The following is a 123863-nucleotide window of genomic DNA, read 5'->3' as shown; positions in this document are numbered from 1 at the left end:
TGAATGCTATTCCTGTGGGCAGCCTTGAGCGTGTCTGTCCTTACTGGTGGGCACAGCTCCCGTGGGGAGATCCTGGGCTGCCGTGGCGCGCTGGCCGGCGTCCTCTGGAGCAGGCTCTGGCCACCATCTGAGGTGGTATGTGCCTTTTTCTCCACGCTGTAGCATGTACTTCATTTGAGCCATTTGAGGAAAGTTCTTGTTCTCAGTTTAGCAGTCACCTTTCATGGAGGGGGGTGGAGGTGGGGGCGAGGGGCCTCCGTAGAGGACTAAATTTTGACTTACTGCTTGTGCCTGTCCTGTTTTAATACTTGAAAATGTTTTCTCTACCTTATAACACCTATTTTCCCATGGTTTTTTTGTTTCTTTTGTTTTTTGCCAGTGCTGGTGCTGTCTCTTAAGCTTTTTGCTCCAGGCCAGCATTCTACCACTTGAGTCACAGCACCATTTCCAGCTTTTTCTGTAATTAATTGGAGATGAGTCTCAGTGGCGGGCTGGGAAGGTGGCTCAGTGGTAGAGCACTTGCCTTGTGTGCCTGAGGTCCTGAGTTCGACTCCTCAGCACCACATAAGCAAAAAGAAAAAAGCCGGAAGTGGTGCTGTGGCTCTAGCCTTGAGCTGAAGAGCTGAGGGACAGTGCCCAGGCCCAGAGTTCAGGCCCCACGACCGGACCCCCCCCCCAAAAAAAAAAAAAAGTCTCAGTGGCTTTCCTGTGCAGCTCACTTTGAACCGTGATCCTCAGACCTCAGCCTCCTGAGTAGCTAGGATGACAGGCGTGACCACTGGCGCCCTACAGAACCCATATTCTTTATGCAGTTTATCTCTGAAAAAAATGAAGCTTAAGGATGCGACCTCGTTTTCCCCAGTTCACTTCCAGCCACCTTGATACTTTGTGAGCCCTCCATGTTCCCCGGATCTGCCTCTCAAATAGCTGGGATTACAGATGTGTGCCATTGTACCTGGCTTGGTGTTAAGCTGCTTTTGGCTTTGTGATCTTGGGTAGGTAGGGTACCTTGTACCTAGAGAAGCCTCTGAGTGCTGGATCATAATTGACCAAGACTGGTTTCTATGGAGAGTTGGCTTGAACTCTTACCCTCCTTAGAGTGGCCTGGTAGGACCCTCTTCCTAGAGACACCACGGATGTGTGTGTGGCTGGCAGTGATACAGTCACCCAGGTGCTATGGGCACCCAGGAACATGGGACTCGCTCTGTTCAGCCTTCAGCTCAGGGCGCCCTGGGTGTTGAGGGGAAGCCGGCTCCACAGGACGTGAGATGTGTTTAAAGTCACGCAGGTCCCTGGCAGGGCCAGGGCTCCAGCTGAGCCTTGTGACTGCAGAGTGCATTCGACGCGCCCACACCGCCACCTCCAGATGTCACTCTACACGCTGGGAGTAGGTTCTGACCAGGATGCCCTCTCCAGGAATTGCGGGCAGGCGGGGCTCACAGGCCCGTCACTGGGATCCCAAGGGCCAATATGATGTGTCCCAGGACTGAGTGTACCCCGTGCTCCCTGTGTGTGGGGGGGGGGCAGGGGGAGCCTGGCCAGAGCAGAAGTGCAAAGGGAAAGTTACCCCTGACCAGCTACACAGATCAGTTACATACCTGTGGGTGTCTCCAGGGAAGAGCACCCCAACAGGAAGCCTTGGCCCCCCACCAACCCCTTGCCTGTCTGCGCCTGCTCCCCCCAGCACACGAGTTGCTCTGCCAGGCACTGTGGTCCACTCGAGTGGCACAGGGCGGCCGTAGAGACGGGCCTCTGCCTCAGGCTTGCGGCTCCGGCCCTGCTGCTGTGCCTTGCTGCCGGGCGGCCCTGAGCATGAGCAGGAACGGGAAGGTAGCACACAGGCGGCCGCAGGCCGTGCTCTGAGCACGGACGTCAGGGCAGATGTCACCTGGGCGCCGCCTGCCAGCCACCACCGCTGGTGTGGTTAGTGGGCACCATTGCCAGGGTTAGTCCCAAGGGAGGGGGCTGGTCTGTGGGTCAGGGTCCTTGGCATCTGTGGAAACTGCTGCAGTTGGCCGGCTCTACAGAGGTAACCCCTGGCCAGCTAGGTGCTGGCCACAGCCATGTACCATCATGTGACTTACCCAGGCACACCCACACCCTTGAAGACAGGAAAACTGCTTCTCTGGCCATCCCAGGGCCTCCATCTGACTCCCAGTATGCTGGCTTGGCCAGAAGATGGGGCCAAGGGCAGCATCAGATCCACGAGTGCGCGTTGGCGCAGGGCCGAGGAGCTCCGTCCAGACCACCAAGCCTGTGGAGGAGGAAGGCGGGCAGCCGGGCACCTCACCTAAGGCCCACTTGGAGTCTCAGGGGCAGGAGAGCCTCTCCCACAGATCTTGGCACAGATGTACGGGTGAGAAGAGGGCACGGGGCAGGCTCGGCGCGGAGCTAGTTTGGTTTTGCAAGCCCAGGGTGGGTGGCAGGTCCTGAAGGACGAGGGACCCATTTCTCTTCCAGGAAACACAGGAGGCTCTGTCTCCGCCCCAGGCTCCCGCACACCCCAGTGGCTGGCCCTGTTGCCTGCTGGGCAGCACCCCACGGAAGGCCATCAGCAGGGCACAGTGCCACACACAGAAAGGCAGCTTGGAGGGAGGCGCCGGGTGACAGGAACAGGATCTCCCCTCCTTCCAGGGGAGCGGGGAAGCAGCTCGGGGGTGGGCCACACTGCCAGCGTGGGCTCATCTCCAGTCCTAGGGAGGTGGTCTCCCACAGATCAGTGCCGGGCGTGAATGGATGCGTGGTGGGGCTGTTGCCCCCTCTGAAGCCAGTGGCAGGAGCCATTTCATGGCCTCCACTTGGGTATTGGGCTGGGGCTGGGGAGCTGGCAGGACTAGTTCGTGTGGGGCCTTGTATGCCTCCGGCTGCCAGTGTGGAGGGCCTGAGACGGGCACTGTGTATGCCATGGGTGAGCAAGTGCTCTCCAACACTGGGTAAAGACGGCTAGATATGGTGCCAGTTGCTCACGCCTGCCATCCTAGCTACCCAGGAGGCTGAGATCTGAGGATCACAGTTCAAAGCCAGCTGGGCCAGGAAAGTCCGGGAGACTCTTTATCTCCAATGAACCACCAGAAAACCAGAAGTGCTGTGGCTCAAGTGGTAGAGTGCTGGCCTTGAGCTGAAGCACTCAGGGACAGCGCCCAGGCCCAGAGTTCAAGCCCCATGACCGACTAGAATTAAAAATAAGAATGTGCTAGAACTTGTGCAGTATTTCAAAGAAGGCTGTCACAGAGATCTAGATGGAGCGTGAACAAGTGATAAGACAGGTCACTCATGATCACTGTGCCCAGGAGCCTTTCTCAGGCCAGTCTCCTGTAGACTGGTGACCCACCCCACCTCCCAGACAGTGGTGATTTGGGCTTTCTCAGCAGTGAAGCCCTTGGTCAACCATGTGAGAGGAATTGAAGCATGCTGCCATCACATTGAAAACTGGTTAATTGAAAATCAATACAGTGCTCCACTCGGCAACCCCAATGTAAACCAGCCTCAGCGGGTGGCCCGTGGAACCACAGCTGAACAAAATAAATCCAAGAGCCGCTGAGAGCCTTTAACTGAGAGTGCAGTCATACATACCTGTAGTCCCAGCACTCAAGAGGCAGAAGCATGAGGAGCACCTTAGCCCTGACTCAAAAATAAAAGCTGGCTGGATATAGTGACTCAAGCCTACAATCCTCACTAGATAGGAGGTAGAGATCGGGTTGTAGTCGGAGGTCAGAAGTTCACGAGACTCCATCCCAACCAGCTGTTGGGCTAGATCTTGCATGCCTGTAACCCCAGGGACAGAAGTAGGAGGATCCCAGCCCAGGCTTGCCCAGTCATAAAGTAAAGCTCTACCTAAAAAATAACCAAGGTGGGCTGGGAAGGTGGCTCAGTGGTAGAGTGCTTGCCTTGCAGGCATGAGGCCCTGGGTTCGATTCCTCAGCACCATATAAGCAGAAAAAAGCCAGAAGTGGTGCTGTGGCTCAAGTGGTAGAGCACTAGCCTTGAGCTGAAGAGCTGAGGGACAGCGCCCAGGCCCAGAGTTCAGGCCCCACAACCGACAAAAAAAAAAAAAAAAAAAAAAAAAAAAAAAAAAAAAAAATTACCAAGGCAAAAAAGGGGGCTAGAGGTATGGCTCAAGTGGTAGAGCAGCTGCGAAGCCCTGAATTCAATCTCCAGTACCACCAAAACCTAAATACATAGTTCATAGGTGCGTACCTATGACCCCAGCTACTTGGGAAGCAGAAATTGGGTGGATTGCCGGTCTAGGCCAGCCAGGGAAGGAAGCTATCTAACACATAAATCAGGTTTGGTGACCCGTGGTGTCAGCTACTGGGAAGGCCACCATTGGCAGAGATTGTGGTGCGAGGCCAACCCAGAGCAAAACTGTGCTATCTTATTAGGAACATAACCAAGGCAGAATGGTAGAGCGGCTTAATGGTAGAGCGGCTGCCTGGCAAGTGTAAGGCCCTGAAATCAAACTGCCAAATAAAAATAAATAAGATTGTAAAGAGGGCTATGTTTGTGGCTCAGTGGTCCTGGGTTTTATTCCCAGTGAAGTAATACACACCTACAAAATAGGGTAATAGAAGATATTTGAGAAATTGCTTATTAGATATGCCAATGACATTATCATTATGCTTTTAAAAAGCTGAACTACTGCAGAAACTGAATCTACATTGGGAGAATCTAGGAAAATGGGAGAGTACAGGGGAGACTGGCAGTGATGGGTCTCTCAGGATCCCGTACCGTCTTCTGTTTCACATGGTTTTGGTATCTTCTATCACACACGTTACCCACAAGCGGTTACAAACGGAAGTCAGAGTCAGAGGGGGAGCTCACTCTGAAAGGCAGAGAAGCCACCGCTGTCACCACCAGTGCCGGACTGAGCCTGGGGCAGGGCCCGGACACAGGACTGACCTCCTGAGTTTTCTGTAGGCCTGCTACCTCTTGGAGGCAGAGCCACTGGAAGCTGCCCACCAACACCTCCTTTCCTTTTGTGGATGCTTGTGCCTGTACTGGGGCGTGAACTCTGAGCCTTGTGTTCTTGTTCAGCTTTCTTGCTCATGGCTGATGCTCTACCATATGAGCCGTGTCTCTAATCCAGCTTTTTTTTTTTTTTTGCTGGTTTTCCCGCCCATTATGCAAACATCCTTGGCCACAGGATCAGTAAGTAGGGAGATCCCAGGTTGGACAGACTGCGGGCAGGCTCCTTGCAGACGTGGCTAAGAGGCTGTGGTCACCCTTGTGACCCTGCTACCGGGCACCCGTGTGCCATCCCTTCCCAGTTTTCCTCAGTTCACAGAGACTCCATTTTCATCTGACAGTTTTCACCCTGTGCTCTCCCCCACCCACTTCCTATGTTAAAACCAGCCCCACGGTAATTTGTTTGGAAATGATTAGGTGATGAAGTCATCTATCTGACAGATTAGATCAGATTGGTGCCCTTATCAAAGGACCCTCAGCCCTTCAGCCCCTAAGAACACATTGTAAACCTGGAGGCAGACCTCGTCAGCCTCCAGAACTGTGGGAAGCAAATTTCTGTTATTTGTAAGCTGCCAGTCTGCGGTACTTGGTTAGGCCGATCTGAAAGGACTAATCCACAGGACCTTTGCACAGGTTATTTCCTGAGGCCTCTTCTCTTTTCCTAAGCCTTCATGTTGCAGCTGACACTAGGTGTGTCTGTTGCGGTGCTGTTTGTTACAGACGTAGCTCCTGTAGTTTATGGGAACATTCAATCAGTGGCCTCCACAGCATCTGCAGTCTGTGTGCCCAGGGTAGGGGCTCCGGACACACAGTGAGCGGTGCACACGACCTGTCATGACGCCCTCCAAGCCCGGCCTCCCTCAGTCACCATGTCCCACTGATGATGAGATATGTGAAGACTGCTGCAGGGACTCGGACAGTAACGCCAGGGCCTTAGAGCACAGTGCTGAGCGCCTGTACTGAAGGGAAATGTTCTGGGGACATTCTCCATGGTTGACTCCGTTCCCCAGGGCTGCTCTATGCAGCCACCTGTTCTATGCGTGTTCAGGCTCCCGCAGTGCCTCGTGCCAGGAAGAGTTCTCAAGCCTCCCTAGGAAGGCCGGTGGCTCAGCGCGCCCTCCCTAGATATCCCAGATGCTTCCTTGCTTTCCATCACCTGTGCATGAACAAATGCTCGGCAGCCTGCCTCCAACACTGAAGAGCTTCCCGCTCTCGCGTGGCGGGGGGCAGGAGGGGGAGAGGCTGCTGAGGCCCCAGGCTGGGTGGAAGAGCAGAGGGGGTTCTGCCCGGGCTCTGGCCTCCTCTCGCCCTGGAACCCTCTCTTCCTGGGCCTCACTTCTCCAGGCCGACCGGCCTGCCTCGCCTTCCTCCTGCCCACTAAGGAAGGCCGTGGCCTGGTGGCTGCTCTCCACCCCAGACTCGGCCTCCTCGAGCTCCGTGTCCACCTGGGACAGCCCAGAGAGGATGGGTGTGCCGGGCAGAGCGCCAAGCCGCCCATGCTGCCTGCCTCTTTCCGGGCACTCAGTGGTAGGGAGGGAGAGTGGAGGGCTGTGGCGTGGAGGCAGGGATCCCATGGGTAGAGACAGAGCGTGGAGCTGTTGCCTTCTCTGCCCTCTCACCACTTGTACCCCCAGAGGCTGAGGCAGGAGGGTCCTCCTGCCTCACCATCCTGTACCACCACATAGCAAAACCCTTCTCAAAACCACCCCAGAAAGCCTCCTCCCCCATTCCCCACCCACTGCCCTGTGGGCAGAGTGGCCAGGGCTGGTAGGATGAGATCCAAGGGAGAGGCTGGTACCAGAGCCAAACTCGAGGTCTTGGCTGCTCATGGCTGGTGCTCCACCACAGAACAATGCCTCCAGCCCGCCTTTCTGCTGGCTAACTGGCAATGGAGCAGCTTGGATTACCAGTGTGAGCCACCAGTGCCCTGCTTCCCTGGAGGTTCTGAGAGATTTAGGGTAGAGATTTAGTGACTCCTTGTGCTCACCTGGCATCCTGGTGCCCAGCACAATGCCTGACCTAACACGTGGGAAGTGCTGAGGGACCCTTAGGGTAGAGACCCAGGGATGGACCCTGAAGTGGGGCAGCAGAGGGGCAGCACTGTCACTCTCCCCCTGCCCCCTGCTTTGCTCTTGGGTGGCAGCAACAGCAGACTGCTCGAGGATGCCTTTACTGCTGGGCACTGGTGCTCACGCCTGTAATTTTAGCTACTCAGGAGGCTGAGATCTGAGGATCGCAATTCAAAGTCAGCCTGGGCAGGAAAGTCCGTGAGACTCTTTATCTCCAATGAGCCACCAGAAAACCAGAAGTGGCGCTGTGGCTCAAGTGGTAGAGACTAGCCGTGAGCTACAGAGCTGAGGGACAGGGGCTGGGAAGGTGGCTCAGTGGTAGAGCACTTGCCTTGCATGCTCAAGGTCCTGGGTTCGATTCCTCAGCACCACATAAGAAAAGAGCCGGAAGTGGGGCTGTGGCTTAAGTGGTAGAGTGCTAGCCTTGAGCTGAAGAGCTGAGGGACAGCGCCCAGGCCCAGAATTCAGGCCCCACGACTGGACCCAAAAAAAAAAAAAAAAAAAACCTTGTGACAGAGCTGAGGGACAGCGCCCAGGCCCAGAGTTCAAGCCCCATGACCGACAAAAAACAAAGCAACGCTGCTCTGGAGATTCCTTTGGTGAGCTGTGACACAAAGCCCTCTGTGCATTTCCTCAGAGCCTGAGCCTGGCCTCTTCTTTCTCTGATGCATCAGTGTGACCCGAGGGAATCTGTGCCCATGCCTCCTCCTGCCCTCTACCCCAGGCTCTGGAGATGGGTGTTCCTGGGTTGGGAGCCAGTCCCTCCTGAGTTAAGCCTCCCAGAATCTGGGTGCTGAGTTCCCAGAGCAGCCGGAGAGTGGGGCACAACCCGGTGGTCCTCAGCCCAATCGAGCGTGTCTGTGGTGATGCCAGCCTCTCAAGGGGGTGCAGGCCTTGTGTTGCTTTGGTCAGGTTTTGGGGGCAAGGGTGAAGATCACCCTCCCATGGCCTTGGGCACTGTGCTTATGTTTGTGGGCCCATCCTCCTTGTTTGTGGGGACATTTAAAGTTACAAAACGTACAGGCGAAGATGCTAGGGTGTACTGGGTACTTCCTCTTTTACCCCTATACTTTTTTCCCCCCTCCTCCTCCTTCTCTTCCTTCTTCTCCTTTTGTACTGGGGATTGAACTCAGGACCTCGAGCTTGTTAGACAGGTGCTTAACCACTTGAGCCACACTCCAGGCTTTTTAGCTTTGTTTTCTGGCTTGGGCTTGGCTTCTGACAGTGGTCCCCCTATCACTGCTGGGAGTGGGTGGTGCTGTGGCCAAGAGCTTTCCAGGCATGCTAGACACTGGCAAAGATAGGTAGACAGTTTTTTTTTTTTTTTTTTTTTTTTTGCATTTCCCTGTTGGATCCTGGTGACAGGGTAGGAGGAAAGGCTGTCTGTCTTATGGAGATAGAGGTGCAGGGGGAGGCAGGTAGAGAGGCTTTCTGGATGCCTGAGGCATTGGCCAGTGACATAAGGGTCTGATGGACTTCCTGTCTGAATCAAGCAAAGGCTTTACAGTCATCCCAGGAACCATTGGGGTTGGCGTCCTGGGAAGCAGTAGAGCCTGCAGCAGTGGGCCAGGCTGGGGCCCCAGGCACAGCTGACACCTTGACAGTGTTCTCTCAATTCCAGGCATCAAGGAGGTGCTAGGTTCTGAGAGGTGAAGTGAGGTGACACAGATAGCCACACATCTCAATCCTGTTTGTTGTTTTTAATTTTGCTAGGCTCAGATTGCTGTGTGCCTTTACCTAGAATACTTCCGGGTGCTGAGGACAATAAGGTAAGACATAGGTCAAAGCCACAGGCAGGGAAGGGGATGTGGGCTCTTGGGGGGGTCTTTCTCCAGCAACAGGCTGGCGAGTGTGAGTGGAAAGGCCGATAGGGGGCGCCAAACGCAAAGCTTTGCACCACAATGGCTCCTGATTGTTGTAAACCCTCCAGACTCTCAATCAGGCTGGGAAGTAGTTAGGGAGTCCCAAGAAATGCTGTGAAAGCCATCCTACTAATCTCATGTGCCCAGTTCTACCTGAGCCAGCACTGGGCAAGGATCTGCCTTCCTGTTAGTGTGGAGGAGCAGGGACAAGACCTGGTATTGTTTTTGCTTAAAATCACCAAGTTTAGGCTTTTATAAAGCTTCTATTAGACACCAATACTCTGCTTTCTTGTATTACACCAAGAGGTGGTTATTGTTATTTTTTAGAATCCTTCCTACTATCACTAATATGTGCCAAGCAATTTTACAGCAATGAGCTGGGGAGGAGAGACAAGTTAGGGGTTTTGTGAGCCACCCCCAATGACCCTACCCCACACAAAACGAATTCACTGCGTGTCTCCAGGTGTTGGGCTGACGTGATGCTCTTCCTGACCCTGACTGGTCCACTCGAGTCCTGGGGTCGGCTCAGCTATAGTGGGCTCTTGGGTTTCCCCTTTGGTGATTCCTGGTCTAAACCCAGGTCTTCTTGGTGGGGCCACAGCAATCTGACACATCTGCAACTGGCCCAGGAGGAATACATGTGATGAGCTTGCTGGGTCTGGTTCACAGAGCTCACCCTCTAGAGGGTCAACTACTTCTCCTATGGGGTGGCCAAGCAGCATCGCCAAGAAGCAGGCATCTGGCGGGGAATTCTATCTGAATTCATGCTCTGCTCCGTGAAACGGATTCGATCACAGCCCTCCCCACTCCCCCCGTTAGATAGAAATAACACACACAGATGGCAGACCGTTCTGCACCTTACCCAGCTTCCAGAACACTCGTGAAGCCCGACCTCACCTCCGCGGGCCCGCAGCGCTGATGAGAAGCCTTCAGGGAGTGGAGATGGCGCCAGGCCCCAGGTGAGCGCACCACGGAGGAAGCCGAGAAGCCCTCTCTGCGGACCAAGAGGTCAAAGCCGCGCCCGGGGCCGCGGAGGCCGCCCACCCCGGCGCGTGCTCGCGCGGCCTCCTCCCTTTGTCCGGCACGGCGCGCGTCCCTCCCGCACCTGCGGGCAGGGGCGCCCCATCGATGCGCTCCGCCGCTCGGCTCCCCACGCCTGGTCCAGCCCGCTCGTGCCCCTTCCCCCGCCCAGCCGCTTCCCACTTCCAAGATGGCCGCGGGTGGAGTCGACCAGGTGAGGGAGCCCCTGTCGCGCTCCTGCGCCGGCTCTGCGGATACCCGAACCCTCTCGAGGCTTTTCCGCGCAGCTCCGCTCGGACCCGGGACAGCAAAGGGCCTGAGGCGCTGCACTGAAGCCGGGAGGGCATCTAGCGGCCGGAAGAGGGGCGGGCGAGCGACGCCGAGCTCCGAGCGCAGCGGCGGCGCGGCGGGGGTGACGGGCCGGGCGGAAGAGCGGGCTCAGCCGAGGGGGCGTGGCCAGGCGCGGGGGCGTGGCCGTGCGAGGGCGTGTCCCGGGAGGGGCGTGGCCGCGCCGCGGCTGGCGCGCACCTGCCACGGACGCGCTGCGGCGGCGCGGGCCCAGCCGGCTGCGGGTCCCGCTCGGCCTGGGGCGCGGGCCCGGGATGGCGTGTGAGCCGCGCTGACGGGGTACTGGGGGCTTCGGGAAGGCCGGGCCGCGAGGGGCGCGCCTCAGGCGGGGGAGGGGGCTCGGGGCCGGCCCGGCTCGGGGCGGAGGGCCGGCCGCGCTCCCCCGTCCCTCGCGCCTTGGCCGGAACTCGGCAAAAAGTTTCTCCCTCGGACGCGGGGCTCGGAGCGCCCGCCGCGGGAGAGCGTGCGCGCCCGGGCGGAGCCGGCGGGGCCCCGTCCGTGGATCTCCGTGTCCGGCCGCGGAGGTGCCGGTGGGCCCGAGGCGGGGTCCCCGCTGACCCCGGACGGGACGCACGGGAGCCCGGCGGGAAGCCCTGTGCGTCGTCAGGGCGAACCCGAAGCTTTGCCGTGGGGGGTCAGTGCGCCCCCAAACCTGGCCGCCTCGGCCCCGCTCGGGCGTCGCGCGGGCGCGGTGGGACCCGGGGGGGGGGGACCCGGTCCGGCCCTCCGCTCTCCGCCCGCCCAGCACGGCTGTGGGAAGCCGGGGTCGCCGCTTACCGAGCAGGTCTGCCGGGGAGGTGCCGGCCTGGGGGTCGAGGCCCCCGGGGAAGAGGCCCGTGGTCCGCCGCCGGCGGCCACTCTGCGCTGCGGGCTCGGCCCAGCCCACCCCCGCCGACCCCCCGCCACGCACACTCCGCTCTTTAAAAGTGACGGTTGTGGCTCACGTGGCTCACGGCTCAGAGCTACTAACCTTCGTGTTCCAACCTTGACACAGGCACGTGTAGACATTAATACGCGGTCTACCGGAGAGAATTTCAAAGGGAACTGTGTAATTCAGGGCTGGGTTAGAAAGTTCTTGGGCCCGGCTTATGCTTGACTGTGGGACTGGAAAGCCTTCAGGGCTGGATTAGCGTGGCTGAGGTCGGGAGAGCTGTTAGTGGCAGGAGGAAGCTATACCTCCAGCCTGTGTACACACACAGTGGCTGTTTCTGGGCCTGCTTATGCAAATGTGTTGCTAAAATTGTGGGGCTGAGGTGGCTGGTCCTCTCTTGCCCAGAAGAATAACACCAGCCAGCATCTCCAAGGCTTAGCTCGTGCTGAGGATCTGTGTGCATTTCTTTCCTTAATTCTTGTCAGTGAGGTGTCCCCATCTTACTTCAAGGAAACAGAGGCAGAGGGAAGTTAAGAAAGGAACTCAAGATTACACAACCGGTTCCTGGATTAGCCTAGATTTGAATCCAGAAAGTCTACTTCTAGAGCCTGCGCTATTTTTCCTGTTTTATTTTTAAAATTTACTTTTTTCAGTACTGGAGTTTGAATTCCGGGCCTCAAGTGCCTGCAGGCATTCACTCACTTGAACCACAGCCCTTAGGTCTTTTTGCTTTGCTTAGGTTTTGAGAAAGAGTCTCATGTTTCTGCCTGGAGGCTGGCTGTGACAATTCTTACCCTAAAGACCAATCCATTAAAAAAATGACTTGCCTGGCACCAGCGGCTCATGTTTATAATCTTCGCTATTCAGGAGGTTGAGATCTGAGGAGTGAGGTTCAAAGCCAGCCCTGGCAGGAAAGTCCGTTGAGACTGTTATGTCCAATGAAGCACCAAAAAGCTGGAAGTTGAGCTGTGACTTCAGTGGTAGTGCTATTCTTGAGCAAAAATGTTCAAGGACAGCACCTAGGCCCTGAGTTCAAGCACTAGGACCAGTGTGCACACGAGTGCGCATGCGTGCGCGTGCACAAACACACATACACACACACACACACAATATACTTTTATAGTAACTAGCCCATTCTAGGCAATGTGTGGTAGTGCAAAGGGTATGACCTGTCATGCTAGGCAGGATGGCTGCAGTTGCTTGCTTGTACTGGCCCTCAGGGTGGCATGTGCCCTGGGGTGGTGACTCCAAGTAATTCGGGTGGTGGGGTGTTAACCAGATTATGGATGGAAACACCAAATTCAGTGCCTGGTAGGCCAGAGTAGCTGCTTGCCCTTCCTGCCTCCACCAGGACTGGAGTTAAGGAAAAAGGCCCATTGGTGCCATAGAGCCTCTGAAGAGGAAGCGGGGCTCCATGGGGCGGGGACAGGGTGGGGGTGGGGTGCTTGTCCCTGGCCTTCCTTGGTTCCATGGTGTGATCGGTTCCCCTGACCTATCTTGTGCTGCAAGTGCAGCCTCGTGGAAACATGGGGGACCTTGAGGCCTCGCTGGAGACAGAAGATTCAGGTGGGGCCCGTCCAGGAGACCTGGGCAGGAAGAATACTCTTCACGAAGTGTAAGATGGAGAGTACAGGGGCTGGGAAGGTGGCTCAGTGGTAGAGTGCTTACCTGGCATGCATGAGGCCTTGGGTTCGATTCCTCAGTACCACATAAGCAGAAAAAAGCCAGAAGTGGTGCTATGGCTCAAGTGGTAGAGCACTAGCCTTGAGCTGAAGAGCTGAGGGACAGCGCCCAGGCCCAGAATTCAGGCCCCACAACCACCACCAACAACAACAAAAGGTGGAGAGTACAGCCTGATGTTCTGTGTGAGAATTGTAGGAGGGTCCTGGTGTGATTGGCCTTTGTCATCAGCAAAGCACGACCTTTGAGTCACAGGATTGGGGTCCAGCCCAGGTCTCCTTCTGCAGTGGACACCTTGAGCAGGCTGCACACCTCTGTTTCCTCCTGTGTGCACTGGGATAGTACCTAGTGCGTATCAGTGTTGAGAACCTTTAAACAGAATGGCACATGGTGCCTGGTCCACATGAAGTTAGTTTGATGATGTTCAGGTACGGCGGGCATCCCAGGTCTGGCCTGTGACATGTGCCCTCATGCCGTGACCTTCAATAAGGAACTGGAAAGGGGCACTGCCGGGCTGAGGGGAGGAGTACAGCCAGGGCAGTGTGCTGTCCATCGGGGGTTGGAGGAAGCGGTGACTTCCCCTTGCTGATAGGGTGCCAAGAGGCGCTCCTCGGGAGCCAGAGAGAAGGGAGCAGGAAGGGCCTCAGTCCACAGGAAGAGGGTGCTGGAAGGTGCCTGACCCCCCCTGAAGCCACCAGTGCTTGGGTTTCATAAACTGTCTCATTTACTGATGGAGACTTCTGTTGTTCAGGTGCTATTGAAGGAGTTGGAAATGAAGCGGTGGCTTCTGGATGGAGTGGCTTCCCTCAGTCTACCAGAGTCACTAGCAGAGCCGCTGTCCCCTCTGACTGGTCTGACACTGACGGCAGCTCTGGGGAATGACAGTTGGCTGTCTCAGTCCTTGGCAGCTTTCCTCTCCGCTTCCTGCACAGCTCCGGCCCGGGCAGGGAAATCACTCAGACGGTCTTCCTCTTATCCTCGCTTCACATCTTGCGTGGTTCTCTTTTGTCCGGAAAGTGATGACTGGCCATCATTTGCGCTGTGTTTTGTGTCTCCCCTGGCAGCAGGCCCTGGGGCTGCTCCTTCCTCCCTGGGCTGACCTGAGGCAGCCCGGGCTGCGGGCAGCGCTATGGGGAACTTGAGGTCCGTGACGTGGGCGTTGTAAGCAAAGAAAGAGAAATTTCCTACCACTTTCTGACCTGGTGTGGACAGTGGTCTTCACCACCAGGTCTGGGACTTCCCATGGGGTACCTGGTGTCTTCTGTCTGCACAGACATGTCTCTAGGAACTCCGTGGTAAAGGCTTCTTCCTTGCCCTTGCTTCTGGTGCTCAGCTTCTTGTTGGCCCCTGACCCAGCTCAGCAGCCTTGGTTGGCTGGGCCTGTGCTTGACTTCTGCCCATTTTAAGAACTTAGTTGTAGGCAGTAATTATTCAGCACGTAGTTTTAAACATTCTTATTCTTTTGGCCAGGCAGTGGTATCCAGAAATGGTAGAGTGGTGCCTGCCTAAGGCCTGCAGTCCAGTGGGGAGGGAGACAGGAGAAAGTTGTAAAATCCAGATGTTTTAGGTGGGCTGGGCCCACAGGAGACCAGAAGTTGGAGCCTGCTTCTCCCTGAGCGAGCTGGAAGGGCTTTTCAGAGAGGAGGAGCTGAGAGAGTTCTGGCAGTGTGGCTTCTGTGCCCATACTCCTGCAGCCCAGGCCCCCCAGGGGCGCCCTTGGGAAGAGCACCACGCAGTGGTCCAGTAGAGCTGAATGTGGAGGGGCAAGGGTTGTGGTGCCAGGTGGGGAGAGATTGAGTCAGAGGGGCCTGGATACCTGCTTAGCTTGGGATTCAGGCATAGTCTGTGTTTGGAAAGCATGTGACTTGGAGGCAGGCCACCTGCTTTTGGTCAGCTTCCAAATCCCAGAAACACGAGTCTTGTTTGTGTAAATCCCCCCCCACCCCCCCTCCTGCGCCGTCCTCCCCCCCTCCCCCCCATTGGTGCTGGCAGGATGCTGGGACAATAGCTTCTGGTTTATTTGCCCCAGTGGCATCTGGTAGACAGGCAGGTGAATGGCGCAAGGACAGGTGAACTCTGCCTTTGCAGTTTGTTTCTAGTGTGAGCTGCAAGGGGAAGTACAGATTTCCTTTTAGGCTTTATTTCTCTGAAGACTGACACACTGTTCGTATCTTGAGGTTCAAGGAACTTAAACTGGACTTGGGACCAGAAAGGACTAAAAGATTGCCCCTGGTCTCCTGACCATGGCCTCGTGGCAGAGGAGAGTAGGGGAGAGGTCACACCCAAGCTTGGGCTCTGGGCCTGCTTCCTTCTTCCTTGTACTTTGTCTTGAGCAGCTTTGAAAGTTGGTTTTTGTGGTTCTTGTTGTATTTTGGTTGATCACAGGGCTTGAACTCAGGGCGTGGGCGCTGTTCCTGAGCTGGTTGTGCTCAAGGCTAGCGCTCTACCACTTTGAGCCACAGCTTTACTTCCAGTTTTTGGGTGGTTAGTTGGAGACAAGTATCTCATGGACTTTCCTGTCTGGGCTGGCTTTGAACTGTGATCCTCAGCCTCCTGAGTAGCTAGGATTATAGATATGAGCCACAGGTGTGCAGCTTGGGTTTTTTTGTTTTGTTTCTTAGTTTTAATTTTATTATCTCCAACTAGTTGTAAAAAGGGTTACAGTTCATCAGCTGATGAGTATCATCATGATCGATATCATGGGAAGAAGCCTTTGAATGACATGGATGAAATGTGTCACTTAAGTGGTTTCTAGTCCTGTGGGCTTCTCAGACTTCTCCTCTTTGCCCAGGTGCTGACTTTTCTATGGCAGGTACACTTAGTGTTCCTGTCTGCTTTAGGGACAGTTAACCTACCTCCTTCCCTTCCCTCCCTTTCTTCCCCTTACCTTCCCCTCCCCTCCCCTTTCACTGAGGATCAAATCTAGGCCTTGTGCATGACAAGTGCTTTGCTGCATGAACCAGGCTCCCAGCCCTTTTGTTTCCATTTTTGTTTTTGAGATACACTCTTGCTATCTTGCTAGCTTGGTCCAGACTGGCCTTGGATTCTACCTCCTTGCTTCTACTTCCTGAGTAGCTGGGACCCTAAGTGCTTACCAACCATGCTTGTTAGGGTCAGAATTTCTTTTTTTTTTTTTTTTTTTTTAGGTTTGGTCGTGGGGCTGAACTCTGGGCCTGGGCGCTGTCCCTCAGCTCTTCAGCCCAAGGCTAGTGCTCTACCACTTGAGCCACAGCACCACTTCCAGCTTTTTTGTTTTTGCTTATGTGGTGCTGAGGAATTGAACCCAGGGCCTCAGGCATGCAAGGCAAGCGCTCTACCACTGAGTCACCTTCCCAGCCGCAGGGTCAGAGTTTCTTGTAGGGGAGCCCTCGTGTCTTTTTTTTTTTTTTTTTGTCGGTTGTGGGGCTTGAACTCTGGGCTTAGGCGCTGTCCCTGCGCTCTTTAGCTCAAGGCGAGTGCTCTACCACGTGAGCCACAGTGCCACTTCCGGTTTTCTAGTGATTTATTGGAGATAGGAGTCTCATGGACTTTCCTGCCCGGGCTGGCTTTGAACTGCGATCCTCAGATCTCAGTCTCCTGAGTAGCTAGGATGACAGGCATGAGCCACTGGCGCCGGGCTCCTCGTGTCTTTTGTTCCGCTCAGCTCCATCTTTTGCAGGTGCTGGGGCTCTCCATGTGGCTGGAAAGCAGAGGAAAGTGTGCAGTGAGCAGCCACCTGCTTGGTGTCAGGTTCTGGCTCGTGGGCACATTCACCAAACCTCATTTGTTTTGACATAAAAGTCAGATTTCACATGAAAGTAAAAATGTGTAAGTACTACGTAAATGCGATTGTGAGTAATATGGTGTTGTCCATTTAGTAAGATGGAGAGGAGGAACGTTGAGTCTGGGAGGTTAAGCACTTCTCTTGAGGTTGTCTCCGATGGTAAGAAAGAATTTTAGCTGGGCCTGCCAGAGAGCTCATTCAGCTGTTTAGCTACGGATTTCCTCTTCTGTTGAAGGCTTTCTACCAGCTTGATTTGTTAATAATTCTATTGCCTTTGATAAAAGGGCTTCTTACTGTGTATTTCTTTTAATTAAATGTACAACTTTCCAATCTGTGCATATCTTCCATTTGTGATTCTTGTAACATGACACCTGGAGGGGTTTTCCCAGAGCTGGGAGCACAGAGAGGGCATGCTGCCTGGGAGCGGTGCATGCTGGGACTCCATGTCTGTGAAAGCATCTTCAAGTCCTTTGGGGCATCCACTGAGGTTTTGCATTATAGCTTTAAGAAATATTGTCCTTTTGCTGTACCTATATATTTTTACTTTTATGTCAGATTCTAATTTTGTCCATATTTTTGTTTAGTAGACTGTGGTCCATACTTCTAAGAAGAATTGATAATCAGTATAGCATTGGAATTGAGTAATCCATTCTTACTCACTGGGTCATATTTTAAGCTTCTATATAGTTCAGTCTATTTCTGAATTCTGCTTTTTGATTCATTCTTTCACATTTCTATTTTTGTTCCCTGCTGTACTGTCTGTCTGCCGCCTTCAGTTTCTTGGAGGGAGGGTGATTGCCCCCCCCTTTTGCTTTTAGTGAATTTGCTTTGCTATGGGACCCTGAGAAACAGTGGGATTTCTGAGGCGTCCGGAAGGTGCCTAGCAGAAGCTGAGCAGACCCCCGGTGGTGGGTTGCCATTGTACCTTGTATCAGCTGCCAGCAAAATGCCTATGGGGCCAGGAGCCAATTCAGTGCATTCCCTGTGCTGGCTTATCCCAAGGCTGTGTATTGTGGACTTGAGTCCAAAGTCCAGTTCCTTACCTTGCTTTTCTCCCTGGCTGGCTTTCAGTACAGAAACCGATTTCTGTAGTTTTGACATTTTAACGGAAAATAAGAGGAGGTAACTTGACACAGCGGGTGTGCCGGTGGCTGTGTTCTCCAGGCTCACCCCCCTCCTTGCTAGGCCAGAGCATTTTGCACATGGCCCTAGATATCTGTGAGGCAGCAAGGATTTTCACTCTTCCCCCTCAAGACTTGACCTTTATTGTTGCTTTGCTGATTATTTATCTTCACTGAACGAGCCTCCTGATTGGGTTTTATGATACTACACGCTAAGCCATTCTAAACCAGGCAGGACCCATTTTGGGGCCTCCAGATTCCAGCTCTGCTTACTCACAGTCTTCCCTGCCTTGATCACCAGTAAGTGTGGCGGTGCGTGTGGGAGCCTTGGGCAGCTTGGGTGTGGCCGGTCTCGCTGCAGAAGATATGTGTAATTCATTTTGTTGTTTTTCTGTCTTCATGAGGGTAACTTGATTTTTTTGGTTTTTGTTTTCTTTTTAGTTATTATAAAAGTGATGTACAGGGAGTAAACATAAGTCAGGTAAAGAGTACATTTATTTTTTGGACAATGTCACCCCTTCCCTCACTTGATAGCTTGGTTTTTATGCAGTCTCAGAATAAGACAGAATGGATTCCTACCCCCCCCCCCCCGCACCCCCCCCCCATCTTGTGAATCCTGGGCAAGCCAGCCCTCTACCCCCCTGAGATGTGTCCCCAGCTCTGAATTCACATTCTTTTTGGGTATTGACATCCTGTTTATCTTTTTTTTTTTTTGTCATGGGTCTTTAACTCTGGGCCTGGGTGCAGTCCCTCAGCTCTTCAGCTCAAGGTGAGCACTGTACTTCTTGAGTCACAGCATCACTTCTAGTTTTCTTCTTGAGCCACAGCACCACTTCCAGTTTTTCTGAGTGGTTTATTGGAGATAAGAGTCTCACGGACTTTCCTGCCCAGACTGGCTTTGAACCGCGATCCTCAGATCTCATTCTCCTGATCCACCCGTGCTGGCTCTGTTTATCATTTACCCTGGTGTCAGCTTTGTGGTGGTGTGACTAAAATAGCTGGCTCATGGTTTCAGAGGCTTCAGGACATGTTTATTTGGGCCTGGCACAGAACAACACATCATGGTGGGAGCAGGTGGGAGATGAGTCCTGTTTACCTCATGACTCATGGAGAGTTATTGAAGCAGCTCTGGTCTTAAAGTCCTATTAAGGCTCCTCCTTCCCCCAGGACCTCACTTCCTCCCTGTAGACTCAATACCATTGTTTTTCTTTTCTTTTCCTTCCTTCCTTCCCTCCCTTCCTCCCTCCCTCCCTCCCTCCCTTCCTTCCTTCCTTCCTTCTTTCTTTCTTTTTTCTGTGCCAGCCCTGGGGCATGAAGTCAGGACCTGGGCACTGTCCCTAAGCTTTTTATGCTCAATGAAAACACTCATCACTTGAGCTACAGCTCCACTTTGGCTTTTTGGTGGTTAATGGGAGATAACTTTTCCTGCCTGTGCTGGCTTCAAACCCCAGTCCTCAAATCTCCACTTCCTGAGCAGCCAGGATTACAGGCATGAGCTACCTCCACCTTTTAAAAGGTTCTATCACTTCTCGGTTGCACAGGGTCTTGTGTGTCTGCGAGTGGGAGAGGGGTGGACGGGACAAACTTGTCCATGCCATTCAAGATCCAAACTATAGCAGCTCCCCACCAAGGAAGGAAGCCTACCCCCATGTCTGTGAGCCCAGTGCGATCCTGAGAGACAGCCTGGTGGTGGTGGTGATGGTGATGATAGTGGTGGTGATGATGATGGTTCATGGTGTTTATGGTGGTTGTGGTGGTGGTGATGGTGATGGTGGTGGTGGTGGTAGTGATGGTGGTGGTCGTGGTGGTGATGGTGGTGGTGGTGTTGGTGTTGGTGGTGATGGAGGTGGTGGTGGTGATGGTGATGATGATGGTGATGGTAGTGATGGTGGTGGTGGTGATGATGATGGTGGAGGTGGTGATGGTGGTGATGGTGATGATGATGATGGTGGTTATGGTGGTGGTGGTGGTGATGGTGATGGTGATGATGGTGATGGTGGCGGTGATGTTGATGGTGGTGGCGGTGGTAATGGTGGTGATGGTGATGATGATGATGGTGGTGGAGGTGGTGATGGTGGTGATGGTGGCGGTGATGTTGATGGTGGTGGCGGTGGTAATGGTGGTGATGGTGATGATGATGATGGTGGTGGAGGTGGTGATGGTGGTGATGATGGCGGTGATGGTGGTGGTGGTGATGATGGTGGTGGAGATGGTGATGGTGATGATGATGGTGGTGGTGGTGGCGGTGATGATGCTGGTGGTGGCGATGGTGATGGTGGCGGCGGCGGCGAAGATGGTGGCTTCTGCGCAGAGGCGTCTTTGCGGAGCCTCCTCCGTGGGAGCCCCGCCCCGCCCCGGCCGCGTGCGGGTCCGCCTTACCCCAGCTTCTCACCTCCGTGTCTGTGTTTCTCCAGTTTCTCCTCGGACCAAGATGACTGATGGGCGCCTGTCCACCTCCACAAATGGCGTAGCCTTGGGGGCCGCGCGGGACGGCGGGCCCGGCCTGCGGCGGCCGCCCGCCAAGGGGCCCGGGTACCGGCCGGCGCCCCCCTCCGGCGCCCCGGAGGACCAGCGCAGCCTTCGGTCGGTGGACTCGGGCATCCCGACGCTGGAGATCGGCCACCCCGAGCCCATCCCCTGCGGCCTGGTCCACGGCAAGCGGAAGCCGTCGGAGCCCGAGGCGGCCCCCGCGCGGGCCTTCCAGAGCGCCTGCGCGCTGCCGGCCTGCGCGCCCCCCGCGCCGGGCGGCGCCGAGCGGGACCCGGCCGTCCGCAAGTCCTCCACCTTCCCCCGGACCGGCTTCGACGCGGGGAGGCTCTGCGGGCCCGCCGCCGCCGCCCTGAGCCGCAGCGACGATGTCTCCGTCTGCAGCGTGTCCAGTCTGGGGACAGAGCTGTCCGCCACGCTGTCCGTCAGCAACGAGGACCTGGGCGACCTCGTGGTCACCAGCAGCTCCAGCGCCATTGTGACGCTGGAGAACGACGAGGACCCGCCGTTCACCGACGTCACCCTGAGCTCCGTCAAGGAGAGCGGCGACTTCCGCCCGCAAGACCGGGAGGCCGAGGCCCAGGCGGGGAGCAGGCTGAGGATCCTAGGGCCCTTCAGCAGCTTCTTCACGAGGTAATGGCCCCGCGTCCCGCCAGGGACCCCACTGACCTGCTTGTAGTCTGAAGCAGGCGGTGGGTGTGTGCTGCTTCAGGACCCTGGCCAGGCCCCGCGGTGCCATGGGGGGCCGGCCCCTCCTGCCAGCTGCTTCTCCGGGTCCTCCGGCCTCCGTGGCCGCTGACAACCCGTGTGGCCGCGAGCCTTGAGCTTGTCAGCCTGAGGCTCCGCGGGGCTCTAGGACTGAGGATTCGGTGCCCTGGGCCTTGCACAGGGTGCCAGTGAGGCTGGCGTCAGCGTAGCTAACCCCGTATCGAACACTTCCCGGGCAGAGACCAGGCCCAGCACCTCCAGGAGAGCCCGTCTCTTCCCGGGGCCCTAACATGGTTCTGCTGTTGGCCTGGGCGCTTCCACTGCATTTCAGCCACCTACACTACCACGGGGGGGGGGGGCCCTGGATGAGCCCCGCTGCCCCCCAGACAGGCACGTTGGGGGGTCCTACAGGTTTCCTGAAGACCCAGGGGAACAGCAGCTCTGGCATCTGCCTGTAGTCTGTGACCTCAAGCTTTGTCTTTTTTTTTTTAATACTTTTTTTTATTGTAAAAATAGTGTACAGAGGGGTTACAGTTACATGAGTAAGGTAATGAGTACATCTCCCGTGAAGCATTGTTACTGCCTCCTTTGTTTTCCCCTACCATCCCTTCCCTCCCCAGCTCCTCCCCCCCACCCCCAAAGTTGTAAAGTTTGTTTTCAACATAGTGTCTCGTACATCTCATTGTTACAGTTGATCAACCTATAGACCTCAAGCTTTTGTTCACAAGTGTCTGTGTCCAAGGCCCCAGTGTAGGTGGGTCCCATGAGGAGTGAGAGAGAAAGAGAGACAGGCAGAAGGAGGGCTTGCAGCACGGGGCTGGGGCGAGTGGATGCATTTGTCAGTCAGAGGTAAACTCCCAAATTGGCAAGTGCTCTGCAGATGGCAGGGGCTGGGGAGAGCGTGTGCCAGAGGGCGATCTGCTTCACGCTGCCACTCACCGCCACAGCTCACCCACATTCCTCCTGGACCTTGATGTAATCTCGCTCCCCTGTGTCTCCTTAACTGGGGGTCCAGGGGTCCCCACTGCTGTTGTGTTGGTTGTGTCCCCCTCTCTGCGCCCTGTCTTCACAGTGCTGGCTGTCTCTGCTGCCTCCCCTGGGCCGTGGGTGAGAAGCCTCGGGGTGCGATTCTGTGGGTTGCCGTGCATTTCCTGACACACAGAAGGCTTTACAAATCATTTGGGGTGACCATGGTATCCCCACTGTATTACCACTCTTGTCTGACTGGGATGTAGACAAGTTGAGCTATCTGTTGGAACTCCTTTGCTTTTAGAGGAAACAGCATCAGTTTCACAATTTCTGGATCTTTCTTTCTTTCTGTCTTTCTGTCTTTCCTTTCTTTTCTTTCCTTTCTGTCTGTCTTTCTTTCTTTTTATCGGTCATGGGGCTTAAACTCTGGGCCTGGGCACTATCCATAAGCTGTCAGCTCAAGGCGAGCGCTCTACCACTTGAGCCACAGCACCACTTCCAGTTTTCTGGCGATTCTTTGGAGATAAGAGTATCACAGACTTTCCTGCCCGGGCTGGCTTTGAACCATGATCCTCAGATCTCAGCCTCCTGAGTAGCTAGGATGACAGGTGTGAGCCACCCGCACCTGGCAATTTCTGGATCTTTCTGAAGCCGTGTTTTACGATATTCTTCCACTGCCGTGGACCACAGAAAGGAACACCTCTATTCTTTTCCTTGGTGGCTCTTGCCTCCCTTGTTTTGTTGGTGAAGCCATACTTCAGTGCCTTCCAGAGAGTCGGGGGAATCTCCCAGGTGAGTCAGAGTCACAGCACTGCACTGAGTCTTCTGGGCTTCTGGTCCCTGAATCTCAGTGCGTTAGAGAAGCTTCCACTTAGCTGCTTAGAGGAACCATGTCATGTCTATTGTCATGGATGAGTAAGAGGAGTTGCAGAGAATGTTCAGCCTGGTCAGCAGCAGGTGTTCAGAGAAGTGCAAACTACAGCAGTGTTTGTAGGGTTGTGTCCAGGCCACAGCTGGGCTTTTGGGGATCCCAGCAAGAGACCTTCCTGCTCCTTCCCTGGTCTCCAGGCTTCTGCTCTCCTGACCTCAGCGAGCTTGTTACTGAGCTGGGGAAAGGCTCATGACAAGTACTGTTTTGAGGCTGGTCTAGGAGAACCAGCTCGGGGGCAGGCATGGAGTGGGCACACTTGTGTCCCTGACTGCTTGGTGTGGAGCCTGTGTGAGTCAGGAGCAGGGATGGCCCCTGGGTCTGGCCGCTAGGCCTCACTGCTGCTCTGAGGGAGCTCCAGGCTCAGCTGCGGTTGCTCCTCTGCTTCTGTTGTACCAACATCTGAGTCCCAGACTCCGTCCAGATCTGTATGCCAGTCCCCGTCCCTATGGAGCCTGTAGTCTGGTGGGTGGGGTAGGGTAGACATGTGCTCAGGTGGTCAGGAGCTCTAGTTTAAGGCTCAGGCCCTTTGCATTCACTGGGAACTCTTCTCCTTAATGGCTGTGGGACCTTGGGGGAGGCACCTGGCACCTCTCTGAGCCCCCGAGGGGGAAGAGCTACACCAGGAAGAGATACAATAGGTGATCGTCTCCAGACCATCTTCCTGGACTTCTAGACCGACTTCTTGGTTCTCCCTAGCTAGTAGCTTTCTCTTGTAACTCTGCTTCAGGCACCCCACTGCTGCGTGAGGTAGGCTGTGCCTGTACACCGCTCTGTTGGAGCTGTGGGATGGGCACTCTCTTGGGCTGTGCTATGTACTGGAGGGTGTGTTGCAGAGCCATGATCTCTGCCCACTAGATGCCAGCAACATGTGTTGTGATGACCAAACATTGCCAGATATCCTAGGGAAGGAGATAGAGAACAGTCTGGATCACCCAGCTTTGCGTACATTAATTGTTAATGTGCTGCAACTTGAACCTCTTATGTAGAAGAGAGGTACCATGTTAAGGGATCCTGCGAATGCAGTGTAGTCTTTGTGTAAGACCCCCCCTCCCCCGCCCCCCCACCCCCCAGCAAGTGGGAGAGGATGCGGTAGCCACTGCACTGCACTTGCGTTGCTTTTCCTCGGGCTTGCTTTCCCAGAGGCCCGGGGTTTAATCTGCTAATCTGCAGTGGTCTGGAGGGTCATAATTGGCTTTGCCTACTTACAACTTCCTTTGTCTTGTCCTTTATTAAACTCTCAGAGGAGGCGATTGTAGGATCCTTTGTTGAAGAGAGATGTTGATGTGCATGTTAGGGCCAAGAAAAGCTTGCCAGTGAAGGCCTGGGCAGAGGGCCAGCCTGTGATGGCCTGTGATGGCTGGGCGCTGTGTACCTGGCTGTGCTTAAAAGTCTGGAATGATGGATTTTCTAGTCTGCTTCCTGACCTTACTGGAAGACCCCTAGGGGCATGGTCTGGGTCTGGCTTACCCTGGTTCCAAGTTGTAATTTAACCACTGGTCTGTGGGCATGGCTGAAGTGTTAGAGTACTTGCTAGACAAGCACAAGGCCCTGAGTTCAAACCCAGCAGTGCCCAAAATAAGTGGCCAGTACTGCACTCTCACATACTGCTCATCACATGAATGAATGCATGAATGCTATCAAGTGCTGACTGGCCAAGAGATGAGCAGAGAAGGTAAAACAGGCCAGGTGTGGTGGTACTGGTGAGGCAGAGGTAGGAGGATCTCTAGGTCAAGGCCACCCTGCAGTGAGTGACCAACGGTGTCATCCTTCATGTTCTGATGGGTGGCCTGAGAAATCTCCCTTGTGGTGTTGATGCCTTGATTCAGAGCAGGCTGCCTGGCTCTTCTGTGGTCTGTATGACACCATTTCTTCCTTGCCTTCTTGGATGACGAGACTTGCCATCCTAGCCACTCTATGTTGGTGCTAATGTCACAATTCCAGGTCAGGAAGATGGCGTGCACTTCTGCTGTTGAGTGTCAGAGTCAAATCCTAAGGTAGGGCACCAGCCAAAGCAAAGCGGGACTGCTTCAGCCTGCCCCTCTGCTCATGTAGCCGGCCTGCAAGCCAGTTGCGTTTGGGCTTCTCTGCCTGTTGTGTAGCAAAGTGGCTTGGAGAGGAGGGGAAAGGGGATGTATGTGTCCTTGCAGGACATATGTCCCTTCCTGTACTTCTGGAACATTCCAAAAATGGTGATGCTCTCAGGCAGACGCCATTCCCTCATGGAAGCCCTGTATCCATGTGCTGTGTGGTCCACCTTCTGTCTGTCATGGTGAGGCTGTGGCCAACCTGGTAGGCAGGGGCTTACTAGTAGGTACAGGGAACTTTGTGGACCATGAAAGATGTGGGTTTTGAGAAGCCATGGGCAGGCCTCTTCCCGCAAAGCGGCTCCGTACTACCCAGAAACTGACTTCCCTTTGCCCAAGATGGGTAGAGACCGCTCTGCTTTACAGAGGTGGTGGGTAGTGGAATAACCCCACGATTAAGATGGCCATGACTTATTTTCTACCTGGAATAGTGTGTTGTGCACAGCTACCCTGGTTTTTGAGCGAGGCCCCTTTGGTGGACCTGGCATGGAGTCCCTTCACGTCCCCTCGTTTTTGTGTGTTTTATGGGATTGCCACATCACAGCGGTTCCTGTTTATGTGGATGGAGTGAGTTGGTCACCCAGTGGTTTCAGTTCCAGTTTTGCTGATTGCTGTGAACGGTTGTGGTTTGTCTCAGGATTCCTGTGAGGCTCTATGCATGGAGAACGGTGAGCCAGCTAGATTTGACAAAGCTATTTGGGGCCCCCGCAGGCTCCTTCCTTTTTGCTTCCAGAGAGAGGCCTTAAAAGTCCAGTCTGTGTGCAGTGTCCCAGTGAGTTGTGGGCACGTGTTTGAAGTGCGGGAGTTCTAACCTTCCAGGTTTCCTACTAAGGAAGTGGGAGTGGGGAGAGTAGTCACGTAGGTAGTTCTGCACTAGGCTGCGCCCCTGCACAGGTGAAGGAGCGGGCTGAGGAAGGCAGGCAGGCAAGGCCTGGGGAGTGAGGACATTTGAAATGTGGAACAGATGCTTCTATTTCTTTATTTCCTTCTTTTATCTCCTCCCTACTCCTTTTCTCCTTCCCTTCCTCCCCCTTTACTCCTTTCCTTCTGCCTCCTCCCTTCCCTCCCCTTCTCCCTCCTTCCACTTCCCTCCCCTTGCCTTTTTTCCTTTGTGCTCAGGTCCATATTCCATTTCTTTAGAGGTGTGTGTGTGTGTGTGTGTGTGTGTGTGTGTGTGTGTGTGTGTGTGTGTGTGTGTGTGTGTGTGTGTGTGTGTGTGTGTGTGTGTGTGTGTGTGTGTGTGTGTGTGTGTGTGTGTGTGTGTGTGTATCCTGGGGTTTGAACTCAGGGTCTGGGTACTGTCCCTAACGCTCGCACTCTACTACTTGGGCCACAGCTCCATTACAGCTTTTTGGTGGTTCATTGAAGTAAGATTCTCATGGACTTTCCTGCCTGGGCTGGCTTAGAACCTTGATCCTCAGATCTTGGCCTCCTGCAGCCTCCTCGGTAGCTAGGATGTCAGGTGTGAGCCACCAAAGCTCAGCTTCGAGGTTATTTTAAAGCAGAAGAAATTGAGCATCGGCCACAATGGATGTATCCAGTTAAGTGAACATTAGCTTCTGTAGCAACCTGAGATGGGTGGAAAGGATATTTATTTCCAGCGTGGACTCTACCAGGCGCTCTGCAGCTGAGAGCCTGTGCAGGCCTGCAGGAGCTTTCCCTAGGCCAGGCACTCAAGAAGAGAGGAGGTTTTTATGACCAGTGAGGCCCTTTGATCTCAGTGTATTTTCCTGCCTCCCTTTTTCAGAGGATCGGTGGCTAGCTTGTATTGTCCTACACGGAGCTGCACTGAAGGCAGAATAGAGTCCAGTTTCCCTGGTGTGTCATCCGGACATTCTGCATCCATTTGGCCCTTATCTCTGGCCTCCGCCTGGTTTCGGCACTTTTGCCCAGTCTCTTGCCTCTGGCAAATTCCTGTTTGTCCTTTATGAAGTGAAGCCTTCTCTGAACACCCACCCCCCCCTCATGCCTAGCCCCTCCCTGAGCCCTCCTGCGGGTACTCATGCTCTTCTAGGACCCGGAGCCGCTGGACCAGGGCAGGCGTCAGTAAATGATCTTGAATGATGAGTGTGAAAACAGTGACCCTTTACAAGCTGAACATTTTCCTTTGAAGTTCATTATTGTGTGGATCTTGAGAGCTTTAGACCCAGCAGTGCAAGCTGCTCCCCCACTCCTCTCCTCCCCCCCACCCCCGCCCTTCATGGTTGCCCACTGTATACCATGCTGAGCCTGGAAAGTGGCCCTGTTCTGCTGTGGGGCTTTTGGTTTTGATGATAGGCTTTTTGACTTGTATATACACTGCCTTATTTATTTATTTATTTATTTATTTAATTTTTTGGGGGGGGATCCGGTCGTGGGGCCTGAACTCTGGGCCTGGGTGCTGTCCCTCAGCTCTTCAGCTCAAGGCTAGCGCTTTACCACTTGAGCCACAGCGCCACTTCCGGCTTTTTTCTTTTTGCTTATGTGGTGCTGAGGAATTGAACCCAGGGCCTCAGGCATGCAAGGCAAGCGCTCTACCACTGAGCCACCTTCCCAGTCCCTTATTTATTTATTTATTGTTAGTTATGGGCCCTGAACTCTGGGCTGCCGCGGACCGGGTTCTGTCGGGACAACGGAGGATACCTAGGGGAGGAACCTGGAATAGGACGGGGAGATGGCAAACAGACAACTCACACACATTAGGAGTGGATGCTGAGTGCTGAGTGCGATTTAATGCAGTGGATAACAAACTTTTATAACAAAAAGTCTCCATAGGAAAGGGCAAAAGGTTACATAATCTTGCTGCAGGGCTTCATTCTTGGGCGGTCACCAGCTGGTCGCCTGATAAGCACTTGTTTCCGGCTTCACCTCTATTTTTAAGAAATACAATTGGTTTCGATGATTGTCACCAATTAACCACTACTTTTTTCTATAGAGGCCTTAACTGTCCCATTAAGATCTTTCCTGTTCCTTCTTTAATAGTAAGGTCAGGGAGGCCTAGATCTATACTTTTTTCTATAGAGGCCTTAACTGTCCCATTAAGATCTTTCCTGTTCCTTCTTTAATAGTAAGGACCAAGGAGACTTAGATTTAGCAAGTCTCTTAGTAAATGAGGAAGTTCTTTCTCCTAAGTAGTTATCTCAGCAATTGCCATACATTCTTTCTGTTCTAGCCGTGCCTACAACTTTTTGTAAATTTCTTACAATTCCTTCTGCTGGAGTGACTTTGTGAAACCCCCAATACTTTTATATTTACTTATAACTTGTCTACTAGCCTCCATAAGAGGGGTTTCAGGGTAGCACTTAACTCTGGTGAGTTAGTCATATTTTTAAGACACTCATCAGATATTGGAGTGGTCAAACACTCTTAAGAGCTTTGAATAAGGGAACGTTGACAATGAGTAAGTACAATGAGCAGTAGAAACAGTAAAAGATTAATAGGCACTCTTATGAGGAAAAGATAGGCAGAAACACATCTTTTCCAGGGGTTTTTGCCAGCCTTTTCCCAGGAGTAGGCCTCTTAGAAGCCCTATTCTCCGAGGTAGACTTCAGTGAAGTCCCAAAACTTGGAGATAGGTTTCTGTAAAGCCCCATTCTCTGAGGTAGACTTCGGTGAAGTCCCAAAACTCAGAGATAGGTCTCGAGGCCCCTATCATGGTCTGATAGATGGTTTCCCATGCTAAGCAGACTCTACTGGGGTCGGCGTGGCATTTGCCCCCTTTTTTTTTTTTTTTTTTTAATTTTCACCAGTCCTGACTCCGTGTATCAATTTTATACCAGCTGTCCTTGTAAGCTCCAATTTTAAGACATACTCATACCATTTGCGACATACTTAAACTTTCTGAGGTTTGTCTTAAAGACAATCCTTACTTTTCAAATTTCCCCAATTCTCTTTCCAAGGCTTTCTTTACTTCTTTCTTTACAATTCCTTTCCCAAGGCTTTCTTTACCACCCTCTTTCTTTACAATCTCTTGACCATCTTTGTGGCTGTAGTTTAAAACTGCCCAATTTTCCTTTGGCTTTCGGAACCTTTATCTTAGAACAGCCTTAAGGCACCACCATGATGCAGAAGCTTGCTAGATTTTAAGGCTAAGAGTATTACCTCTATTGATAACACACTCAGGTTATTACCATATCAGAGTCAAACTAGGCTGTGACCCTAGAGTGGATTTCCAGTCACTATGCACTGAAGTGCCTAAGACAAGCAAGCCAGTGATATCCTTGTCCCCAATATCCACTGTGGGAAGAGAGGATTTCTGGATATCACCCAAAAGAATGTCCCACAAGATCTTAGATTTAGCAGCTTTCAACCAGGAAGCAGATTCAGGTGATGGAATCAAGCAGGAGTTCCTCCAGGTGACTGTCAGGCCGCCGTTGAACTTTACCCATTAAGGTATGCAGCAACAGCAGCAACAGCAACCACAACAACCGGGTCTCTCAGTGGCTCCAAGGGACTGTCACACCTCATGCTGGGCTGTAAATTCCTACACAGACTGGTTAAGGATGCAAATAATACATAGGCTTGGCAGGCCGTGACTCCGTTGGTTTCTAAGAACATTTAGGCAATAGCCCAGGACAATTTACCAAAATAACTTTTTTACTAACCAGATTTTTTTTTTTAATAGACACAGAAGGCAGTTAACACTATTTTTTATGCCCTTATTAAAAATTATTTTATCTATTTCGCCTCATTTTTCCAAAACTGACTCTGGACCCTTGATCTTAAAATGGGGGTAGAAGGGCGAAGGTCAATCTTCTGTAACTTCTTCAAGCTGACTTTAGGGGCGTTGATCTTACCTAGCCAAGAACCTATAACCTTAGCCTATTTTACAAAGAGGCTATCAGGGTTAGATGTCATTAAGAACAATATTTAACTTTTGACAACTGCACAGACATTTTCTCCAGCTATAGCAGTGTAGCTTGTTTAGCACTCTGGTTTGCAAAAAGCATCTTTTTAGATGACTTAGGAATGTGATCTCTAGTGACCCTAACACAATGCCTGAGTTACCTTTGCAGGCCTTTAGACAGATATCAATAGAAACACACTCTCAGGTTTATAAACTTTTTCCTGAGAAGATGAATTTCACGTAGCTGGTGTCAGCTCAATAGTTACTGCCAATTAGAGCTTTTGGTACATACAGGGGTTAAGATTTAAACTATCTCCCACATTTTATAACATTAGCTTTTTACTATCACAGAGGACTGGCAAGTTCTTGTCCCTTACAAGGTAGTCATGAACATTAGGCATGCTTATAAACTCTTCCCATGACCTCCCGGCTCTGACCGGTTTTGAAGGGCCATGCACAAATGACTCTAGGATCTGACATTTCTGCCATCCAAGCAGTGGCCTCTGGATGCTCCACCATTGTTTTTGTCCCAGGAGTGTCTTCTCTACATTGGGATAAATGCCTCATTGGCATTTTCCTTAGCTGGTTGTTGGACTTGAACTCGGGGCCTGAGCACTGTCCCTCAGCTCTACAGCTCAAGGCTAGCACTCTGCCACTTTGAGTCCCAGACTCGGGGCTTGAATGCTGTCCCCTAACTTTTCAGTCCAGGGCTAGTACTCTGCCACTGTGAGTCTCCAGCTTGGGGCTTGAGTACTGTCCCCTGACTCTTCAGTCCAGAGGTGACAGCCTCTCAGGGACGTTTTTCTGCCCGGGCTGGCTTTGAACCAGTTTGCAGATCACTGAGTCTTATAAAAGGCCATTTTACTCCAATTAAAAGCAACAAGGTGGTCAACATAGAAGTAGCTTTTAAGCATGCACTTACCTGACACTTATTAAGAGTCAAAGTTACATCTGACAAACTGTAAGAATCCTCTGTGCTTTGCTTTGGGCTTGCTGGAAACTTAAAAAACCTATAAGAGCAAACTAGAATAGCAATCATTTTGATAATCCTATTTTTTTTTTTTTTTTGCACATTGAGGCCAATGTCAAGAATGATTTTACATTTAAACTTTATATCCAAAAATCCATTCCCTATTTTTTAAACCTCTTATTAATCACCTTTAATATTTTATACTTTAGTTTTCATTTGCATTTTGAAAAGATCCCTTGAAATCTTGAGGCCAAGTGTCACTCATTGCCTCTTAGTTGCTTGTTTTAAAACAGACACACATTAAAAATTTTAAACTCAAATGACAATTTTCCTTAATGCAAGAATTACAGTCACCTTTACTATACCACAAAGCTAGATTTAACATCTTTATAACTTTTAAAAACATCCTAATTGTAGAACATAATTGAAAGTAAGCCACATTATACAAATAACTTTTTGCCCTCTTTTTAAGGCCTTCCTAATTTTAATGTTAACACATCCAAGGGAAAGTTTTTCCAGTACTAATCAGATCATCACACCACTCATTTTAACCATCATGTTTTCAGTGTCTATCTGCAGGGAAAAGAGACAGAACAACGATGGGCCACTTGGCCCCTCCTATGGAATGGCCACACACTCTATCTGACTCTTTAGGGTTAGATGAACTGCGTTTGTGCCAGCTTGCCTCACCATGCGTGGACTCCTCCCAGGGCCTGTCCCACTGCATGACCAGCTGAACTGCACTTCTGCTTGTTCACCCTTCACCCCTAAAGATAGGTCTTCTGTTGGTTTCTAAGTTTTTCCCCGTCTCTTCTCTTGGTTCTCAAATGAAATAATACAGTTTTAGACAGACAGAACTGGTAACATCTTTGACAGTGTTAAACTAACCTTTACATTTAAATTTCTAAAATTTTAGCCAAGGGAATTAGATACCAAACAGCCAATGCATTGTTAAGCCAGATAACTTGATTACAGTATAAACAGTCTTATGCATTTTAAAATATTAGTTTTTAAAATACCAGATTTTCTAATTTACAAGTTAAAGAACCTTTTAAAAAGCCATTTAAAACAATGTGAAGATTTTTAAAATTTTTTGGTAATGTCCAAACCTCATAACCTTTTGAATTTTAAATTTAAACTCACCCAATTGTTACAGCATGCTGACAATTTTTTATCTTTGAACACGTTCACAAACACACACAAAACACACAGATCTTAAAGCGCGCAAAAATCAAAATCAGTTGTACGTACATTATTTAAAGTTTTTAAACAAAAATTTAAGACAGTGTTTCTTTTAAACCAGGTACCTTTGCTGGGCTTCATTTTCCCAGAGCTTGCTTATCTAGCAAGGCAATTCACTAATTAGTCTTTTGAATCTCTGTGCTGTTCTCATTCAGCAAACTGAATCCAGAGTCTGCAGAGTGAGCCTGTCACACTCACCCAAATCTTCCCTACCTCAGAAAACATAAAACAAACACACACACTAAACAAGACAAACAAGTGGCCACAAAGACAAAATTAGGTCCCAGTGAATGGGGTGACATCTCACCACTTACCAGGGGACTAGAACCCCCTCTATTTATTCTAGAGAATTTTTCTTTTTAGATTCTTCTGAGATTTTCAATTATACTCAAATTATACCCCCTCTCTTTTACCTCTTTGAAATGACTGAGCAGGAAGTTGAGAGGAGTAAGCTTACTTTGTCCTTGCCCCATCTCTGGGACAAGGAGTGTCCAAATTAATAAAACCGAGATAAGAAAGAAAAAGAAGTTAAAATTACACACACACACACACCACACACACACTGCTGCATACGGGGGTTGGTAATGTACGCGCACTTGGTCACGCTTTCTCTGGGGAGGTGGGCGATCTGGTCCGGGCACTCCTGGAATTCTAAAAGGGTGGAAGGGGCAATTAAGTGGGAAATGCGCACTCTTCCTCTGGTCTACGGGATCAGTAAGCCCCTCATCCACCAGCCCCAGGGCTGTGTGCCTAAGATTCAAATTAGAGTTAATAGAAGACATATACGCACACTCAAGACAGACAGCAAGCGCGTCAGACTGCTGGTCAGACAGTCTGTCCAGAAGGGCTTCCAACCAGAGAGAATCGGCCAATCGGGGGGACTCGAACCCCCTCTACCCGATCTCGAGGACAGCCCCACCCAGGGGTCCAGGGGACGTCTCCCACTGGCCCCGCTGGCAGTCTTATAACGCGTCCGCCAAGACTCTCCGCCAGCCCCAAGACCACACCTGCAGGCTTTCACCATTCCTGAAATATGAAAATTGTATCAAATGATCTAACTGTTTCTTATTCTCTTGGGGAGGGGCTGGTTGCCCCTCTGTCCGTTTTTTGTTTCCTCTCAAAGGAGGAGTTCCCTCTTTATGGAACTTAGATTTACATTCACTTTTTCAGTGGTTTCCTTTTTCCATTTTTTTTTTTTGTTTCCTCTCAAAGGAGGAGTTCCGTCTTTATGGAACTTAGATTTACATTCACTTTTTCAATGGTTCCCTTTTTCCGTTTTTTTGTTTCCTCTCGAAGGAGGAGTTCCGTCTTTATGGAACTTAGATTTACATTCACTTTTTCAATGGTTTCCTTTTTCCTGCGGGAACCAAGGATTAGTTTGTTCTCCCACTGCTACTGTGGAGTATATGTTTTAAAATAGAGACAAACTATCCTTATTCTTAGAAGATGAACTCCCCATGATTTGCTCGTTATCTTTCTCAGTCACAACTGAGGGGCCTGCAGCACCCCAACGAGCTTCTGACTACTATTCCAGGTGAAAGGAAAAGAGAGAGAGAGAGAGATAGATGCTTACCTCCCAAGGTTCCTTGACTGAAGAAACTGCTTCTTGCCCCGCTCTGAGCCCCACGTTGGGCGCCACCTGCCGCGCACCGGGTTCTGTCGGGACAACGGAGGATACCTAGGGGAGGAACCTGGAATAGGACGGGGAGATGGCAAACAGACAACTCACACACATTAGGAGTGGATGCTGAGTGCTGAGTGCGATTTAATGCAGTGGATAACAAACTTTTATAACAAAAAGTCTCCATAGGAAAGGGCAAAAGGTTACATAATCTTGCTGCAGGGCTTCATTCTTGGGTGGTCACCAGCTGGTCGCCTGATAAGCACTTGTTTCCGGCTTCACCTCTATTTTTAAGAAATACAATTGGTTTCGATGATTGTCACCAATTAACCACTACTTTTTTCTATAGAGGCCTTAACTGTCCCATTAAGATCTTTCCTGTTCCTTCTTTAATAGTAAGGTCAGGGAGGCCTAGATCTATACTTTTTTCTATAGAGGCCTTAACTGTCCCATTAAGATCTTTCCTGTTCCTTCTTTAATAGTAAGGACCAAGGAGACTTAGATTTAGCAAGTCTCTTAGTAAATGAGGAAGTTCTTTCTCCTAAGTAGTTATCTCAGCAATTGCCATACATTCTTTCTGTTCTAGCCGTGCCTACAACTTTTTGTAAATTTCTTACAATTCCTTCTGCTGGAGTGACTTTGTGAAACCCCCAATACTTTTATATTTACTTATAACTTGTCTACTAGCCTCCATAAGAGGGGTTTCAGGGTAGCACTTAACTCTGGTGAGTTAGTCATATTTTTAAGACACTCATCAGATATTGGAGTGGTCAAACACTCTTAAGAGCTTTGAATAAGGGAACGTTGACAATGAGTAAGTACAATGAGCAGTAGAAACAGTAAAAGATTAATAGGCACTCTTATGAGGAAAAGATAGGCAGAAACACATCTTTTCCAGGGGTTTTTGCCAGCCTTTTCCCAGGAGTAGGCCTCTTAGAAGCCCTATTCTCCGAGGTAGACTTCAGTGAAGTCCCAAAACTTGGAGATAGGTTTCTGTAAAGCCCCATTCTCTGAGGTAGACTTCGGTGAAGTCCCAAAACTCAGAGATAGGTCTCGAGGCCCCTATCATGGTCTGATAGATGGTTTCCCATGCTAAGCAGACTCTACTGGGGTCGGCGTGGCACTGGGCCTGGGCGCTGTCCCTCAGCTCTTCAAGGCGAGGGCTCTACCACTGAGCCACAGTGCTACTTCCGGCTTTTTCTGCTTATGTGGTGCTGAGGGATTGAACCCAGGGCCTCATGCATGCCAGGCAAGCATTCTACCACGGAGCCACCTTCCCAGTCCCTGTATATACACTTTCTTTCTTTTTTTTTTTTTTTTGGTCCGGTCATGGGGCCTGAACTCCGGGCCTGGGCGCTGTCCCTCAGTGCTTCAGCTCAAGGCTAGCGCTCTACCACTTGAGCCACAGCGCCACTTCCGGCTTTTTTCTTTTTGCTTATGTGGTGCTGAGGAATCGAACCCAAGGCCTCAGGCATGCGAGGCAAGCGCTCTACCACGGAGCCACCTTCCCAGCCCCTATATATAAACTTTCTTAAAGCTTCTCTTTGCTTTAGAGATAAAGCAGTTTGGATATAATTCTTTTTTTTCCAGTTTTATTTCTACTGTAATTTTTCTTTATTTCCAAACTTTCCATGAATTCCAAACATATGAAAGTACAGCTTGTGGCTGGGACCCGTGCTCTGCGCATGAGGCCCTGAGTGCCACCCCCAGAGCTGTAGAAAGATAAGCCAACACAGCCTGCTTCTGGGATTTGGTGTCCTGCTTTTTTACTTAGAGAAAAGCAGTACTCCACACAATTAAAAATTGGTTGTCCATGTATTAATGTCTTTTGATATTTGTCTGTGAATCATTTACTGACCAAATAATAAGGAAATGACTTTGGTTTCTGCCTTGATTGCCTAGGTGCACTTCGGCCGGCTTTACCTGCATTTCTGATAATGGCCTTGTGGTCTTTGCGACAGAGTCCCACTGAATGCTTCCTGTGTCATGGCCACTGTTCCTGACTGCTGGCCAGCTCAGACTGCTCCTCTCCGGAGGCCACAGTAGTGCTCTGCCACAAGCCCCATCCCCCTCCCTGCTGTGAGCTCCAGCCTGTTCTATGAATGAGGATGATTCCTAGCCCAGTAGTGGCCAGTGGGCTGATGGATTCACCCCACGGCTCTGGCCTTGTTTATATGAATTGGGTATGGAGAGGACTCCACCTCTCTGTGCTCTACATCTGGCCATCTTTGCTCCTTTCTAGTCTGGCTCTGGCTGCTCGGCACCTGCTGGACCCAGTGCCCTGACTGGCCTCTGCCTGTGGGGCACTCATTCCTCTGCCCTGTCTCCTTGCCACTTACAGTGATCTTAAGGACCAGGACAGCTTGACACCCTTTTCTGACCCCTTCCCAAGGCAGAGGTGGCCCCTACCAGGCCACTGTGCTCTGTGTTCTGTCTTCTGTCAGCTGGCTGTAGTCTAGAAGCATTACATGGGTCTTGCTCCTCTGTGAGCTCCTCCATGATGTCCCAGACCTGGGGCTTAGTCATCCTGGACCCCTGGCTGATGCTCTAATTGGTCCTGGAACATCTGCAGATGTTAGTGGCTTGGTTCTGTCTGTTGGGGCATTAGGGACTCATGTTCCCGGAGCTGATGTAGGTGATTTCCTTAAGCCGCTTTGTGGCTGGACATTTGCCATATGAGAGAAGCTGAGAGATAGGAGGAAGTGGCCCAGATTGCCGGGGTAGAAGGGATTGGCACACTTGTGTGTTGCCTTTGGAAGCCACTTGGGTTACATGAACAAAGCCTGGGGGGCAGGGAAGACAGCGGCGATTTGAGGAGATACTTGACAAGTTTGTGTGCTCAGGTGGGAGTTGCAGGTTAGCCTCACCTCAGTGGGTAGCAGTGTTGGCGTAGCTTAAAACAAATCTAAAAGATAGCTTGCTGCTCATGGAAACTGCTGGAAAGGAGTTATCCTAAATTCATACAGATTAAAGCATCAGTTAAAGAAATGAGGTATGGGGCTGGGAAAGTGGCTCAGTGGTAGAGTGCTTGCCTTGCATGCATGAGGCCCTGGGTTCGACCTCAGCACCACATAAGCAGAGAAAATAAAAGCCAGAAGTGGCGCTGTGGCTCAAGTGGTAGAGTGCTAGCTAGCCTTGAGCTGAAGAGCTGAGGGACAGCGCCCAGGCCCAGAGTTCAGACCCCACGACCGGACCCAAACAAAAAAAAAAAAAAAAAGAAAGAAATGAGGTGTTTAAGAAGGAATCCATCTGTTGGCTAAGGAGCAAAGATCTGCACAGTAGAGTTTCTGGGGTGTTTTAAGCAGTTCATGGTAGGGGAGAAGTTCAATGATAGGACCCTTGCCCAGCATGTGTGAGGCCTGGGCTCAGTCCTCAGCATTGAAAAAAATGCAACAAGCTGGGCATGGTGGCTCATGCCTGTAATCTGACCCGCTGTGAGTCTGAGATTGGGGGGACTGTGACCAGCTTGGGCAAAAAGTTCTCACGACCTCTATCTCTGTAGTAAAAGAGGGGCGTGGTGCTGTGTTGGCTATCCTAGATACATAGGAAATATAATTAGGATGAATGTGGTCCAGGCTGTCTTGGGCAAAAAGTGAGACCCTATCTCATAAATAACCAGAGCCTAAAGGGCTGGGGGCATGACTTAAGTGGTAGCGCACCTGTCTAGCAAGCCCTGAGTTTGTACTCTTGTATCACCAAAAAGAAAAAAAAATACAAATAAAGTTACTTATCAGCCACCTGTTGATATGTGCTGCCCTCAGAAGTGGATGGTAATTGGTTTGGGCTGAGACGTGGGTGTCAGGACTTTCCAACACTCCTGAGAGCAGACCCACTTGCTCCAGCTTCTCTTTCGGATTGAAGTCCAGCTCCAGCTTTGTCTTTGTGGCATGATGTCAGACAAGGTGAAACGTTGGAATTTCCCCATCTTTGAGAACATCATGGAGGATGGAGGCTTACCTACGTCACTTGAGAAGGGCCCTACCTTTCAATGGTGGTGCTCCCCAGGTGTGGCACGGTGCCCAGGGTGCAGTTGATTCTCAGTGAGTATTTACTGAGTAAACAGCATATCTGAATGTGGCTAACACTGAGATGAGACCCTTGGTGTTTTGAGGTTAATAAACCGCCCTTCCTTCGTGTTACTTATTAATACGGAACCCTGGCGGACCGAAGCCCTGGCAGTGGGAGGTGGAGCTGGCACCTGAGCCGTGCTCTGCTGGAGTCCACATTCCAGATACACTTTTTTTTTTCTCCTTGTCCTAGGGCTTGAACTCTGGGCCTGGGCACTGTTCCTGAACTTTTTTTTTTTTTTTTTTTTTTTTTGCTTATGTGGTGCTGAGGAATCGAACCCAGGGCCTCATGCATGCAAGGCAAGCGCTCTACCACTGAGCTACCTTCCCAGCCCCCTGTTCCTGAACTTCTGTGCTTAAGGCTAGTGCTCTACCATTTGAGCTCCACTTCTGTCTGGCTTTTTGTAGTTCAGTGGAGATAAGAGTCTCACAGACTTTCCTGGCCTGGCTGGTTTTGGACCATGATCCTCAGATCTCAGCCTCCTGAGTAGTTAGGATTACATGTGTGAACCACAACGCCTGGACTCTAGTTGCGCTCTCAATGCTGGGGTCCAGATCTTTACTCCTCAGGGTTTCTGGGATGAAGGGACACAGTATGTTCCTTCCCTGGAAGGTGGTCGCTGTCCTGTGGGCCTCCAGCCTATTAATGGCTCTGTCTTCTCCCCTCTTTTTTTTTTTCAGTATTTATTTGGAAATTAAGAATACTTTCGTATTTTGCCTCAGTAATGTTTCATATTAAGTTACCTGGACATTTTTGGTCTACCTTTTCTCTCTTCTTGTAGAACACCCAGCAGATGGTAGGGCCCAAGCCCCACACACTTCTTCCTGTGTTTACATGAGAGGAGTGTTTGGGGAGACGCTAGGAGGTGGGGGAGGGAGAAAGAACAGGGGGCCTTGGTAAGGACGGGTGAAAGACTGGTAGAGGAGTCGATTCAGGGTTAGTTAATGAATGACCTGTGGTTGCAGTGCTGCCAGTAGGTTTTGTGCTGGGCCTGGGGGGTGAGGGTCACAGAGACTTAAGTGGGCATAGCTCTCAGCAGCAGGTTGTGGGAGGTGGGAGGTAAAACACAATGTGCCAGTGCTGTGCCGAAGAGGAAGGCGGAAGTGCTTTGGGAGCCTGGGACTGTGGGGAGGGCAGCCAAGCCTGGAAAGGCTGCAGAGGAGATCGCTGGAGTTGATAATGCTTGACTTCCCCACCTGTGTGCTGAGGGCTCCTGCCAGCCTGCCCACCTGACTGCTGAGACCCAGCTCTCTTCAGTTTTGGACTTGAGATCATTGGAACCATATAGTATACTCTCGGGCCCACCACTCTCTGTGTCCTGGGGTTGGGCATTTTCATGGGGAAGGACCATGCCGATGGATCATAGTCCTCTGCACATATATGCTTGGGTGCACTTTCAGAGTCTGCTCTTGTAGATGCTGCTCAACTGTTTGTCAGGGCTGGACTGCTTCCCACTTGTACTCGCAGTACAAGTCCTCTCCAGGTGTGTGTATATTGAGTATACCCACAGAATGTATGTATGTTTCTATCATCTGTCAATCTATCTATCTATCTATCTATCTATCTATCTGTCTGTCTGTCTGTCTGTCTGTCTGTCTGTCTGTCTGTCTGTCTGTCTGTCTGTCTGTCTATCTATCTATCTATCATCTGTCAGTCTATCATCTGTCTCTCCTTTTTTTTTTTTTTTTTTAATTATTCTGGGATTGGAACTCAGGGTCTTACATTTACTAGCAAGTGCTCAAAAGCTAAGCCTTCAGCCTTTTTTGCTTTAGGTTGTTATTTTTCATATAGTGTCTTGCTTTTTGCCCTCTTTTTCCTGGATTGGCTTTGGACTACAGGCCTCTTACCCACACTTCCTGCATAGCTGACATTGCAAGCATAATTCACTACACCTACCTTGTTTGTTGAGATGGAATCTTGTTAACTTTTTGGCTAGGCTGGCTTTGAATTACCATACTCTTTGTCTTTGTCTTCAAATTAGCCATTGTGACAGGTTTGTGCCATTGACTAGCCTTGTTTTGTTTTCTTACTGATCAAAATTTCTTTCGGGCTTTTTTCTTTTTGGCTTGAGCTCAGGGCCACTTGAGCTCTGCCTTGTTCATTGTTTTTTCTTACTTTGCTCTTCAGATAGGGTCTCATACTTTGGCTTGGGCCAGTCTTGGGTTGCTGTCTTGCTACCACTGCCTCCCAAATAGTTAGGATTACAGGTGGGCTTTTCCCCCACCATAGCCCCCAATCTTTCTTTTCTTTCCTTTTTCATTAGTCGTGGGGCCTGAACTCTGGGCCTGGGCGCTGTCCCTCAGCTCTTCAGCCCAAGGCTAGCACTCTACCACTTGAGCCACAGCGCCACTTCTGGCTTTTTTTCTTTTTGCTTATGTGGTACTGAGGAATTGAACCCAGGGCCTCAGGTATGCAAGGCAAGCACTCTACCACTGAGCACCTTCCCAGCCCCTTGTTGGGGACTTTTATGTCTACATTCATGAGCATAGGCTGGAACTTTCCTTTTGGTTCTAGCCAAAGGAAGGCCTGTGTTGGTCTCTTACCATGGGCTGGGAAGCCACGGAGTGCTTCCCTGTCTAAGTTCCCACAGAGTTCCACTCAAATTTTCTCTGCCGATTAATCAAACTTACTTGTATGGATGGACAGCACTGCTCCTGGGCCAGCCTTGTCTCTACTGATTATCATTAAAAAAAAAAATTATAAGCCGGGTGCCGGTGGCTCATACCTGTCATCCTACTACTCAGGAGGCTGAGGTCTGAGGATCATGGTTTGAAGCCAGCCCAGGCAGGAAAGTCTGTGAGATTCTTATCTCTAATTAACCACCAGAAAACCAGAAGTGGTGCTGTGGCTCAAGTGATAGAGCACTTGCCTTGAGCCTAAGAGCTCAGGGAGCACCCAGGCCCAGAGTTCAAGCCCTACCACCGACTTAAAAAAAAACTATGAGTAATATATACACATATGTATACAAATTCAGAAATGTGTAAAGTAGCAGTAACAGTCCACTGTGTGTATGTGTGTGTGTGTGCGCACATGCACACACACACTGGGACTTGAACTCAGGGCCTCAAACTCTTGGTTAGCTTTTTTACTCAAGGCTGACCTACTACCACTTGAGCCTCACCCTCCGCTTCATGTTTTTTTGGGTAATTGGAGTAAGAGTCTCTTAGATTTGTTTGCCCAGGCTAGGTTTGAACCTTGATCCTCGGCTCTCAGCTGCTTGAGTAGGATTACCCGTGAGAGCTGCCCACGCCTGGCAGCCATCCCCTTCTCCTCCCACACCCAGCCATCCTAGCTGGCCATCCTAACACACAAGCACACAGACACAGGGTTTCTCTGTTAAGGAGCCCTGGAGCTGACTTGGAAACACAGAGGCCCTGGCTAGGGTCATTTTTGGTGTATAGGCTGCAGGTGTTCTTAAAATGATCATTTTGCTGGGCTTGAACTTGCTAGTGAGGTCTTCTTTTTGTTTTTGTTTTTGGTGATACTGAACTTTGAACACAGAGTCTTGGGCTGGCCAGGAAAGCTGTTTACACTGGAGCCCTATCTCTAAGCTGTTTTTGCTTGAACTATTTTTCAGGTATGGTTTTGCACTTTGGGTTCTGGCCAGCCTCAGTCTGCGATCCTCCTGCCTGTACTTTCTGTGTGGCTGGGATTACAAGTGGGTACCGCCTCACCTTTCATGTTCTTTGACCTAGGGGCTGGGTAACTTTTCCTGGCTGGCCTTGAACCGTAATTCTCCCAGGTATCTGGGATTACAGATGTGGGCCTGTGCTCCCAATCTGTTTTGTTGTTGCTTTTTAAGGCAGTGGTGAGTGAGGGAGCACCTGGCAGTGGGGGCTTCTGTGGGCATTTGGACCATGTGTGTGACCCACCCCTATGCCCCTGTGAGATGGCTTGCATGGCGCGGTATGTGCTTAACAGGCGTGGTGGGGCTGGCGCTTTGCGATGCTGCCTTGCTTCCCAGTGGGAGGTGCCAGTGGGCGTCGTGACCAGTGTGCCCATCCTATCACAGCTTGTGCTGGAGTCTGCGGGAGCTGCACCCTGGCCCAGGAACCAGGGCACCCGGCTCCGCTGCCCCGCTGCCCCTCCTCTTTGGCCCCGCCCCTGCCCTTCCAGCCGATCTTCATTCTGTGTGCCTTCACCTTCAGGCCCTGTGGGCAGGAGGAAGGCTCCCAGCTTGTCCCTGGCACTGTGACTTGCCAGGAATGTGGCACCAGTAGAGTGGCGCCCCAGCACCCGGCCCCCCAGAGCTGCGCGGTCCCAGTAGACACCATGGCTGTCTCTCCCGCACTCCTGCTGTTCATGGACAGGTGGGTTCTAGTGCTATGGCTGCTGCCTTACTTCTTGGTTTGATTTCACCTGTTGCCCTTGGTCAGGTAGTTTTTCCCTCTGGTGTGACAAGATCCTGCAGGGGCCAGGGGTCTCTGGGCTGGTGCTTGTGTATGTACGTGTCTGGTGTTTACTTCACAGTAAAAGATCTCAGTGTCATTCTCACTTCCTAGTTCCTGGGGAGCTGGTAGGATCTGATCACACAGGACTTGTACTGTGAAGAGCTCAGCTTTGTTTGGCCTCTCTGTGACAGGTGAGGTGGAACCTTTGTTCCAGGGAAAAAACAGAGGCTGACACGTGTCCAGCTCCAGGGGTAGAAACAGATATCGCAAACTGGCCTGCCAGGAACTGCTTTTGCTTTTTTTTTTTTTTTTTTTTTTTTTTCCGGTCGGTTATGGGGCTTGAACTCTGGGCCTGGGTGCTGTACCTCAGCTCTTCAGCTCAAGCAAGGCGCATGCTCTACTACTTGAGCCACAGCACCACTTCATTTTCTGGTGTTTCATTGGAGATAAGAGTCTCACGGAGTTTCCTGCCTGGGCTGGCTTTGAACTGCCATCCTCAGATCTCAGACTCTTGAGTAGCAAGGATGACAGGTGTGAGCCACCGGCACCTGATCTGCTCTTGGTTTTGCCATCTCTGTTCCAGATAGATGCCAGGCTCGGTGACTTCTTCCTGGGCTATGCGTGCCTTTCTCCTAGGGTTGTTGGGAGGAGGATGTAGACTGATGAACTGCCTGGTGCAGTGCAGGCCCGGCAGGTGACCTGTAGCTGGGACTTAGAAGATGGTCCAGAAGTTACCTCATGGTCTGTTCAGGTTGTGTCTGATCAAGTTGCAAACAGATTGCTGTACACAAGACTAAAGAGGAAAAGAGCAAGAAACTCCAAGTAATTATGATTCGGAGCTCAGGTGTGTGGTGTCCTGAGGCCGAGGATTGCTGAGAAACCCCTGAGGAATGTGTGGCTGGCGGAACCTGCCATAGCACGTTCCCTGTGGCTTACCCACCAGCTCTGCCAGCAGCTCTGCATCTCGCGGGGCACAGCTGTTCTCCAGTTACAGGGGATTCCTTGGAAAAGCTTTGGTTGCACACATTTGAGTGCTGGATGTGTGCCAAGGCCTGCTGTAGGCACTGCCTCCTCCGCGGTAAGTGGCAGGAGCAGGGCGTGGCCTCCGGAGCCTGGCACCCTGGCAAAGGCGGCCTCTGAGGCACAGGTGACATTGTACCCTGCCTTCGGTGAGCACCTGTGAGCAGGTGCTGTGTTGCCCTGGTAGCCCAGACCCAGGTGCGGCACTGTTGTGTTTTGTTGTCAGAGAGCATCTCAGTCGTTGGAATCAAGAGGGAAAGGCATTCCTCTCCGGCGGTGACACGGTCCCTGTGTGGCAGGGACTTGGCCTGTGAGCCCTGCTGGCGTCACGTCCTCTGGACACATAGCCTCTGCTGCCAGTGCCCTCACATGTCCCCGATTTTGTGTTCACAAGTAAGCTTTTTTGTTTCCCCTTAAAGAAGATTCCCTAAATTCTTAAAGTGGCCTCCCTGGCACCCAGGTCGGGAGATGTTGGCATCACAGATGCAGCAAAGCATGGAGTGAAGGGCTGTACGGGACAGAGCACCCACTGCACTGCAGCTCGGTGCTGGCTTACTGTCCTGAAGGTTTGGCCCATTGTGATACTTCGATAGGCCAGGAACCCAGGTTTGCATGATTGCTAGATTGAAAAAGTGTTTGACAAATAGTTCACACTGTGGCGCTGGAACATGTGGGCTGCTGGCCTGTGGTCTCTGAGCACCCCCGGCCCAGGGCTGCGCAGCACAGCTGCAGGAGACGTGCGTTAGCCGTAGGGAGAAGTGAGTTCCATGTATAGACACAAGCTTTGTGGGGAAAGTCGCTGGCCTTAGGCTGCTGCTCTGCAGAGGGTATAGCTGGCACAGCCGTAGCCCGTGGTCTGCGAGTGACCCCTCCGCACCCCCGAGCAGCGCCAGTGTGGCTGGTGGTCTTCATGTTGTAACTCTGTGCTTCAGCTCTCAGCCAAATGTGTCAGGAGGAGGTGACCCTGTGGCTTTCTTGATGCAGATAGGAGTCTGAGCTGCTGGCATGGGTGTACAGGGAGTGTGGTGGGCTCAGGAATTCCCACTAGGAAGGCCCATTCTGCCTCACCCCTCTATTTGCTGGAAGCAGAGGATGCAGGAATGTGGGTAGCAGGCTCTCCCAGCAGGGGTCTTTGCTGCCTTTTTGCCCCTCCCCCCCCCATGTCCCCTCTGCTGCTGGGCTGGGCTGTTCCTCAGGAGCCGGCCGCAGTTATCCATGCTGCTGCGTGTGTCCCCTTGAGGGTGAAGGCCAGCCGTTCTGCATTCATACCGGGAAGAAATGGAGGCACTCATGGGCCACGTCCACTGCAGCACACTCCTTTGCGTGCTGGCCTTGCCTGGCATGCGTCTCAGGGGGCAGCCTAGGGAATGTGCCACCTTACCAGGCTGTCACCTGGGAGCTGAGGGTACAGTCTGGAGCAGAAGCTCTGTCCTGGAGCAGTGCCCGTGGGGTCAACATGCACTAGGTCAGGTAATTGCTATCTAGGTCAGTATGTGTTTGAACAAGTGAAGGTGGAACTTGCCAGCCTACTACGGCACCTGTTTGCTGCATGAAGGTCTGGGGTGGCGGCCCTGAGGCTGGGTCCTCTTGCTGGCACCTGCTCTAGGCTGGCGGTAGAAGTAGAGCAGCTCTCCACGTCGCTGTGCTCCTCGGAGGAGGGCGTGTTGCTGAGGTTGGGTCATGCAAAGTCAGGGGGTGCTGGCTGCTTTGCAGGTCTGGTTTAATTGCCTCTTGCTGGGCTGGGCCAGTGCTCCTGTGGTTAGTAAGCCATGCTGCCCCCTGCAAGGGTGAGCTGGGCCGGCTTCCGCTGCTGGGCTCTGAGCTCCCCATGCACGGCAGGTCGTGCTGACTGACCTCTGTGCATCCCGCAGCAGGGCCTGCGCGCCCTGCGTGTGGACTCTCCGTGAGCACTGGGCTGCGCGCCCTGCCAGCCGCTTCTCCGGCTTTGTGCGGGTGGCTGTCTCCTCACCCTCTGTCCCCGGAGCACCTGTTCCAGTGGCTCTAGGAGGCAGTTGAAGGCGAGGGCACTAACAACCGGCCCCACCTCCTCATGGACACACACCGATGGATGTGGGGGATTTTCTTCACATTTGTGGGGAGCTGCTCCTAACCCTCAGGCTCCCTTCCTCTCAAGGCTGGAGAGAACCTTCTGGTCTTTGAGGCATCACCCCCCGCTCAGCAGGCAGATAGCTGCTGGGCTTCCTGGGGCTCACCTGTGTGTTTCATGATCTGGGTCCTAGACACCGTGGATGTGTCCGCAGTGTGGACGGCACTGGGCTGGTGTGCAGGTCGCAGGCCTGCGCACTGCGCTCCTCTCGTCGTCAAACCGAATCAGGGGGATGGAAGCAGCACTGAAGCCGTGGCTCTGAGGGCGGGGCAGGGTGAGGGTCCAGCTCTGCGTACCTCTTGGCACTCCTGGGCCTGCTTGCTCTTTGGTCCCTGTGTGCTGTAAAGGCTGGGGTTCTGCTGCTCTGTGCGTTCAGCTTGGGGCAAGGCTCAGCCTCTAGGAAGCACACGGTGATGGGTAGGGCACCCCCGAGGCCGTACCCCACGTGCTGAGTGACCCTCCGGGGCCAGCTCTCCACTGTCCCTTCTCTGTAACCTGCTTAGGCTCCAGCGAGGCGGCAGCTTTGGTCTCTGGTGTCCCCTTAGCGCCATTTGTACCTGGGCTGTGGCTCAGGTGCTGCAGTTGGTGCCTGGCAGAGTCCCAGAGCTTGACAGAGTCCCAGCACAAGACAGATCTGAAACTATACATGAGGGACAGCCGAAGAAAGGGTGGAGCTGCACCCAGGCCAGCAGGCGTGTGTCACAGATGGGAGAGGTTCGGCGCTAACCTGGGAAGAGGCCAAAGGTTTTTACGGACCATGACTGCCCCCCCCCACCCTTTTTTTTGTCATTGGAGGTGGCTGAGTCCCTCAGGAAGTGTGGCAGCTGGGAGGCCGGGTGTCTTGGCACCCCTACATGGTCCCGGCCTGCACAGGAGCTTCTGGCCAAGGCTGATGCCCTTTTGGAGAGAGGCAGATGCCTAGAGGACTGAGTAAACATGGCCCTTCGCCTTCCTGCCCCTGGCTGCCCACCGCCTCCGTGGAGCAGGAGATAAATGGCATCTGGGGAGAAGCAGGTAGTGAAGACGAGCCTGTGGCAGCAGCCTGTGAGCTGGGTGAGAGATGAGCTCTCCGTGTGCGTGTGGTGGGCCCCCACGACCCTCTGTGGACAGTTTGGCCTGACCTGTGTGGGCTGGAGGCCAGGGTCGTGGGCCAGTGCTGTTGCTCTGCTTGGTGGTCTGCCCAGGCAGACTGGCCTGAGGCTCCGAGTCCTTGACCCTGTCTTAAGTCAGTCACTGTCTCTGCCAAGAGCAAGTGCTCCTCCTCCTATGATGGAGGGAGAGGTGCAAAGCAAAGGGGTCTCGCACGTGGGCCCCTTCTTTCCCAGGGTTCTTGCCCCGTCCCGAGGCCGCTGCAATTGAGCTCTGAGTGCTGGCAGGCCTCGCTGTCTCCTTAGTCTTCACCCTGGGTGGCCGGGTGTGCGTGTTAGTCATGTTCTTGCCACGGTGACAAGATGGTGTCCCCTAAGTTTCTCCAGGGTAAAGTAAGCTGACTTTGCAAGTCACCATTTTTAGGAGTTATTTTTAAGCTGTGTTAAAAATAAAAGGCCTCTTCCATCCAGCTTCTAACTATGCTGGCATGACAGTAGTATGTTACCAGTGCCTGCCTCTCCAAGCTTTTCCTCCTCCACTAGTTATGTTTGCTTATTTGTCCTCCTGTGCCCAAAGATTTCTGTTTTATTTGATGAGTCTTTTACTGCACCATTCTCTTTTTTTATTTTTTTTATTTTTTATTTTGTCAGTTGTGGGGCTTGAACTTGGCCTGGTTGCTGTCCCTGAGCTCAAGGCTAATACTCTTCCCCTTTGAGCCACAGTTCCACTCCTAATTTTTTGGTGGTTATTTGGAGATAAGAGTCTGTTAGTCCAATAAGCTCCTTTCCTATAGTTTAGCTTATTAGACTAACAGAGTCCCACCAAGTTTCTTGCCTGGGCTGGCTTTGAACTGTTGATTCTCAGATCTCAGCCTCCTGAGTAGCGACGATTACAGGCTTGAGCCACCGGTGCCAGTTTTCATTATTTTGATGTTTAAATTGCTCCAGATTTGGCAGTGGGATCTCCTCAGTGGACAAGCCTTTGTCTTCCTAGAGCACTTTCTTTTGTGCAGGGAGGTGCTTCATGTTCATTGGGGGCTTCTGGGGACCCCTAGAGACCATTTGTTTAAAATGATTGCACCTACAGGCTGGGAAGATGGCTCAGTGGTAGAAAGCTGAGGGACAGCGCCCAGGCCCAGAGTTCAGGCCCCATGACACACACACACACACACACACCAGGCCCAGAGTTCAGGCCCCATGACACACACACACACACACACACACACACACACACACACACACACACACGCACGCACGCACGCACGCACGCACGCACGCACGCTCGCGATTACGCCTGTAGTTGAAATTGCATCTCCATATTGCTTATTCCTACTGCCAGTTGGATTTTTTGTTTCCATGTTGTCAGAAAAGAAGACGCAGTAGCCACCACCTCACCATCTCATTTGCCTTGTAGAGGGTCTGATGGCACACACTGTGAACCTGAGACCTCAATTTGTATCACAGCCTTGTGGGTCACAGCATCACACAACTTGTTAAATGGTTGAGCCAGAGTTCAGTTTGATTTGGCTAGCTTTTTCTCATACACTTTGTTATCATTTAACACATTTCCGTATTCTAAATTATGGAATTTTTACATGTAACCATTGAATAACAAGAAGTTTATTTCTGGTTCTCTTGCTGCTTAATTCTCTCTCTGTGAAAGTCAGGTCTAAAGAATTCAAGTAGGTGACTCACGGTGTCCTACCTCAGAAAGGAAGGTTGCTTGTTTTTTTTTTAATCAGTGACTTAGCTGTCCTGCTGTTTCTCTAAGCACCCAGAAGCTCCCTAACCCTTTTATTTTCTTCCTATAGGAATTTGCTTGCTAGAAAACACAATGCAAGATTTGACAGACAAAGAGACTTGGGATGGAAGTTATTTGGAAAAGTTCCACTCCGAGAGAATGCTCAGAAAGATTCAGAGAGAATACAAAAGGTATACTGGGCTGGGAACCAGCGTCCCGCTGGGGTGTGGGGTCAGCATATGTGGTGGACCGTGTGGAGGTGACCTTTGCCGAGGCTTTGGAGTGGGGAACCTCTTTGTATTCCTTGTGTGTCTCATTCCTAAAACTCAGGTCTGGACAGAATGTGAGTGAATTTAGCCCTTTTCATTCTGACAGATATATATATGAAAGATGGGTTGTCAAAGCTGAGCTTTAAGTATTTGTAACTTCATTAATCAGTGTTTCCAATGACACTTGGAAATGTGTTCATCGCCAAATTTTTATTATGTTTGATATTAAAGTATTCCTACGGATGTCTTAGCTGTCCCTTCGTGTTGCTCTGGGACAGGCAGGCCAGGCCAGGCTGGCCTTCTCCAGCCTCCGCAGACCCTTTCCCTTGCGCACTCTTAGGTTGTGTCTTCTTGGGGGCTGGGGCTTAGGACGAAGCCAGGCCACAGCAGTATCACCACTCCCAGCCTCGCTCCCTGTGTGGGGATGACAGCGGAGAGGAGGGTGCTGCCAGATGCTGTGTTCTCTGTGCGTGGGCAGTCCTGTGCCTCCTCCTAGGACCCGAACCTACTACCCTAGCATCTTGGGAGCCCGTTGTTGGCTCCCAACTGCTTCCTTTGTAGCCTCAGGTTTCTCTTCCCTGACAGTCATTCAGTAAACAGCCTTTAGTACCAACGAAATGCTAGGCCTCAGCACTGGCCCCGGCTGAGAGGAAGAGCAGAGCCTGTGCTCAGGAGCAGTACTCCAGACCTATCTGTGCACGGGCCCTCAGGGAGGCAGTGGGGAGGAGGCGTGGCCTTCTCTTTGATTCCACACTGGCACTTGATGTCCATGCGGGGATCTGGTACCATGTGATTTCTGGGCTTTACGAGATAGTGTTTGTATTTCTAGTCTATTTAAAACTCCAGCAACCCCAGGAGGAAGAGAGGATTGTTGTTATCTTCACACACTGCCCCTGACTCCAGCAGCTAGGGAGTGGCAGAGGTAGACCCAGACTCTTGGGCTCTGGGGCCTCACTGTGGGCTGGGAAGGTATTGGGCACTGTGAGTGAGGGTAAGGAGCAGCAGGAAGAAGCTGTCGACAGGGCCTATGGGTGTACTGCCGTCAGTGCTGACATGCGGCTGTCCTTCGCTGAGGATAGTGAGTTTTCTCTGAGTCCACCAGAGAGGAAGTGGGGTCTGGCCCTGCGGAGCTTACTGTGGACGCAGAGTGAGCCCTCATGAGAAACCCAGAGGGTCGAGGACCTGCTGGATGTGCATGCTGGGGGGGGGAGGGGGGCAGACAGGCTCCCCCGGAGCGCCATTTCCATCCCTAAGCAAATTTAATTTGTTTTGAATACTGTCTACAATTCCCTAGAATTGTTGACTCACTAAGCAAATCAGTGTGGGAATACATTTTAGTAGATTGTTACTTTTGGATTTAAATCATTGTATAGACTTATTAATCAAGCAAACTATCGTAGACTTTTTAAAGAAACTGTATTTTAAGAAGTAACAATTACACTAAGCAGATGTTTCCTTGACTTATTAATATCACTTGTCTCATGCTTAAAATTCTGTGGGTTCTTTTTTAGTGCCCTGCTATTTCCTTTTCCTTTATCTTATTTATTTTTTTTAATGAACTGAAATGACTAGCTGGCTGATTGTGTAGTAACACGATACTGCAGAAAAGACCATCTGGCTTTGGTCATCAATAATAAAGACCGCAACAGTACCTGTACTGGTCACACGATCCAGCCTGCAGCCTATGTGCCTCTGTTTGTGTCTCTGGCCCTCTCATCTCTCCTGTCCTGCTCCGAGTTGACAAAGCCTGAGAGGGATTTAGGGTCAGGCCTGCGCTGAGGGGGACGCTTTGGGTACCAGGCCTGCGGTGGCTGTGCCACTGCCCTCTGCTCCCACAGCTCCTGCTTTGCGTCTACACTTGTGGTTGGAGAAGGTGATGGAGCTCCAGTAGGAGCTAAAGCATAAAGCCTTCAGGAAATGCTTCATTCCTTTTCCTTCTTGCCATAATAATAATAATAATAATAATAATAATAATAATAGGGCTGGGAAGGTGGCTCAGTGGTAGAGCGCTTGCCTTGCATGTGTAAGGCCCTGGGTTCAATTCCTTAGCACCACATAAACAAAAAGAAAAAAGCCGGAAGTGGCACTGTGTCTCAAGTGGTAGAGCGCTAGCCTGGAGCTGAAGAGCTGAGGGACTGCGCCCAGGCCCAGAGTTCAGGCCCCATGACTGGACCCAAAAAAAATAGTTATTATTTTTATAACACATGGTGCTTTTGAGAATATAGACTTATAATTGGGTGCCAGTAGCTCCTGTCTATAATCCTAGCTACTCAGAAGGGTGAGATCTGAGAATTGTGGTTTGAAGACAGCCTGAACAAACAAATCTAAGAGACTTTTATCTTTAGTAATTAGCAAAAAGCTAAGTGGTATGGCTCAAGTAGTAGAGCACTACCTTGAGTGGAAAAGCCAAGCAAGAGCAAGAAATCTTGAGTTCAAGCCCCAGAACCAGAAAAAGAAAAGAAAAGAAAACAGACTTTGGAGTCTGGCTGTGTGATTTTAGGTGTTATTTAACCTCTCTGAGCCTCATTCTCTATTGTTCAGAGCAGTGGCACCGATTTCCAGGATGGAGAACTCAAGTGAGTCAGTACGTGGTGTGTGTGCGCGGAATCTAGTGAGGTAGCCAGGGCTGTAGGAGTGTTGTGCTCTTCTTGTCCCCTTCCGTGACGAGCCAGCTCTCAGCTACGGGAAACAGACACCAGGTGGGAGAAGAGGGCTGAGGCTGTCTGCAGACCCCGTCACGCCTGTTCGCAGACCCTGTGCCGTGCCGGGGCCAGGGCTCTGGCTGGCACCACATCACAGAAGCAGCCAGGCCATGCGTGTGTCCCCAGAGCCTGTGGTGAGCACATAGCCGACAGCTCTGGGCTTTTCAGCCTCGCTCATTTCTCCAGATAGCCTGGGGCCAGTTGTTTCTTCTCTGTTTCCTTCTGATAAATGGATAATACCCATTCTCTGGACTCCCCCCCCACCCCCCCCACCCCTGCCCGGAAGGGAGAGAGTATATGGTATGTGTTTACGCAGGGTCTGGTACAACTTGTGGTTCAGAGTTCGTGAAGGAGTGGCCGTGGTGAGTCTAGTTAAGAAGTAGGTTCAGTGGTGACTCCATGGCCCTGGGTGTCTGCCTTGCGCCACCTGGACCACGCTCTTATCTTGGGCCTCTACAGTTTTGGGGGAAATGTTGCAATGTTACTTTGTTATCTTTTCACATTTCTTAAAATGTTTTTAAATTAAGTCATGTTTTCTATCGGCTTATTTTATAATTCATGGAGAGTTTCTTTGCAGGGGAGTAGCAGTGGCCAAAGGTAAAAGCATCACACAAATGCTGTGTGTGTGTGTGGGGTGTGCTGGTACTGGGGCTTGTAATCAGGGCCTGAACACTATCCCCTAGCTTCTTTTTTCTTTCTTTCTTTCTTTCTTCCTTTGTTTCTTTATTTGTTTGTTTGTTTGTTTCTTTCTTTCTTTCCAGTCCTGGGGCTTGAACTCTGGGCCTGGGCACTGTCCCTCAGCTCTTCAGCTCAAGGTGAGCATTCTACCACTTGAGCCACAGCGCCACTTCTGGTTTTCTGAGTGGTTTACTGGAGATAAGAGTCTCATGGAGTTTCTTGCCCAGGCTGGCTTTGAACCATAATTCTCAGATCTCAGTCTCCTGAGTAGCTAGGATTACAGGCATGAGCTACCAATGCCCGACTTGTCCCCTAGCTTTTACATAAGACTGCTGCTCTGTCACTTGAGCCACAACTCCACCTTTGGCTGTTTGGTGGTTAATCGGAGATAAGACTCACCGATTTTCCAACCTAGACTGGCTTTGGACCATGATCCTCAGATCTCAGCCTCCTGAGTAGTTAGGATGACAGGCGTGGTCACCAGCACCTGGCCTAAAGCTGTGGTTCTTGAAGCAGGTTGCCAGATGGACATATCTTTTATCACTTAGCATTTGTGAGAAATGCAAGTCCTCGGCTCTGACACCAACACACTGAAACACAAACCCAGACGCTGAGATCCAAAGCCATATTGTAATGGCTCTGCAGTCATTCCTTTTACATGCTCAGCTTTAGGAGCCATTAATGTACAAGATGGAAGAGTGGGACATTACAGGAGAAAATAGTCCTCTCTGCTCCCACGGGCTGTGAAGGGTCCCTAGCATGCCGGCATGCAAGCTTCAGTCCCTGATGGTGGCCTGGAGACGATCTGGAGAATGGGGGGAGGGATGTGGGGGGGCTGTATGGGAAGAGTGCGGCCTCAGGCCTCCACACGTGAGTTTTCATGGGCTGAGGCTCAGCTGGACCGTGCTGCCCTCCTTGGAGTCAGTCCTTTGCCCTGTGTGCAGAGAGGACCTTCTTCCTTGGGTCTCTTGGCCCTTTCATTTGCTCTACAGCTGTTCAGTATCTCCATTCTGGAATCACAATGAAAGGCCATGGATCAAGGAGAGATATTTTAACACATGTGTCGTTGCGGTGATAAATGCTGTGGAGGAGAGGGGAGTTTTGACGCCACTGAGCACTGTTCTCCGAGGTCAGGTTTTTCATGTGGCTGCCAGTCACCCCGCGCAGTGGGCCAGCTCTTGACCCGCCCTGGTCTTTGGGCGTCTGTCCGCAGCACGGTGTCAGCTGCTCACTCCTGCCCCTCCTGGCCTCCTACTCTCTGCTTCCCGTTCCTTTTGCCCTGTCCTTCATCTCCACCCTGTAAGTTTCTAGAGGCCGTGCTCAGGCATGCCTGTACCATGCCACTCTTGGCTATCCCAGCCAGACCCGAGTCTTCAGAGACCAGGCCTCCACTAGTCACCCCTCACCCCCCTTGTCTCAGGTTGGGACCCGTGTGAACTCATCGGCCTGAGAGGCCTTTAGACCGTGAAGCTGTTGAGCAGATGTCAGAGGCTCAGGGTTGAAAACAGAGAGGTGTTTTCATGTGTTTGTGAGTCTTTTAGACATAGTTCTGTATCCACAGGCTTGACAGTCAAGAAGCGAGGTAAAGAGAACGTTTAGGCCCTGGCCGGACTCTGGGGCAGCTGCTGATTGTGGAAATGATAGCTGCAGGGAGGGACAGGCTTGTCCGTCCAGTGTCTTGGATAAAAGGGTCACGTGAGCCACGTTGAGTCCGTGGCCTGCTCTGGGTGGATCTGTGTCACTGGGAATGTCTTTGATGGCCTTCTGGAATTTCAAGACAATCTTAGATCTTGAAGAGCCCCGGAAATTCAGGGGCTCTCAAAGGGACATTCACGGCCCTCACTCTGCATTCTGAGAAGTCTGGATACTCAGAAAGTCACAACGCATCACACATGGCAGAAAGATAGATCAGGTGCTCAGTGGTATAACTAGTCGTAGGCCTTAGGCATAGTATACTCCTTGAACAAGAGAGAAACTACCTTTGTTTTCATGGACCCCCTATGTCTTTGAAATGTGGATTTAGACAAACTTACAGAAATAAACGATCAGGTCCCAGTTCCTCAGTACATCCCAACCTGCCTCCAGGGAATGCGCCTCAGAGCCTGAGTGGAGTGCCCAGAGCCGCTTCTTGAGGGGCTGGGAAGGACAAGGACTGACAAGGACTGACATGCTGCTGAATGGATGCTGAGCTCACGGGTCTGTCCCTTATTGACAACCCAGCCTGGGTGTAGGCAGCCCAAGGCTGGCGGCAGGGATTGCCAGGGACGGCTCTGCAGGCTGGTCTGCGCAGCGGGTCCCGCAGCAGAGGCAGAAGCTGTCCTCTTCATTTCTTCTTAGCTCTGCAGCTGGGCGGTGGACAGCATGGCGGTGGCAGCAGGCTGGCAGGAACTAACGCTGAGGGACGGCAAGCCAGTGAGAAGAGCCTGCCTAGGTGGGTGCACCTCTGCGTGTTGTCTCGTTCTCACCTGGCTCTGAGGAGCACACAGTTTATGTGACTAAGCAGGAAGGGGAAGACTCGGGGAGCCAGAAAGCACAGAGAGGATTGTAAAGAGAAGTTCAGGAAGATGCCCCTTTAAGGTTGTTAATGAACTCCCGTATTTCCTGTCATGCCGTCAGCAAGTGGATTGATTCTACCTTAAGTAGCAAACATGGATGCCAGAGCTGAGCTTTGGGGTAGACCATGCAGATCCTAACCGGTCACTGGGTGGCGTGCCTGCGCACATGGTGTGCATGCTCAGCCTACCAGAGACTGCTGAGTACTTTATTTTTTCAGCTCACAGAAGACTGGTTGGAACTTGTCAGGAATCCAAGTGGATTACTTGCTTCAAAGACAACTATGTCAGTGCTCAGACCTAGATCAGAGTCTCATAACACAGAGTCCAAAATTTTCTAGAAATTTTCTGTGAACTAGGATTGTCTTGGCAACCATCAAATACCAATCTAAAGATTACTTAGATGTCGGCAGTATCCAATACTTTAAAAGCAGCTGTTATTTTTAAAAAATGTTCCCACAAATAAGGGAAAACTCGCTTGAGTTGGGAAGATAAAGCTGGCTCATGCAGAGAAGTCTGAGAGTCTCCATTTCCAATTAACCAGCAAAGTGCTGGACTGTTGGTATGACTCAAGTGGTGGAGTACCAGCCATGAGCAAGTAAGTTGAGCAGGAGTACGTGAGGCCCTGAATTCAAGCCATGGGAATTCAAGCAAAGGGGATTGGGAAGATAGAAAATGCTAATCAACAGAAAATACAAGAACTACATGGATTTGTTGGTTTGGGTGCTGGAGATCAAGCTCAAGCCCTTACATATGCTTAGAAAATGCTCCAGCACTAAGGTATATTCCAAGCCCCATACATGGAAAGTTTTAAATTGAAATCTGAGATAACTGAAATAGCTAACTGGACTGGCCCAATGGTGGATGGGCCTGCTAGAAAAGGAGTGATTGAATTTCAAATAGATCAGAAATTACCCAATCTGAGTGATCACAGAGGAAAAAGAGGAGGACGAAGAGGAGGAAAAGGAGCACAAGGGCGATACTGAAAAGTCTAGATTTGTGTTATTGGAGTCTCAGAGGAAAATGAGAAAGAATGTGATACCAAAAAATAGTGGACTGATTAATGGCTGAATGAAAGACATAAACCTACAAATTTAGGAAATTAAGTAACCTCCAAAGAGATGCACCCTTAAAAGTCACAGCCTGATAAATCATAACAAATTTGCTGAAGATAAAGACAAAAACATCTTATAAGGAACCAGAGGAAAATAATGCATTATTTATTGAGGAATAATAATGTGAATGAATTAATTTCTCATCAGAAGCCCACAGAGGCCAATAGGAAGGGAAATGGCATTTTTAGAATGCTGAAAGAAAAGAGCTTTACACCCAGAATTGTGTATTGGGAATGAAGGTGAACTACAGGTATTCTCAGATGAAGGAAAACTAAGAGCATTTGTTGTCAGCTAACCTGCCACAAAAGATTGGCTAAAGCAAAGCTAGAGAGTCAGCTCTTCTCAGACAAAGGTCCGATGAGCACCAGGAAGGAAGAACGGGAATGTAAGCTTCTCTGGACAGACACAGTGGACTGTTCTTAGGGAGTTCTTTAATGCTTTTTGGTTGGAAGCCAAAATTAGAATGTTATCTAGGGTTTTAAGCATAAGTAGATAGAAGATAGGAGACACTAAAATATAAAGGGGAATTGATATGGCCATCAAATTTCTGCATTTGTAAAATATTGATTCCTATATGGTCATGAAAAAGTAAATGCATATGTTACAACTGAAATCCAAATGATGCAAAAAGATAACTAGCCAGAAACATCATGAGCAAGCTTAAATGAGATTCTAAATTTCAAAAAAACAAAATGAAATGAGACAAAATAAAACCTCTGGAATTAAAGCAGGAAAGAGGGAGTAGAGAAAGAACAGAGAAGTAGCAGTTAAGACGGTAGACCTGAATTAAACATACAATAAATGTAAATCCTCTGGGCATAACAGTCATGCATCTTAGTGCCCGACTTTGATGGATTATAACCATATATTGTCTGTAACAAACTCACTTTGAATATAAACTATTAGATACAATGAAAGAGAAGAAGATGCAGTGGGGATATAGTTCCTAGGTAAAGCTTAGAATTTATGAGCTTGTGGCTACAGTTCCCCCAAAAGAAAAAAAGATGGGTCTATTAGTATGAAAAGTTTAAAAAAAAGATTTGAGAGTAAAGAACATTATTATACTCAAGGTATAATCATCCCAAGTGAATGTCTACTAATAACAGAACTGCAGACACACAAAGCAAAGAAACTGTGCTCAGAAGAAGTGGACAAGCCCACATTCCTTCTAGATTCAACTAAAAATAGTGGCTGGCATTAGAAATGACAAAATAATGGCATTTGCAGGGAAATGGATGGAGCTAGAAGGAATCATGTTGCGCGAGGTAAGCCAAGAGCAAAGAGACAAACGGTACATGGTCTCCCTGATAAAGTGGATGCTAAATCCAAAATGTTAGGTGATACAACAAAACTAACAGGACTCAAGAAACAAAGAACTCCCACTCATCTGGTCGAACCACTACTAAATATCCCCATGCTGCTGATCACATATATGGTGTATATGTGTACACCGTTATATGTTATAGACTGTGATAGACAATTTGCTCCAGGAAAGTTAGAATGAACTTGTGACTTTAAGTGAGCATCATTATTCCACAATACTGTGAAATTCGGGTAATTATGTAATCACTTAATCACAATCAAAAAAAAAAAAAAAGAACCTCAGGGAAGGGGTGGTAGGGGGAAAACAATGGAGGGGGTAACAATGCTCAATAGGAAGTGTACTCATTACCTTACTCATGTAACTGTAACCCTCTGTACATTATCTTTACAATAAAAAATTAAAAAATGGAAAAAAAATAAAAATAGTGGCTGGACAGGATCAGCCAGGACATGGGAGAGCTGAGTGCCACTGTCCACCAACCATGTCTTCCTGGCCACTACAGAGCCATTCACCTCCAGCACAGACCCTATCCAGGCTTAGAACAGAAACAGGAATTAGACTAGAAAGCAATGACAGAAAGATATTAGAAATCGCTCAAGAATTGTGGAAAATGAACACATAACAATCTTCTAAATTATTATTTTTTTGGGGGGGGTCCGGTCATGGGGCCTGAACTCTGGGCCTGGGCACTGTCCTACAGCTCTTCAGCTCAAGGCTAGTGCTCTACCACTTGAGTACCACAGTGCCACTGCCGGCTTTTTTTTTTTACTCTGCTTATATGGTGCTGAGGAATTGAACCCAGGGCCTCATGCATGCAAGGCAAGCACTCTACCACTGAGCCACCTTCCCAGCCCTCTTCTAAATTATTATAGGTCAATAAGGAAGTCACAAGGAAAATTAAAAATATTTTGACATGAACAAAAAGGCAACTTATCAAAATGTGTAGGGTGCAGTGTTTGGAAGGCAAATCCATAGTATTTAAATTCTCCTATTAGAAAGAAAAAACAGGCACTGATGGTTATTGCCTATAATCCTAACTACTTAGGAGGCTAAGATTTGAGGCTTGATCTTTAAAACCAATCCCAGCAGACAAACCAAAAGACTCTTATATCCAATTAACTAGCAAAAAGCTGGAAGCAGAGGTATAACTTAAGTGTAGAGTGAGCAGAAAAGCAGAGCAAGAGTGCTGAGTCCTTTATTCAAGCTTCAGTACTGGAAAGAAAGAAAGAAGAAAGGCAGGCAGGCAGGCAGGCAAGAAGGAAGGAAAGAAGGAAGGTAGGAAGGAAGGAAGGAAGGAAAGAAGGAAAGAAGGAAAAGAGAATGATCCCACATCAGTTAAGTAAGTATTAAGGAACTATAAATGGAGCAAGCAAAAGGAAACAAATGATGAACATAAGAATAGAATTAAATTTGAACCAAATTTGAACCAAAAATGATGGTAGAACCAAAAGCTGATTCTTTAAAAGTTGTGTATCCTCATCAAACTGTAGCTAAATTGACAAAGTAAAGTGAAGCAAAAGGATTAAAATAGTAAGTAGAAAGAAATAAAAAGTACAAGGACAATACTATATTCTGCATAACTGTGTACGTAGATAACTTAGATGAGGTTGTCCATTTCTTTGAAAATTAGAAATCCCAGAAGTCATCAAAAAGGTATAAGATAACTTGAGTCATCCTGTAGTTATTAAAAAAAAGGAAATGATAAGCTGAGCGCTGGTGGCTCCTGCCTAGAATCCTAGTTATTCAGGAGTCTGGGATCTTAGGATCGCAGTTCAGAGCCATCCAGGACAGGGAAGTCTGAGACTCTTTTTTTTTTTTTTTTTGGCGGGGGTGGGTGGGGGGTGTCCGGTTGTGGGGCCTGAACTCTGGGCCTGGGCACTGTCCCTCAGCTCTTCAGCTCAAGGCTAGCGCTCTACCACTTGAGCCACAGCGCCACTTCCGGCTTTTTTTTTTCTGCTTATGTGGTACTGAGGAATTGAACCCAGGGCCTCAGGCATGCAAGGCAAGCGCTCTACCACTGAGCCACCTTCCCAGCCCCAAGTCTGAGACTCTTATCCCCAGTTAACCACTAAAAAACCAAAAGTGAAGCTGTGGCTCACGTGGTAGAGCAGCACCAGCCTGAGCAGAAAAAGCTAAGGGACAGTACTCAGGACAGGCACACATGCATGCACACATTCTCTCTCACATTTTGTGTGTGTGTGTGTGTGTGTGTGTGTGTGTGTGTGTGTGTGTGTGTGTGTGTGTGTGTGTGTGTGTGTGTGTGTGTGTGTGTGTGTGTGTGTGTGTGTGTGTGTGTGTGTGTGTGTGTGTGTGTGTGTGTGTGTGTGTGTGTGTGTGTGTGTGTGTGTGTGTGTGTGTCCAGCCCTACCTGCTTTTACTGATAAATTCTGAAGAGGAGTTTAGAAGAGGAGAGAATACTTCATGACTCATTTTATGAGGCCAGTGTTACCCTGTCGGCAAAGGAAGACAAACTCAGTACCAGAAAGACAAATGTGAAGACACTTATTCACAGCCTCAACATAGTAGATGGGATCCAAGATTTTGTTTAAAAAGAACAAAAGCAGCTGGGTGCCAGTGGCCTGTAGTCCCTAGCTACTCAGGAGGCTGAGATCTGAAGATCATGGTTCAAAGCCAGCCTATCCCAATTAACCAACTTATCTCCAATAAACCACCAGAAAACTGGAAGTGGTGCTGTGGCTCAAAGTGGTAGAGCGCTAGCCTTGAGCGAAAGAGCTCAGGGACATACCCAGATCCTGAGTTCAAACCCCATGACCAAAAAAAAAGGAAAGAAAAGAAAAAGAACAAAAGCAATACATGGGCTCAATGCTGTGTGTCCTGGGAAAGCAAGGCCAGCTCCCCATTTGAAAGTCATTACTGATCTAAAGAGTAGCACATCTGTCAGTTGAAGCAGAAAATGCAGATGGTAAAATTCAGTGTTTATTTCTTTTTTTTTTTTTTTAACTCAGCAAAGTAAAAAAAAAAAAAGAGGACGTTCTCCACCTGGCAGAGAACAGGTATAGATAGAGAGCAGCTACAGCTGACATGGTGCTTAGTGGAGAAAGAGAAAGTGTACCAGGTAATGGGGCAGACAAGGATTTCCCACCAAGGCTGGCTTTAAACCGCACCCTCAGTTCTCAGCCTCCTGAGTAGCTAGGATTCCAAGCATGAGCCACAGTGCTTGGTGAAAATTCTTTTGTGGAGTAAGATAGATGTGCAGTCCAAGGAGGAGGGAATCTCTTTTGATGACTTCTTTATGTTTCAAAATTAGGAAAAACCAACCTGTCATCACATGGTGTAATGTGTAGTTAAGATTTTGTAACCAGTGCTCAATTCTAAAATACAAGTTAGCAACTGTTGTTCAAGTAGCAGCTGCAGGGTACAGCCTGCCAGAGGAGGCGGAAGAGGCATATATATGTCTTGGGAAACATGGCTTACTGCTATTTATCACATAGTGAAGGCTCATCTCTCCTATGTTTAACTGTAGTGAATCTGTGAACTCCTTATGCTGGCTCACATTGGATAACTTGGAACGCATGGAGCACTAGGTGTTGGGATGGGGATCCTGATAATGGATCCAGATGATGCGATGTGCTCCTGTCTCTGAAGGCTGGGCTTTATTTCCAGAAAGGCATCATTCACCTTCCAGGCTAGCCAGGTGCCCACTGGGCCCCCCTCCCTAACCTCCCTGTCCCTGTAAGCCACCGAGCCTCCAGACAGCAGCAACACGGTCTCTTTGCTGCTCTGTGAGTGATTCAGGGCAGGGATTATCTTCCTCTTGGTTCCTCAGGCCGAGCACTCTGATGGCTTGCTGGGTAGAAGGCAGGCAGGCAGAAGACAGGCAGGCAGAACAGATTCATACGACACGCTGATTCCACGCTGATTCCACGGGTGCTTGAGCACCTCCCCCGCTGTGCCTCACCAGGCCTTCAGCCCACTCTGAGGTTTTATAGTCAGCGACCGCAGTGAGTGCAGCCAGGAACCTGGGGTCTAGTGCTGGGAGAGAGGCTCAGGGCCTGGCTGTGGCTGAGAGGAAGGCAGGAGTGTTTGTAAGGATGCAGTGGAGGTGAAAACTGAAAACTGCCACTCAGCCTCCTGACATTGCTTCCAAGCCCTGGCAAGAGCTCAAAGGACAATGGATTGAATACACACATGGATTAGCACCCCTTGGGTGGACAGTGGTGACATGTCACCGTTCTCATTGCACTTGTCCGTTGCTAAAGCACCAGCCATTTGGAAGGTGCACTGTACATCGAATGCCTCAGAACAGCTCTTCAGCGTAAAGTACAAACTAGCATTGCTACCTAGTCATGTTCCTTTCCTCAGGTGTATTAATGCATGATTATTTTTTGGTGATGGTGGTGGTGATGGTATTGGGGATTGAACCCAGGGCCTCATGCATGCTAGGCAAGCATTCTTTTTTTTGGGGGGGGTCCAGTCGGGGGCCTGAACTCTGGGCCTGGGCACTGTCCCTCAGCTCTTTAGCTCAGGGTTAGCGCTTGAGCCACAGCGCCACTTCCGGCTTTTTTCTTTTTGCTTATGTGGTGCTGAGGAATTGAACCCAGGGCCTCATGCATGCAAGGCAAGTGCTCTACCGCTGAGCCAACTTCCCAGCCCATAGGCAAGCATTCTTGTCACCGAGCTACACAGCCCTAGATACTTTTTCTAACAAGACCTTCCTTATTCCTGCTGGCCAGGCTCAATTTCTGGTTTAATCCTATTGCTTTTTAAAGATGTCTATTGAATTCTAATTAAGATACCGTAAAACCTACTCATTGGTTCTTAATATATGTATACGGGTGTTCACATTACAATCAGTACTTTCGTTTTTTGGTCGTGGGGCTTGAACTTTGGGCTTGGGCATTGTCCCTCAGCTCTTCAGCTCAAAGCTAGTGCTCTACTGCTTGAGCCACAGCACCACTTCTGGTTTTTTTCTAGTGGTTTATTGGAGATAAGAGTTTCACGGAGTTTCCTGCCCAGGCTGGCTTTGAACTTCGATCCTCAGATCTCAGCCTCCTGAGTAGCTAGGATGACAGGTGTGAGCCGCCGGTGCCCAGCTACCCCAAACTTCTATCATAGACTTCATGCCTGTTTGCAGGCATCTGGAGATGTACCTTTTTTTTTTTTTTTTTTTTTTTTTTTTGGTATTGGCTGTAAGCTTGAACTCAGGATCTGGATGGTGTCCTTGAGATTTTTTTTTTGCTTAAGGCTAGTGCTCTACCATTTGAGCCACAGCTCCACTTCTGGCTTTTTGTGGTGGTTAACTGGAGATAAGCGTCTCATAGACTTTCCTACCAGGGCTGGCTTCAAACTGTGATCCTCAGACCTCAAGCCTGAGTAGGTAGGCTTACAGGTATGAGCACTGGGTCATCAAGCTGAAAATTGACCATTGGAAGAAATTTCATAGATGGGGCCCTGTGACTGTCCTTGGTGCACTTACTGTAGTGTTCTTGACGTTCGCCCTGTGTAGCAGAGGTATCATTGTGTTTCTTCCCTTTGCTGTTGTAATGCGGTTTATACAGTCCTCAGTTGTGGACATTTTACGTTGTTTTTAGGGTTTGGGTTTTGCCTGCAAGTCTTTTTGTGGAAACGGTTCTCCTGGGTAGCTCTTAGCAGCCAGGCAGAAACTGGCACACATCCCCCAAATGGCCACAGCATTTTGCGTTCACAGCTGCACAGTCATCCGTCGTTGTCCTTGATTTTTATCTTCTGATGGAGTGAGGGAACTTCCGTGGTGGATTTGGTAGCTGGAAATCCAGCTCGGTTGAGGCCCAGAGGACAGAGAGCCTGGCGCAACTTGGTGCCACATGGGTTCACGCTGGGCACCCCGGAGAGAATTTTGGCCCTTCTACACACTTTCGAAAAGACCAAAGAAATGCAAGTATGTTTTGTAGCCTGTTGTGATAAATGCATCTCAAGAGAGCATCCCCACCCCACGTTTGTTCCGGCCCTTCCCAGTCAGCCCTAGGCAAGCACTGCAGTGAGCTCTGTGCGGGGCATGTGCGTGTGCGTGTGCGCGTGTGTGTGTCCCCACGTCCCCACGTGGTCCCAAGCTAACCGTACCGTGGAAGGGATGCTCGTCCCGCCTGCTGCCCACAAGGGACCCGGGCTGGCGTCTTGAAGCGGATTTAAGCTAACCTTGACAATCCGGCTGGGGCCTGGGGGGCGGAGCCGGGTGGCCGCCGCCCCTCTGGGCGGCCGAGTGGTGGGGAGGGCCGGGCTCCCAGAGCCGGGCCTGCGAGGGGCGGGGCTGGAGGCGGGGCCTAGGGACTGTGGGCGGGGCTGCGTGTCACAGGGCCCCGCCCCCTTGAGGTCCCGCCTCCAGGCCGCCGTGAGGCCCGGAGCGCCGAGCTACCGCAAGGGCGGATCGGCGCGTCGGCGGCGATTGAGCGGCCTGCCGCCCCGCCCGCGAGTGCGAGCTCGGGTGCGACGGCGTCCTCGGTCCGAGGCCGGAGGGAGCCCGGCCTCCGCTGCTGGGCATGGAGCCGCCGGCCGCGCGCCTCTGAGGCCCGGCGTTCATGGTGAGTCCCCGGGTCGGGGTCCCGGGCCGGGCCCGGGCTCCGCGGCCCCGCGCGCGCGGGGCGCAGGTGTGCGCACGTCCCGGCCGGCCCGGCCCGGCGCCTGCCGCCCGCGGGGTTTTCCTCCAGGGTCGGTGCTCAGCGGGCACATCCTTCGTCCTTTCTGCCCCCGGCGCCACGGCCCCCCGGTCCCCGGCCTCCCGGTCCACGGTCCCCTCGGTCCCCGGCCTCCCGGTCCACGGTCCATTGTCCCCCCGGTCCCCGGCCTCCCGGTCCACGGTCCCCCCGGTCCCCGACCTCCCAGTCCACGGTCCCCCCGGTCCCCGGCCTCCCGGTCCTCGGTCCCCGGTCCACCGTCCCCGGTTCCCGGCCCCACGGTCCCCGGCCTCCCGGTCCCCGGCCCCCCGGGCCCCGGGCCTCCCAGTCCACGGTCCCCCCGGTCCCCGGCCTCCCGGTCCTCGGTCCCCGGTCCACCGTCCCCGGTCCCCGGCCTCCCGGTCCCCGGCCCCCCGGTCCACGGTCCCCCCGGTCCCCGGCCCCCCGGTCCACGGTCCCCCCGGTCCCCGGCCCCCCGGTCCTCGGTCCCCGGTCCCCGGCCTCCTGGTCCCCGGCCCCCCGGTCCCCCGGTCCCCGGCCTCCCCGTCCCCGGCCCCCCGGTCCACCGCCCGGTCCACGGCCCTCGGTCCATGGACCCGCGGTGCCCGGCTCCCGGCCCCTTGTGCGGGGGGCCGGGGCCCCGGCCGGAGGCAGCGCTGCGGCTGCGCCCCGGAGACCGCAGCCCGCCGGCTGCCGAGACCCAGCGCATTCAGCGCCGTTCACCCGCTCGTGCGTTCCGGGCTCTGTAGCGATTTGACCTTTGAGCTCTCCCGAGGGTGCGGGACCCTGCGGGTGCCTGGGAGAGCCCCTTCCCAGAGCGCTGGGGGCTTAGGTAGAGGCCCCCGGCGGAGGGCAGCGCGCCCAGGAGCGGGCTGCGAGCGCAGAGGCCAGGCCAGGCGCCCGAATGACAGAACAGCTCCCAGACGCTTGCCTGTCACAAAGGGCTGTGTGTGAAGCCAACTATGCTATGCCCGCACCCGTGTCTCAAATATTGTGAAAATCAGGCAACCACGTTTCTGCCATTGTCAATCCAGGGTACCTGCTGGGGCCACAGGCCTTCTCCTCTAATCCTCACCTTCAACAGGTCAGGGAGGCAGGCTGGGAGGGGTGGTTCTTCCTGCACGCTCCGCTCCCCTGCAGGCCACCTGGGTCCTGGGGCTGACCACCGACAGTTCGTCTCACACTCCGGGGTACTACAGGGGACGGCTGCCTGTCCCAGACAGGCTCCGCCTGCCAGGTCACCTGTGTGTTTGACTGTGTGTAACACTCCAGTTCTGAGTGGTACTGGTAATTTCTCTTGTCTTTCTGTCTAGAAGGTTTTCTTTCCTAGTTTAAGAAACCAGTTTTCCCCCCTTAACACAAGTGTCTATTGAGTCAAGTCCCTGTATTTTTTTATTTTTGGTCTTTTCTGACATATTTTAATCCAAGGTCATAGTTTCCCTGCATCTAGCCTGGCTGTGTCTCTCTCCCGGGGCTGTCCCAGCTGCTGTCCCCACAGCTGGCTGAGACCATCCTGTGTAGGAGAACTGGCTCAGCGCCCTCCTTGCTCATCCACAGGCGAGCTCCCTAGGGGGAGCCTAGGTCTCCCTCTTACCTCCGCCCACCCCCAGGCCACCGCCCGTGCGGTCAGAGGCTTGTATCCAGACTCCCACCTATAGCTTCTTTGCTCAGATGGAAACCTTTCTGGGATGCTTCCCTGGTCCCCTGCAGTCTCCTACTGCCTGTTGTTTGTCCTTCCTTCATTTCTCGTGTCTTTCCTGGATGCTCTACGAGGCTGGGGACTAAGGGTTTCACAAAAGAGCTTGGCCTCATGTGGCTTATTCACATATGAGCTTCCTCCTTTCTGCATGGTCCCCTTCCTCTTCCTCCTGCCGCATCTGCTTTGCTTATGGCCCCGGTCTGGAGCTGAGGCCCTGCTCAAGTACCTTGCTTCCTGCTGCTCTTCCCCGGAACCTGCTCATTCACCACACACCATAACTTCTCCATCGCTGCTGCATTAGCCAGGTGTGGTCTTGCATTAGCAGTGGTGCCATCAATTCACGCTACTTCTGAATCTAAGTTAGACAGTTTGAGAAGGTTACAAAGCTCAGCAATTGAGGTTAGTGTGCAGATCTTGCCTGGTACACACCTGAAACATATGGCTTCTGCAGTGTGCACTCCACTTATTAGCTCATTTGTAGAAGTCCTTTCATGTCCATGAAGCTCAGTCACACCAGGACTCTGAAGAATCCTGAAATCTCCTCTGTAAGGGTGCCCAGGGTGGACTGGTTGATTTATGTTACTGATGGGCCTGTGGGCTGCAGTTAGTCTAGCAGTGAAGAGCAGTGTTACTCAGGTCATGCCCCTTGACCTGACTGGATGCAGAGGAAGCTACACTGAGATGGAGAATCCACCGATTCTCCCCTGGTTTCCAGAGAGGGCTGAGGTCTTCAGGAGGTATCCAGCTGTCTAGTGTGTGTGTTTCTAGTCAGCCACCGCTGTGGTAGTCACAGTCACTGCCAGTTATAGCAAGAAGGTGGAGGCATGGCTTGCTGAAGCTGAAAGCCAGGGCTCCCAAAGCCTTAGCACTCTGCTGTGTCATGTGCAGCACCTATGCTGAAAGTTCACAGGTGAGTGCTGCTTCCCTAGGGCATTTATCTTCCCAGGACCCTTAGAGCAACTTCCTTTTCTTTTTTTGGGGGGGGTCTGGTCCTGGGGCCTGAACTCTGGTCCTGGGCGCTGTCCCTTAGCTCTTCAGCTCAAGGCTAGCGCTCTACCACTTGAGCTACAGCACCACTTCCGGCTTTTTTCTTTTTGCTTATGTGGTGCTGAGGAATCGAACCCAGGGCCTCATGCATGCAAGGCAAGCGCTCTACCACTGAGCCACCTTCCCAGCCGCAACTTCCTTTTCTTGAGCCTAGATTTGGTGTGTCTGGTTGGACAATGAGCTGACTGGAAACCTAGAAGGCCATGGGAGGAGAAGTAGGTTTGGGCCAGGACTGTGACTGTTCTCAAAGGCATCCCATTTGTATTTGGGAACACCATCTGGGATTTGAAATGCCACCTGGGACTTCAGGTTGGGACCAGCCGCGCCTCTCTGGCCTTGTAATCCTGAGTCACTGTGAGCCAAACACGCTATTTGGCCCCCACATACTCGGTGTACTTACCTCAGCATTACAAGCTTCATTCAGGGTTGAAAGCTTTCCTGAAGCTGTGCATGATGAGATTATTTCCTGTCCATGTTGGTGGCATGTGGCCAGAGAACCCAGTGATTGGCATCTGACCCAGCTTCTCTGCCCACCTGCAGAGTGAGTCACTGACCTCTCTGGATCTACGTAATCCATTCTGGGTGGTGGGGTGGTGCTGTCCGGTCCCTCAGATTCTCCCCAGTGCTGTGTGTGAGGCCTTGCCATTGCTGATGATGAACAAGAAGCCCTGACGGTTGAGGTGTGGTGTTCTGGCCGTGGTCAAGGCACCCACTTCCTTTGTCCCTACCTTTCTTATCTGCTGCTTGCAGACTTTGCAGTGCTCCATGATTAGTGTTTGGCACCAATTGTCTTCTTCTGTCTTATGCAGGTCTGGGAGAAAGGCCAGGCCCGCATGGAGTAGAAGCAAAGGGAAAATCTTCCAAATACTAGGACGTCTGACTTTTAACACAAGGTCTTTGGCCTTGGCACACCATTCAGTAGGCCAGGCTCATCAGATAAATAGCACTTAATGAGATATTTGTCTCAGGCCTTGTCTGACTCTTTCTCCTCACACATATTTGATAGTTTTCCCGTAATGTTGAAAATTTTGACTTTTGGGTACTTGTGGCTGGCACAAGGTAGATCCTCTCAGACGTTTGGGTCCATGAGCTAATGCATATTCTCCATGTCTCAGGTAAGGGGGGGTGATTTCAGTACCTCCGAGGAAGCACTGTAAACCGGGAGTCTAGGGTGTGACCTCTAGCCTTGTGCATCCAGGTAAACAGAAACTGTCCCACCCACTTGCTTCTCACAGCCTTGGTGTTTAGAGGAAATCTATTTTTTTTTTCCTTTCTACTTTTTAGAAGCTTCAGTAGGCCCGTCTAGCTGAGAGAAAAATTACTTGTGAAATAATTTTACCAGGAGCATCACTCATGACAACAAATGTCAACAAAATCCAGCTCACAATAATTTCTGCTTGACAATCATTTCTGCTGTCTCCTGGAGGGGAGTTGAGAGCTAGGGTTTACTCCGAGTTTGTTTGCCCTATTTTCCCAACTAGATTATGTTCCCTTGAAGGGGTGGTTCTGAGAGCCTTGTGCGCAAGCACACATGGTGTTTGATATTTCAGGGAGCAAAGGGTGTGTAAGCACGGGCACACACACCTTCACCCTTCTGTCTGGGTGTTTGGAATGTGGGTCACCAGATGTGACTAAGCTTTGGTGGTTGTAGTCCACGGATCAAATTAGTGACTCAGTAGGAATGGAGGCCTTTAGATTTCCAGAGCATGGCAAAATGATTTACACAGTGGCAAGTAGAGCTCATATACACATGAAAACATATACAGGGCTATATGCATATACATAAACACCTTAAAACTACAGTACATACAGGGCAAGATTGTGGTGCTGTAACTCCTTCAAACAACTAATAGTTTAACAGAATGAATGCCAGGAAACTACATCATGAGTTGGGGGGCCGGGGGAGAAAAGAAGAGGAGAGCAGGTGAATGGAGAGAGGAAGTGTGGGTGAATATGGGAATACTTTCAAAGTACATATGTGAAATTGAATCAGGTAGCCTGAGTGGCTGGGGTTGGGAGGGATGGGGGAGAAGGATGGAAGTGGTGGCGTTGATCAAGATGCACTGTACTCAGAAACTGACACATTGATAAGCAGCAGTTGATGGTGATTTGGAGTGAGGGAGTCCCGGTGGCCTTTATAACCATCACTAAAAAGTTAGTGTCCTGAAGACAGAAAGCAGCACCTCTCACACAGAGGCCTTGAGATCCCGCATCAGAGTTGGTGGGTCCTTGTACAGGGCTGTGTGATGGAGAGACCTTGTAGCTTCCCCAACTTGGGAACATGTAAGACTCAGAGGGGAAAGTCCTGGGTCCCACCGAGAGCCGTTAGGCCCCTGTGGGCAGCAGTTTCTCCCTCTGACTAGCAGGAAAGATTTCCAGTGCGTTATCCTCAGAGTTAACTTACAAAGCATCATTCTTGCTTTTGGAAGAACCTCATGTAAAAAAGAACTGGCTGGGCCCAGAGTCACGGTGGTTTCTTTGTCCTAGGAACATGAAGACAAGGCTGGAAGCCCAATCAGGCCACCCTCCCCAAAGCAAAATGTGAGGAAGAACTTGGACTTTGAGCCGCTTTCCACCACCGCACTCATCCTCGAGGACAGACCTGCGTGAGTCTCTGGAAATCTGTGTGCCATCTGCCTCAGGAGACAAGGCAACTCGCCAGTCCTTTTCACTGGAGAAGAGCGGGGTCCAGAGAGGGAAGGAGAGTGGCCATATTACTGTCCCCCTGCCCTCCCCCTCCCCCCGCCGCCACTGCCCACATCAGTATGTCTTCTCTAATGAGATCATGTGGCCCATTGGCATAACTGCCCCCAGCACTCAAGTTTTTCCAGGCATTTCCACTCAGGAAGTTTCTCTTTTTGTTTGTCATTTAGAAATACTTAAGTAGCTACTATACATGTGAGACTGGTTGTGATCTCTGGAGTCCCTGGGCAGCAGATGCTGAAGAAGTGGGGTTTTTTTTTTGGTTGGTCGTGGGGCTTGAACTCGGCCTGGGTGTTGCCCCTCAGCTCTTCAGCTCAAGGCAAGCACTCTTAACACTTGAGTCACAGCGCTACTTCCAGTTTTTTTTGTGGAAATAAGAATCTTATGGACTTTTCCTGCCCTGGCTGGCTTTGAACTGTGATCCTCAGACCCCAGCCTCCCGAGATTACAGGCACCCAGCTTGAAGAGGTGTTTTGGGAATGCCTTGGTATCGAAGGGCACTTCCTGCACTGGCCTGTGGGGTTCTTGGGGTCACAGTGAGCAGGCTGTGGCTAATTACAGGCTGGGCCCTGTGGACCCATGTGTCCACTGTGTGATATGGACATCATTTGCTCCACTTCACCAGGTCATAGACAATCTCTTTCTATTTACTCAGTTTCCTTAGAACATTGTGTTGGAATAGGAGGTTCTTTGATCAAGAAGGAGAGAGCAAGAAGGCTGGAAAAACATCAAGCTAGTTAATCTCTAAGGCCCCTGTCCACCTCTAACATTTAAAACAGGTGAAGTCTAAAGAGTAAGTGTGTCTCCTACTGTTAGTTCTTGGGTCATGGAAGTGGATGTGGGGAGATCCTGGCGCAGAGGACTGAAAGTCAGGATGGTACCGTGTCATGGAAACAGGGCCATCAGTGTGGGATGCGGCTGGCTGGCGCCTCCTTTCGGTGCTGGTGGCGGGCCTGCTTCTCAGGCACCAGGGCTCATAGTCTCCCAGGGAACGTGGGTCCTGGCTGTGGTATGTGGATGTGGGCAGATGCAGGCCAGGCACCACTGCCCTTCCCTAAAGTCCACAGCCACTTAAGAGGGGGTGTGCCTTTTGTAGCTATTAATGGGATGCCCAGAATGATTAAAACGATGTATATAAATAGTAAAGCAAATGAACTACAGAGCTAAACTCATGTATGTATTTATTTTTATTTTTATTTTTTGTTGGTTGTGGGGCCTGGATTCATGGCCTGGGCACTGTCCCTGAGGTCTTTTACTCAAGGCTAGCACTCTACCACTTTGAACCACAGCTTCACTCTTGGTTTTCTGTGGATTAATTGGAGATAAGAGTCTCTTGGACTTTTCCTGCCCAGGCTTGCATTGAACCGTCATCCTCAGATCTGAGCCTCCTAAGTAGCTAGGATAACAGGCCTGAACCGTTCGCACCCAGCTTTAAGCTCAGTCTTTAAAAAAAAACTAGCCAGAGGGGCTGAGAAGGTGGCTCAGTGGTAGAGTGCTTGCCTCGCATGCATAAGGTCCTGGGTTCCATTCCTCAGCACCACATAAACTGAAAAAGCTGGAAGTAGTGCTGTGGTTCTAGTGGTAGAGTGCTTGCCTTGAGCTGAAGAGCTGAGGGACAGTGCCCAGGCCCAGAGGTTAGACCCCACGACCGACAAAAACAAAACAACTGGCCAGATTAATACAGCTCTGGTTGTGGCTCCGGTGATAAGGTACCTACTGAGCAAGCTCTGGGCTCTGGGTTCAAACTGTACTAGGACCAAAACAAAGAAACCCAACTCCAAACCAAAGCTGAGCCCAACCAGAGAGCCTAGTCATGCTCTGAGGTTCAGACACAAAATTTTTTTTAAGACAATAGAGTGAGAAATACCAAATAATTGCTTATTATATTATAGGTAATTGTTTTTTATTTGTTTGTTTTTTTTTGTCAGTCGTGGGGCCTGAACTCTGGGCCTGGGCACTTGAGCCACAATGCCACTTCTGGTTTTCTGAATGGTTTATTGGAGATAAGAGTCTCACAGAGCCGGGCGCTGGTGGCTCACGCCTGTCATCCTAGCTACTCAGGAGGCTGAGATCTGAGGATCGTGGTTCAAAGCCAGCCCAGGCAGGAAAGACCATGAGACTCCTGTCTCCAATAAACCACCAGAAAACCGGAAGTGGCGCTGTAGCTCAAGTGGTAGAGCGCTCGCCTTGAGCTGAAGAGCTGAGGGACAGCGCCCAGGCCCAGAGTTCAAGCCCCACAACCGACAAAAAAAAAAAAGAGTCTCACAGACTTTCTTGCCCAGGCTGGCTTTGAACCATGATCCTCAAATCTCAGCCTCCTGAGTAGCTAGGATTACAGGTGTGAGCCACGGGTACTGGCTTTGTTATTTTTTCTTAATCTTTATAGTTTAGTTGTATGTATGTATGTATTTTGTGTGCTAATCCTGAGGCTTGACCTCAAGGCCTGTACTCTGTCCTAGAGCTTTTTTTTTTCCCTCAAGGCTAGTGCTCTACCACTTGAGCCAGAGCTCAACTTCTGGCATTTTGGGTAGTTTAGTGGAATTAGGAGTCTCATAGACTTTCATGCCCACATTGGCTTCGGACTGTGAGTCTCGTATCTCAGCCTCTTGAATAACTGGTATTATGGACATGAGCCACCAGTGCCTGTTAATTTAGTTGTTCTTATAGTGAGCATTTTTCTTTTGTAAAATGGTACTTCTCAGTTTATAAAAGAACTGTATATTTAAAAAATAATTTGAGGTTGTGATCTTTAGCTTTTGCACTCTTTTATAAATAATGCTTCAGATATTTTTTTCTCAGGCTCTTTTATATATATATATATATATGTATATATCTATGTCTATATCTGTATCTATATCTATATATTTCTAATGTGGAAAACCCTTTCTTTCCTGTTAAGCAATCTCCCGGCAAAACCAGCTGAAGAAGCGCAGAAGCACAGGCAACAGTATGAAGAAATGGTGGTGCAGGCCAAAAAACGAGGTACTGTAGGCATCCCTCTCTGCCTTGAGCTGTTGTCTTTTGCTTTTGGAGCTACAGAGCTTCGACTTTGCCCAGTGTTTGGTTTAATGCTTTAAAATGTATGGTTTTCCCATTCAAAAAAAAAAAAAAAGAATGTTCTCCTACCTGTGTCTGGTAGCAAGGTAGAAACACTAAAAGCTCACACAAGAATAGGGGCTCTATAAGGAAAGAATTCGGCCCTCATAATACCTAAAAACCTCTATAGACACTTAAAATGTAATAGGTTAAGGAAAGAAATTTGACACCTACTACTTACCCAGGAGTGAGCCTTTGAGGAGATCATCATAAGTGAAATAAGCCAGTTATAAAAGGACAAATACTGGGGCTGGGAAGTTGGCTCAGTGGTAGAGCGCTTGCCTTGCATGCTTGAGGCCCTGGGTTCGATTCCTCAGCACCACATAAGCAAAAAGAAAAAAGCCGGAAGTGGCGCTGTGGCTCAAGTGTTAGAGCACTAGCCTTGAGCTGAAGAGCTGAGGGACAGCATCCAGGCCCAGAGTTCAGGCCCCATGACCGGACCCCCCCCCAAAAAAAAGGACAAATACTGTCTTATCCGACTGATAATGAGCCCCTGGAGCTGTCACATTCACAGAGATTTTTTTTTAAATAGATCATGAGTTGCCAGGCACTGGGGGAGGGGCAAGGTTCAATTATGTGGCAGATGAGAAGGTTCTGGAGCTGGATGGTAGTGATGGTGGCTTGGCAATGTTACTGTGCTTAATGAACTGCCTAGCTGAAGTAGTTTAATTCTATGTAGTGTATATTTTGCCTCAAAAAGAAAATGTAGCAGGACATTGGTGGTTCATATCTAATCTTAGCCACTCAAGAGGCTGAGATCAGAGAATCATGGTTCAAAGCCAGCCTGAACAGGAAAGTCTATGAGACACATCTCCAGTTAACTAGCAAAAAGCTAGAAGTGCAGCTGTGGCTCAAGTGGTAGACTGTCCCCCTTGACCAAAAAAGCCAAGCGAGAAAATGAGGCCCTGAGTTCCAGCCTTAGGACCACCACCAAAAAGACAACAAGAGAAATACAGTTGTCCCTCTTGTGTCTATGGGCTAAAATTCATTGCCCCTGTGGGTCCTGGACTCTGGTGCCCAAGTCTCCTGTGTAAGATACATTTGTGTCAGAGCCACACGTCCTCCATGGACTTGGAGTTGTCTCTGATCACCGAATGCCTCTCCTCAGGGCTTGGTGTGGTTGTTCTGTGTATTATTTAGGAACTAATGACAAGAAAATGTGATGTGTGGGCTGGGAAGGTGGCTCAGTGGTAGAGCGCTTGCCTTGAATGCCTGAGGCCCTGGGTTTGATTTCTCAGCACTACATTTGCAAAAAGAAAAAAGCAAGAAGTGGCACTGTGGCTCAAGTGGTAGAGCGCTAGGCTTGAGCTGAAGAGCTGAGGGACAGCGCCCAGGCCCAGAGTTCAGGCCCCATGACCGGACCCGAAAAAAAGAAAAAGAAAATGTGATGTGTGTCTGTGTCTCCCCCCACCCCCCGCCCCCCACCCCGCCACCCCATATTTCCCATGTGCAGTTGGTTGAATTGGGATGTGGAATGCAGCGTTTGCTCTAGTGTGTGTAAATTGAGTACTCCTGCTATATAGGAGAGATGCGCAAGCCATTAGGAGCTGTTAGGAATGAGCTTAGCCTAGAGGTCACCTTGGGAAGAGTAGAGCCAGATGACACCTCTAGAAGGGTTTCTGGAGACGTGCCTTGCTTAGGTTGGGACAGCTTCATGGGCTTCACTATTTTGTGTAAATTGGATCATGTTAGTATTTATATACTTCTCTGTGCCTATGTTATGATTAAAACACTAGGTGGGTACTGGTGGCTTATGGCTGTAATCTTAACTGTTCAGGAAACTAAGATCTGAGGAGGATCGTGGTTCAAAGCCAGTCCAGAAGGAAAGTCCATGAACTCTTCGTTTCCAGTTAATTACCAAAAAGCCAGAAGTAGAGCTATGGCTCAAGTGGTAGAGCATTAGCTTTGAGCACAAAAGTTCAGGAACCATGCCCAGATCCTTAGTTCAAGTCCCAGAGTCAGCACTCAAAAAATGAAATCAAAATAAACTATATAATTAAAACACTAACAGATGGATGGAGCTAGTATTCTAAAATCCCTGAGGGACTGGGTGTGGTGGTGCATGCCTATCAGGCCAGCTCTCAGGAGCCTGAGGCTACAGAGCTCCAGCGTGAGCCCTGGACTGTACAGTGAGACCCTGTCTCAAACTAAGTAAATAAGTGAATAAAGAAGGTATTTCCATGGCTGTGCAGTGAGCTTGGGAGCTAACATTTGCTTTGCTTCTACATGGTTTCCTGGTGTTTGCAGCTTGACTCTTTTGAGAGAAATTTTGTGTGTGTGTGTGTGGGGGGGGGGGTCCAGTCATGGGGCCTGAACTCTGGGCCTGGGCGCTGTCCCTCAGTTCTTCAGCTCAAGGCCAGCGCTCTACCACTTGAGCCATAGCACCACTTCCGGCTTTTTTCTTTTTGCAATTGTGGTGCTGAGGAATCGAACCCAGGGCCTCAGGCATGCAAGGCAAGCGCTCTACCACTGAGCCACCGTCCCAGCCCTTGAGAGAAATCTTTTGGCTTGAATGTGGTGGGTACTGGTTAATGGATGTTTTCTCTTTTTTTTTTTTTTTTTTTTTGCTGTGGTTTCTAGAACTTAAAGAAGCCCAGCGGAGGAAAAAGCAGCTGGAGGAACGATGCCGAGTGGAAGAGAGCATCGGGAACGCTGTGCTTACGTGGAATAATGAGATCCTGCCCAACTGGGACACCATGTAAGCTGCAGCTGCGCAGCGCTGCTGAGCTGTGGGCCACTGGCCTCAGTTGCTTTGGCCCAGCCACACGGTGCCTGCTGCTGTGACGGCTCCTTCCATTCATCTGCTCAGTAGCCTGTACTGACTTTGTAACCCACACCTGCGTACCCCCTACTTCCCATTTCAGTGGCTTGGTGTGGTTCTCCGTATAAAAACTCTAGCTTAGCTTAGTGAGATGACAGTCCCGCCTCCTTCCTTTTCTACTCCATTGATTGCACTGTTTCCTGTGCCTACAATTGATCTGGTCCTGGACCACTTCACCCTGCCGACTCCTCTTTGTTCTGGAGGGCTCAGTCTCCCCAGGAAGGACTTTCCTGTCCCCGCCCTGGTCTAAGCTGTGGAAGACCACCCTGGGGTGTGGAGGCTGTGTGCTCCACTGCTTCTCTCTGAGGGTGGACTCTGGGCTGTCTTTGATGTGGCCCCCCGGTCAGTGCGGGGCACACACGGTGGGGTCTGCTGCCGCTGTGGCATCCTCACTTCTGAGGGCCAGCTGGACCTTACATTTTCCTCCTGTTGGTCAGCATGGAGAGGCCAGTGTGGAGGTAGCAGTGCCAGGTCCATGGAGAGGCCATGGGGAGCAGGGGTCCCTCACTCTTGTCCCTCTTGGCACAGTGCTTGGGATTCCTTACAATCACGGGGTGTCACAAAGGGACCAGACAGCCCTATTGAGGTCTCTGCTGGGGAAACACACTTGCTTTTCTCGATAGTGTCCCTCAGAGGCTGGATACTGCCAGCAAACCTTGAATGCTTTTTCTGAAACAAGGCCATGTAGTCAAAGCAGAGGTTCTCAGGCCTTGCAGGATGTGTGTGGCCCCTTCTTTCCTACCCTGCCCAGGAGGGTGAGGTCTGGAGGCACATGCAATAGCTGCCATCCAGTGCCGGGCACAATGCAGGGTGCTTTGTGCTCTACCCATGTACTACGTGTTGCAGCCTTGAGGGAGGGGCCGGCTTAGCTTCTGGAGTTCAGAGGGAGAGGAGAAGCAAGCTGCTGCACATCCACAGGTCTGGTGGAGTCAGGATGCACTCTGACAGCTTCCGGGCTGCCTCTCACAGCCGAGCTGGGCTCAGGAGGACATGTGGGGCTGGCGCCTGTGCCCTCAGCCAGTCTTTTGGCAGGGTGTGTTCATTGTGATCAGTGTGAGGGACGATGGCGCCATTAGAATGTACCCAGTTAGTAAGTGTGCCCTACCTTCAGGGTGAGATGAACTATATAGTGTGTGGCTGTCCCTTCCTGTCCCTGAGGGCTGCCCTGAAAAACCCCTGGGGGCCTCCCTTCCACTTCTAGCTCTTCAGCAGAGCCATCTGACCCTCCTTGCCCACATCCAGCTGTTTGCAGTCCTACAGGTTTATGCGCGTGTGTGCGCATACATACACGTGCGCATGCTCACTGGTCCTGGGACTTGAACTAAGGACCTGGGTGCTATCCCTGAACTTCTTTGCTCAAAGCTAGTGTTCTACCACTTGAGCCATAGCTCTACTTCTGAATTTTTGGTGGTTAATTGGAGGGTCTCATGAACTTTCCTGCTTGGGCTAGCTTCTAATCACGATCCTCAGATCCCTAGGGTTCAGGTGTGACCCTGTCCTTCATGTGTGTGAGCTCTGCTAGTCATCACTCTGCACTTGGTTCTGTGAGGTGGCGAGCCTGCTGGTTTGCGGGACAACCCAGATGGCGAGCTCCCTGAGGGCCAGGCTGCTGTGTTTTCAGCCCTAATGGCATGAGGCATGACAAGCCTTTCATCACAGAGAACAAACTCAGAAACCATGTTCCTATTCTCTCCAGGTGGTGCTCTAGGAAAGTTCGAGATCTGTGGTGGCAGGGAATCCCACCAAGTGTGAGAGGCAAAGTCTGGAGCTTGGCCATTGGCAATGAGTTGAACATCACCCACGGTGAGTGGCCTGCGAGGTTTGAGGCCCAGGGGAAACCTCTGTGTCCTTGTTGGTCCCTTAGAGACAGCATTGCCAGGAAGCTGCATCTTTAAGAAGGGCAGTTGGGAGGTGGGTGCACTGTGATGTCTCACTTGGCTGAGAGGCCAGGGCAGATGTCCTGAACAAAGCAGGATGGGGGGGCTGGGGGCTCCAACGTGAACCCTCATCAGAGTCCTGATGAGGACTTGGCGGGGCATGTGGGCATGAGCCTGGGACGGGGTGGACGGCATATCACTCTAGGGCTGATGTCCTTGTGGTACTGGGCTGGAGTGTCACGCTTGGGGTTCTCATGCTGTCAGTCACTGTGTGCTCTGTGCCCAGTGTGCATGCCCCGATTCACTTCTGAAGCTCAGACGTGTGAATCTCAGGTGGGCCCAAGTGCTGGGCAGGGATCTGGGTGTCCCAAGGCCACGGGAGCTCACAGACTGAGCTTGGAGCTCAGGCATGGGAGCAGCTGCTTTCTCCTGTTCCTTCCTGCTGAAGCTGAGCTGAGGGCCGGCTGGCCCACCTTCTTGCTCTCCCTCCTGTGCCAGTGAAAGCCTTCCAGTCTGGGGCAGAATAGCTTGTACCTTCTGGCTTTAGTCAGGTTGCTGTTTGCATCCCAATGGTTTGATTATCCCTGACTTGTTGAGTAGCATAGCTGAGGGGTGGGTGGTGATTGGCCATCTGAGAAGGGAGGTCTGGGCAGTCTGCAGCCTCAAAGCACCTTTTCTGGCCAAATCCGTACCTGCCAGAACTTATCTTTAGGGCTTTTACACACGACAAAGTATGACACGGATGGTGTGAAAGTATGATTTAAAAATCACCCTCAGGTGACTACTGCAGAAGTGGCTAAAGTACTCATTTTGGTCTGTGTTCTTAAAGAATTTCTAGGCTCTGATCAACAACCCTGCCTGTGCAAATTGGCTGTTAGGTGCAGAACTGCTGCATCTGTGCTTAATTTTTGGTTCTCACTGATGTCTGGGTTGATTTTATTTAAATGAAAGCCTTTGCTGCACTGTTATCTAGTGGGTCTGGCTGGGCAGCTGATTTGTCTGAACCTTCCTCTAAGCTATGTCTGAGTGATTAGCCGTCTCCACTGTCTGACGATTGGCTCTGACACCAGTGCCCACCCCAGTTCCCTGCACATGGCAGGCACTGGGCACCTTGTGGGGCCTCCCTGACCCCAGCCTCACCGCCTCTCTGCACTAGCTTCCGACAGTGATCTGGGGGTCTGATTGCTGAGTGCCGCGGCTCATCTCCCATTCCTTCCTTTTATCTCTTACGTGGCACTGAGTGTGACCCTTCTGGGCAGGTCTTGATGACCTAGTTTTCCTCTGGAGACACTTTACCATCCTGGAAGAGTTAGGTACTTTATCCCAGTATGGGAGGAACCCGGGTTCCCATTCCAGACCTGGAGGATTCTGAAGTATGAATTCTGATTTGAGAGCACCGCAGTTTGCCCTGTTTGTGGTTGTGTCATTGGAAACTTAGTGAAACTGAAACTAGTAGGACTTTTAAAACGTTACTCCTATCTGGGCGCCAGTGGCTCACGCCTGTAATCCTAGCTACTCAGGAGGCTGAGATCTGAGGATCACGGTTCAAAGCCAGCACAGGCAGGAAAAGCTGTGAAACTCCAATAAGCCACCAGAAAACTGGAAGTGGCACTGTGGCTCAAGTGGTGGAGCGCTAGCCTTCAGCTGAGGGACAGCGCCCAGGCCCAGAGTTCAAGCCCCATAATCCACAAAACAACAACAGCAACAAAAAATTCTGTGCAAGTCAGGCTGGTGCTTTGAATTGGAGTTAGGGGTGTGGGAAGAAGGTATAATAACCCTTGGCGTGGTACATGCCAGTGGCCTTGCCAGTGAGGCAGGCACCTCCTATGTGAGGCGTTAGCCCTGACACTTTGGCTAGCTTTGCCCTGAGACCACCAGCCTCTGTGCCTCCCAGGGTCAAGTTCTTCACTTGGAACAAAGATCCCTGGTGGTCACAGGCCACACAGCCCTTTATATCCACCTACCAAATAGCAGCACAGGTTACCTCCTGGAAGCTGGGGCACACGGAGGTCCTCCCTGCTGCCCCCACCAGCTCAGGATGCCACAATTGTTCCATGAACCCTTGGCTTTTGTGTTATGATGACAGGAAGTTACATTCCGTAACCGTGCCCTCCTGCCACCGCAGGCTGGCTCAGATTTTGCAAGGTAGATGGGGCCATTCATCAAGATTTTTACCTAGTGGCTTTTAATAGTGTACTGGAATTTGCATTACACTGTAATAAAATAGCGGGGTTGGCCCTGAAGGCAGATGTACTCTACTTCATTTTTCAAAAGTTAAAGGAAAAAAATAAAGTGAACATTTTTGGGTAGCTTCACTTCATATCTCAGTGATTAGCTCGTGGTCTCTAGTGGCCAGGACATCTGGGAGCTGGGCAGCATCAAGATCAGGGGCACTGGAAGCCCCTGTGGCCTGGGAGATGGGTCTAGTAAAAAGCAGCACAGGAGCCCGTGCTGGTGGCTCACGCCTGTAAACCTACATACTCAGGAGACTGCGATCTGAGAATCATGGTTCAAAGCCAGCTGGGGTAAGAAAGTCTGTGAGACTCTTATCTCTAATAAACCACTCAGAAAACTGGAAGTTGCACTATGGCTCAAGTGATAGAGTGCTCGTCTTGAGCAGGCCCAGAGTTCAAGCCCCATGACTGACCAAAAAAAAAAAAAGCAGCACAGGACGTGGCTTGTAAGCATGGGTCACTGAACTGTTCGCAAGCCACTGTTTAGAAGAGTAGCTGGAAAGTGGATTCTACAGATGGCAGAGATTCCCAGACTGACTGATGCTTCTCTCTGCCAGCTCTATGTCTTGGGCATTCCTTACCCCTGCCTCACTTCAGTAGCAAGAGTAGGAAGTCTGCCAAGAAGGTAGCATGGCATGTCCTTTTAGTGCCAGTACTGGGGCTTGAACTCAGGGCCTAGGTGCTGTTCTTTAGCTTTTTTGCTTACGGCTAGCAGTCTAGTGGCTACTAGAGCCACAGCTCCACTTTTGGCTTTTTGGTGGTAAATTGGAGCTGAATGTCTCATGGATATTCCTGTTTAGGCTGGCTTTGAAGCTGCATCCTCAGATCTCACCCTCCTGAGAAGCTAGGATTGTAGACATGTCCCACCAGCTCTGGGCCCACCTTGATTTTTAATCTTTGTCAAAAGGCTCAGGCAGTCTGCCTCCGTGTTTGAATTACAGAGCTCAGTGTGTTATGCATTTCACTTCTCAGTGGATTTCTGTATGAACATTGTTCATCTGCTTCTATGTGTCATACTCACGTGGCTGCCCTTAGGACTCCTGAGTATGCTTACAAAAACATTTCTGCCTACTTCATTATATAGTGGCCTTAAAGTATTTTGTTGTTTTTATGCATTTCTAAACTAAATTCTCTTAAAAATATACATGTCTTCAAAGAAGTTTTTAAATCTTTTTCTTAGAGAATTACATGGTTTAGGATTTTAGAGGCTGTTGTCTTTGGGGATTACAGCATTCAGGATTGAATTAGAATTAGGACTTGGAAACCAGACACTGCTGCTGCTGCCTCCTCTGCCTGCCCCACCTCTGTCAGCCAGATACACCTCATTTGCTCTGACTCCGTCTGGGGCTATTGGCTGTAGACACAGGTGAGAAAGAGCCCTCGTATCCTGGGAGAGGCATTACCCAGCCCAGTGAATCAGAGCACCGTACTGTGGATGGGCTATGTCAAGAAGACCATGCCCGGCTGCATGTGTATTCTTTCTCTGTGTGTGCCTGTGTCTCTCAGTAATAAAAAGGACTTGCAGGCTGAGTCAGGAGGAGTTGTTCAAGTCTCCTATGTTTGAAGGAAATAGTTATGTATTCTTTGGGGTTCTGGGGACAGATGCTAATAGGAGACTCACTCTCTGGTTTTTCTTCCAGAACTCTTTGACATCTGTCTGGCCCGGGCCAAGGAGCGGTGGCGGTCCCTCAGCACAGGAGGTTCAGAAGTGGAGAGTGAAGGTACAGACCACAGGGAGACTCGGTGCTGCAGACATGGGCAGTTAACCCCTCGCAGTTAGCCCCCCCCCAAGCAAAACTTGCATAACTGTAGGGTGGACTCCTATGGTGCCTCATGGGAAGGTTTGTTTTGAAAGGGAATTGAACAACAGAACCCACCCCCTGTCCGAGGTTTGTGCTCTAACACACAGGAGGTCAGCTCATAGCCACTACCATTTCTGGGAAGGCCATTCTCAATAGGGTAGCCTGGTGCCTGGATCATTGAGCCTGCTCCTGAGAGGCAGGGAGGCCCCGACACCAGGCACAAGAATGACCATGTCTGCTGGTCAAGAAATCGGCTTTCTGAGGGTTTTTAAAATACTGCCCTATGTGCTGTTGGAAGTCAAAGAAATGTAAAACAATGGGCTAGTCATGCATGTTAGAAATGCTACACCAGGCTAACACTTTGCCACTTTGAGCCACAGTTCCACTTCTGTTTTCTGGTGGTTAATTGGAGATAAGAGTCTCATGGACTTTCCTGTCCAGGCTGGCTTCAAACCACAATCCTCAGATCTTCAGCCTCCTAAGTAGTTAGGATGACAGCACTCAGCTCTCTGCTTTCATTTTTATTCCGTTTTATTTGTTGGTGACAATATAAGTGTCTCTTGCATTCATCATGTTTGGAAGCATATGTACATGTGGGATGAGGAAATCTAGCTAATTAACATATATATTACCTTGCATGGTTACAATTTTATGTTGAGTGCGTCCATTTGCCTAGCATTTTGGGGAATACAATATGCATAATTAACCATCGTGTTGCACAGTAGTGCTCTTGTACTGTTCCTCCTAACCGAAGCAAAACTTTTGGACCGCGATAGGCCTAGTCCCATGTGTGCTCCAAGCAGTGTCGCTACTCTCCATCTTCTCACAGATGCCGGGTTTTCTGCAGCAGACAGAGAGGCCAGTCTGGAGCTTATTAAACTGGACATTTCTAGAACATTCCCTAATCTCTGCATCTTCCAGCAAGTAAGTGGTAGTGGTATGTTGCAAGTGTATTTGTCTACAGTTCTTCAGTGGAGCTGCATGGATTTGTAATCAGGTTTGCAGGGTAGTTTGGGGAGAGTAGGGTGGATAGTACTGCTGTTCTTTTGGACGTGAAGTCAGTGTAACGGGGTCCTTTGCAAGTGGTGTGGTGGCAGTACCTCTGCTTGAATGGCTGATTCTGTCCTGTGCTGTGGTGCAGAAGGGTCCGTGTGCTCAGCAAAGCCATCAGATGTGGTCTCACAGGGGCCAGGGCAGCAAACCAGGGGAAAGGAGGTCTTACAGCCTCATACTCCATGGGGAGTGGTTTCTAAGCTGCTGGTCTAGAGCATGGACGCCATTGGGGTAGAAGCCAGCTATAGGCCTCAGGGCGGAGATGACATCTCTTTGGATGGCATTGGGAACAAGAGGAGGCTCCCTGTGGGCCACTGAGCACAGCCCAGGCTGCCAGCAGGAGGTTTTAGAGTCCTAGCAGAGCAGACCTTCAGTTTGAGCCAGTGGTCATCCACCAAGAGTCTGCCTTGATCCCTCTGCAATCAGAACTAGTGTATTGCTAGCTGTGTTCCAGAGCCTCTACTCTGTCCCTTCTATGCGCTCTCTACCTTCTCTCACATGAGAATCTTGTCATTGTGGGGTACTATAGCAGCCTTCCTCCTTTCTCCTGCCTCCTGCCTCCTGCCTGCCTCCACTCACTTCCTTTCCCTAGAGCAGTCTTGGAATGTCCAGTCTGACTAGTGTGCCCTGCTACCCCACAGCTTACTGCTAAGAGATGGACTAAAGAGGGCTAGTAGATTCAGTGATTGCTGAATGAACACACAGGTCTGACCCAAGTCTAGACATGTTTTGCAGGGATCTGGTTGTTGACAGCGCCAGGGAAGCACCGTCCTCCACTGGGAGGTGCTTGGGCTAGGTTTACTGTGGTCTAACAGGGAATGCAAAACATGCAGGGAGAAGCAGAACAGGTCAGGAGCATGGGACCACAGTGGTCAGGGAATTCCCTGCGAAGAATGAGCAGAGAGGGCTCAGGTCAGTCAGCATAGCCCCCATGGAGAGCCTGCTCTGCTGAGAGTGGGAAGCAGCTGTGGGTGCAGGACCGGCACTGAGAGCACTTGAGGCAGAGCTCTGGGGGCTGACATGGGGCTGGCATCATGGCCTGAGCCACAGGAAGGAAGGACAGGAGGTGCTTTACTTAGAGTGCTGTGGATGTTGCTGTCAGATGCTGCCTTTAGAAGGTGGTATAACAGCCTGTGTGCCGAGAAGGTGCCACATCCTGGTTATGGTGTCTTGGTTCTGCATTACTCCCTCTTCCCATTTGCTCCCTGCCTATGGGAGCTGTGTATTCCTTCCTTCCAGGTCCTGTCCCTTGGTTTTTTTGCTCAAGGCTGGTGTTCTACCACTTGAGCCACAACTCCACTTCTGGCTTTTTTGTTATCGTTGGTCATGTGGCTTGATCTCAAGGCCTGGAGCTCTTGCTCAAGGCTAGTGCTCTACCACTTAGAGCTATAGCCCCACTTTTGGTTTTCTGATGGTTAAGAGTCTCATGGATCTCCCTACCTAGGTTAGCTTTGAACCTTGATCCTCAAATCTCAGCCTCCTGAGTAGAGCTAGGGTTATAGGCGCGAGCCACCGGTCCCCAGCTGGGGTATTCTGCTTTCACTGTGTCCAGGTCTAGCGCTCTGTAAGGTGAGCACCCAGGGTACCTCCTGGGTGCTTTTACGCTCTTCCTTCTGTGTTCTAACCCAGCTGCAAACATTTGGTTTTTGGTTTTTCAGGAATCATTGCAGAAGAGAAGACTACAAAGCTACCTGGAGGTCTGGCCCTAGCTTTAAGCAGTGGTTGCCTCTGCTGGGCAGCCTGCTTCCCAGACTTCCTTACAGAGACTGACTTCTGATGTCTTTCCCTACACAGGCCATTCACTTCCTTAGGCCTCAGACCAAGCCATGCTTCGGAGTCCCCTAGTCTCAAAGTTGCTCCCAGCTACTCTCAGGGAGGAAAGACTTTCTCTTCCTGAGCCTCCCCCGCCCCACATGGAGAGATTTTTGTCCCTCCTCATCAGCCCTGGAGGGGCCTCAACATGTGGCTTGATAAATGGGTTTTCCTTTTGATCTCAGACAGATCTGGGTTTGAATCTCAGCTTGCCTTCCTCCCTGCTAGCTTTACAGCCTTAGTTTGCTTATCTGTGACTAGGATTGAGGGTGGCAGCCTCAGGAGAGGCTGGCAGCAGGTGACACAGCACTGCTCCGCTGGTGCTGTTTAAATGTTACGTACCTTGTGAACACGAAACCACAAGACAGCTGAATCCAGCCAGAGATGAAGGGCCTGTAAGGTGCTCAGACATGGGGGGGACAGTAAGAGGGACTCAGATGACAGCTGGGCGGCTCTACCCAAATATTCCTGCTGTGTGATAGGCATGGTTCTGGGGTCCTTGTGACCGCCCCCTGCCCAAGAGTCATGGAGCCCTCAGAGCCTGCAAAGGCCCTGCAGAAGCCGAGCTCCCGACCTCCATTCTGGAGGTTGCTGCTGGACCGTGTCCTGAGACTGAGCTCTCAACTGCTGGCTGGAGGGCTCCCAGGCAGCCCCTCGAGAAGCAGAGGGTAGGCTCCGATGCGGGGCAGGCACTCTGGGGTCCTTTTGGGGTTGGTGGAGGTGGCGGGATTGCCTCTTATCTTTCCAAATCCCTTTGCATGAGGCTTTTTCCGTCTCATATTGACTCACTCATATGGAGTCAGTCATACTCAATCTTAGGGCTCCAAAGGAATGAGGTGTCTGTAGTAAGTTGGGGGCATTTAGAGTGAGGAGCTGGGTCTGCTTACACCAGTTAGAGTGGTGGAAAATCCCTTCCATCAAGACATTGAGCATCAAGAAATGATCAGTACCCTTCTTCCCCTTAGTCGTGGGCCAGATTCACCTGGTGGTAGCCACTTCAGGCTCCAGGTTGGCAACTGGCTCTACCGCCCCACTCCTGGTACTAGGTTGGTGGCTCTAACACCCACCCCTCCAGGCTGTGGGTTGGTGGTCTGTTCTACCACTGCCCTTACTCCTGACTCTAGGTTAGTGGTCTTTCACTCTTGCTGTTTTTTCCTCTCTCGTCTGCCTGTGATTTGGAAGTATCTTTTCTCTCACTTGGCTTTTCTATACCTCAGATACACTAGTCTGGTCCCTGTGTTCCTTTATAAGCACCAGGTCACCTGTGGGATGACTTCCAGTCCCCCTCCCAGAATGCCTGTATCCATGCTCAACAAGCATGAGGTCGATGTGGACAGTAGGTGTTTGATTTGGCCCAGCTAGTCCCTAGGTAGCATCTTCTAGCATGCTGACAGCGTGGTGTGGCTCTGGGTTTTCTTCTGTGCTTGATTAGGTGGGAAAATCACATCTGTTCTTTTGGAAGCATTTTAGGAATAAATGGAAATGTTGGAGGGCTGGAGACCTGGGAGGATGTCTAAAACAAAACAGAAGCTGTAGCCGGGCACTGGTGGCTCACACCTGTCATCCTAGCTACTCAGGAGGCTGAGATCTGAGGATCGCGGTTCAAAACCAGCCCGAGCAGAAAAGTCCATAAAACTCTTATCTCCAATGAACCACCAGAAAACCAGAAGTGGTACTGTGGCTCAAGTGGTAGAGCGCTAGCCTTGAGCTGAAGAGCTGAGGGACAGTGCCAGGCCCAGAGTTCCAAGCCCCACGACTGACAAAAGAACAGAAACAGAATCTGTGTGCCCTCTGAGCCTGTCATGCAGAAAGATGCCAAGGAAACAGAGGTGGGGGAAGGGAGGCGGAAAGGCCCATGGGGAGCATGGGAATGTGGGGTCTGAGCAGGCAGAGCCCTGACCTAGGCTCACACCTAGCTGACCGGCCAGCTTTCTCCCAAGGCGCCTCTTCACTTGGAGATAATTTATTACACTGCCTAATACATACAGAGCTGCTGGCATGGTGCTTGGCAGGTTCCTCCCAGTAGTGGTAGCCGGTGGCGGCCGCGGTGGCTGCAGCCATAGCAGGGATGCCTTTGGAGACTAACTGTCCTCATGCATGTGTTGTTTGCTGTCGCTCCTTCTAGGGTGGTCCGTATCATGACATGTTGCACAGTATTTTGGGCGCTTACACTTGCTACCGACCAGATGTGGGCTATGTAAGTGACATTTTTTCAATATTGTATAATGGTATCATCTACAAAGAAGGTCAAAATGTTGCCCAGCTCCTGTTCGCCTCCGACGTCAGGCCCAATGTTAAGGAGCACGGAGCGTCTCCTGGGAGACTCCATTTCCTCACAGTCACAGGGCTGGCTCGGCTGACCTGCATCATCGTGCCGTCACGGGAAGTGACATCACGTTGTGCATGCATTTTCCCCAACATTAAATCAGCAAAGCCTTTAGCAGTAACCACCCTTCTGTGGCCGAACAGATGTATGTGCATGCATTAAACACCAAGATGCAGCGTTTGCAGCACGTGTCTCAAGTGCAGAGGGCCTAGCCGGTTTGGGCTGTGGTTTTCCACAGGGGTGTGGCCGGGGAGAGCAGAGCAGGGATGGAGCAGTGCTCGGTTGGAATTGATGGCTGGCAGCTGAGCCTTGGGGGGAGGGGGGGGAGGGATGGCTGTGGGCCTGGTAGTGTGGGTGTTGGATGAATGAAAGCACCGCCCTGATCTTGTGTCGGCTTTGGTTAACATGCCTTTCTCTCCTCCCTCAGGTTCAGGGTATGTCCTTTATAGCCGCAGTGTTGATCTTGAACCTAGATACTGCAGATGCCTTTATTGCTTTTTCTAATCTTTTGAATAAACCTTGTCAAATGGCGTTTTTCCGAGTGGACCATAGCCTTGTGAGTATGTTCTGTGTGCACGCCCTGGGGTCATTCTGTCTTTTCAGGGGAGACTGCGTGGTTTTCTTCCACAAAGACGTATTTGGAGCCCTCTGTAAGGTAGAGGGTTATTTTGGATGCTGTATTGAACTTCAGTATGGAAGCACGTGGTCAGTCGCCATGTGGATGAGCGTGTCGGTGCATTCTGGAGAAAGACAGTGCTTCTGTAGACTGCTCTTTACTAGGGAGGAGGAGGGCAGCTCTGCAGCCACAGGTGCTGCACGTCAGGAACGCTAGCACTGGAGTTGACTCAGGCCCTGTCAATTAAAGCAGCAGCACACACGGTGTCAGAACTCAGCTCAAGCGCAGGCTAAAGGATGAGGACTGTGCGCCTTTGCCTTTGTTTGAAGGCCGCAGCTTGCTTAGTGAGCTGCTGTCCATGGTCTCTGCCCTGGGACGGCCCCACACGCTCTGTAGCTGAGTTCTAGAGTGGTCCAGATGGACAAGGAAACTCAGGGGTTGGAGGGGGGGTGACTGCTCTCAGGCCTCAGGAGTGGGGAGGAGCCGAGGTCAAGGCTGCTGTAGTTCCTCAGCCTTTGCTCTTTCTAGAGCCTCCAATTCAATGGCTCTATCAGCTTTTAAACCACATAGCCCTGGTTTTCCCATAGTTACCATCTTAGGACCCAAGCGATCGAATAGTTTCCCTCAGCTGGGGGGTGCTTCCTCCCCCCCCCCGTGACCTCAGGACTGCGAGGGTCCCCTCTCAGAAACTGCAGCCTAACTGTGGCCGTAAGCAGAGTGTGAGGTAGCAGGGCTGCGTGGGACGGGGATGTGACGTTATGTTTCAGAAGCTGTAGGCAGCACTGGCACACAGCTCTGCCTGTAGGAATCTATCTGAGAGAGTTCCAGTTACAGACAAGGCATTACGCAGAGCCGGCCACTGCCCAGTCAGCAGGCTAGAGTGGAGCCGAGGGGACTGGGACGCAGACCGGGAATTAAAGTCCTGCCTGGCAGGAGGTCTCACAGGAGACACTCCGTCCTGCCTGGCAGCACTCTTATCTCCAATAAACCAGCAAAAGTCACACAAGCCTTGGGTGAAAACGCTAAGGGATAGAGCCTAGGCTCTGAGTTGAAGCCTTAGCATCAGCAAACCCAACAAAAAACTGTCCTTAGTTACTTTAGTTGCTTTTTTTTTAAGGAGAAGGCAGAATTGGGAGCTCGAGTGAGTCTGGCTGGGGCAGGTTCCTCCCGTGGCACAGTGACCCAGGCCAGTGCTCACACGCCAGCCTCACGCCAACCTCCTCTCCAGCCGCTGCAGCAGTCACGTTGGTGCCTGTTCCTGGGGGGGGGGGGGACACAGACTACTCGTCCATAGTGCAGCCCTTCATGAAGATGAGTGATCTGTCTGTGTACACAACGGGTGGGGGTGAGCCGTGCCACTGCCCTGGCCCCCCTGGGTGCAGGTGCTCCCCTTCAGCGGGGAGCCCCCCTCCCGGCCCCCCTCCATGGCCCACACATTGACCTGGAGTGCTTGGCTTCCCTCAGACTCCAGCCTGCCTTCCTGCTGGGAGCGCTAGGGGCTGGCAGCTGGCTGTGGGTGAGTGTGAGCCTGCCACCCTGCCCTGGGACAGGCCCCAGTTCAGGTCCCAGCACTGCCCCGCACCGGTGCTTAGCCAGCTTCAGCTTCCCTTTCTAGAAACTGAAGGAATAACCAGATGTCGGGGTGGGCATGGTGTTTATTACAAGCGGGCTGCACGCGCCCCCAGTGGATCAGCATTCCAATGCGCAGCTCCCCGCCAGAAGCAGTGGTTGAGTCTAAAGGTGTAAAGGAAGTATCCTGACTTCGGTTGATGGGAAACTTGGGCTGATTAATTACCTCATTCGTGTATTTCACATTATCTTCCTAGATGTTGACTTATTTTGCTGCATTTGAGGTTTTCTTTGAAGAAAACTTGCCAAAACTTTTTGCGCATTTCAAGAAGAACAACTTGACTCCAGACATCTACCTAATTGATTGGTAAGCCTGAGTTTCCATAGTTTTTAGAGTGTTTTCTCGTCCTCCGGCTCTGTTGGTCCTCCCTGCCCCTCCCTCTGCGCCTCCTGCAAGGCGCTCTCTGTTCTCCTGCCTCCTGCCCTGCCCACCTGGGGCTCAGGGTGGGTGATGAGCAGGACACAACCTGCCGGCCAGCCGAGGCTGTGTGTGGACGAGGTGTGTGCCGCAGGCACTGTGCTGTCCAGTAGGCCCGGGTGCTGTCTGGGAATGGACACAAGTCCAGAGGGAGGGAAGGGGACCAGAGTCCATGAGGGGACGTGGGACTTGAGCAGGTGGATGGGTAAGAAGCAGCACGAGGCCTCGAGGGTTGGCAGGGGTGATGGTGGCTGGGCTGGGGTGGGTGGAGGTGGGCCGAGGTTGTCAGAGGGGGTCTGGGAGGGCAGGCCACACGGGTGTCAGGAGCCTTGCTGAGGGCTCGGCAGGGCTTAGGGCTGTGGGGGATGATGGCTTGTGTGGGGCCCAGGTGAGTTTCAAGCAGCCTAGTAGGCACAGAGACCAAGGAGGGGAAGCAGAAGCAGGCGGTGAGTGGGCAGTGGCGGCATGGGCAGGTCCAGGGACGCCGTGTGGACTTGCCCGAGGATCTTGGTTCACTCAGACGTTGGCCAGCGAGGGATTGCTGGGGCCGCAGCTGGGACCACAAGCACAGACAACAGATTGGGCTTTGGACTTTGGTTTTGCGGTGCTTTGGGGGCTCTGTAGAAGCCCCCTGACACATGAATAAGAGGCTGTGGAGATTCTGTGCTGTGGACCAGGCATGTCTTTGTGCGGAGCGGTTGTTGCTGCTGAGAAAGTGGGTGCTGCTACTCCCCGGTGTGTCTGGAGATGTGTGCGTGCCGTGGGCACACGGTGGACGTGTCTCAGGGTCCCCGTGGCCTTGACCACGCCCAGCGTCTCCCACGCTGTCTCGTGATCTTGGTGAGGGTGGGAAGTCCTCCCTGCTGCTTTCTCCTGTGATGACCCTGACGACTGGCTTTTCAGAGCGGCCGCATCCTGAGAGAGTTTTCTGGATTTCAGCACTAACTCAGAGCAAACAGAGCCACGGTGGGGAGGCCAGAGTCGCTGGCTGGCTTGGGCTTTCACCTCGCTCTCCTCAGGAGGCAAGAAGCCTCTTGAAGATAAAGTCCAAGCGTCGTCCAAGAACGGTCCGATCCCCTGATAGTGCAGCGCTGCAGAGCGTTCAGAACATTCCAGGTGCTCCCGTCTTCACCTGAGATCCTTCCGGCTTCTCTGCCAAGCTGCGGACAAGCGCTAGGTAGAGGTGGAGCCCAACTGCAGGCTGCGGCAGAGGAGGCGCTGAGCAGCAGGCCCCGGCTGAAGGTGGGGTGCTCGGCCAGACTCTGGGCTGTTCTAGGGCAGTGTACCCGGATGAGGGTTTAGCTCACAGGCACCCCCTGGCAACCATTTTACATTGTCTTGCCCTGTCAGCACTAGGGTTTGAATTCAAGGACATTGCCCTTCAGTTTATTGTTCAGATAGAGTCTTACACTATTGTCCTGCTCGACTTTGGACTGTAGTGCACCAACCTCTGCCTCTCACCCAACTGGGATTATAGGCAGGAGCCACCACACCCAGCCTGACTCTATACTACTTACTTGACCGTGAACCCTGACCCCTTGGATTCCTAAGGCTTAGAACCCAGCACTGGAGGAAGGTGCGGGGGACGTCAGAGATGGCGGCCAGCCCAGGGCTCTGGCCGTTACGCCACCTGCTGAGCACTGCCCTGCTGGAGCGTTCGGGTTCTGTTGAAGGCCAATAGTATCTTGAACCTTTTTCACCTGACTTGCCGGTGTATGGCCCTGTGGGAACGGGACGTGTGTGACAGGGGCAGAGCTTAGCCTAAACATTTGCTTGCAGGCAGGCACTGTACCGCTTGACCTGCATCTCCAGCCTCTTTTTGTGGTGGTTATTTTCAAGGTAGGGTCTCACTATAGATACACAGGCTGGCCTAGACTGTGAGCTCCTATTTGCGCTTCCCCGATGACAGGCTCACGTCACAGTAGCTAGCCATTGGTTGAGATAGAGTCATATACTTTGTGGCCAGCTAGCCTTGAACTATGATCCCCTGATCAAACCCTCCCCCCCCAATGGCTAGGATTATGGCTTGAGACACCACACTTGATGTTTGCTAAGGGTCTGCAGTAGTCCAGGCTCTAGTGGGTGCTGAGAGGCCTTTGGAGGAGGGAAAAGGTTTGCTCGGGCCTCGCCTAGAGGTAGGTGCCTGGGAAACAGTGTCTGGAAGCAGGTGTCCCATGTCTGCAAGAGAGGCGGCCCCTGCAGCTCCCCTCCCAGTGTCTGCGTGGGCTGGGTCCTGCCTTGAGTGTTGTGTGCATGAGCTGTACTCCCATGGCATGTGAGAGGTCCCGGGCCAGAACAGCTACTGCTGAATGGAGCCTCTCTCCCCAGCAGGGCCTGGCAGGCTGTGCCTCAGCCCAGTTGCAGCACACAGATGAAGGGAGCCCTCCCCTCTCCGGCACCAGCCCTATTCCGTGGTATCCACTTCATGCTCCTGATGCGGTCAGAGACTTGCGAAGCACTTCTGTGGCTTAGGGTTGGCCTGTGGGTGGCCAGTGCCCAGGCTGGGGCACATCTGATCCTGGGGGGTCCCTTTCTAGGCTTGAGAGCCCAGTCTGATGTCAACACAAGATCTCTCTAAACTTTTTCTTCTTCTTCTTCTTTTTTTTTTTTTTAAATCTGTCATGAGTCTTGAACTCTGGCCCTGGGCGCTGTCCCTGAGCTCTTCAGCTCAAGGCTAGCACTCTATCACTTGAGTCACAGCACCACTTCTGGTTTTCTGAGTGGTTAATTGCAGATAAGGGTCTCACAGACTTTCTTGTCCAGGCTGACTTTGAACCAAGATCCTCAGATCTCAGCATCCTGAGTAGCTAGGATTACAGGCGTGAGCCACCGGCACCCGGCTCTGAACTTTCTTGAACCATACATTTTAGGCCAAATGATGACAGTTTCTGGTTTTGAACTATGAAGAAACCCAGGCTGAGGACTTGTCAGGGGCTTGTCCTGGGCCTGTGGCTGTGGTCTGCCTTGCGAGTATGTGGTGTAACAGCATCACAGGTGGCTTTAAATCATGTTCACCTATTAGAGGCCACCTTCGGGGTCTTGGGATGTATCATCCGTCTGCAGGCTCTGAACCTCAGTAAAATGAGACAAGCCAGGTCCTCATCTGGGCTCATGGTTGTTTCTGCAGTGCCTTGCACAGCCTGGGGCACCCGGTGGTCCGGGTTTGGTCGCTGCACGGTTACATGGCCGGGTGACCTGTGCAGTGCGCCTTCCTGGAAGGTTTGCACTGAGGACAGTGTGGAGTGCTCCTGCCTGGCTTTGTACTTGTGTGCAGGCTTGGGCCCAGTGCAGAGGCCTGCAGGGAAATCCTGTCGGTCACAGTAGGCCGCACAGAGCAGGCCAGGAGGCACACAGGGAGGGGTTAGGGGCAGTAACTCCTGGCCGGGTCAGCCCTTAGCTGAGCCCTGCACCTGAAGTCAGGTGCATCAGAGCTCAGTGCCAACTCTGGAAGAGCCAGCGAGGAAGGCTGAGGGCTGTAGGGAAGCCACTGCCAGAAGGATTGGCCGGGGACGGGGAGCTGCTGGGAGCTGCCACTCACAGTGAGGCGGTGCTGGTGGTGAGGCGGCACCAGTGACTCCTATAGCAGAGCGGGAACTTATTCACTAAGACTGCTGGATTCAGGACAAGGCCCTGAGGGGCAGGGGTGCAAGTGATGCACAAACCCAGCCGATGCACTGTGATGAGCACCGGCGTGGCAGGAGCTCGGGGAGGACTGTGCGTCCAGCGGTCCCTTGGAGGGGACCCCTGGACGGGGCAACTATGAGGCCTCCTATGTCTTCCTTGGGCCCGAGCAGGTTAGAAAGGGTTGCTGGATAGCCTGCTGGTAATGTCATAATCCTTAAGGGAATACTCATCTCTACTAGGAAGGCTGGGCGTGGTGGAACGTGCGTTTAATCCCAGTACTCAGACCACTGAGGCAGCATGGCAGCCTGGATCTTGTCTCAAACCAAACCAAAACTGGCAAATTTTACTTTGCTTCCTTGCTGACTCCTACCCAGAGGGAGTTACTAGGCTAGGACTCAGGGGCCACCCTGGCTCCTGGGCAGATGCCGGGCCGCGCGAGGCATGTGCAGCTCCTGGCCCTACCCAGCAGGAGCCTGGCAGGTGTCCGTCAGAGGTGAGCGCATGCAGCGGTGTCCGGTGCTGGTGCACAGCCGGCAGTCTGCACAGGGCTGCGCTCACACATCCCCCCGGGTCGCCTGAGAACAGCGCTCCCTCGGGACCTCAAACCCGCCCGCCCGCCTCCCCGCAGGATCTTCACCCTGTACAGCAAGTCCCTGCCCCTGGACCTGGCCTGCCGCGTGTGGGACGTGTTCTGCCGGGACGGGGAGGAGTTTCTCTTCCGCGCAGCCCTGGGCATCCTGAAGCTGTTCGAGGACATCCTGGCCAGGATGGACTTCATCCACAGCGCCCAGTTCCTGACAAGGCTGCCCGAGGACCTGCCTGCGGAGGAGGTGTTCGCGGCGATCGCCGCCATCCAGATGCAGAGTCGCAACAAGAAGTGGGCGCAGGTGCGTGGGTCTCCTGCTCCTTCCCCCCAGGGGTGCGCGGGGCCGTGTGTCTTGTGCGGGCTGCTAGCTGGAGGGTACAGGGGGGAAAGCCGTCCGCCCGCAGCGGCATCGGGAGCCTCAGAGCTGAGCTGTCATCTTCTCTGCATACTAGAAGCCATATGGTGAATCACAGTCCTGCAGGGGCGGACAGCAGGGCCGGCCGGCTGCCCTGCCTGGACTGTGCCTGAGGCAGGCTCTGTACTTGGGGAAGTGGCTGGGATTGGCCCGTTTCAGGAAGCCCAGAGAGGCGATGATCCCTAGGCGAAGCCCAGCGCCCGCCCCTTGTCTCCTTCCTGGCAGCCGCAGTGACTGAGCGGCTCCAGTCTGGACCTGCGTCTCCATTCTTCCCCATGCTTCTCAGAGGTCTCACAGTATTGTCTGGCTCCACATTTTAGCACACTGAAAAGTTCAACGACAACCATGGTTCTTGATGCTTGGTGGTGCTCAGTTATCCTCAGTCAGTAGCTGAGGAGGCTGATGATTTTCTATGTATGCCAATCTGTGCCTATTCTTTTTTTTTTTTGGTCCAGTCGTGGGGCCTGAACTCTGGGCCTGGGCGCTGTCCCTCAGCTCTTCAGCTCAAGGCTAGCGCTCTACCACTTGAGCCACAGTGCTACTTCTGGCTTTTTTTTTTTATGTGGTGCTGAGGAATCGAACTCAGGGCCTCATGCATGCAAGGCAAGCGCTCTACCACTGAGCCACCTTCCCAGCCCTTCTGTGCCTATTCTTGACAGTTCCCCTCCCTCCCTCCCTCCCTCCCTCCCTCCCTCCCTCCCTCCCTCCCTTCTCTCTTCCTTATCTCCTTCCTTTCTTCTTTCCTTCCTTTCTCCCCTTCCTTCATTTATTATGTTTTTTTCTAGTACTAGGGTTTGAACTACAAACCTTAGATTGCTATGCAGACACCATACCCCTAGCCCTTTCTGCTATAGTAATTTTTCAGATAATGTCTCAAACTTATGCCTAGGCCACTCTAGACAGTGATCTTCCTATTTATGCTTCTCATGTGGCTGGGATGACAGGAATGACCACCATAATTGATGTGGGGTCTCAAAAACGGCTTGGGCTGGCCTAAAGCCAGAATTCTTCCAGTCTTCACCTCCTCTGTAGGTAGGATTACAAGCATGAGCCAACAAAGCCTGATGATTGAACTTGTTTATTAATAAGAAGGTATAAAATAGCCGGGCACTGGTGGCTCACACCTGTAATCCTAGCTACTCAGGAGGCTGAGATCTGAGGATCACAGTTCAAAGCCAGCCTGGAGGGAAATTTGTAGGACTCTTACCTCCAATAAACCACCAGAAAACCGAAGTGGCACTGTGGTTCAAGTGGTAGAGCACTTGCCTTGAGCTGAAGAGCTCAGGGACAGCACCCAGGTCCAGAGTTCAACAACCCACAAAAAGGAGGAGGAGGAGGAGGAGGAGGAAGATGATGTAAAATACATGCAAAATTAAGTAAGAGTAGGGATACTGTGCAGTAACTATGATTCACAGTTCAGCTGTCCCCAACTTCTGCTCAAGTCTCCTGTGACCAGAAGCGGGAGCCCTAGCAGTGTGTCATGGGTGTGTGACTGTCTCTCCAAACCATGCATAACTGCGCTGCTGTCTCCAGTACAAGCCCTCCCTGTCATCAGACCCAGAGCTTTTATGCTTCTGATTGTCTCAGGTGTCATTAATGCATTTTATTTGAATCAGGATCCAAATGAGGTCCATGTATCGTGTGGGTGAAAGATCTTTCAGTCATCGTAGAGCACACGTTCTTCCGCGGCCTTCCCTCCGTGGCCCCCTTTGCTTGTGGAAGAAGGGGGCTCTTTGTCCCCAGCCTTTCCCGCTTCCCCGGCTCCCTGTGGTGGTTGCTCCTGGGCGCCTCTGCAGTCCTGCCGATTGACCAAACTCCTTCCTCGAGTCGAAGTTTGTTGGCAAGATTACTTCCTGTGCAGTCAGGTTACAGTTCTTTGATCTCTGGGCAGGCTGTGTTTTTCTGCAGCTTCACTGAATCTGCACACCGTGGTATGTGTACATACCGTACACTTCACCTGCTAAGGCATATAATCCAGGGCCTCATGCTTAACCAGAGGTTTCCCTTTCGCACCTGACCTCCCGTCTGCCCCTCCTGTCCCGTGCACAGTGCCTCATCTAGCTGGTGGCTCCATTCCTCCCGGGGGCTGTTGGGAGAACAAATGCTGCTGTGGCCCCGCAGATATTCCCCCGGCTTTCGAGCCTGAGCCTGGAGTTTCTGAATTACTAAATAAGCTGAGTTCACTAACAGGAATGGTAGGCTGCCATGTGCCCTTGAATGGGCATGCTCTTTGAGAACAGCCAGGCCCGGGCACTGAGTGCGTCCATTCACACACACCTACACAGGCGCTTGTGGGGAGACGGGAGGGCATGGATGGTCCCCTGAGCCGCGGGTGAGGAGGAAGGTGGCAGGAGGAGGCCATGGTGGCCAAAGGGACAGAGCTTTCTTCTTGGGCTACAAAGGCGCTCTCAGTTGACTGTTGGTGAGCTCTGTACGTCTCTGTGGAGAGCTGGGAATCATTGAAGCGCATCCGCCAAAGGGAGGATTGTGTTTCAGTAAGTCATTTGCAGCACGCAGGATGAGCAGGGCTGGCGGAGAGAGTGCCGCTCGGTAACTAACAAAGGCGCAGTGTGAGCGGAGGCCTGGGCCCTGGCTCCCCGGGCTCCAGCATGTCAGGATGGCAGCGGCAGAGCATGGAGCTCACAGGCCTCCGGGGGAGGCCATCTTCCGGGCTCGTGGCTTAGAGTGGTTTTCTGAAGTCAAGAGAGAAAGCCAGGCCTCTCCTCCTGGTCACAGGTCTGGGTCTTCCCACTGCTTCCTTCCCCGGTGCCTTCTAAGGGAGGGAGCTCTGTTCCTGAGGCTCCTCTAGCCCGCCCGTATCTACGGCACACGTGCACACCAGTGCGCTAACGTGCAGACGGAAGCATTAACCCTGGACCTTACCATGCTGCTGCTTGTGTTTCAGGGATCAGAAGAGAGGCAGCCTGTGCTACATTTCGTGATTTTCAGTAGAATGACAGGCTCGCACAGCTCCGTCGTGGAGAACTGTGGCCAGTGGCATTCCTATTAGATCTGTGCTTGAGTCTGAGATACTGGTGAGCTCCTTCAAAGTAGTCAATGATAGCTAGGCACTGGTAGCTCACCCCTGTAACCCTAGCAACTCAGAAAGCTCAGCTCTGAGGATCTAGAAGTCAGCCCAGCCAGGAAAGTCTGTGAGACTCTCCAATTAACATCTCCGCCCCTCCCCCCCCCCCATCCCCGAAGAAAAGGGCTGGAAGTATAGCAATGGTTCTAATGGTAAAGTGCCAGTGTTGAGTGGAAAAGATAAGGGATAGTACCCAGGCCCTTAGTTCAAGCCCCAGTGCTGGCACAGAAAAAAGAAATAAAGTCAGTGTTGGTGGTCCTATTTACTCAGAGGTGGAGGGGGACTTTTATCTGTGGTTACTCCTTTCATACAGCTTATTTGAGACCCACGCGCCACGCGTCTGTTTCGCCTCTGATCATTCGGGATGGTAGTGTAGGCTGCCCAGGCAGGTGAGCATTGCACGGCGGAGGTTGCTTCTGTAGGTTTGCCCTTGCCAAGCTTGTCTGGCTGTGTTTCAGGGTCCTCGGTGTGGGCCTAAAGACGGTGGCTGGGGCCTCACCCCCTCCCATGGGCCCCCTCGGGCCTGTGACTCTGCTGCTGTTGTTAGGCAATCAATCTCATGTAGTAGAATCTGATTTTCAAATAAAAGTTAACAGCCAAGTGCTGGTGGCTCACTGGGAATCCTTGCTACTCGCGAGGCCAAGATCTGAGGATCACAGTTTAGAGCCAGCCAGGGGCAGACAAATCCTTGACTCTTATCTCCAAATAACCAGAAAAGCCAGAACTGGAGGCATTGCTCAAGTGGTAGAGCACCAGCCGTGAGTGAAAAAATGGAGCTTGTTTGGGAGGCCCTGGGTTCCAGCCCCAGCACTAGCATAAATACCACAGAATAAGTCGTGTTGAGCACGGCTGTGCAAGCTCAGGGGAAGCAGAGTGAGGAGCCAGGGGGCAGGAAGGTGATTCGGGAGAGCCGGCATCTGTCCAGCCCTGCTAGGCGTGCACTGTAGGCTCACAGTGCAGAAGGCGCAGGAGGGGGGAGGGCTGGCCTGGAGAGCCGCAGGCCTCACCTCACCCCCCTGCTCCGACGCTGGCTCTGGCCGGTGGAAATGGGTGCAGATTGCCCAGAGATGGTGTGTTAGAAAGATACCTGGATGCAGGTAGGAGGCCCAGAGGGCAGAGAGCGGGGTTGGCCAGGGACTGGCCAGGAGGGGCTGCTGGTCCTTGGCGCAGATGTTGTGAGTATTGAGTAGCAGACGCTGTGCCCGCGGCCCCTGGCAGGTTCACCCCAGCCACCTTGTCCTTGATTCTAGGTGCTGGCTGCACTACAGAAAGACAGCCGGGAGATGGAGAAAGGAAGCCCGTCCCTCCGACACTGAGCCTGCGCAGGCCCCGCTCTCTGCGCAAGGCAGGTCTCCAAGCAGACCTGTGATTTTTCACACTGACACTGGCCACAGGAAAGCAGGCTGTTTGCCTGTCAGAGTCCCGATGCTGGAGTTGGCCTTAAACAAAACCAAACGGCGTTCAAAGAATTAAAAAACAAACTAAATCAAACAGCATTCAAAGCATTCAGCCCGGGCCTCGCCTTAAGTGGCTCTGTGGACTGTGGCCTGGCACCAGCGGAGGCCAGCCACCACGGTCCCCATATGGGGCAAAGACGGGGCGGTGGCCGTCCCCTCCCTCGCGTTCCTCCAGCACAAGTCACGTTGTAAAGCTGCCATGCCAAGCGCCTGGACGAACATTACCGTCTCTCTCAGCCAAGACGCACGAGGAATGTTCCTGGGGAGCCTCGGAGATGCTATTGGCTCCTGTTTTGGATAAGAAAGGAATTGCTGGTGTAGGTATGGAGAGAATCTTTCCAGAACTGGAAGTCCTGTTTTTAAAAATCTACCCACCAAAGACAGCAGAAAGGAAGATGGGCCCTCTAAGGCTGCTTGCTGGGGTGCTCATGAGCTCCTGGGGACCTGCTGGACCTTCGTGTTGACATTTGACCATGTTGCCTTGACCAATCACAGCAGGAAGGCTGCAGGTGCGCCCTCGGTGCCCGTGCCAGAGGCCGCTCCGCTCCCCGCGCCGCCGAGCCACAGCAACAGAGGCAGGCCCAGGGGCTGGGGCAGCCTTGGAGCAGAGGCTAGAGGACGCCACGCCTGCCGTGTGGAGGCAGCCGTGGGCCGCTCCTTGCTCTCGCAGTGGCCCCCTCTGCCTTTGTCTCACAGACGGCCCGGTTAGTCCTGAGTGGCAGTGGCCACACACGTTTGGCTTCTGAGGGTCTTCGCGTGCGTGCTGGTCCAAGGACCGAGCGGCTTCTCTGACAGCCGGGCGGCCTTAGCGTCCTCAGTGCCCGGCACCAGCCCCTCCCCCGAGTTCCCCAAGTTCATCGGTGAGTTTTTTTTGTTCTAGCTTTCCTTGTCATTTTTGTGAACTGATAGGCCAGAGCGGAAGACTCAGGCCGCAAGGACGTGTGTGGCTTGCGTTCCAGCCGTCCACGCTGTCCATGAGCCCCCTCCCCTGAGCCAGCCCCTCATGTCAGGAGCCCTGAGCGGTTCTGGTGGTGCGCGAGCAGCGGGGAGAGCGGGTCTGCTGCCACGGGCCTGTGAGGTTCTGCTCGTCCGCCCTCGCTGGGGGTGGCAGCCGGGCCCTCTTCAAGCCTCCATCCCATTCTGCCATGTGCCCTTGCTCTTGGTGTCCCCTTTCCCCCACATTCTCACCTGGGCTGTCCCAGGGGACTGCAGGGCACCGTGGGCACTGCTTTCTGCCTCAGCCTTCCACGGCTGGCCTCGCCTGACCTCTTGGAGGAGGCGCTGTCGTGGCCAGCAGCCAGTGGCCTCCAGACCCAGCCATTCCAGACATCAAGATGTTGAATGTAGCCCAGGCCCCGCAGCCTGTGGGAAGTGGACTGTCCAGCCCTGGGCTGGCCTTCCCCCCAGACCTACTTAGTTTTGGTCCACAATGTGGACGTTCTGTTCTTTAAAAGATGTATATATTTTCTTACTGTACATAACGATCATCCTTCATTTGCACAGGTGGGTGACAAGGGCCTTGGGCAGTCTGTTGGGAAGGCTGTTGTGAAACTCCCGAGTGCTCACAACCCAGTGCTCACCATGCCTCACCCATTTGACCTAAGCGTGGGCATCGTGACATTTTTTAACCAGACTCCTGGCTGCACCCAGGTGCAGACAGCTCTTCCCGCATGCTCAGGGAACCGCGGCGTGGCGTGGCGTGGCGCGGCGCGGCCACCGGGCGCTCGGCCCCTCCGGAGGTGCCGCCGGCCTCTGGCGAACGCAGCGTCATACTCCTGTGCGTTGTCGACACTGTGTAGGTGAGCGGGACCCCACGGGGCACCCAAGGGAGCCTGCACCTCTCCTGAGTTTCAGACTCGAGGCCGCCATGCCGCAGCTCTGCTGGGGAAACAGCATTCACGTCCAAGGTACTTTTTTAACTGCTCAGTTTTTGACTATTTTGAACACCTTATTGATAGAAAACTGTCGGTAACCCTTGCTACGCATCATGTTTTCATTGCTTGTACAGGTCACCTTTAATTTTATTTAGTAATGTGTTTCAAAGTAGGACTTTTTGAATTGTAAATATGTGGTTTTATTAAATAAAAGTCATGTAAAATTGTTACTTATGCTCACTGTTGGTTTCTAGTTAAAATTCTTTGGATTTTATGGCCAAAATTCGATTCTATTATAATGCTTGAATATATAAAAATTTGCTTCCTGGATTTGTTCATCAAAAATATAGGGCTGTGGGGCTGGGAAGGTGGCTCAGTGGTAGAGCGCTTGCCTCGCATGCATGAGGCCCTGGGTTCAATTCCTCAGCACCACATAAGCAGAAAAAGCCAGAAGTGGTGCTGTGGCTCAAGTGGTAGAGCGCTAGCCTTGAGCTGAAGAGCTGAGGGACAGTGCCCAGGCCCAGAGTTCAAGTCCCGTGACCAGCAAAAATAATATATCCATATATACATACATATGTATGTGTGTGTATGGCAGTTATGGTAGCTTAGGCCTGGGATTTGAGGGTTCAGTGCCCCCTCCAAGCTGGGCACCTCTCCTTAGTCTGGCTTGCTTGCAGCTTTAGACTCCCTCCTCCTTCTCCCTGCCCTCCCCCCCCCACCCCCCCAGCCTTCCACCGGGTCTGCAGGCATGTAGGTTCTGTGCCAGCTGTGGGCTAGTTCCTATGAGACCGAGTGTTCACGACTCGGCCCTCACTACTCAGTGGAATGAGCTTGGAAGAGTGCCCTCCCGTCACCTGTGGACAGTGCTGGAGGTCTTTGCACAGAGCCACAGTAGTTTGATGCCCAGCCCCGCTGCAGATCCCCTGACTGCATTGTCATCGTGGGCTGAGGTGCGGTGACAGCAGGGTTGACAGCAGTCGTGCTGAGAGGTGGACGCGCGCTCGCCACAGGCGCTGCATCTGGCGCTGGTGCACATCATTCCGTGGAAGCGCTACGGCGGTTCTCCTGCCGTGTGACACACAAGTTGCTGTTTCTCACCACAGGCCTGGGGCCCCCGCCGCGCCCAGATGCCGGCTCCAGCAGCCCTCTAGGGGTCACGTTTGCTCGGAGCCTTGCTGCAGTTCTGATCTCTTCCCAGGTGCAGGACCCGGTGTGCAGCCTGGTGCTACCTCCCAGTGTCCCGTGCGTAGGCGCTCGGCTAATGGGCCACGGGGAGACCCAGACACCCTGCCCCGGTGCGAGCACTTGGTAGGTGAGCCTGCCACAGAGGCACAGTGAGAGCAAAGCACTCGCTTGAATGAGGGGGGACAGCGGCAGCTCCCAGCTGCTCCTCCCCCTGGGAGGGGCCTGGCCAGCAGAGGGCAGCCTTTGAGCCCAGGGCCAGGTGTCAGGTGAGCTCACATCAATACATGGAGAATTTGGATTTGGGGAGGGAATAGATTTGCTTTTCAGGTCCCAGATAGGAACTCAAGTATTTGCTGATGTTATTTACTTAGTCCCTTGCCTGCCTAGGAAGTTGGGAAATGGCCTGGCTATTGGAGAGGCCTCAGCACCACATGGCTCCTGTCTGCTCTGCCAGCACTGCCCTCTGCCCCTGCAACCAGCTGGCTCCCCTGGGTGGGGCTACACAAAGCCTCACCTCCCTGGACCAGCTGCCAGAGCCTCCTTTCCCTGTGTGCCCAGGCCTCGCAGGGGGAACGGCCTTCTCCCGCGACATCACAACAGAATGAGCCAGCCGTGTACTTGGGATCGTCGCTCTGGCCCCAGAGCCTCCTCGTTTGTCTTTAGACATTGCTTCTGAAGCCTTTTGCCCCTGATCTAGAGCACTTGGGAGAAACCCAGAAAGAAACCACACTTCCAGCCAGCCATTGGAAAACTTTCTCTAAGTTCTCTAAGCCTCATCGTCTTTTTCTGTAACCAAAGCTTAAAACAAGGTCTTAGCCACAGCCTGGTGACTTGTAAAGATTAATCTTAAAAGCCAAGAGTTTGAAAAGAACTGCACCATAAAAACCTAGAACATTTCCACAGGCAGCTAGACTCAGGCCTTTCCCGTGGAAACTTTATGTCTTACATGCCAAAAGTTGTGAATTTAAAAAATGAACTGGGTATGACAAGTATATGTCCATAGTCCCAGCACCTGGGAGACAGGAGTATATCAAGTTCAAGACCAGGCAGACATAGCAAGACCCTGCCTCAAAAAACCCCTACACATGCTGGGCGGTCTTGGCTCACGCCTGTAAATCCTACTCAGGAGGCTGTAAATCCTACTCAGGAGGCTGAGATCTGAGGATCGCAGTTCAAAGCCAGCCTGGGCAGGAAGACCATCAGACTCTATCACTAATCAACCAACAAAAAGCTGGAAGTAGAGCTGTGGCTCAAGTGGTAGAGCCCTAGCCTTGACCAAACTTGGTCAAGGACAGTGCCCAGACCCTGAGTTAAAGTGCCAGGACTGTGGGGTGTGTATATGTATGCACGTGTGCATACAATCATTAAAGTATGCACATATTTAGTCATTTAAATAAAAAAAAAAACCAAGAAGCTGCTTTCAAAGGCTGGAGCCACCGTGGTCCTGGCACAGCTCCATGGCTCTGCGCACTCGCCACAGACAGGCATTAACCCTGATATTGTGGACAGCATACGAGCCTAGTGGCAAAACCACGTTCTGGCTGCAGGTGAACTTGCACTTGCAAAATTTAAAAATCTCAAATGTGCTGTCACCCCAAATGATCTTTTACTGATGAAATGTGTTAATTTTGGGAAAAATAAAAGCAAAGATCTAGTTTCATATAATGTTTGCCTCAAATGTGTCTGGGTCCAGTCTCTGGCATGGTGGACGCGTCTGCGATAGTACCCATGGCCTCTCTGCTTCACTCACAGCAAAAACCCTAGTTCCAGGGTTTGCGGGGGCAGAGGGGTCTTTGCCGGAAGTGATGGTAACTACCTTCCCTGTTCTGCTGTGCTACCCACTTACTCCTGGCATTTCATCCTTCTCTTCCTGCAATTATTTATTTTTATCAGTCATGGGGCCTGAACTCTGGGCCTGGGCGCTGTCCCTCAGCTCTTCAGCTCAAGGTGAGCGCTCTACCATTTGAGCTACAGCGCCACTTCCGGCTTCTTCTGTTTATCTGGTGCTGAGGAATCGAACCCAGGGCCTCATGCATGCAAAGCAAGCCCTGTACTATTGAGCCACCTTCCCAGCCCCCTGCAATTATTTTTTGTCGGTTATAGGGCTTGAACTCTGAGCCTGAGCACTGTCCCTCAGCTCTTCAGCTCAAGGCGAGCACTCTACCACTTGAGCTATAGAGCCACTTCCGGTTTTCTGAGTGTTTATTGGAGGATAAGAGTTTCATGGAGTTTCATGGACTTTCCTGCTCGGGCTGGCTTTGAACTGCGATCCTCATATCTCAGCCTCCTGAGCAGCTAGGATTACAAGGAAGAGCCACCAGCGCCCAGCTTGCAATTATTTTTTAATATAATATAGGCGCTGATCAGTGAGTGGCACACAGCAGACATTCAGAAAATGGTATTAGATTAATGGTATTAGACTGGTATTCGATTAATGCCCTAACCCTACAACCGGTGTGGTAGCCACCAGGCCCCACAGCCCCCCTCCTAGGCTCTTGTCTGAGTGGGGTGCACGTAGTGCAGGAAGAGGGGTAGGAGTAGAGAACCAGTGGCTATAGGTAGAATAGCAGTGTGACCTTGCAAACAGAATGCCCAGGGTCTAGAATTCTCTTAACTCCCCCCCCCGCCACCCCCCCTCCAGACCTAACTGGAAAAGTCACACAAGGAACTGGGCACAGGTGGCTCACGCCTGTAATCCTAGCTACTCAGGAGGCTGAGATCTGAGGGTCACAGTTCAAAGCCAGTCAGGCAGGAAAGTCTGTGAGACTCATCTCCAATAAACCACTAGAAAACCAGAAATGGTGCTGTGGCTCAAGCGGTAGAGTGCTTACCTTGAGCTGAAGAGCACAGGGACAGTGCCCAAGCCCAGAGTTCAAGCCCCACGATTGACCAAAAAAAAAAAAAAAAAAAAAAAAGCCACGCAAGGCAGTCAGTCAACACGGGAGCATCTTCTAAGCACAGAAACTAGTTGAGAGCCCTGTGACTGGAAAGATAGAATGTCAGCCCCTTTCTTGCTCATCTCTCCTTTCCTGGGATTGTTCTACATTACCCTAGAAAGTAGTCCTGTATGATACAAGATTCGGGGAATTAGTGAGCTGCTGACTGCGACAGTGATTCTACATAGTTTAATAAGTCCAAAGAGAAGTTAATGGCTTATTGCAGAGGAATTTTTCTAAATGCTGCCCATTGGTGAGACTGAAGGCTCCTTCCAGATACCGGGACAGTGCTGCTTTCGATTAGGTGCTTGAAATGACAGACTTGCTCAGCGTGAGGACAGCTGACTGTGTACTGTGAGAAGTCAGTCACTGGTCCTGTCTAGACCAGTTTTTGCTTAATCACATATTTTGCTAGCCCAATTTTTGTGCTCAGCCCTGATCTGGAAGCTGAACCCCGATGAGATTCAAAAATAGGTGTCCATCCCAAGTACCATGGGCTTCTGAAGAGAGCAGCAGCAAGTAGAGCGCGCGTGCGCGGAGGGGAGCCGACAGTGTGCTGAGCGGGCGGGGGCTCTGCCCTGCCCGCCCTCCTGCCCTGGGGTCAGGAGGGGAGGAAGGCCTTGGCCTCCCGGATCTTCTGCTTCACACCTTTGCAGGACAGCATGAGCCCCGTGTGGTGGCGCTTCAGGGACTCCAGGCGCTGGCTCAGCACCGCGGTCTTGTCCACCTTTACCTCCAAATCCCGGAGGAGCGACTCCTTACCCAGAAGCCCGCTCTTCTGATAGAGCTTGATGTTGTCCATCCGCAGGCTGTCACGGGCCTGCTTGGTCCTGGTCAGGATGTCCCTCCCGAGGGACACCTGAGACTCGATCTCCATCAGCTGCATCTTTTTGCAGGCGTTCTCCATGTCCACGTAGTGCAGCTTCTCCTTCACGTGGGTGATGGTCTGCACGTTGTTGGTCACCTTGTTGCGCAGCTTGGAGAGCTCCTCGTTGCGCTCCTCCACCTTCTCGTTGAAGGTCTGGTTCTCGATCTTGAGCTGCTCGAAGTCGATGAGCAGCAGGCCCTCCGACAGGTCCTCCTGAGCCCTCATCCTGGTCTGGAAGTGCACCAGGCTCTGCTTCAGCTGCACGTTCTCCAGCCGCACGGCGCTCATCTCCTTCTCCTTCTTGTCCTCCAGCGCCTGGGTCTGCTCCACTTCCCGCAGGGCGGCCTGGCGCCCGCCGCGCAGTCGGCAGCTGCCCATCACCTGCATCACCACCTGCTTCTTGAGGGCCTGGAAGCGGCGCCACTCCTTCTCCACCCGGGCCTGCTTCTCCTGGCACTGCTGCTTCAGCTGGCCCAGCTCCTGGTGGTACCACTCCAGGTCGTCCACCTCCTGCTTCCTCAGCTCCTCCAGGATGGCCAGGTAGTGCAGGTAGGCCTGCTCCTTCTCGGGGGCCTCGGGCTCGGCCGCGCGCTCGGGCGTCTCGGCCGCCTCCAGCCCCTTCTTCTTGCGCAGCGACTCGCAGATCCGGTGCTGCAGGTAGGCGTTGTAGCGCCGGTAGCGGTTCCGCTCCATCAGCAGCAGGTGGTACTGGTCCAGGAGCTCGCGGCGCAGCTGCTGCTCCTGCTGCTTCTTCACCTCCTCCGACCACTCCTCGTCGTCCATCCGGCCCGACGGCGGCAGCGCCTCCCGGCTTCCCTCGGCCCTGTCCCCCGCGCCCCCGTCGGGGCCCCGGCCCTCCCTGGGCTCGCTGCCCCGGCCCTTCGCCGCCGCTCCCGCTCCCTTCTCCTCCTCCTCCTCCTCCGCCGCCGCCGCCGCCGCCGCCTCCTCCTCCTCCTCCCCGCCCCTCCGGGGCCGCTCCGCAGCGGCCTCCTCGGCGATGGTGGTCAGCGGCAGCGAGCCCCGGGGGAACGCGCCCGTCTCCTTCCTCCGCGCCGCCGCCGGCTCCTCCGCCTCGGCTACCTCCCAGTCGGACTCGGCCGGCTCCTCCTCCTGGGCTTCGGCCGACCTGTCCCCGCTCGGGGCCTCGGAGGCCGCCGGGCTTCTCTCGGCCTCCTCGGGCTGGTCCTCGGCGACGGCCCTCTCCCAAGCCTCTATCTCGGCCGTCTCCAACTCCTCCGCGCCCGCCTCCAGCTCCCACCCTGGCTCGGTCTCGGGCTCCACGGACTCATCCAGGAACTGGTTTTCAGACATCCTGGTCGTGTCCAGGCTCTCTCCATCTTCGCTTCCGTCCTCCGAGGGCTCCGAGCGCTCGTCCCCGTCCATGTCCGCCGGTCGCGGCTGCGAGCTGTTAGGTTTCCCGGGGCAACCAGGGGCGCGCACGGTAGGCCCCGCGATTGGCCAGGCGCTCGCCCCGACGCCCGGCCCCCTTCTCCCCGCCTGCCGGAAATAGATGGACCAATAGGGAGAGACCATCGGGCGACAGGCGAGGATGATTGGACGCTGGCGCCGGCTCGCGCTCAGGAGGCGTGGCCCTCCGGCTTGACTTCCGGCCCGAGCGTGGCCTTCTGCCAGGCCTGGGGCGGAGCGATGAGGCTACCCCGGCTGGCCCGGCGGCCGGCGCGGGCGTACCGCGCAGGCGCAGAGCGGCAGGCCGGGCCCCCGGGCGGGGACGCGCTGACGGCGCCTGCGCGATGCGGCGGAGCGACGGCGGCGGCGGCGGCGGCGGCGGCGGCGGCGGCGCTGGCGGCGGCGGCGGCCGGGCCGGGCCGGAGGGCGCCTGCGTGCTGAGGCGGGACGCGGCCCGGCAGGCCGGCTCCGGCGGCGCCTGGGCGGGGGTGGCCGTGGCGGCGGCGGCGGACGGCGGCGCGGGCGCGGCGGGCCCGGCGAGCGGCGGGGCGCTGACGGCCGGGGGCGCGGCGGCGGCGGCGGCGGCGGCGGCGGCGGCGGGCCGGGCGGCGGGCGAGCGGGGAAAGATGGCGGAGCTCGGTAAGAAGTACTGCGTGTACTGCCTGGCCGAGGTGAGCCCGCTGCGCTTCCGCTGCACCGAGTGCCAGGACATCGAGCTGTGCCCCGAGTGCTTCTCGGCCGGCGCCGAGATCGGCCACCACCGCCGCTACCACGGCTACCAGCTGGTGGACGGCGGCCGCTTCACGCTCTGGGGGCCCGAGGCCGAGGGCGGCTGGACCAGCCGCGAGGAGCAGCTGCTGCTGGACGCCATCGAGCAGTTCGGCTTCGGCAACTGGGTGAGCGCGGGCGGCCGGGCGAGTGCGGGGCGGGCGCGGGGCCCCGGGCCGGGCGGGCGGGGGCGGAGCGCGCCCGCTGACCTCCGACCCCTGACCCCTGGCCCCGGGCCAGCCGCAGGTGGCCCGGCTCGGCTCCCGGGCGGCTCCCGGCGGGAGGACCGGCCTGGGCCGGGGCGCCGAGGCGGTGGAGGCCGCGGGCCTGGGCGTCCGCCCCTCCGGGGCCCGCGGGGCCCTGCGGGAGGAGGCGCTGGGCCTGGGCTCCGCTCGCGAGGGACGGGACCCGGCCGGGCTGATGTGTCCCCGCTGGGTCCGTGCGGGGCCCGCCGAGGGGGAGAGGAGAGCGGGCGGTTGTGGGGGCCTCGGAGCTGCCGCCCGCGCCTCACCGCGAGGGGAAGCGGAGCCCGCCGGGGCCCCGCGGGCCTGGGGTCTGTGGCAGGCAGACTTGCTTGGAAGTAGGGAAGCAGTCCGGGACCCTCCCCGGGGACGCCGGGACCCTGCCTCCCGTTCCCTTCGCCCCTCCCCTGCCTCTGTGCCAGGCCCCGCGCTGCCTTCATCTTCTCTTCAAGCAGTGGCCAGCCTTCCGGGCCAGTCTGTGGCCCTGGATGGCCCCCATCGACCACCCTGCAATCTTCATTCTCCTGACTTCTTACCTACCCGCCGGCACCATCGCCACCCCAAAACCACAGCCTCGCCTTGATTGTGAACGTTACTAACAGCCCGCAGAGAGGGCCCTGGAGGAGAGGCACCTGGCCATCTTGGGCCCCTTGCTTTCCCTCTGGGTTTTCTTTTTGATTCAAGGCACTACAGCGTGGCTCTGGTCCATTCTGAGCAGGTGCCCTGATACTGGCACACTGAGGGTGTACTCTGGGGTCCTGTGTCCATTGTGTGAGTACTTGATGTGGCACGGCGGCCCTGTGGGTGGCCTGCTGCTCTTAGCATACAGCTGAATCTAAGCTCTCGTCCCGGATCCCATAGCTTTGCACGTGACAGAACCAGGATCCATTGCAGGCCTGTGTGACCGAGTGTGGGCCTACCCACCAAATGAGAACATGAAGTAGTCCAGGTCGGAGGCCAGCAGCTCGCTGCTGCAGCTGGAGTGGGAGGCGGGGAAGGTGTTCTGCTGAGGCTCAGTGGGAGAAGATCACTGGGTGGGCGCATGCGCTGGGAAGCCTGGACGGTGGGAAGAGGCAGCGGGGCTTTGAGGACAGCAGTATAGAGGGAGACTGTTCCCTTCCAGCTTCAGATGGCTGCTGGTGAGGGACGGCCTTGGGGAGGTACAGCTTCCTGTGGGAGACCAAGTGGGGAGGGGGCATTGCTGGGGCCTGGCACCGAGACCTGGGGCCTGGAGGGAGCAGCATGTTGCTGTTTAAGTAGCGGGAGGGTTTGGGGATGGGCAGCCTTGCCAGGGCCTGGCACTGGTGTGCCTGCACTTTTGGCAGCAAGAGGACGGGGGACCCTGGCCAGTAGTCAAGTGATCCCAGGCCTGTTGGGGGGTGCTGGAGACATTTAGGCAGCCAGTGTTCCAAGGGGTCTGTGGAACACAAGAACACCAACAGGGGCCTGCAGGTTTCCCTTGGCTCCAGAGACATGGGATTGTCACTGGGGAGGAGTTGAGGCCATCTGCCGTGCAGGGTGGCCAGGAGGGCCAGTGCTCAGCGGTGCGGGAGAGATGGGTAGAAAAGCAGCAGTGCGGGGCCTCTCGCCTGGGTCTGCGGGGTGGAGGCCGGTGGGTGTCAGTGGGGGCAGTGGTCTTGCCTTTCCACATGACAGCTGGCATCTGCGGGCCGGTGCTGCGTGGTACGCAGGTCGTGGCGCTGAGCCTTCGTCCATCCTCAGTGCTTGCTCGGCACTCACTGCATGCTGGCCCCCACGGTGAGACCCTGCTGGCATGACGGCTTCGTGACCCTGCAGGTGCGAGGGGCCCCTGGCCCCCAGTGGGGGCTCAGAAGGCTGTGCAGGAACAAAGGCAGTGGGGAAGAAGGGGAGTCTGGTGTATTGGGGAGCACGGCGGAAGCTAGCTGACCCAAAGTGGAAGACCAGAGTTGGGGGCCGCCGGTGGGGGAGGGTGACAGAGAGGGCGGCTGAGGCTGTGTGAGCTCACGGTTGGCACTACCTACCTCAGCAGGTAGGGCTGGCGCCGACTTCCTTCCTGCTCGTGTCTCCTACTCCCTGGGCAGACGCCTCACCTTTACCAATGTTGGAACACCTGCGAAACCAGACGTGAGTCTGGGCCCAAGCCTGACTCCATGGTGCACTGGGCCACTGCTGGCACCAGCGGAGCCGCCCCCTCCACTTGTCACCAGGCAGAAGGCTCTCGTGCTGGCCGCGGGCTGGACGGCCTGCCCTCGTGTCTTGCCATGAGGACTGTGGGTGCTACGGAACACGGAACAAACAGGCCGCGCTGTGAGAGCCCGGGAGGCTCATGCTAAGCAGCGATGAGGCCCACACACCTGCATCTGGGAGTTGCCAGTCTGCGGAAAGCGCAAAGCCTGTTTCTAGCACCATCCAGGTAGTGTGTGCCGCTGGCTAGGGCCCTCTTAAGGAGACACTGTGGCAGGACACACACATGTGCCCTTGACACACCTCTGTTATTTTCTGTTTAAGACACTGGATTGTTTTCATTGGGGTAAACTCTGTATGACATAGAATATTTTACTGGTACAGTGCAGGTGCACTAAGTACTAATAATTTCTTTGGTGGCACTGAGGTTGGAGTTCAGGTGCTTGTGTGATGGTGCTTTTACCACTGAGCCACACTTGATTTCTGTCTTCATTCAACAAGACCTCCCCATCCTCCTCTCCCAGCCCCTGGCAACCCCACCCTCCTTTCTGTCTCTGAGCTGAATCCTGCAGCATTAGACTTCGTGTGGCTCATTTCAGCGCAATGTCCTCCAGATTCACCCATGTTGTAGCAGGTGTCAGCGTTTTGTTTTAATGGCTTTATAGTATTCCACTGTGTGCATGCACCTCATCCCATCCCCCGATAGTGGCCATCTCCTCTACCGTGAACAGTGCTGCTTTGAACACGGGGTGCTTGGGTCTCAGCCAGATTCCGCTGGTGTTGCTTTGGTAGAAAGCTAGAAAAGGGATTTCCTTGTCCCTTAGGAGAGAGGCTCTCTCCTGTCCTTTAGAATGTTTGCAGTGGACTTTATTTCCTGCCCCTCCTCCCTGGCTGCTGGCCAGTCAGGGGCCAGCTGCTTCCAGTAGCTTCCAGGAGAGGTAGCCTTCTTTGGCATCTGTCCCTTTTGAGGCTCATTCATTTGAAGAAACAAAGATGTAGTGATGTGGAGACAGCGCAGACCCACACCACCGAGGGAAGGAAGCCCGGCTTTATCCTCTCTTGTGCCTCGCTGTCCCCGCGCCCTTGATGCTCATGGAGGACAGGCGTGGAGCCCCGGGTGGCAGCGTGGGCACAGCGTGTTGCGTGTGCTGTAGAGCGCCACCCACGTGGGCGGGAGGCTGTGGAGCCAGGGCAGGAGGTTCAGGTGCTTGCTCCACGGCCCTTCTTCACATCGGGGCGGGGCCTCGTCTGTGGTTACAGCATTAATGCCTACCTGGCCGCTGCTTCTCCTCACCGTGAAATGGAGCAGTACCCTGCACCCACCCAGGCTGGTGGTGCGTGTTGGCCTTGGCATTTTTATTTTAATTGCGTCCTCACAAAATCCACAAGGACAAAGAATGAGAAGCCTGGGAGGGAGAGGCGTGGATGGAGCTGAGGGCACATTGAAGGCTTCCTGGAGGACCTGGGTCTTCCAGGGTGCGCGTGTGGTGGATGGAGGCTGGCAGCTGGTGGCAGGGTTGCTGATTGGAGCACATTTCCGGCTTGTGCCCAGGCCATGTGCGTGCTGGCATGAGCTGGAGTGGCTCCTCCTTCCCAGGACTTCAGCTGAGGAGCAGGGCACAGAGCCTCGCAGTGTGCCCAGGTCACACAGCCAAAGGGGCAGAGCCAGCCCTGGAAGCCTGGAGCCTGGCACAGCAGTGCGGGCGGCGGCGGCAGCGGCAGGCCGGGCTGTGTGCCGGGGCTGCGGCTCAGGGCTGTGAGCGGGCTCTGCGGAATAGCTCGAAGGCCTGGCCTGGTGGGCCGTGCTCAATGAAGGCGCTAAACGGCTCTGGCAGATACCCTGTGAGCGGCTCACCTGGAGAGGGGAGTGGAGGGGCTGCGGTGTTCGCCAGGTCCGTGGGTTCTTCTCCTGGCTGCGTCTGTGACTCGGGGAATTGGAGTGAGGCCACAGCTTCTGCCTCGCCCGCGGCTGCTGCGCTAGCGGAGCCCTGGGCCTGGCCTCACCGACTGCAGCCTCTTCCTGTGCTGGGAAGCAAAGGGCCTGGGGTCTGAGGGTCTGAGGCTGAGGCCCCTGCCAGCCTGGGTCTCCAAGGTGAACCGTCCCCAGCCAGAGGTGGCTGTGACTGGTGTTTTGTGTGGGTCAGATGTTTACTGAGCAAATAAAAGCAATAGACGCGGCGCTCATAGTGCCATTCTCGACAGGAGTCCTGTAAGTTTTATTTTGTTCCTGATGATTCCCAGGGAGGCCTGGCCTCGGGCTTGGCTGCCCTGCGTTCCCACGTTGCGCCACACCCCGCAGTTGGTGGGAGCAGCCCTGCCTGCGTGCCTGCGCCTGGCCCCAGAGAGCCTGGGCGGAGGACCTGGCATGGGGCCCGCGCCCCCTCCCGGCACGGCCGGCTGCTGGCCGAGGAGCGGCGCGGGTCACGGGCTGGGGGACAGCCAGCCTGTCCCTCCCTGGGGCGCTGGGGGGCGGGTGAGTGAGGGCGCGTTTGGGGCAGTTGCTTCTGAAGTGGCTTTCGTGGTTGTGTTAAGGAAGAGGCCACTTGGTGGAAGGAAAAGATTGAGGGAGCTTTAGGTTTCCTCCCTTTAATAGCCGGCAGGGGTGCATGCCGCCAGCCACGGCGGGGTTGCCGCTGCCTTCTTAGGTGTGGAATGTGTCATAAATGAGGACCCCGTCCCCCAAAGCTGTGAGCTGCCATCACCTGCAGACAGCGCAGCGAGGGACCGGCTGCCCCTCTCCGAGGCGAGCGGCACGGGCGGGGCTCTTCCTGATCAGCCCTGGGCCACGGCCTTGCCCCAGAGACGAGCCTCAAAGAGGCGTTGGGGCATCCTCGGCCCACCCGTGTCCCTGTGTCCCGTGCTGAGGACAGTTGGCAGTGGGCCCAGTTCCGCACAGATGGGAGGTAGCAGGACGGAGCGCCGCACCGCACCGCGCCGCACCGCGCGGCACTGCTCGGGGTCTGGGTCGGCTCCTGCCACCCAGGGCGGACAGAGCCGCTGCTCCGCGCCGCCCGCTGCCTTCCGCGCTGCCCGCCGTCCTCCTCGGCAGGCTGTGGGGCACTTTGCTCCTTGTTCATGACGCTCGGCCTTTGTTGTTGTAGGAAGACATGGCCGCGCACGTCGGTGCTTCCCGGACCCCGCAGGAAGTGATGGAGCACTATGTGAGCATGTACATCCACGGGAACCTGGGCAAGGCCTGCATCCCCGACACCATCCCCAACCGCGTGACCGACCACACCTGCCCCAGCGGAGGGCCTCTCTCGCCCAGCCTCACCACACCGCTGCCTCCGCTGGACATCTCGGTGGCAGAGCAGCAGCAGCTGGGCTACATGCCACTGCGGGACGACTACGAGATCGAGTACGACCAGGACGCGGAGACGCTCATCAGCGGGCTCTCGGTGAACTACGACGACGATGACGTGGAGATCGAGCTCAAGCGCGCCCACGTGGACATGTACGTGCGCAAGCTGAAGGAGCGCCAGCGCCGCAAGAACATCGCCCGCGACTACAACCTGGTGCCCGCCTTCCTGGGGAAGGAGCGGAAGGAGAAGGAGAGGGCGCCCAAGCGCAAGATCACCAAGGAGGAGAAGGAGCTGCGGCTGAAGCTGCGGCCGCTCTACCAGTTCATGTCGTGCAAGGAGTTTGACGACCTGTTTGAGAACATGCACAAGGAGAAGATGCTCCGAGCCAAAATCCGAGAGCTGCAGCGCTACCGGCGGAACGGGATCACCAAGATGGAGGAGTCGGCCGAGTACGAGGCCGCCAGGCACAAGCGGGAGCGGAGGAAGGAGAACAAAAACATGGCCGGCTCCAAGAGGGGGAAGGAGGACGGCAAGGATGGCGAGTTTGCAGCCATCGAGAACCTCCCTGGGTTCGAGCTGTTGTCCGACCGTGAGAAGGTGCTGTGCAGCTCTTTGAACTTGAGCCCCGCGCGCTACGTGACGGTGAAGACCATCATCATCAAAGACCACCTGCAGAAGCGGCAGGGCGTGCCCTCCAAAAGCCGCCTCCCCAGCTACCTGGACAAGGTCCTCAAGAAGAGGATTCTGAACTTCCTCACGGAAAGCGGGTGGATAGCCAGGGACGCCTCCTGAGGCCAGGGCGCCGCTGGAGCCGCTGCGAGTCGCCCACCCGGGGCTGGGGGCGCACTTTCGCCCTCCCCGGCCTCTGGTGTCAAGGTATTGATGCTCTCTCTCCATCCTCTGAAAGAAGCAATAGCAACAGTCTCACATTGGATCACGGGGGAGACAAATGCGTGTCTATTTTAACTTCGTCCTAAAAGTATCCTTTAAGGTGACGAACTGCCTTGTGTGTTCCGTGGGCAGAGGGCGGACGGGGCGGATGCTGGCCTTCTTTTGGGTGAGCCTTCCTTCCTTCAGGTCTAGAAGCGAGAGTGCGGTGGGTGCCAGGGCCTGGGCTGCCCACCATCAGCTCTGCCCTGGTGACACAAGCTCTTCTCAGGCAAGTTGCTGTTGGCGCCCCTTTTCTGAGCCCACTGCTGCCCCAGCTGACACCCCAACACAGCCCCGGCACGCAGCACTTTACCTGGAGGCAGGCCATGCCCAGAGCTCTCCGCTGTGGAGGCCCGAGACCACCACCAGACCCGCTGGCGCTGCGCCCCTGAAGAGGAAGAACCCCTCGTTGGCACAGTGAGCCTGGGGTTTCCCTGCCTCGTGCAGCACGGCCCGCCGGCCCTCCATGCCTTCTTGCATCCTTGTCCCTGGGAAGGCAAAGCGCTCGGGGAAGGGACACAGGGTTGTCACGGGGCCGCTGCACCTGTAGGACGTCTTAGGCCAATAGACCCTGCTTTACAAGGCAAGGCTGACGCCCGGGGCTCCAAGCCTGGGTGTCGGCTCCCTCAGGATTTTCAGCCCAGTTGTACATAGGACCGTGCTACCTGGCTAAGCAGATGGTCCAGGGCATGGCCGTGCCTACCAGCTGCTAGCTGGGCAGGGCCAGGGTCAGCTCCAGGGGCTCTGGTGAGTGTGGGGAGCACTGGCTGTGCCTTGGAGCCCGGTGCTGCTTCTGTTCACTGTTGTGAAACAAACCCAGAAACAGCTTCTCAGCCCAACTGGAAAGCTCGTTTCTGGGCTCCCTTTAAGGTCGTACATGGTACCTTCCTAAACCTGAGGAAGGCGTTTGTCTTCCCGCTGCTCAGGGTTCTCATGCCCAGACCCTGCTTTAGAGTCCTGGAGTGACCACAGACCCCACCCCACCTCCAGCTCCGCGAAGCTTATCCTGCCCCTCCCTCCCCCCCCCCCCCCCCCCGCGCCCCGCCCCGCCCCACCCCGTCCCATAGGTACAAGAGCCTGTTTACCTCCCAGAATGTTTGGGCTTGACCTTACAGTGATTTTAAAGAAAATAGGAAAAACAGCAAAAAACCCAAACCTCATTCCAAGGATGACTTGACTCCGTGCCTTTTCACCTTACATCCCGTCCCCTAGGGTCAGCTTTTCAACACGAAGTACACTGAACATGGCTTTAGTTGTAGGTACACTGTGGGCTGGCCAAGTCTGCCCAGCTGTCCGCCAGGCCCAGCCAGCAGCCCAGCAGTATGGCCTCCACACTGTCCCCTGCCGGCCAGACTGGTTTGTGTGGTTCTCAAAGTGGGCTCCTGGGCGCTTGTTAGAGAGGCAGAATGAGGCCCCTGGAGTGCAAGCTGTTGGCAGGCTCTCCATGTAGCTAAGGTGAAAGTTCAAGTTTGAGAGCCACGGCTTTAGTTGTAGTGATGCGTTTTCTTTTGTTGTTTTTTTAACATGAGGGTCCTGGTTTGGTGAGGCTTTATGTTTCGTCTTATTTTTATATAAAATGACAGCCAGACCTCTATTGAAAGTGTGGAAAGCAGAGGATCCCTGTCAATGTGTGGTCTGGACCCAGGGCCGGAAGATGAGACTCTGCTCAGCAGCCTGTCATGTGCATGTCTCTGATGGTTTCTAAATGCCATAATGAATGTATAATTTATGTTGAAGTTTTAATATGCTGTTACAAGGGAAAAGTAATTTTAGGATTGGTTGCCTCTTCTTCCATCTGCTCTAGCTATTTCTGTCACATTAGTCCTTGCTCTACTGTTAGCTACAGCCTGACTTGTCTGTATTTAATTCTCACAGTGCGTTAACTAGCATACCCTGTGGAACTAGGTCTTTTTGAATTTAACTGTCTTTGAATCAAAAAGTTAGGTAATTCTTCAGTTCTTTGAAATAATGCTCTGGGAGGCGAACATTCCGAGAATGTATTAAAAATTGCAACTCTGACTACCGTTTTTTATTATCCTTTTACATATTAAACACGTTGGGAAATGTGTGACGGCTTCTTCCTCCTGCTCCGCCAGCCTTGCAGTCAGCACCCGCCCTGGCCGGCAAGCGCACCACGCTGTCACACCAGCTTTCTGCTAGGCAGAAAACGCTTGCAGGCCAGCCCAGCCCTGGGAGTGGGCCACTTCAGGTCTCGGGTTCTGGCTGTCCACACTGAACAGCTCAGCCCAGCGCAGGCCTGCAGCTTTCCAATGCTTGACTAGCACACTGTCAGCAAGTGTGATTGGTGGTAGGAATGTGTGTGAACCTGACATGTTCTTGCTCACGGCGACAGTGGATAACTGAACTCCATGAAATAGCTCTGCCATGTGTACATGCAGTTGTCCCTCAAGAGGGTACAAGTCTCAGCTCAAGCCCCTTATGGAAAAGGACACATGCACAGAAGCCCATGTTCCCCTGCTACACCAATCGCTAGGGGCCTTGTGAGATACCAGGTAAGACTATTTAAAAACCAATGACAAGCCTGTAGCCAGCTGTGGGTGGGACTCAGGGGCAGCCCAGCCCAGCCCGGCTTGTGTGAGGCAGCCCTGTGACTGTCCATGCTCAGTACAGGTGTGGACTTTTGGTCTGCCACAGGTTAAACCATTGGTGAGGAGTCCAGGGATGCAGGGCTGAGTGGGCCTGCCCTGCCCCTGGAGCCACAAGCCCAGGTTCTTTCTGTTTTGGACGTTTGCTTGAGTGGCCTAGAACCATGATGTCCACACCTCCAAGTAGTTAGAATTACACCTGGGCACCGCCATGTCTGGCTCATTCCCCATCTCTGCTGTGAAGTAAATGGCGCATTGCTGCATCCCACCAAACAGTAGGTTACCTCTGTTGATAATAGTAATAGGTCACACACCATTCTTTTTTACTATACCACCTGAGCCATGCTTCCACCATAGCATTCTGTTAACTGGAGATGGGCGTCTCCTGGACCCTGCACCTCAGGCCAGCTTGGAGTTGCGGTCCTGTGGGCCTCAGCCTCCTAAATAGCTTAGCTAATCACTCAGCTGTTTCTTTCCTTTTAGTAGGTAATAGGGCTTGAACTCAGGGCCTAGGCACTGTCCCTGAGCTCTTGCTCAAGGCTAGCACTAGTGCTCTACCACTTGGAGCCACTTTTGATTTTCTGGTGGTTAATTGGAGATGAGAGTCGTGGATTTTCCTGCCTGGGTTGGCTCTGAACCACTGTCTTCAGCTCTCAGCCTCCTGAGTGCTAGGGTCACAGGCGTCTGGCCTCACTCAGCTTTTACTAGGCCTTAGAGAGCCATATAAATGAGAACAGCCTTTAGACTAAGAAGAGCTCCCAGTCAGCTGGGCCCTGGCCCAGGATGCCTGTCCCTGCTGGAGGGCCGCTCTGCCCTCCGAGCAGCACACCGGGCCCTCAGCCACGTGCCTAAGGGACTCACAGTCCACTGAAGGACAAGAAACCATCACCATGAGGTAGGAAAATAAACACTGGGCTTTTAATCCTCTTCAACAAAACCCGACTCAGTAACACTGAGAGTATTCCAGGCATGTAATTTTCCTATTTCAAGGAGGTCCATCGTAACAAGGATTGCACCTTGAGGTTTTAAGTATTGAATACAGACTTAAACATTGGGATGAACAAAACTGGAAACAGGAACTGAGTTTGCCAAATTCAGTTATTGGCAATATGAAACGTTAGCAGTGTTCATTTTTTAGCGCCTACTCTTCTCAAAGGTCACAAGCTCTTTTTGTTTGTTTGGGGGTGGGGTGGGGGGAGATACTGGGATTTCAACTCCAGGACTCACACTTGCTATTAAGCAGACTCTTATCATTTCAACTATATCTCCTCTACCTGTTTTTTGTCCTCTTTTTCTTAAAATAAGGTCTTGGGATTTTGCTTGGGACCTAAAACTCTAGTCTTCCTACCTTTGCCCAACTACTGTAATTAATGGGGATGAGGGAAGAATATCTTTTGTCTGGGCTGGCCTTGAACCATGATCCTCCCAACTGCAGTCTCCTCAATAGCTGGGATTACAGGAGTAAGCCACTGCACCTAATTATTTTTGTTTGAGAGTCTTGTTACGTATTTAGCCCACGCTGGTCTGGAGTCAAGGTCCTCTTGCCTCGGCCTCCAGCATGCTAGTCCTAAGCTTTAACTGACAAGCACGTCCGCCTCCGGCCTTCCTTCCCTTCAGAGGAGCCAGCACAGCACTGCAGATGCAGGAGAGCCGTGGAGGACGCGGCATGTGCTCACCGCGCAGCCAAACACAACTCCCCAAGACCTTTTTATTTGTTAGAATGCTTTGCAATCACCCAAGCTGAGCGGATACAGCATTACCCACGGCACTCCACAAGTCCCTCGGCCTCTCTGCAAGCCTGTGGAAGCCTATGATAACACGTGCTGCTAAGAGCCAGTGACCAGCTCCCACGTGCCGACGCAGCTGACTCCGGCTTCCTGACAAGGCCGGGCAAAGGTGAGACACGGGCGCTGATGAAAACTAGGAAGTTACAGCAAGTGCTGGAAAAGTCCAGAAGCTGCGAGGTGGCTATGCTGCCTTCACCACCCCCACCAGGGCGGGCCTCAGGGTGCGCCCATGCAGCTTGTACCCGACCTTGCTAACCAGCGCCACCGTGCCCGGCTCTTTTCCCTCCACCGGCGTGTGGAACAAGGCCTCATGTTCGTAAGGGTCAAACTTGGCTCCGGCGGGGTCCAGCCTGAGCAGGCCGTGCTTCGTGAACACCTTCTGAATCTGCACTTCCGTCATCACCAGCCCCTCGTACAGGCTCTTGAGGTGCGGGTTGTCATCTCGGATCTCTTCCTTTGGGACACTCTGGGTGGCCTTCTCCAGAATGTCAGCCACTTCCAGCAGGTCCTTGCAGAAGCCCTGGATGCCTAGAGCCAGCCAGAGAAGGCGGTTTGCACACATCACAGCCGGGGAACACGGCTGCTTGTCCCAGGCCCTGCCCGGCCCGCCCAGCACCGACAGCATTCCCACGAGTTACCATATAACTTGGCTTCCTCCACCAGCTTTTGACTCCTCTGCCGTAAGTTCTCGGTATCTGCCAAGGCTCGTTTGTATTTTTCCTAAGGAAAGAAAAATGTATATGAATTAAAAGTGGAAAACTGTCTTAAGAAAGCCACCCTGACTGAAAGATGATTCTGTAATAAACCCCAAGCCAAAATACACATGCAACCTGTCATTACTTTTGGGATTTCAGGTCAGCCAAGATAGCTTAACAGCGTGCGCACCAGCGTCCTGCGGCAGCCCGCCCCGTGCTCCCCTGGCGTGCTCCTCCCGTGATGACTCGCCAGCCCAGGAAGGGCCCACACTCCTAACTCAGGGCCAGCACCCCACAGGCCGTCGTCCCAGTGCAGGGCAGCCAGTGCCCCACAAATGACCCTCTGGGACCCTTGGGGCTGCCAGGGAGGCTCTGTGGGGACTCAAACAGTTTAACAATCCTGGGACCCTAGGACCAGGCACCCCATTTCCTGAGGGGCCCCCGTGAAAGTCAGCTGCGTGACACCTCCAGCAGCTCCCACTCTCAGTCTAAGCAGCTGTCAGCACCCCTTCCCGGTCCACTGCCTGGCCGCCTGGGACACCCCACCTTCCTGCTTCCGTTCCCTCTGTCACAGTGGGGCCCCGGCTGGGGCCGGGCCAGCGCCAGCACGCACGATGCAGGGCACTGACTTCAACCTTCAGGGCTGGCTCAGTGCCACCTCCCACTTCCCCGATGATGACTGCGGGCCACCCTCCTCCCAACTCCACCCAGCTCCTCCAAGTCCCCGGCTGTACCGAGCTCTCCTCCCTGGAGAAGACCACAGTAATACAAGGTGCGAGCAGACTCTACACCAGGAGCCCGGCCCCGGCCTCGCTCCCTCGCCCGGCCCCGGCCCCGGCCTCGCTCCCTCGCCCGGCCTCGGCCTCGCTCCCTCGCCCGGCCTCGGCCTGGGCCTCGCTCCCTCGCTCCCTCGCCCGGCCTCACCGTTGTCTCTCTCAGCTGCTCTTCCAGCTTCACCTTCTCGTCCAGAAGAATCCTGTCTGTGGACGGTGGCTCTGTCTTCTGTTCGCTGTGGCCACTGTCATCCTCCAGGTTCTGACCACTGTTCTTCTGCTTTGTGGCTGTGCACAACCACCGAGGAGAGGGCCTGCAGAAAGTCACGCGTCACTCCACACATGGACTGCTTGTTGGCATGCACTTGCACACGCAGACTGCTTGTTGGCATGCGATCATCGCACAAGCAGACTGCTTGTTGGCATGTGATCCCAAGACATTTTAGAAACTTAAGAGTCAAGCAAATAGGGACTGGCTTGGGAGAGAAAGGCTTTCACCAGTAAAGGGACAAATCATATACATTGTATCTATTGTATACATTGTATCTACTGCACTGAAGCACACCTGCCCCTAATGGTTCTGGTCAACAACAGCCCACAGGAGGCGGTGCCAGCAGCCCTGCCCTCCCTGCAGCAGGCTGGACCAACAGGCTGTGTAAACAGGCTGTGTAAACATACTGTGACCCTCATACAAACAAGTCACCCAACTGGACAGAGGTAGAGCCACTAGTTGCATGGCTAACAAGGGCAGACCAGGAGAGATCCTTCCCACAAAGTATTCACCATCATGCAAAAAAGGCAAACTGCTGGCTGGGCACAATGACCCATGCCTGTAATCACAACAAGTTGCGAGGTGGAGATCAGGAAGATAGCAGTGTGAGGCTAACTCTGGTAAAAGCTAGCAAGAAGACATCTTTTTTTTTTCCTCTGGTCATGAAGCCTGAACTTGGCCTGGGCGCTGTCCCTCAGCTCTTCAGCTCAAGGCTAGCACTCTAACCACTTGAGCCACAGTGCCACTTCTGGCTTTTGCAAGAAGACATCTTAAGCTAGACCAGCCACAGTGAAAAGTGGGAGATCTTATCCAAAAAATAAACCAGTAAAGAACTGGAGAGGTGCTGGGCACCGGTGGCTCATGCCTGTCATCCTAGCTACTCAGGAGGCTGAGGTCTGAGGATCGCGGTTCAAAGCCAGCCCGGGCAGAAAAGTCCATGAGACTTATCTCCCATAAAGCACTCGAAAACTGGAAGTGGCACTGTGGCTCAAGCGGTAGAGCACTCGTCTTGAGCTGAAGAGCTGAGGGACAGCACCCAGGCCCAGAGTTCAAGCCCCATGACTGACCAAAAAAAAAAAAAAAAAGGAACTGATGAGGTGTCTCAATTGGTAGAGTGCCTGCTTAGCAAGTGTGAGGCTGTTAGGAGGGAAATGGGGAAGCCTGGGGACCTACTTATTTAGAGACACAGCCTAGACACATGGACGGCTATGAACAATCCTCCTGCATCAGCCTTCTGATGCAAGGTGCTGGGGTGGCTGGTGTGTCCGCTGTGCCACGACCCACAGAGGGCTTTGTAGAACAGGGAGCGTTTGTGTCGAGAGGGAGGCAGAGATTTACTCCAGGAAAGGCAATGGTTTGGACCAAGGTGCAGAGTCAGGAACATGTGCTGTGTACAGGAGAAGTACAAAGTGCTCTAGAATGAGCCCTAGGAATGATTTAAGGTATTATCTATCTCATCTACACAAGAGCATCAAGTCTCAAAGTCTTCGGTGACTTACAATCTTAAAACCCACTTGTCTTCATCAGGTGTCCAATTAGGATCTACTACATTCAACTTTCTTCCCAGCTTTAAGAAAACTTGTTGAATTAAAGAAAAGGGATCAGTACACGGAGCACACATATTTATATACCACCCAACTAATGCTGAAACTTGATGTTCAGTGAGAGGACTGACTGCTGCTCCCAGAATCTGGAAACTGTCCGACTCCTAAAGATATGAGCTCAGTAGCCATCTTCTGGATGCCTTCTGAGTGCTTTGTCAAGAAAGGCAACTTAAAAAACACACTCATGCCTCATGGGGACAGGCTCGAGAGAAAAATCTCCAATTTCGTCACGCACACATTGTGTGCCAGCGGATGGCTGCGATGTCCGTGGGCAGGCCACTTGCTCCACTGACCACCTTCATTTATGCCACACAAGGAGTACCCAGGAGTGATCCTGTTTATGAAGATACACAGAAGCCCCTCATCTTCGTTTGCACTTCGGTGTGCTCTGCTACCACGAGGGAGCAACAACTTATATGACACGGTCACTTTGGTGGTTTGTCCCCTCGCCGGGGCAGTCACCGCCTTCCGTCTGCCACCAGCTGGGCTCCGCTTGGCCAGAGGCTCTGGGAGCGGGGCAAGGCGTGGAGAGGGACGCACGGGGCACGCGGAGAGCTAGGCCGCCGCCCTCGGCCAGGCTGACCGCTCCTGCCGACCAACCGCGCTTACAAACGGCCAGAGCGAAAGGCCTTGGGACGCGGGTGCTGGGGGCGCGCTGCTCGCAGTGGCCGTGGGCCGGGGCTCGCGCCGCTCTCCGGCCCCGTGCGGCTCCCCGCCGCCCCCGGTGGACGTCCCAGGCCGCGCCGGGCTCGCTTCTGAGGTGGGACCCGGGTTAGAAGGGGAACGCCCGGGAGCCGGCGGGGCGGACGGGGCCGTTCCCCCCCCCCCCCCGGCACACGGAATTTCCCCGGGCCCGACCGCCCGGGCCACGCCCGGCGGCGCTCGGCCTCGCGGCGTGACCCTGGCCGGGCCCCCGCCCGCGGCGCCCCGCGGCCCGCGCTTCCGGTCCGGGCGGCCATGCGCCTCCGGCCCCGCGCCCCGAGCCGGCCGCGCGGGCGCAGCCGGGCACGCAGCGGACCCCGGGGCGCGGGCTCCGGAGAGGGGGCCCGCGCGGCCCGCGTCCTGCGGCGAGAGAAGCGGGTCCAGGACGGAGCCCCGGGGAGGCCCGCGGCCCGCGCCGAGGAGGCTGAGGCCCGAAGCGCCGGGCGGGAAACGGAGGCGGCCTTCCTGAGGACGCGCCCTTACCTGAGAGACAACGACAGAGCCGGGAGGCTGCGCCGCGCCGCCCGGACGCACCGAGCCGCCATCACCACCGCCGCTGCCGCCGTCCGTGCGCACGCACTGTGCGTGCGCGGGCACGCCTGCCGCCGTCCCTCCCGCTGTCCCTCCCGCTGCTTCTCCTTGGCCAATCCAGGATCACGTTTTCCGTGATGGACGGGCAATGGTCGCTAATATATGCGAATCACAACGAAGTACACGCCCCCTTCCCTCCGGGGGCGGAGTCTCCGGCCTCAGGGAGCCCGGGCGGTGAGGTGAGAGGTGAAGGGAACAGGGGGAGGCGCGTCCTTGTGGGCGGGACGAGGTCAGGGAAGAGCCAATGGATAGAGAGGTTCTGGAGGCGTGCCCGGTGTGCTTGGGGGCGTGGCCTGCGTGGCCACGCGGGATAGAACGTGCGGACTGAGGCGTCGAAGGGAGGGAGGGAGCGAGGCGCGGCCGCGTTGCCCCGGGCTATGGACGTGCTCGTCGCGTGTTGAGGGGTTCGGAAGAGGGACCCCCAGGGCGTCAGATGGGCCAGAGATGAGTGAGTGGAGTTGCAGCCGCTGAGTCCTGCGCCGGGCCGGTCTTCCCCGCAGCGAGGCCCTGACCCACCCAGCCCACGTCCGGTGGCCACCTCGAAGCGGCCCGCAAGTGCTGCCACCCGGCGGCCACTTCGGGAACTGAACACGGAGCCGCCTCCGGGCCCCTCCGCTCCCCGAGGGGAGGCCTGGGGCCTGCGGGCCCCCCCCCCCCCGCGCGAGCGCCAGTCCGGACCGCGCCGTCTGTGCGAGCTCGCGCCGGCGGCCGGCACGGGGCCTCCGGGGCGGGAGGCGCGTGGAGCGGGGGTCGGGGAGAGCCAGCTCCGCGCGGGCCGACGGAGCGGCGTGTTGCCCTCCGCGGAAATGGCTCCGCAGATGCCGGTCTGGGCCTGGTGCTCGCACTGCCGGGCGGGTGTGTGCCCGGCGCGGATCGGACTGGGGGCTCCGGGAGGCTCGGCCACAGCCAGGCCGGAGGGTGTGTGTGCGCGTGTGTCAGGGCCGAAGCCAGGCCCAGCGGTGTGTGTGCGCGTGTCAGCGCCAAAGCCAGGCCCAGCGGTGTGTGTGCGTGTGTCAGGGCCGAAGCCAGGCCCAGCGGTGTGTGTGCGTGTGTCAGGGCCGAAGCCAGGCCCAGCCGTGTGTGTGCGCGCGCCTGTCAGCGCGGAAGCCAGGCTGAGCAGTGTGTGCGCGTGTCAGCGCCGAAGCCAGCCCCACATTGTATGCATGTGTCAGAGCTGAAGTCAGGCTGAGCAGTGTGTGTGCGCGTGTCAGGGTCAAAGCCAGGCTGAGCAGTGTGTGTGTGCATGTGTCAGGGCCGAAGCCAGGCCCAGCGGTGTGTGGGCAGGGGTGTCAGGGCTGAAGCCAGGCCCAGCGGTGTGTGTGTGTGCGTGTGTCAGGGCTGAAGTCAGGCTGAGCAGTGTGTGCGTGCATGTGTCAGGGCTGAAGTCAGGCTGAGCAGTGTGTGTGTGTGTGCGCGCGTGTCAGAGTCAAAGCCAGGCTGAGCAGTGTGTGCATGTGCCAGGGCTGAAGCCAGGCCCAGCGGTGTGTGTGCGTGTGCCAGGGCTGAAGCCAGGCCCAGCGGTGTGTGTGCGTGTGCCAGGGCTGAAGCCAGCACGCTCACCTGCGTGTAGCTGCCTGGAGCTGCAGGTGATCCTCATACTTTCCTTGAACTTTTTCTTTTTCTTCTTTTTACCAGTCCTGAGACTTGAACTTGG

The 123863-nt window shown here is 53.2% G+C and overlaps 4 protein-coding genes across 8 annotated transcripts; 2 read left to right on the top strand and 2 right to left on the bottom strand.

The window, feature by feature from the left end:
• The first annotated feature begins 10109 nt into the window (after positions 1 to 10109).
• Positions 10110 to 97445, top strand: LOC138808181 (TBC1 domain family member 14). Of its 5 annotated transcripts, XM_069994120.1 has the most exons (14): positions 10110 to 10130; positions 20114 to 20819; positions 48022 to 48142; positions 68436 to 68554; positions 71551 to 71633; positions 74328 to 74445; positions 76265 to 76371; positions 80320 to 80400; positions 81311 to 81405; positions 85472 to 85543; positions 86100 to 86228; positions 88115 to 88224; positions 92588 to 92846; positions 97296 to 97445. In XM_069994120.1, exons 2-14 carry the CDS (start codon positions 20131 to 20133, stop codon positions 97359 to 97361), a joined length of 2049 nt encoding a protein of 682 aa, XP_069850221.1. In that variant the 5' UTR covers positions 10110 to 10130; positions 20114 to 20130; the 3' UTR covers positions 97362 to 97445. The 5 variants fall into 5 exon arrangements, with proteins under 5 accessions (XP_069850221.1, XP_069850219.1, XP_069850222.1 ...); XM_069994118.1 differs by lacking the exon at positions 10110 to 10130 and having other exon boundaries at positions 19918 to 20819; XM_069994121.1 differs by lacking the exons at positions 10110 to 10130; positions 20114 to 20819 and adding an exon at positions 41749 to 41914.
• Positions 97446 to 103671: 6226 nt separating this feature from the next.
• On the bottom strand, positions 103672 to 105929 carry LOC138808179 (cilia- and flagella-associated protein 184-like). Its single transcript, XM_069994114.1, has one exon. The coding sequence runs from the start codon at positions 105896 to 105898 to the stop codon at positions 104099 to 104101; it is 1800 nt and encodes a 599-aa protein (XP_069850215.1). The 5' UTR covers positions 105899 to 105929; the 3' UTR covers positions 103672 to 104098.
• Positions 105930 to 106383: 454 nt separating this feature from the next.
• Positions 106384 to 115248, top strand: LOC138808177 (transcriptional adapter 2-beta). The gene is made up of 2 exons (XM_069994112.1): positions 106384 to 106668; positions 112050 to 115248. Exons 1-2 carry the CDS (start codon positions 106399 to 106401, stop codon positions 113040 to 113042), a joined length of 1263 nt encoding a protein of 420 aa, XP_069850213.1. The 5' UTR covers positions 106384 to 106398; the 3' UTR covers positions 113043 to 115248.
• Positions 115249 to 116682: 1434 nt separating this feature from the next.
• LOC138808178 (grpE protein homolog 1, mitochondrial) lies at positions 116683 to 122208 on the bottom strand. Its single transcript, XM_069994113.1, has 4 exons — positions 122102 to 122208; positions 119193 to 119355; positions 118212 to 118293; positions 116683 to 118101 (listed from the first exon to the last, which is right to left on the bottom strand). Exons 1-4 carry the CDS (start codon positions 122161 to 122163, stop codon positions 117755 to 117757), a joined length of 654 nt encoding a protein of 217 aa, XP_069850214.1. The 5' UTR covers positions 122164 to 122208; the 3' UTR covers positions 116683 to 117754.
• Between the last annotated feature and the right edge of the window lie 1655 nt (positions 122209 to 123863).

The sequence above is a fragment of the Dipodomys merriami genome, unplaced genomic scaffold (genome assembly GCF_024711535.1).
Source record: "Dipodomys merriami isolate MVZ:Mamm:240054 unplaced genomic scaffold, mDipMer1.0.p SCAF_446, whole genome shotgun sequence".
NCBI lineage: Eukaryota > Metazoa > Chordata > Mammalia > Rodentia > Heteromyidae > Dipodomys > Dipodomys merriami.
The sequence above is the reverse complement of the archived record's forward strand: the minus strand, read 5'-3'. Positions and strand labels throughout refer to the sequence as shown.

What these genes read in the sequence shown, in the direction of transcription:
- LOC138808181 (XM_069994118.1), top strand. Translation starts at nt 19,921, where the DNA reads ATGATGATGGTGGTGGTGGTGGCGGTGATGATGCTGGTGGTGGCGATG. An exon ending in TCCGAGTGGACCATAGCCTT is followed by an intron (nt 86,229 to 88,114) that starts GTGAGTATGTTC and finishes TTATCTTCCTAG; the next exon opens with ATGTTGACTTATTTTGCTGC. An exon ending in GCAACAAGAAGTGGGCGCAG is followed by an intron (nt 92,847 to 97,295) that starts GTGCGTGGGTCT and finishes CCTTGATTCTAG; the next exon opens with GTGCTGGCTGCACTACAGAA.
- LOC138808179 (XM_069994114.1), bottom strand. Translation starts at nt 105,898, where the DNA reads ATGGTCTCTCCCTATTGGTCCATCTATTTCCGGCAGGCGGGGAGAAGG.
- LOC138808177 (XM_069994112.1), top strand. Translation starts at nt 106,399, where the DNA reads ATGGCGGAGCTCGGTAAGAAGTACTGCGTGTACTGCCTGGCCGAGGTG. An exon ending in AGTTCGGCTTCGGCAACTGG is followed by an intron (nt 106,669 to 112,049) that starts GTGAGCGCGGGC and finishes TTGTTGTTGTAG; the next exon opens with GAAGACATGGCCGCGCACGT.
- LOC138808178 (XM_069994113.1), bottom strand. Translation starts at nt 122,163, where the DNA reads ATGGCGGCTCGGTGCGTCCGGGCGGCGCGGCGCAGCCTCCCGGCTCTG. An exon ending in GCTCTGTCGTTGTCTCTCAG is followed by an intron (nt 119,356 to 122,101) that starts GTAAGGGCGCGT and finishes GACTTTCTGCAG; the next exon opens with GCCCTCTCCTCGGTGGTTGT. An exon ending in AGCAGCTGAGAGAGACAACG is followed by an intron (nt 118,294 to 119,192) that starts GTGAGGCCGGGC and finishes TTCTTTCCTTAG; the next exon opens with GAAAAATACAAACGAGCCTT.